Below are 114,103 nucleotides of genomic sequence, written 5' to 3'. Positions count from 1 at the left end.
CCCCGGAGTCCTACCGACAAAAATTCAGGGACTCACGCAAAACCACGAAAGACTCTTACGTGGAATGGGCATGCCAGTTATCCCTGTCGGCCTCTAACTGGGTCAACAGCAGCCAGGCCACCACCGCAGAGGACATTTTGCAACTAATGCTCCTGGAACAATTTTACGATCACATCCAGACGAATGTCAAAGACTGGGTGAGAGATCGCCGGCCCATGACTCTACCAGAGGCCGCTAAGTTGGCGGATGAATATGCAGATACTCGCAAGACGAACCCGGTCACACCATGGGTACAACCTCCACGACCAACGGTGCCCTCATACCCACCCGCCGCTAGATACCAACCTCCTAACAGACCGGTGACATCTAGCCCTCGCTATCCACGCCAGGAGGGCAATGAACAACGCTGCTTCCGGTGCAAACAGCTGGGTCACTACAAGCAGAATTGCCCCATGGACAACAACACCAGGTCAAATTGGTCTCGACCTGGGTACCGCCCCCCAGCAGCAGCCCATTGTGTAGACTCGGCTTGGGATACCCAGGAACTGGGTCAGGAGGAACCATTGGGCACCCTTTACGAAGCCCTCATGGTACAATCTGTTATTACGGACAACAGGAAACACCATTGTCAGCTGGTCATGGTTAATGGAAAAACCGCCCGGGGATTGAGAGACAGTGGGGCAACCATCACGTTGGTACAAAGACACCTTATTAAGGCATCAGAGAAACCGGGAAAATCAATTGCTGTGAGAGTGGCAGGGGGGGCAGTATACCGTATCCCTACTGCACAGGTACACCTAGACTGGGGGGCGGGAGCTGGCAATGTTCATGTGGGCGTCATGAAAGACTTACCTTCTGAAGTCATCTTGGGCAACGACATTGGCCCCCTGACTTCGGCGTTCGCCTCTACCCCCGCTCAGGAGGCCCACGCAGTAACCACCAGAGCACAAAGTCGCGCTGCCGAGAGCCATCCACTTCCTACTGAGACCCAGGTAAGCCTCCCCAACCTACCCTTGACTGTAGAACCCCTACCCTGGGACACCCCAGAGGACTTTGGGCGGGAGGTGACCGGAGACCCTTCCCTCAGAAAGTATCGAGAGAAAGCCAGGAGGGGCCAAGGGGGATTAGAGAAGGAGCAATTTATCTGGGAGAACGGCCGCTTGTACAGGCTCACCGAGACCCGGGGTAATGCACCAGGGCCTAAGCAAAAACGCCAGCTGGTAGTTCCCCGGAAATACCGGCAGGAGTTATTGAGGATTGGGCACGACGTACCCTTGGCAGGCCATTTGGGAATACGCAAGACAGGGTATCAGGTAACCCAGAACTTCTTCTGGCCTGGGGTATCCGACGACGTCAGGGCGTATTGTCAAACGTGCGAGGTATGCCAACGTATAGGTAAAAAGGGAGACCACCCAAAGGCTAAACTAGTTTCCATGCCCATTATTGAAGAACCGTTCACAAGGGTAGCCGTGGACATTATAGGGCCCCTGGCCCAACCTAGCCGTTCCGGCAAGCGGTATATACTCACCATAGTAGACTACGCCACCCGTTACCCCGAAGCGGTAGCTCTCTCTAACATACAGGCTGAGACCGTAGCAGAGGCCCTAGTTAAAGTATTTTCCCGAGTAGGCTTTCCCAAGGAGGTTCTGTCCGACCAAGGTACCCAATTCACGGCCGAGGTAACCCAGCAGATATGGAAAACCTGTGGAGTTAAATCCCTGACTAGCTCCCCATACCATCCCCAGACTAACGGCCTGTGCGAGCGCTTCAACGGAACGCTAAAGCAAATGTTGAAGTCGTTCACGGGGGCATACAAGGATTGGGAGCGATTCCTGCCACACCTTCTCTTTGCCTACCGAGAGGTGCCGCAGGAATCGACCGGATTCTCACCCTTCGAACTTCTCTATGGGAGGCGGGTGAGGGGGCCCTTAGATCTCATCAAGGATCACTGGGAGGGGCAGACAGAGATTGAGGGGACCCCGGTTGTACCTTATGTCCTGGAGCTGAGGGACCGCATGGAGGAATTAGCCCAGACAGTGCGAGAGAACCTCCGGGCGGCCCAGCAGCGCCAGAAGGTATGGTATGACCGACGGGCTAGGCACCGGAGCTTTCAGATAGGCCAAAAGGTCATGGTATTAAGACCGGTCCGAACAGACAAGCTCCAGGCCGCCTGGCAGGGCCCCTATAAAGTTATAGGACAGATATGCGACACGACCTACACGATAGCCAGCTGCGAGGATGAAGATGTGAAACGAACCTTTCACATCAACATGCTCAAGGCCTATCAGGAACGGGCAGAGGAGGTAGCCGCTATCTGTGCACCAGCAGGAGAAGACACAGAGACCCTACCCCTTCCCGACCTATTGGGCAGTAACGACGGGATGACCCAGATAAAGAAAGTCCAGCTAGGTGAACAGCTGGAGCCGCAAGAGCGGGCTCAAGCTGTCCGCTTACTAGAAACAAAACAGGCCACATTCTCTCAGGAGCCTGGATACACACTCCTAGCCATACACAAGGTAGAGACTCCAGGACAGGCACCCCTGAGACAGCCCCCTTACCGTATCCCCGAAGCAGTCCGGGAAGGGATGCGGAAGGAAATAGATGAGATGCTTCGGCTAGGCGTAATCGAGCCCTCAGAAAGTCCTTGGGCCTCGCCGGTAGTCTTAGTGCCAAAGAAGGATGGGACAACCCGCTTCTGTGTAGATTACCGGCGCCTCAACGACAAGACAGTTACGGACGCCTATCCGATGCCACGGATGGACGAGCTGCTTGACCGTATCTCTGCAGGGAAGTATCTGACCACAATAGACCTATGCAAGGGATATTGGCAGATTCCCCTAGCAGAAGATGCCATACCCAAGTCGGCCTTTATCACCCCGTTCGGCCTATACCAATTCCGGGTTATGCCGTTCGGGATGAAGAACGCCCCGGCCACCTTCCAACGGATGGTGGATCAGTTACTTGGGGGTCTCCAGAGCTTTGCATGCGCTTACCTGGATGACATCGCCATCCACAGCGATACCTGGGAAGCGCACCTAGAGCACATAGGGGTAGTATTAGATAGGATCAGGGGGGCCGGGCTGACCCTGAAACCCGACAAATGTCACTTGGGTATGGCGGAGGTACAATATTTGGGCCACCGAGTAGGATGTGGTAAGCAACGGCCGGAGCCGGCTAAGATCGAGGCTGTTGCCAATTGGCCCACTCCCCACACCAAGACACAAGTCATGGCTTTCTTAGGCACAGCCGGCTATTACAGACGCTTTGTACCCGACTATAGCGCCCTGGCCAAACCCCTGACCGACTTGACCAAAAAGAAGCTACCCCGACAAGTCCTGTGGTCCCCGGAATGCGAGGTGGCTTTCCAAGCACTAAAGACTGCTCTGGTTAATGCTCCGGTGTTGGTTACCCCAGATCCTAACAAAAGATTTATTGTCCACACAGACGCTTCAATGTTTGGACTGGGGGCAGTACTGAGCCAGATCGGGGAGGATGGAGGTGAGCACCCGGTGGCATACCTGAGTCGGAAGCTGTTGCCAAGGGAGGTCAGCTATGCCACCATTGAAAAAGAGTGTTTGGCCTTGGTGTGGGCACTCAAAAAGCTCACACCTTACCTTTATGGCCGGGCGTTCACTCTCATCACCGATCACAACCCCTTGGTGTGGCTTAACCGGGTTTCAGGGGACAACGCCCGTTTGCTACGCTGGAGCTTGGCCTTACAGCCCTATGACTTTACGATTCATTATCGCCCAGGCAAGCAAAACGGGAATGCCGATGGATTGTCACGCCAAACGGATTTAACCTCGGACTAAAAGCTCTGAACCCGTCAACCCTACTGGACCAGGAAAGGTCCAACCGAGTTGCCGGAGCAGGGAGAAAAAGGGGGGCCATTGTGAAGGACTTTGATGCAATTGCCTATATGCTTCAGTTTAATTCTCTCCCTGCTATTTTAAGGTCTATATTGTTCGGTTCCAAATGTCAAGAATGAATGTATTCGTGTACCGAACAGGGAGGCTGAAATTATGTTTGTATGTGGGATGGAAAGTACTTTTCTGAAAGTGTTAAAAGTTGTAAATGTTCTGGCCAGCAGACAATTGAGCCGTGTGTATTGTTAAAACTCAATTATCTAGCCGGGCCCAGAGGAGGAGTTATATACTGCATAAATTGTGAGTTCTGGGCGCCAGTAAAGTTAGTCTCGTGTTTCCAGCAATAAGTTTTGACTCATGTGTGGATTACTCGGCGATTCCAGGGATATTCCTACTCGTGGAATATTGGGTGACTTTCTTTCATGGGAAGAAGGGAATGCTTGACGGGGATATTTTCTACTACCGTCACAACAGGTATCACAGATGAGCTCTGGCACATGGAGGTATATCAGTGTACAGATATCACAGATTGGCTCTGGCACATGGAGGTATATCAGTGTACAGGTATCACAGATTGGCTCTGGCACATGGAGGTATATCAGTGTACAGGTATCACAGATGAGCTCTGGCACATGGAGGTATATCAGTGTACCGGTATCACAGATGAGCTCTGGCACATGGAGGTATATCAGTGTACAGGTATCACAGATTGGCTCTGGCACATGGAGGTATATCAGTGTACAGGTATCACAGATGAGCACTGGCACATGGAGGTATATCAGTGTACAGGTATCACAGATGAGCTCTGGCACATGGAGGTATATCAGTGTACCGGTATCACAGATGAGCTCTGGCACATGGAGGTATACCAGTGTACAGGTATTTAGCTGGCTTACCCACTGTGCCTGCAGTGAAGGCTCCTATTCGTGCCCCGACGCTTCTGCTCGGACGCCCGTACTTGATGTGGAGGTTTTTCCTTTTCTGCAGTTGGTAATTCTTAATGCTGGAATTCAGGATCAGTCCAGGTATGATGTAGTTTGGCGTGCTGCCTCGCGCCCTGGTCGGTGGCGCGCTGCTGCCGCAGGTGAAAGTGTATACAAAGGAGTAGTTGGCGCTCACTCGGAGCTATGAGTGACGTCACTTACAGCGGTCATCAATGACCACCGATACCAGGTGTATCTTCTCCAACGCGTTTCAAACAGATGCTGTTCTTGCTCAGGGAGTGTTACTTGGCCGTTCACACTCTCTCTTTTTATGCGCCAATCTAGGCCTTTAACCCCTTCCCTGCCGATCCTGCATGAATTTATCACCAGTCACTATTCAAAAGCAAATAGTTCTATCTCTGCGTTTAGACCATTGGGTATTAGGGTGTCCATATTGAAAATCCACTTTGATTCTTTTGTGGACATTTCTTTAATGTAGTCCCCTCCGCTTTTATTTAACTGTATTATTTCTACCCCACAGAAATGGGACCCGGCAAAGCTACCTCCATGTTTTACATTGTAATGGCGGGATAGTGGGGGACCTTTTCTGTTTATATTAGATATATGCTCCCCTATTCAGGGCTCTTTTGGTGCGGCCCACAGGGGCACATTAATGTATATATCACAAGTGATGAAGTGTTTTATAGTTTGTTTGTAAGTTCCCTCCACGTTACTTCTTTGTGTTATTATTTCCTTGTCTTTGGATACTTTGCTTCCTCTGCACGTTTTGCATGGATAAAAGCCGCCTTTTTTCCTTTCTTTTTGTTTTTGATTTTTCTCATTCGTATTTATTCCTGTACATCTACCTGTAGACGCAATTAGGTTCCCTATATTTTGTGCCCTTCGAAACACAAATTTGGGGTCTTTGGGGATCATTTCACCTATTATTTTATCCTCTTTAAGGATATCCCAGTGTTTTTTTATGATTTTTTTAAAAATGGGTACCTGATTGCTGTATGGTGTAATAATGGGCGGTATTTTTGTACTGGTTTCAATATCCAGAGTTTTTACTTTATTTTTGCTTTCTGTTAATAGGATTTGCCTGCTTATTTGATTTATTTCTAACTTTTGTTCTAACAGTTTTATTTTATCATAACCCTTATATTCCAGTTTTTTCTGTAGAGTTTCTGCCTCCCTCTCATATTCCCCTATTTTTGTACAATTCCTCCTTACCTAACCCTAACCCTAACCCTAGGATTTTTTTCAGGTCCGAAAAAATGCAAACAAAAAAGGGGTTGCAGAGGGGGGGAAACTCTCCAAAAAAGAGAACAAATCAATAGGGAAAATAGAAACGGATAAAAAATGGGGACAAAAAATATATAATTTGAGTGACCATACCTTAACATCAGGAGAGGAAAAAATCCTGAAAAAGGGACTCAATTTTGCCCCCACAGTGTATCTAAATAAATTTCAGGCCTTCATTGGAGTCAGAAAATTCATGAGACGCCTAGCTTTAAAAAAATAATATTTTATAAAAAAATCTGGAAACAGACAAATGCCCCAAAAATATCAATACAGGGAAAAACAAGAAAAGGAGGAGGAGCCTACAAATGAGATCAAAATATAATCTATTACAGGAATGCTCCTCGGCACTAAAAAGCTTTATGAATCGAGTAACGAGAGACATAAGAAAAATCCGTTATCCAAAAGACCCTCAATACATGTGTAACATCTCAGAGGAGGAAAGAAGGCTATTACCACTATGCAGATAAGGGTGGGGGATAGTCCTAATAAATACCGAGGACTACAAGGGGGAAGCAGAAAACATTCTAAGTGATGAAAGAACATATAAAAAACTAAAAAGTGACCCCACTGAGATTTTTAAAAAACAACTTAAAGGGCTAATTCGAAAAGGGACAGACACAGGGATCTTAAATAAAAAAGAAGCTGCTTTTATAAATAATGAACATCCAAAAATTGCTGTGTTATACCATAACCCCAAAATACATAAAAACATCGAAAAGCCACCGGGGAGACCACTAGTGTCTGGTATAGACTGCCCCACTAGCCCGATGTCCAACAGCTACAGCCATATGTACCGACGCTCCCAACTTATCTTAAAGATACCAAACACACTTTACACATTTTAAATAACATAGAATGGAAAAACAACGACATAATTGGAACTCTGGACGTAAAATCCCTATACACTGTTATAGAGAATACAGGCCGGTCGACATTTTTTAGAAAGAAAAGGGGAAATGTCTGAAGTACAAATAAACTTCCTGGGAGAATGCATCATGTTTATTTTAACAAAAAATTATTTTTTATACAATGAAAATTTTTACCTCCAGACGTGGGGGACCGCGATGGGGACGAGATTCGCACCGGGGTTCGCAAATCTGTACGTTGGTTGGTGGGAGGAATTGTTCATCCACCCCAATGGCGCCCCCCGTGCGGGTCTCGTCCTCTGGCGGCGTTTTATAGATGACATGATTTTTATATGGGATGGGGGGGAAACAAAGTTGTTGGAATTTTCAAATGAAATTAATAAAAATTACTTTTATCTAGAATTCAGTTCAACATACAGCAGAAAGGAAATCCATTTTTGGGCTTTAGCTATTTATGTGGAAGGGGACAAATTACTTACCAAAACCTATAGTAAGCCAACTGATGGATGCATCGCCGTGTGAATGGTTGGAAAACATTCCGCGTAGTCAATTCATGAGACTAAGGAGAAATTGTACACAAATAGGGGAATATGAGAGGGAGGCAGAAACGCTACAGAAAAAACTGGAATATAAGGATTATGAGAAAATAAAACTGTTACAACAAAAATTAGACATAAATCAAATAAGCAGGCGAATCCTATTAACAGAAAGCAAAAATAAAGTAAAAACTCTGGATATTGAAACCAGTACAAAAATACCGCCCATTATTACACCATACAGCAATCAGGTACCCATTTTTAAAAAAATCATAAAAAAACACTGGGATATCCTTAAAGAGGATAAAATAATAGGTGAAATGATCCCCAAAGACCCCAAATTTGTGTTTCGAAGGGCACAAAATATAGGGAACCTAATTGCGTCTACAGGTAGATGTACAGGAATAAATACGAATGAGAAAAATCAAAAACAAAAAGAAAGGAAAAAAGGCGGCTTTTATCCATGCAAAACGTGCAGAGGAAGCAAAGTATCCAAAGACAAGGAAATAATAACACAAAGAAGTAACGTGGAGGGAACTTACAAACAAAACCGTCTAAACGCAGAGATAGAACTATTTGCTTTTGAATAGTGACTGGTGATAAATTCATGCAGGATCAGCAGGGAAGGGGTTAAAGGCCTAGATTGGCGCATAAAAAGAGAGAGTGTGAACGGCCAAGTAACACTCCCTAAGGAAGAACAGCGTCTGTTTGAAACGCGTTGGAGAAGATACACCTGGTATCGGTGGTCATTGATGACCGCTGTAAGTGACGTCACTCATAGCTCCTTTGTATACACTTTCACCTGCGGCAGCAGCGCGCCACCGACCAGGGCGCGAGGCAGCACGCCAAACTACATCATACCTGGACTGATCCTGAATTCCAGCATTAAGAATTACCAACTGCAGAAAAGGAAAAACCTCCACATCAAGTACGGGCGTTCGAGCAGAAGCGTCGGGCCACGAATAGGAGCCTTCACTGCAGGCACAGTGGGTAAGCCAGCTAAATACCTGTACACTGATATACCTCCATGTGCCAGAGCCAATCTGTGATACCTGTACACTGATATACCTCCATGTGCCAGAGCCAATCTGTGATACCGGTACACTGATATACCTCCATGTGCCAGAGCTCATCTGTGATACCTGTACACTGATATACCTCCATGTGCCAGAGCCAATCTGTGATACCTGTACACTGATATACCTCCATGTGCCAGAGCTCATCTGTGATACCTGTACACTGATATACCTCCATGTGCCAGAGCTCATCTGTGATACCTGTACACTGATATACCTCCATGTGCCAGAGCCAATCTGTGATACCGGTACACTGATATACCTCCATGTGCCAGAGCTCATCTGTGATACCGGTACACTGATATACCTCCATGTGCCAGAGCTAATCTGTGATACCTGTACACTGATATACCTCCATGTGCCAGAGCCAATCTGTGATACCTGTACACTGATATACCTCCATGTGCCAGAGCTAATCTGTGATACCTGTACACTGATATACCTCCATGTGCCAGAGCTAATCTGTGATACCTGTACACTGATATACCTCCATGTGCCAGAGCTCATCTGTGATACCGGTACACTGATATACCTCCATGTGCCAGAGCTCATCTGTGATACCTGTACACTGATATACCTCCATGTGCCAGAGCCAATCTGTGATACCGGTACACTGATATACCTCCATGTGCCAGAGCCAATCTGTGATACCTGTACACTGATATACCTCCATGTGCCAGAGCCAATCTGTGATACCTGTACACTGATATACCTCCATGTGCCAGAGCCAATCTGTGATACCGGTACACTGGTATACCTCCATGTGCCAGAGCCAATCTGTGATACCTGTACACTGATATACCTCCATGTGTCAGAGCTCATCTGTGATACCTGTACACTGATATACCTCCATGTGCCAGAGCTCATCTGTGATACCTGTACACTGATATACCTCCATGTGCCAGAGCCAATCTGTGATACCGGTACACTGATATACCTCCATGTGCCAGAGCCAATCTGTGATACCTGTACACTGATATACCTCCATGTGCCAGAGCCAATCTGTGATACCTGTACACTGATATACCTCCATGTGCCAGAGCCAATCTGTGATACCGGTACACTGGTATACCTCCATGTGCCAGAGCCAATCTGTGATACCTGTACACTGATATACCTCCATGTGCCAGAGCTCATCTGTGATACCTGTACACTGATATACCTCCATGTGCCAGAGCTCATCTGTGATACCTGTACACTGATATACCTCCATGTGCCAGAGCTCATCTGTGATACCTGTACACTGATATACCTCCATGTGCCAGAGCTCATCTGTGATACCTGTACACTGATATACCTCCATGTGCCAGAGCCAATCTGTGATACCGGTACACTGATATACCTCCATGTGCCAGAGCTCATCTGTGATACCTGTACACTGATATACCTCCATGTGCCAGAGCTCATCTGTGATACCTGTACACTGATATACCTCCATGTGCCAGAGCTCATCTGTGATACCTGTACACTGATATACCTCCATGTGCCAGAGCTCATCTGTGATACCTGTACACTGATATACCTCCATGTGCCAGAGCCAATCTGTGATACCTGTACACTGATATACCTCCATGTGCCAGAGCTAATCTGTGATACCTGCACACTGATATACCTCCATGTGCCAGAGCTCATCTGTGATACCTGTACACTGATATACCTCCATGTGCCAGAGCCAATCTGTGATACCGGTACACTGATATACCTCCATGTGCCAGAGCTCATCTGTGATACCGGTACACTGATATACCTCCATGTGCCAGAGCTCATCTGTGATACTGGTACACTGATATACCTCCATGTGCCAGAGCTCATCTGTGATACCTGTACACTGATATACCTCCATGTGCCAGAGCTCATCTGTGATACCGGTACACTGGTATACCTCCATGTGCCAGAGCTAATCTGTGATACCGGTACACTGATATACCTCCATGTGCCAGAGCTCATCTGTGATACCTGTACACTGATATACCTCCATGTGCCAGAGCTCATCTGTGATACCTGTACACCGATATACCTCCATGTGCCAGAGCCAATCTGTGATACCGGTACACTGATATACCTCCATGTGCCAGAGCCAATCTGTGATACCGGTACACTGATATACCTCCATGTGCCAGAGCCAATCTGTGATACCTGTACACTGATATACCTCCATGTGCCAGAGCCAATCTGTGATACCTGTACACTGATATACCTCCATGTGCCAGAGCCAATCTGTGATACCTGTACACTGGTATACCTCCATGTGCCAGAGCTAATCTGTGATACCTGTACACTGATATACCTCCATGTGCCAGAGCTCATCTGTGATACCTGTACACTGATATACCTCCATGTGCCAGAGCTCATCTGTGATACCTGTACACTGATATACCTCCATGTGCCAGAGCTCATCTGTGATACCTGTACACTGATATACCTCCATGTGCCAGAGCTAATCTGTGATACCTGTACACTGATATACCTCCATGTGCCAGAGCTCATCTGTGATACCTGTATACTGATATACCTCCATGTGCCAGAGCTCATCTGTGATACCTGTACACTGATATACCTCCATGTGCCAGAGCTCATCTGTGATACCGGTACACTGATATACCTCCATGTGCCAGAGCCAATCTGTGATACCTGTACACTGATATACCTCCATGTGCCAGAGCCAATCTGTGATACCTGTACACTGATATACCTCCATGTGCCAGAGCCAATCTGTGATACCGGTACACTGATATACCTCCATGTGCCAGAGCTCATCTGTGATACCTGTACACTGATATACCTCCATGTGCCAGAGCCAATCTGTGATACCTGTACACTGATATACCTCCATGTGCCAGAGCCAATCTGTGATACCTGTACACTGATATACCTCCATGTGCCAGAGCCAATCTGTGATACCTGTACACTGATATACCTCCATGTGCCAGAGCCAATCTGTGATACCGGTACACTGATATACCTCCATGTGCCAGAGCTCATCTGTGATACCTGTACACTGATATACCTCCATGTGCCAGAGCCAATCTGTGATACCGGTACACTGATATACCTCCATGTGCCAGAGCCAATCTGTGATACCTGTACACTGATATACCTCCATGTGCCAGAGCCAATCTGTGATACCTGTACACTGATATACCTCCATGTGCCAGAGCTAATCTGTGATACCTGTACACTGATATACCTCCATGTGCCAGAGCTCATCTGTGATACCGGTACACTGATATACCTCCATGTGCCAGAGCTAATCTGTGATACCTGTACACTGATATACCTCCATGTGCCAGAGCTCATCTGTGATACCTGTACACTGATATACCTCCATGTGCCAGAGCTCATCTGTGATACCTGTACACTGATATACCTCCATGTGCCAGAGCTCATCTGTGATACCTGTACACTGATATACCTCCATGTGCCAGAGCCAATCTGTGATACCTGTACACTGATATACCTCCATGTGCCAGAGCTAATCTGTGATACCGGTACACTGATATACCTCCATGTGCCAGAGCCAATCTGTGATACCTGTACACTGATATACCTCCATGTGCCAGAGCCAATCTGTGATACCTGTACACTGATATACCTCCATGTGCCAGAGCTCATCTGTGATACCTGTACACTAACATTAATCGTAATATGTCCCAAAGCACAGTATCATAGTATCTAAATACATTACGCTGGTACAAAACCTTTTGTTTCTTTTATTTATTTACTTCATTCCAATATAAAATGGTACATCATGAGGGACGCTGAGACAGACATGGCTCACACCTCCTCCCCTCCAGGACGTCTATTGCTCACTCACATACAATATAGAACACACAGGTCTGAAAGCCTGGAAGGTCCGGTCCTGCAGTCTGTGTGTTCACGTCTCTCTTCATGCAGGCTCCCCTCCCCGTTCAGTTCTTATGGGTTACCATTCCCTGATCTGTGATGATGTTGATGTGTTATCCTTGTCTGTGCCTTGCCTGATCTTCTGTACCTGTTTTGTGTCTAATCCTGCCTGTCCTATGTCCAGCCTTTCAGTGCTAAACTGCTTCTGATCCTGCCTGTCCTATGTCCTGCCTGTCAGTGCTAAACTGCTTCTGATACTGCCTGTCCTATGTTCTGCCTGGCAGTGCTAAACTGCTTCTGATCCTGCCTGTCCTATGTCCAGCCTGGCAGTGCTAAACTGCTTCTGATCCTGCCTGTCCTATGTCCAGCCTGGCAGTGCTAAACTGCTTCTGATCCTTCCTGTCCTATGTCCTGCCTGTCAGTGCTAAACTGCTTCTGATCCTGCCTGTCCTATGTTCTGCCTGGCAGTGCTAAACTGCTTCTGATCCTGCCTGTCCTATGTCCTGCCTGGCAGTGCTAAACTGCTTCTGGTCCTGCCTGTCCTATGTCCTGCCTGGCAGTGCTAAACTGCTTCTGATCCTGCCTGTCCTATGTCCTGCCTGGCAGTGCTAAACTGCTTCTGATCCTGCCTGTCCTATGTCCAGCCTGGCAGTGCTAAACTGCTTCTGATCCTGCCTGTCCTATGTCCTGCCTGGCAGTGCTAAACTGCTTCTGATCCTGCCTGTCCTATGTCCTGCCTGGCAGTGCTAAACTGCTTCTGATCCTGCCTGTCCTATGTCCAGCCTGGCAGTGCTAAACTGCTTCTGATCCTGCCTGTCCTATGTCCAGCCTGGCAGTGCTAAACTGCTTCTGGTCCTGCCTGTCCTATGTCCAGCCTGGCAGTGCTAAACTGCTTCTGATCCTGCCTGTCCTATGTCCTGCCTGGCAGTGCTAAACTGCTTCTGATCCTGCCTGTCCTATGTCCAGCCTGGCAGTGCTAAACTGCTTCTGATCCTGCCTGTCCTATGTCCAGCCTGGCAGTGCTAAACTGCTTCTGATCCTGCCTGTCCTATGTCCTGCCTGGCAGTGCTAAACTGCTTCTGATCCTGCCTGTCCTATGTCCTGCCTGGCAGTGCTAAACTGCTTCTGATCCTGCCTGTCCTATGTCCTGCCTGGCAGTGCTAAACTGCATCTGATCCTGCCTGTCCTATGTCCTGCCTGGCAGTGCTAAACTGCTTCTGATCCTGCCTGTCCTATGTCCTGCCTGGCAGTGCTAAACTGCTTCTGATCCTGCCTGTCCTATGTCCAGCCTGGCAGTGCTAAACTGCTTCTGATCCTGCCTGTCCTATGTCCTGCCTGGCAGTGCTAAACTGCTTCTGATCCTGCCTGTCCTATGTCCAGCCTGGCAGTGCTAAACTGCTTCTGATCCTGCCTGTCCTATGTCCAGCCTGGCAGTGCTAAACTGCTTCTGGTCCTGCCTGTCCTATGTCCAGCCTGGCAGTGCTAAACTGCTTCTGATCCTGCCTGTCCTATGTCCTGCCTGGCAGTGCTAAACTGCTTCTGATCCTGCCTGTCCTATGTCCTGCCTGGCAGTGCTAAACTGCTTCTGATCCTGCCTGTCCTATGTCCTGCCTGGCAGTGCTAAACTGCTTCTGATCCTGCCTTTCCTATGTCCTGCCTGGCAGTGCTAAACTGCTTCTGATCCTGCCTGTCCTATGTCCAGCCTGGCAGTGCTAAACTGCTTATGATCCTGCCTGTCCTATGTCCAGCCTGGCAGTGCTAAACTGCTTATGATCCTGCCTGTCCTATGTCCAGCCTGGCAGTGCTAAACTGCTTCTGATCCACTCTGTTCCATGTCCAGCCTGGCAGTGCTAAACTGCTTCTGATCCTGCCTGTCCTATGTCCTGCCTGGCAGTGCTAAACTGCTTCTGATCCTGCCTGTCCTATGTCCAGCCTGGCAGTGCTAAACTACTTCTGATCCTGCCTGTCCTATGTCCTGCCTGGCAGTGCTAAACTGCTTCTGATCCTGCTTGTCCTATGTCCTGCCTGGCAGTGCTAAACTGCTTCTGATCCTGCCTGTCCTATGTCCTGCCTGGCAGTGCTAAACTGCTTCTGATCCTGCTTGTCCTATGTCCAGCCTGGCAGTGCTGAACTGCTTCTGATCCTGCTTGTCCTATGTCCAGCCTGGCAGTGCTAAACTGCTTCTGATCCTGCCTGTCCTATGTCCAGCCTGGCAGTGCTAAACTGCTTCTGATCCTGCCTGTCCTATGTCCAGCCTGGCAGTTCTAAACTGCTTCTGATCCTGCCTGTCCTGTGTCCTGCCTGGCAGTGCTAAACTGCTTCTGATCCACTCTTTTCCATGTCCAGCCTGGCAGTGCTAAACTGCTTCTGATCCTGCTTGTCCTATGTCCTGCCTGGCAGTGCTAAACTGCTTCTGATCCTGCCTGTCCTATGTCCTGCCTGGCAGTGCTAAACTGCTTCTGATCCTGCTTGTCCTATGTCCAGCCTGGCAGTGCTGAACTGCTTCTGATCCTGCTTGTCCTATGTCCAGCCTGGCAGTGCTAAACTGCTTCTGATCCTGCCTGTCCTATGTCCAGCCTGGCAGTGCTAAACTGCTTCTGATCCTGCCTGTCCTATGTCCAGCCTGGCAGTTCTAAACTGCTTCTGATCCTGCCTGTCCTGTGTCCTGCCTGGCAGTGCTAAACTGCTTCTGATCCACTCTTTTCCATGTCCAGCCTGGCAGTGCTAAACTGCTTCTGATCCACTCTGTTCCATGTCCAGCCTGGCAGTGCTAAACTGCTTCTGATCCTGCCCGTCCTATGTCCAGCCTGGCAGTGCTAAACTGCTTCTGATCCTGCCTGTCCTATGTCCTGCCTGGCAGTGCTAAACTGCTTCTGATCCTTCCTGTCCTATGTCCTGCCTGGCAGTGCTAAACTGCTTCTGATCCTTCCTGTCCTATGTCCTGCCTGGCAGTGCTAAACTGCTTCTGATCCTGCCTGTCCTATGTCCAGCCTGGCAGTGCTAAACTGCTTCTGATCCTGCCTGTCCTATGTCCAGCCTGGCAGTGCTAAACTGCTTCTGATCCTGCCTGTCCTATGTCCTGCCTGGCAATGCTAAACTGCTTCTGATCCTGCCTGTCCTATGTCCAGCCTGGCAGTGCTAAACTGCTTCTGGTCCTGCCTGTCCTATGTCCAGCCTGGCAGTGCTAAACTGCTTCTGATCCTGCCTGTCCTATGTCCAGCCTGGCAGTGCTAAACTGCTTCTGGTCCTGCCTGTCCTATGTCCAGCCTGGCAGTGCTAAACTGCTTCTGATCCTGCCTGTCCTATGTCCTGCCTGGCAGTGCTAAACTGCTTCTGATCCTGCCTGTCCTATGTCCTGCCTGGCAGTGCTAAACTGCTTCTGATCCTGCCTGTCCTATGTCCAGCCTGGCAGTGCTAAACTGCTTCTGATCCTGCCTGTCCTATGTCCTGCCTGGCAGTGCTAAACTGCTTCTGGTCCTGCCTGTCCTATGTCCAGCCTGGCAGTGCTAAACTGCTTCTGATCCTGCCTGTCCTATGTCCTGCCTGGCAGTGCTAAACTGCTTCTGATCCTGCCTGTCCTATGTCCAGCCTGGCAGTGCTAAACTGCTTCTGGTCCTGCCTGTCCTATGTCCAGCCTGGCAGTGCTAAACTTCTTCTGATCCTGCCTGTCCTATGTCCTGCCTGGCAGTGCTAAACTGCTTCTGATCCTGCCTGTCCTATGTCCAGCCTGGCAGTGCTAAACTGCTTCTGATCCTGCCTGTCCTATGTCCAGCCTGGCAGTGCTAAACTGCTTCTGATCCTGCCTGTCCTATGTCCTGCCTGGCAGTGCTAAACTGCTTCTGATCCTGCCTGTCCTATGTCCTGCCTGGCAGTGCTAAACTGCTTCTGATCCTGCCTGTCCTATGTCCTGCCTGGCAGTGCTAAACTGCTTCTGATCCTGCCTGTCCTATGTCCTGCCTGGCAGTGCTAAACTGCTTCTGATCCTGCCTGTCCTATGTCCTGCCTGGCAGTGCTAAACTGCTTCTGATCCTGCCTGTCCTATGTCCAGCCTGGCAGTGCTAAACTGCTTCTGATCCTGCCTGTCCTGTGTCCTGCCTGGCAGTGCTAAACTGCTTCTGTCCTGCCTGTCCTATGTCCAGCCTGGCAGTGCTAAACTGCTTCTGATCCTGCCTGTCCTATGTCCAGCCGGGCAGTGCTAAACTGCTTCTGATCCTGCCTGTCCTATGTCCTGCCTGGCAGTGCTAAACTGCTTCTGTCCTGCCTGTCCTATGTCCAGCCTGGCAGTGCTAAACTGCTTCTGATCCTGCCTGTCCTATGTCCAGCCTGGCAGTGCTAAACTGCTTATGATCCTGCCTGTCCTATGTCCAGCCTGGCAGTGCTAAACTGCTTCTGATCCACTCTGTTCCATGTCCAGCCTGGCAGTGCTAAACTGCTTCTGATCCTGCCTGTCCTATGTCCTGCCTGGCAGTGCTAAACTGCTTCTGATCCTGCCTGTCCTATGTCCAGCCTGGCAGTGCTAAACTACTTCTGATCCTGCCTGTCCTATATCCTGCCTGGCAGTGCTAAACTGCTTCTGATCCTGCCTGTCCTATGTCCTGCCTGGCAGTGCTAAACTGCTTCTGATCCTGCCTGTCCTATGTCCTGCCTGGCAGTGCTAAACTGCTTCTGATCCTGCCTGTCCTATGTCCTGCCTGGCAGTGCTAAACTGCTTCTGATCCTGCCTGTCCTATGTCCAGCCTGGCAGTGCTAAACTGCTTCTGGTCCTGCCTGTCCTATGTCCAGCCTGGCAGTGCTAAACTGCTTCTGATCCTGCCTGTCCTATGTCCTGCCTGGCAGTGCTGAACTGCTTCTGATCCTGCTTGTCCTATGTCCTGCCTGGCAGTGCTGAACTGCTTCTGATCCTGCTTGTCCTATGTCCAGCCTGGCAGTGCTAAACTGCTTCTGATCCTGCTTGTCCTATGTCCAGCCTGGCAGTGCTAAACTGCTTCTGATCCTGCCTGTCCTATGTCCAGCCTGGCAGTGCTAAACTGCTTCTGATCCTGCCTGTCCTATGTCCAGCCTGGCAGTGCTAAACTGCTTCTGATCCTGCCTGTCCTGTGTCCTGCCTGGCAGTGCTAAACTGCTTCTGATCCACTCTGTTCCATGTCTAGCCTGGCAGTGCTAAACTGCTTCTGATCCACTCTGTTCCATGTCCAGCCTGGCAGTGCTAAACTGCTTCTGATCCTGCCTGTCCTATGTCCTGCCTGGCAGGGAGCAGCAGCGGTCTGGCGGTTGTGGCAGGGAGCAGCAGCGGTCTGGCGGTTTGTGGCAGGGAGCAGCAGCGGTCTGGCGGTTGTGGCAGGGAGCAGCAGCGGTCTGGCGGTTGTGGCAGGGAGCGGCAGCGGTCTGGCGGTTGTGGCATGGGGGCGGCAGTGGTCTGGCGGCTGTGGCAGGGAGCAGCAGCGGTCTGGCGGTCGTGGCAGGGGGCGGCAGCGGTCTGGCGGTTGTGGCAGGGGGCGGCAGCGGTCTGGCGGTTGTGGCAGGGGGCGGCAGCGGTCTGGCGGCTGTGGCAGGGAGCAGCAGCGGTCTGGCGGTCATGGCAGGGGGCGGCAGCAGTTTGGCGGTTGTGGCAGGGGGCGGCAGCGGTCTGGCGGTTGTGGCAGGGGGCGGCAGCCGTCTGGCGGTTGTGGCAGCGGTCTGGCGGTCTCATGCACAGTATAGTGCACTTCACGTCTCTGCGCTGTGGCTTTCACTATAAGGTCTCAAGCACACGACTGGATCCATTCTGCAGTACGCAAATCACAGATGCATCCGTGTGTAATCAGCATTTTCTTGCGGACCCGTTGCCTTCAGTGAGTCCGCCAGAACAGGACATGCTCTATCTTTTGCAGCATGGAGATGTGGATAGCACATGGATGTCCGATTTGCAGACCTCACAATGGATGCAGCCGTGTAGATGAGACCTAATGGCGGCCCCTATATCTGGGACAATCTATTGCCGATTTGCCAGCCCTCCGTGCTTTTCCTGGAGTCGCCCTCCAGCAGGACGCATATAACATTGCACCAATCGCATATTGTGCCGTCTAATGCTCCCCAATCCTAAACTTCCTCCACTGGTCACATTCACTCCATATTCTGGGCGGTCGGGCTGCGGGTCACTTTCTCCATGTGCCCACAGCGTCCTCTCCAGTGCAGAACCTGCGCCCAAACTCATAGCCCACCCCAACACATCACCATCAGCCCCCCCAGTCTCCATGTCAACATGCGCTGCACCCGACTGGCCTGGCACGGACCCGATCATTCTATTCATCCGACCTTGGCAAGCATGCTCCGGGACATAGTGCCCCGGGGGGCGTCTGTTGGTATCTGGTTACTGTGGAGTTTGGGCGCACATTCTTCACTGGAGAGGACGCCGTCAGCACATGGAGGAAGTGACCCACAGCCCAAGACCACTTACCCCGCCAGGCGCCACCCGGTGAGAATCTCGCACTGCTGCAGGACTTCAGAGCGGTGTGCAGAATGGTCCGGCTGCCCGCTCAAACCGACCAATCACAAAGCTCCTTTGCCCGCTGTAATTTCACTGCGCTGATGAAAGGCAGGGAAAAGTCTAAGGCCTATTGGTAGCGTCTGACACTTGTACAGGCGTTATTGCGGCCCCTGGGTTCTCCGGAGCGAGGATCTCATGTCTGTGTGCAGCTATGCCTGAGACCGCCATGCTTCCATTCTGCTTGGGGTCCAGGCATCTGCCTCTGTGCTGGTTCCCTTTGGTTGAGTTTGGTTGGGTTCCAGTCCTGTTGTCTGTTTCCGCTGGTGCTTGCACAGTATGGTTCTTTGCAGGTAGCAGCCAAGTGTACCGGGACCTTCCTGGAGGTGCGACCAGTGAGCCCTGGGCCCAGTTCATCCCTACCTCCAGGGGCTCTGTGAAGAACGGGGCTCACTGTCTCTCCGCCCTCTGGGTTTTGCCTCTGGTCTGCCGTGCACTTGGTTCTGTGGTAGTGCTACCACTATTGCCTAACGTGCATGGCACTACTGTCATGTTCATTTATTGCTCTGGTCCCTGATCTGTTTCTGCCTGTTTCCTGTTTGCAAGACGTCCTGGAAGTCTGCTTTGGGCCTCCGGAACGTGACAGACTGGAGCCACCAAACCTGATGCCTCATGGGAAACTGGAACCACCAAGCCTGATGCCTCATGGGAAACTGGAACCACCAAGCCTGATGCCTCATGGGAAACTGGAACCACCAAGCCTGATGCCTCATGGGAGACTGGAACCACCAAGCCAGATTCCCGATAGAAGACTGTAACTTCCAAGGGCTGATGGCCCATGTGAGACTGTAACCACCAAGCCTGATGCCTCATGGGAGACTGGAACCACCAAGCCTGATGCCTCATGGGAAACTGGAACCACCAAGCCTGATGCCTCATGGGAAACTGGAACCACCAAGCCTGATGCCTCATGGGAGACTGGAACCACCAAGCCAGATTCCCGATAGAAGACTGTAACTTCCAAGGGCTGATGGCCCATGTGAGACTGTAACCACCAAGCCTGATGCCTCATGGGAGAATGTAACAACCAAGCCTGAGGCCTAAAATGAGACTGTAACCACCAAGCCTGATTCCCAATAGGAGACTGTAACCACTAAGCCTGATGCCTCATTGAGACTGTTACCAACAAGCCTGATGCTCCATGGGAAACTGTAGACACCAAGCTTGATTTTCTACATGAGTCTTACATACCATACAGTGCCCAAATAATAGCACCATACAGTGCCAAAATAATACCACTATACAGTGCCCAAATAATACCACTATACAGTACCAAAATAATACCACTATACAGTGCCCAAATAATAGCACCATACAGTGCCCAAATAATAGCACTATACAGTGCCCACATAATACCACCATAGAGTGCCCAAATAATACCACCATACAGTGATGAAATAATATCAACAAACAGTGCTCAAATAATAGCACCATACAATGCTCAAATAATACCACCATACAGTGCTCAAATAATACCACCATACAGTGCTCTAATAATACCACCATGCAGTCCTCTAATAATACCACCATACAGTGCTGTAATAATAACCACCATACAGTGTCCAAATAATAGCACTGTACAGTGCCCACATAATACCACCATACGGTGCTCTAATAATACCACCATACGGTGCTCTAATAGTACCGACCTACCGTCCTCTAATAATACCACCATACAGTGCTCTAATAATAACCACCATACAGTGCCCAAATAATAGCACTATATAGTGCCCACATAATACCACCATACAGTGCTCTAATAATAACCACCATACAGTGCCCAAATAATAGCACTATATAGTGCCCACATAATACCACCATACGGTGCTCTAATAGTACCGACCTACCGTCCTCCAATAATACCACCATGCGGTGCTCTAATAATACCACCATACAGTGCTCTAATACCACCATGCAGTGCTCTAATAATGCCACCATACGGTGCTCTAATAGTAACGCCATACGGTCCTCTAATAATACCACCATACAGTGCTCTAATAATACTGCCATACGGTGCTCTAATAGTATCACCATGTAGTGCTCTAATAATACCACCATACAGTGCTCTAATAATACCACCATACGGTGCTCTAATAGTATCACCATGTAGTGCTCTAATAATACCACCATACAGTGCTCTAATAATACCACCATACGGTGCTCTAATACCACCATACAGTGCTCTAAAAATACCACCATGCCCAAATAACAGCTCACAGATTGCCCTAATATTATCACCATATGTATCCTGCACACATTACGGTATTTCTTCACACAGTACCTATGTAACAAATACCACTATACCATTAGAGTCACAAGGAAGCCTAAGGCCGACCTGACCCTCCCCATTGCCCTGACCACCAGAGTAACATCTAGCACCTCTGTCACCTGCGGGGCCCCCTCATTGTAGTATAAATACATCTCCCCTATCCTATAGCGTGGGGCTCACCGGAAGCAGGATCCTGCCCATCACCCCCTGAAAGGAGGGCTCTTCTTGGTCCTCCATCATCCCAGTGCGTGTCCTCCCCCCAGGGACACCGCGTCCGAAAACTGATCCCCCCCCTTCCCGCGTGGGATCGGTGGTGTTTGGGTCATGTCCTTCACTTTTGGTTCTACAAATATTGAAAACCATCAGAGATATGCAAATCCCCAGAGAACATGTATATGGGGGGCGGTCCCCAGTATCAGGACACTGTTATGGGGGGCGGTCCCCAGTATCAGGACACTGTTATGGGGGGCGCTGTGGAGGTCACTGTTATGGGGGGCGCTGCGGAGGTCACTGTTATGGGGGGGGCGCTGCGGAGGTCACTGTTATGGGGGGGCGCTGCGGAGGTCACTGTTATGGGGGCGCTGCGGAGGTCACTGTTATGGGGGGGCGCTGCGGAGGTCACTGTTATGGGGGCGCTGTGGAGGTCACTGTTATGGGGGGCACTGTGGAGGTCACTGTTATGGGGGCGCTGTGGAGGTCACTGTTATGAGGGGCACTGTGGAGGTCACTGTTATGGGGGCGCTGTGGAGGTCACTGTTATGGGGGCGCTGTGGAGGTCACTGTTATGAGGGGCACTGTGGAGGACACTGTTATGGGGCACTGTGGAGGTCACTGTTATGGGGGCGCTGTGGAGGTCACTGTTATGGGGGGCGCTGCGGAGGTCACTGTTATGGGGGGCGCTGTGGAGGTCACTGTTATGGGGGGCGGTTCCCAGTATCAGGACACTGTTATGGGGGGCGCTGTGGAGGTCACTGTTATGGGGGGCGCTGCGGAGGTCACTGTTATGGGGGGGCGCTGCGGAGGTCACTGTTATGGGGGCGCTGTGGAGGTCACTGTTATGGGGGGCGGTTCCCAGTATCAGGACACTGTTATGGGGGGGCGCTGCGGAGGTCACTGTTATGGGGGGCGCTGCGGAGGTCACTGTTATGGGGGGGCGCTGCGGAGGTCACTGTTATGGGGGCGCTGTGGAGGTCACTGTTATGGGGGGCGGTTCCCAGTATCAGGACACTGTTATGGGGGGCGCTGTGGAGGTCACTGTTATGGGGGGCGCTGCGGAGGTCACTGTTATGGGGGGGCGCTGCGGAGGTCACTGTTATGGGGGCGCTGTGGAGGTCACTGTTATGGGGGGCGGTTCCCAGTATCAGGACACTGTTATGGGGGGGCGCTGCGGAGGTCACTGTTATGGGGGGCGCTGCGGAGGTCACTGTTATGGGGGGGCGCTGCGGAGGTCACTGTTATGGGGGCGCTGTGGAGGTCACTGTTATGGGGGGCACTGTGGAGGTCACTGTTATGGGGGCGCTGTGGAGGTCACTGTTATGAGGGGCACTGTGGAGGTCACTGTTATGGGGCGCTGTGGAGGTCACTGTTATGGGGGCGCTGTGGAGGTCACTGTTATGGGGGCACTGTGGAGGACACTGTTATGGGCACTGTGGAGGTCACTGTTATGGGGGCGCTGTGGAGGTCACTGTTATGGGGGGCGCTGCGGAGGTCACTGTTATGGGGGGCGCTGTGGAGGTCACTGTTATGGGGGGCGGTTCCCAGTATCAGGACACTGTTATGGGGGGCGCTGTGGAGGTCACTGTTATGGGGGGCGCTGTGGAGGTCACTGTTATGGGGGGCGGTTTCCAGTATCAGGACACTGTTATGGGGGGCGCTGCGGAGGTCACTGTTATGGGGGCGCTGTGGAGGTCACTGTTATGGGGGCGCTGTGGAGGTCACTGTTATGAGGCTCTAGGGGTGTCACTGTTATGGGGGCGCTGTGGAGGTCACTGTTATGGGGGGCGCTGCGGAGGTCACTGTTATGGGGGCGCTGCGGAGGTCACTGTTATGGGGGAGCTGTGGAGGACACTGTTATGGGGGCGCTGCAGAGGGCACTGTTATGGGGGCGCTGTGGAGGTCACTGTTATGGGGGAGCTGTGGAGGGCACTGTTATGGGGGGCGCTGCGGAGGTCACTGTTATGGGGGCGCTGCGGAGGTCACTGTTATGGGGGAGCTGTGGAGGACACTGTTATGGGGGGCGCTGCGGAGGGCACTGTTATGGGGGCGCTGTGGAGGTCACTGTTATGGGGGAGCTGTGGAGGGCACTGTTATGGGGGGCACTGTGGAGGTCACTGTTATGGGGGCACTGTGGAGGTCACTGTTATGGGGGCACTGTGGATGTCACTGTTATGGGGGGCACTTGTGGAGGTCACTGTTATGGGGGGCGCTGTGGAGGTCACTGTTATGGGGGGCACTGCGGAGGTCACTGTTCTGTTAGGGGGGCACTGCGGAGGTCACTGTTATGGGGGGCACTGTGGAGGTCACTGTTATGGGGGGCGCTGTGGAGGTCACTGTTATGGGGGGCGCTGCGGAGGTCACTGTTATGGGGGGCACTGTGGAGGTCACTGTTATGGGGGGCACTGTGGAGGTCACTGTTATGGGGGGCACTGTGGAGGTCACTGTTATGGGGGGCACTGTGGAGGTCACTGTTATGGGGGGCGCTGCGGAGGTCACTGTTATGGGGGGCACTGTGGAGGTCACTGTTATGGGGGGCACTGTGGGGGTCACTGTTATGGGGGGCACTGTGGAGGTCACTGTTATGGGGGGCACTGTGGAGGTCACTGTTATGGGGGGCGCTGCGGAGGTCACTGTTATGGGGGCACTGCGGAGGTCACTGTTATGGGGGGCACTGTGGAGGTCACTGTTATGGGGGGCACTGTGGAGGTCACTGTTATGGGGGGCACTGTGGAGGTCACTGTTATGAGGCTCTAGGGGTGTCACTGATTAGGAAGCGCTGTTTTCAGTGGAGTGGGGTGTTATCATACATGTAATAATGGTGGCCCCTGAAATCTGACACTCTGGGACTTCGTGTCCTCCGGAGCAGACGGTCAGCAGCTTTATGACCCCTGACACAATCACCAAGTGTAAAGAGGACAAGGAAAGCAAACAGACAGAGGATTATAAATTGTGGGGGGTGAGAGCAGCTGACAATCCACACTGCAAGCTAAGGTAAGAGGGGACAGACCACCACCACAGGCTGCCGTCAGTCTGCAGATCCCTATTCACTACAATATACAAAACGTAGGGATCATGGGGGGAGAGGGCTCTGAGATTCCTGTCACTCATCCACTGACGAACACTGCCCCCTATCCAGTCTGAAATGGCTGATAACAGGCAGACGTCAACTGCACAGGACAAGGAGAGATGACCGTGTACAGGTGCTTCTCCGACAAATGTCAACTTATATATTAAGGAAGTGCATTATAAAGATGGAGGGGGTTAATATACAGGACAAGAGGGTATATACAGGAGAGGAGGGGATAATACACAGGAGAAAAGGGTATATACAGGAGAAGAGGGGATATTATACAGGACAAGAGGGTATATACAGGAGAGGAGGGGATAATACACAGGAGAAAAGGGTATATACAGGAGAAGAGGGGATAATATACAGGACAAGAGGGTATATACAGGAGAGGAGGGGGATAATATACAGGACGATAGGGTATGTACAGGAGAGGAGGGGGATAATATACAGGACAAGAGGGTATATAGAAGAGAAGAGGGGGATAATATACAGGACAAGAGGGTATGTACAGGAGAGAAGGGGGATAATATACAGGACAAGAGGGTATATAGAGGAGAAGAGGGGATATTATACAGGACAAGAGGGTATATAGAGGAGCGGAGGAAAATATAGAGGAGAGGAGGGGGATAATATACAGAATAACAATGCACCAATAAAGTAGTGGGGAAAATAAATGTGGCAGTCCAAACAGATGCTTATTATTCCCTTCTGTTAGCTGTAGATTTACTGTACGTCAGTATTACAGGTCACTGTTACCGTCAGGCCTAATTTATCGTCGTGGACTTTACCATGCAGTGCGCCCAGATTTAAGTAGTGAATGACAGAGGGGGAGGGGAGCAGCAGTGACAATAGTGGCCCCATGACAGAGTTTGGGGGGCAGCAGTGACAATAGTGGCCCCATGACAGAGTGTGGGGGGCAGCAGTGACAATAGTGGCCCCATGACAGAGTGTGGGTGGCAGCAGTGACAATAATGGCCCAATGACAGAGTGTGGGGGGGCAGCAGTGACAATAGTGGCCCCATGACAGAGTGTGGGGTGGCAGCGGCGAGCGTGGCTTGTCAGATTGCTTGCCTGTGTGTTCTGTCTCTTGCTTGCCTTCCCCTCCCTGTTTCCTGGTTTGTGTGGGGTTAAAGTCTTGGTCTGGGTGCGGTCACTGGGTGCTGTATATTCCTGCTAGCTGTGGGCCGGGGCGTCTGTCTCCAGCCTTCCTGGGTGCAGGAGATTTGCACCTGACCTGGTTCTGTGTCTTGTCTGTGACGGTGACCGCCATGTGTTGTTCCGCATAGGTTCCAGACTTCTGCCCGTCTGTGCAGCTCTGCCAGTGACTGCCATGTGTCTTTCCGCATGGGGTCCAGGCATCTGCTTGTCTGGTTCCATTTCTTGTCTGTGACCGCCATGTGTCGACCCGCATGGGTCCAGACTTCTGCCTGTCATTGTCTTTTGGTACAGCTGTCAGTTCGCCCATGGACTAAATCCGCATGGGGAACAGACAACTGCTAGTCCTGACTACGCCTTCGGTGAGAGGGCTCCTGGGTTCTCCAGAAAGAGGTTATCTAGTTATGTGTCGTTCCTCATGGGGTCCAGGCATCTACTTGTCTGCCTGTTTGAGCAGCTCGGCCTGTGACCACCATGTGTCGTTCCTCATGGGATCCAGGCATCTACTTGTCTGCCTGTTTGAGCAGCTCGGCCTGTGACCACCATGTGTCGTTCCTCATGGGGTCCAGGCATCTACTTGTCTGCCTGTTTGAGCAGCTCAGCCTGTGACCACCATGTGTCGTTCCTCATAGGGTCCAGGCATCTACTTGTCTGCCTGTTTGAGCAGCTCGGCCTGTGACCACCATGTGTCGTTCCTCATAGGGTCCAGGCATCTACTTGTCTGCCTGTTTGAGCAGCTCAGCCTGTGACCACCATGTGTCGTTCCTCATGGGGTCCAGGCATCTACTTGTCTGCCTGTTTGAGCAGCTCGGCCTGTGACCACCATGTGTCGTTCCTCATGGGGTCCAGGCATCTACTTGTCTGCCTGTTTGAGCAGCTCGGCCTGTGACCACCATGTGTCGTTCCTCATAGGGTCCAGGCATCTACTTGTCTGCCTGTTTGAGCAGCTCGGCCTGTGACCACCATGTGTCGTTCCTCATGGGGTCCAGGCATCTACTTGTCTGCCTGTTTGAGCAGCTCGGCCTGTGACCACCATGTGTCGTTCCTCATAGGGTCCAGGCATCTACTTGTGTGCTGGTTCCTGTTTGTCTTGTCTGTATTGTGTCCTGTGTGGTGATGTTCGGGTTCCAGTCCTTATTTTGTGTGGACTGAAGGTGCAAGCACCATCAGTCTCTACAGGTAAGTGGCCAAGTGCACTGGGACCATCCTGGAGGTGTGACCAGTGATCCCTCGGCTAAGTTCATCCCCACCATCAGGGACTCTGAAGAACGGGGCTCACTGGGTCTCTGCCCTGTGGGTTTTGTCCATTGTCAATCCGGTGCACTTGGTCTAGTGGTATTACCTGCCACTGGTTCCTTACCTGCTGATCCAGTTTCCGTCTGTTCTCTGTAAGTATAGAATTGGTGTTAGGCCTTGCCTTGTCAGATTGCTTGCATCGTGTTTGTCTGAGATGTTCTCGTGGTCAGTAGGACCCTCGCTAGAACTAGCATGCTAGTGCTGGGTATCCCAGCAGTCATTACAGTGGAATGTGAGCGCAGAGGGCCTATTCCCGGTCAGAACTTTCTGAGGACGGGCAATGGCGCTCGTAGGCAGTGACCAACCAACTACAGAGCAAGTCTCTATATGGTTGTCCATTTTTGCATCCCTCTCAGGTCTAAAAAAAATGCTCTCATTTTGACCAATAGTGAGGAAGCAGAGCAGCTCCTCCCCGGTGTGGCACGGTTCGCCCATGGTGACCAGGTGTAGAACTGCGTGACAACGCCGTGTTCTGCATAGGTGGTATACTGGAGGACCACTGTGAACTGTTCCTACATTGGAGGCTGAGGACAAGGTGGAGGATCAGGAGGCAGGTGAGGACATTTGCGCCAGAGTCACAGCTTGAGAATGCAGAGGTGGCAGTGCCATCAGTTGGCCAAGTTGCTGGTGTGCCTGGTCTGGAACCACATTTACCTAGTAGGCTGTGAATGAAATATATTGACCTTGACCATAGTTACAGCTCCACACGTCAGCGCAGCAGTGAACTGTACCAGACGCTGACAGGATCAAGGACTGGCCCGCCTTCTGTTCTACATACATGCGCTGGTACTGCCTTTTTGGAGAAGTAATGACGACTTGGGACTCTCCACCTCGGCTCGGTACAAGCCATCAGTTCTCTGAAAGGTGCAGAGTCCACCACATGGAAAGGGAGGGACTGCAGCACCAGCAACTTGGCCAGGAGCACGTTCAGCTTCTGCGCCGTTGGATGAGTGCGCGCATACTGCTGTCCACCAGTGACGAGGAGGAGCAAAAGATGACATTGAAGTCCATGGGAAGAAAAGACGGCTTCCTTCTAGTGACGTTGACGAGCCCTGACTCCTGGAGAGCGGGTGCGGGTCGGTGCTGCATCAGGCCGTAGAAACTAAACGAGTGACATGGTTTTTCCAGACCACTTCATGGTGATGCTTCATGTGTTGACACACGGCTGATGTGCCAACCTCAGCACCCTGGCCGCGGTTCTGCCCACACATCCTGAATACTACCACGCTAACGTCCCCCAGCGACTTGGTGAAAAGTTCTCACACTGCCAAGCATGGCTCTTTTCCCTCCAACACTACGTGATGCCTGCCTGCCGCTGCTTTTATGAACCCGTGCACTGCTAGTTTGTTCTTCACAGATAGTCTTCCGAATTGCAGAAGGTGTAATCTCCCACTGATTCCACCCTGCTGTCTCGCAGGCACGCTGCCACCCTGCTGTCTCGCAGGCACGCTGCCACCCTCGTCCCCCGATGATGATAATGTCCCCTTTTCATCCGGCTCCCACGTGCGATCGGCTACATTATCTACATCTGTTTTGGTCGTGACTTGTGTCACCTTCACCTGTCTCTTGTGCATGTCCTTGGCCTCTCGCAACACGTGCTTCCACCCAACTGTCATGATCACAAGTTGCGGACCTCTCCTCCAAGTCTGTGATGGCCTGTAGCTGCTGACTATCCTCGCTGAATATAATACTTCCCGAGTAGAAAATGAAAGAGGCAGCTTGAGGACAGGTGGGGGCACAGAGGCAGTTCCTGGGCCATGCCAAACAAGCATGGTGTCAGAGGAACCCACCGACTCCTGGTGAGGGTGTATGATATCACCTGGGATGATGTTGAAGAGTGAGTCAACCATTCCAGTACGGCTGTATTATTGGTCAAAACAACGTTCCTTTGGAGGCAAGTTACACTTAAAGGGAACCTGTCATTAGTATTATGGTGTCCTATCTAAGGGCAACATAAATAAGTGACTGATTCTCTTAGCAAAATGCTGGGTCACTCTCTTTAATTGACCCAGTCAATCTGCCAACATCTTGTATTGAAAAGCTCCAGCTGATAACGATGAGTCCTGAATATTTATGAGCTCCTGACTCTTCCCGCCCACCTGCTGCTGAGTGACAGTTATTTTCCATAGGAATCAGCAGCAGGTGGGCAGGGGAGTGGCTATAGCTCTGAATTAAATATACGCTGGACTCAATTACATCACGCTGGACTCAAATCAGCTCATTAGCATGCGGCATTTTTGTGTGTATATTATGAGGTGACCATCTGTCACACCAGTAAGTGAATACATCTAAGGCACTTTGTAGTAGTTAATGATTGTATATAATTAGTTAGATTGTAATCAAATATCCACATGACAGGTTCCCTTTAAAGAGGACCTTAAATCTGTTTTACTTATAGGAGCTAAATGCCTGTACCTGCGGGGTACCCCCGCTGATGCTGCCACCCATCCTCCCTGTACCGATGCTCAGGATTTACATACTGAGCGCGAAAACTTCAGGAGGGCGCAGCGGGGCGTAGGGGCAATGTTTAAAAAACAACAACTGGGTGGCAGCATCAGTGGGGGTACCCCACAAGTACAGGTATTTAGCTCCTATAAGTAAAACAGATGAAAGGTCCTCCTGCAGTGTTCATATGCTCTACCTACAATCTCCCTGCACTGCCCCTGCAGTCTCCCTGCACTGCACATGCAGTCTCCCTGCACGGCCCCTGCAGTCTCCCTGCACTGCCCCTGCAGTCTCCCTGCACGGCCCCTGCAGTCTCCCTGCACGGCCCCTGCAGTCTCCCTGCGCTGCCCTTGCAGTCTCCCTGCACTGCCCCTGCAGTCTCCCTGCGCTGCCCCTGCAGTCTCCCTGCGCTGCCCTTGCAGTCTCCCTGCGCTGCCCTTGCAGTCTCCCTGCGCTGCCCCTGCAATCTCCCTGCGCTGCCCCTGCAGTCTCCCTGCGCTGCCCCTGCAGTCTCCCTGCGCTGCCCTTGCAGTCTCCCTGCGCTGCCCTTGCAGTCTCCCTGCACTGCCCCTGCAGTCTCCCTGCACTGCCCCTGCAGTCTCCCTGCACTGCCCCTGCAGTCTCCCTGCACTGCCCCTGCAGTCTCCCTGCACTGCCCCTGCAGTCTCCCTGCACTGCCCCTGCAGTCTCCCTATCCAATATTCTTCTATTAAAAGCTTTCTGCAACAATGTCCCTAGCGTTTGTCACATCTCTCCCTATTCTTAACTCACGGGACAATGTTGGAGACCATGTGGGATGAGGCTCTTATAGGGGACAGCTATCTGCTGGTTGGCTCCACACTTATAATAATGCAGGGACAAGCAGTATAATAGATATAGCGGTTATATACCCGACGATGTAGCCACGAGAAGCAAGAGAGGCATGGCTACCAAGTGCTTGTGGGAAGGAAAGGTGCCTGCCAGTAGAATTATTGGGGGGAGACTGGCCATAGACCCGACAGGGAAATGTCCCGGTGGGCCGCCCGAGTCCTGGTACATGTCCAGGTACTTAACGATCTGCCCACATTAATTAACGCTAGCAGCATCAGGTAGTAATGCACCGGGTCGGCACCGCAGGTCCCTCCTGAACTCCACTGCATCAGCCTCAGGATGGTGATAGCGGAATACTGCAGCGGAGTCCGCTATGTGGTTCTGCAGGTATTGCTGGCACCCTAACCCAATCTGGACCTTTTTTTAGCGCATGGGGCCATATTTCGTTTAATATAAGTTCCCAGTCGGCCCCCGCCTGTATCGCAGCCCTGGCCCCCACTTCTGCCATTGACACCGGCGCCCCGTGTCCCGCACCGCCCCGTAATAGACTCGCTTCTTTTCTGCAGGATAAACATGAAGGCCGTGATCATCCTCGTGGCCCTCAGCTTCCTGTCTGCCGTGTTGTGTCACCATGGAGGATGTCTGCATGGAAAATATCACAAAGTGAGCCCGGGACCCGAGCCCAACATGCAAGAGTGTCAGCTGTACTCTGAATGTAAGTGCAGAATAGATGAGACCATGTCATCAAAGTGTTCAAAGCACAAAGATCCAATAATACCGCCATACAGTGCTCCAATAATACCGCCATACGGTCCTCTAATAATACCACCATATGGTCCTCTAATAATACCACCATACAGTGCTCCAATAAAACCGCCATACAGTGCTCCAATAATACCGCCATACAGTGCTCCAATAATACCGCCATACAGTGCTCCAATAATACCGCCATACGGTCCTCTAATAATACCACCATATGGTCCTCTAATAATACCGCCATACAGTGCTCCAATAATACTGCCATACAGTGCTCCAATAATACTGCCATACAGTGCTCCAATAATACCACCATACAGTGCTCCAATAATACCACCATACAGTCCTCTAATACCACCATACAGTGCTCCAATAATACTGCCATACGGTCCTCTAATACCACCATACAGTGCTCCAATAATACTGCCATACAGTGCTCCAATAATACTGCCATACAGTGCTCCAATAATACCACCATACAGTGCTCCAATAATACCACCATACAGTGCTCCAATAATACCGCCATACAGTGCTCCAATAATACCACCATACGGTCCTCTAATACCACCATACAGTGCTCCAATAATACCACCATACAGTGCTCCAATAATACCACCATACGGTCCTCTAATACCACCATACAGTGCTCCAATAATACTGCCATACAGTGCTCCAATAATACCACCATACAGTGCTCCAATAATACCACCATACGGTCCTCTAATACCACCATACAGTGCTCCAATAATACTGCCATACAGTGCTCCAATAATACCACCATACAGTGCTCCAATAATACTGCCATACAGTGCTCCAATAATACCACCATACAGTGCTCCAATAATACCACCATACGGTCCTCTAATACCACCATACAGTGCTCCAATAATACCACCATACAGTGCTCCAATAATACCACCATACGGTCCTCTAATACCACCATACAGTGCTCCAATAATACCGCCATATGGTCCTCTAATAATACCACCATATGGTCCTCTAATAATACCACCATACAGTGCTCCAATAATACTGCCATACAGTGCTCCAATAATACCGCCATACAGTGCTCCAATAATACCGCCATACAGTGCTCCAATAATACCACCATACAGTCCTCTAATACCACCATACAGTGCTCCAATAATACCACCATACGGTCCTCTAATACCACCATACAGTGCTCCAATAATACCGCCATACGGTCCTCTAATAATACCACCATATGGTCCTCTAATAATACCACCATACATTGCTCCAATAATACCGCCATACAGTGCTCCAATAATACCACCATACAGTGCTCCAATAATACCAGCATACGGTCCTCTAATAATACCACCATACGGTCCTCTAATACCACCATACAGTGCTCCAATAATACCGCCATACGGTCCTCTAATAATACCACCATATGGTCCTCTAATAATACCACCATACAGTGCTCCAATAATACCACCATACGGTCCTCTAATACCACCATACAGTGCTCCAATAATACCGCCATACGGTCCTCTAATAATACCACCATATGGTCCTCTAATAATACCACCATATGGTCCTCTAATAATACCACCATACGGTGCTCCAATAATACCGCCATATGGTCATCTAATAATACCGCCATACAGTCCTCTAATAATATTACCATAGGTTCTCATAATACAACCATACAGTGCTATAATATTATACCACCATACCTATACTGTCCTCCAATAATACCGCCATACACTGCTCCAATAATACCGCCATACGGTCCTCTAATACCACCATACAGTGCTCCAATAATACCACTATACAGTACTCTAATAATACCACCATATGGTCCCCTAATATTACCACCATACAGTGCTCTAATAATACTGCCATACGGCCCACTAATAATACCACCATATGGTCCCCTAATAATACCACCATACAGTGCTCTAATAATACCACTATATGGTCCTCTAATAATACCCCCATACAGTGCTCTAATAATACCGCCATACGGTCCACTAATAATACCACCATACGGTCCCCTAATAATACCACCATATGGTCCTCTAATAATACCCCCATACAGTGCTCTAATAATACCCCCATACAGTGCTCTAATAATACCGCCATACGGTCCACTAATAATACCACCATACGGTCCCCTAATAATACCACCATATGGTCCTCTAATAATACCCCCATACAGTGCTCTAATAATACCCCCATACAGTGCTCTAATAATACCACCATACGGTCCACTAATAGTACCACCATACGGTCCCCTAATAATACCACCATATGGTCCTCTAATAATACCCCCATACAGTGCTCTAATAATACTGCCATACGGTCCCCTAATAATACCACCATACGGTCCTCTAATAATACCACCATACAGTGCTCTAATAATACCGCCATACGGTCCTCTAATATTATACCACACTAGGGTATACAATGTAGTCCCATGTGAGCAGTGTGTATGTATATGTCACCTCTGTACCATATGGAGTGATACGCTGATCCCTCTCTGTCGCGCAGCCGCCTGTTGTCCCACCAACTACACAGAGAAACTTTCTGCATCTCCTCTGATCCATGTGGATAATCATTACTGGAACCGATGTGGGAACCTCAGCAAGATGTAAGTGTCACTCCACATTCATACAACGCAGTTGAATTGTGGCCCCTCATGGGCGGGTCTTATCTGCCAAAATAAACCTGGGCTGCCCTGAGCGATGCTCTGCAGATCTGTGGTGCCTCAATCAGGTCACCTCTCTTCAATGCCTCATGCCCCGATGACCAGACTGAACGCCACAATGTGGAGGATAGTGTTGAGCGCGAATATTCGAAAAGCGAATTTTTTTCGCGAATATCGCAACTTCGCGATTTCGCGAATATTTCGAATATAGTGCTATATATTCGTAAAAACGAATATTCTTTTTTTTGTTTTGTTTTTTTTCCCACAAAATTACAGTACACATATAATTGATTGTTTCCCAAAGGTCCAACAGCTCAGATCTTACTCACATTGCCTAGAAAGTGATTGAGGCGCGAATCTTCGTAAGGCGATTTTATTAGCGCACATGCGAATATCTACACTTGTCCCCAGAACAGAGAGGCAAAGGCCTGTGCATTCATATAGTATAGCACCATATTCGCGAATACGTAGAACTTCGTAAAATTCGATTTACGAATATTCGTATTTAATATTTTAGTTTCCACCTTACAGATGACATTGATCTGTACTCTGTCAACTACTGTCATCACCCCCCACTGTATCTCGATTGATTCCCAAAAGTCCAAAAGCTCAGATCTTACTCACATTGCCTAGAAAGTGATTGAGGCGCGAATCTTTGTAAGGCGATTTTATTAGCGCACAGGCAAATATCGGCACTTGTCCCAGAACAGAGGCAAAGGGCTTTGCATTCTTACATTAGTGATTGAATTGAGTTGCGAATCTTCGTAAGGCGATTTCATTAGCGCACATGCGAATTTTGCATCTCATAATATGTATTATGCGATGCGAAAATTCGAATTATCGCATATGCGAAATAATAACGAATTCGAATATTCGCGAATATTTTACGAATATTCTTTCGAATATTCGCGAAATTTCGCGAATTCGAATATGGGACATGCCGCTCAACACTAGTGGAGGACATGATCTGAGAGGCTGAGGGGCCAAAGTACCCTGTGATCCTGGGGTGGGGGGGGGGGTGTCAGGCACATGCACCGCCCTTTCTCTTCCCAGGATGTTAGGGGACCGGGGGCAGTGGGGAGAGTACAACAGCAGGACACTGAGGACCGGGGGCAGAGGGGTGAGGACAACAGCAGGACCCTGAGGACCGGGGGCGGTGGGGAGAGTACAACAGCAGGACCCTGAGGACCGGGGGCGGTGGGGAGAGTACAACAGCAGGACACTGAGGACCGGGGGCAGAGGGGTGAGGACAACAGCAGGACCCTGAGGACCGGGGGCGGTGGGGAGAGTACAACAGCAGGACACTGAGGACCGGGGGCAGAGGGGTGAGGACAACAGCAGGACCCTGAGGACCGGGGGGCGGTGGGGAGAGTACAACAGCAGGACACTGAGGACCAGGTGGGCAGAGGGGTGAGGACAACAGCAGGACCCTGAGGACCGGGGGCGGGTGGGAGAGTACAACAGCAGGACACTGAGGACCGGGGGCGGTGGGGAGAGGTACAACAGCAGGACCCTGAGGACCGGGGGCGGTGGGGAGAGGTACAACAGCAGGACACTGAGGACCGGGGGCAGAGGGGTGAGGACAACAGCAGGACCCTGAGGACCGGGGGCGGGTGGGAGAGTACAACAGCAGGACACTGAGGACCGGGGGCGGGTGGGAGAGTACAACAGCAGGACACTGAGGACCGGGAGCAGAGGGGTGAGGACAACAGCAGGACACTGAGGACCGGGGGTGGTGGGGAGAGTACAACAGCAGGACCCTGAGGACCGGGGGCAGAGGGGTGAGGACAACAGCAGGACACTGAGGACCGGGGGTGGTGGGGAGAGTACAACAGCAGGACACTAAGGACCGGGGGCAGAGGGGTGAGGACAACAGCGGGACACTGAGGACTGGGGGCAGAGGGGTGAGGACAACAGCAGGACACTGAGGACCGGGGGCAGAAGGGAGAGTACAACAGCAGGACACTGAGGATCGGGGGCAGTGGGGAGAGTACAACAGCAGGACACTGAGGACCGGGGGCAGAGGGGTGAGGACAACAGCAGGACACTGAGGACCGGGTGTGGTGGGGAGAGTACAACAGCAGGACCTGAGGACCGGGGGCAGAGGGGTGAGGACAACAGCAGGACACTGAGGACCGGGGGTGGTGGGGAGAGTACAACAGCAGGACACTAAGGACCGGGGGCAGAGGGGTGAGGACAACAGCGGGACACTGAGGACTGGGGGCAGAGGGGTGAGGACAACAGCAGGACACTGAGGACCGGGGGCAGAAGGGAGAGTACAACAGCAGGACACTGAGGACCGGGGGCAGAGGGGTGAGGACAACAGCAGGAGCAGGAGCTCACTACATACTACAGCCACCACTAGAGGGAGCTCACTACATACTACAGTCACCACTAGAGGGAGCTCACTACATACAGATTATACAGCCACCACTAGAGGGAGCTCACTACACACAGATTATACAGTCACCACTAGAGGGAGCTCACTACATACAGATTATACCGCCACCACTAGAGGGAGCTCACTACATACAGATTATACAGCCACCACTAGAGGGAGCTCACTACATACAGATTATACAGCCACCACTAGAGGGAGCTCACTACATACAGATTATACAGTCACCACTAGGGGGAGCTCACTACATACAGATTATACAGCCACCACTAGAGGGAGCTCACTACATACAGATTATACAGTCACCACTAGAGGGAGCTCACTACATACAGATTATACAGTCACCACTAGGGGGAGCTCACTACATACAGATTATAACAGCCACCACTAGAGGGAGCTCACTACATACAGATTATACAGCCACCACTAGAGGGAGCTCACTACATACAGATTATACAGCCACCACTAGAGGGCGCTCACTACATACAGATTATACAGCCACCACTAGAGGGAGCTCACTACATACAGATTATACAGCCACCACTAGAGGGAGCTCACTACATACAGATTATACAGCCACCACTAGAGGGAGCTCACTACATACAGATTATACAGCCACCACTAGAGGGAGCTCACTGCATACAGATTATACAGCCACCACTAGAGGGAGCTCACTACATACAGATTATACAGCCACCACTAGAGGGAGCTCACTGCATACAGATTATACAGCCACCACTAGAGGGAGCTCACTACATACAGATTATACAGCCACCACTAGAGGGAGCTCACTACATACAGATTATACAGCCACCACTAGAGGGAGCTCACTACATACAGATTATACAGTCACCACTAGAGGGAGCTCACTACATACAGATTATACAGTCACCACTAGGGGGAGCTCACTACCTACAGATTATACAGCCACCACTAGAGGGAGCTCACTACATACAGATTATACAGCCACCACTAGAGGGAGCTCACTACATACAGATTATACAGCCACCACTAGAGGGAGCTCACTGCATACAGATTATACAGCCACCACTAGAGGGAGCTCACTACATACAGATTATACAGCCACCACTAGGGGAGCTCACTACATACAGATTATACAGCCACCACTAGAGGGAGCTCACTACATACAGATTATACAGTCACCACTAGAGGGGAGCTCACTACATACAGATTATACAGTCACCACTAGGGGAGCTCACTACATACAGATTATACAGCACCACTAGAGGGAGCTCACTACATACAGATTATACAGTCACCACTAGGGGGAGCTCACTACATACAGATTATACAGCCACCACTAGAGGGAGCTCACTACATACAGATTATACAGCCACCACTAGAGGGAGCTCACTACATACAGATTATACAGCCACCACTAGAGGGAGCTCACTACATACAGATTATACAGCCACCACTAGAGGAGCTCACTACATACAGATTATACAGCCACCACTAGAGGGAGCTCACTACATACAGATTATACAGCCACCACTAGAGGGAGCTCACTACATACAGATTATACAGCCACCACTAGAGGGAGCTCACTACATACAGATTATACAGCCACCACTAGAGGGAGCTCACTACATACAGATTATACAGCCACCACTAGAGGGAGCTCACTACATACAGATATACAGCCACCACTAGAGGGAGCTCACTACATACAGATTATACAGCCACCACTAGAGGGAGCTCACTACATACAGATTATACAGCCACCACTAGAGGGAGCTCACTACATACAGATTATACAGCCACCACTAGAGGGAGCTCACTACATACAGATTATACAGCCACCACTAGAGGGAGCTCACTACATACAGATTATACAGCCACCACTAGAGGGAGCTCACTACACTAATCCAGATTATACAGTCACCACTAGAGGGAGCTCACTACATACAGATTATACAGTCACCACTAGGGGAGCTCACTACATACAGATTATACAGCCACCACTAGAGGGAGCTCACTACATACAGATTATACAGCCACCACTAGAGGGAGCTCACTACATACAGATTATACAGCCACCACTAGAGGGAGCTCACTGCATACAGATTATACAGCCACCACTAGAGGGAGCTCACTACATCAGATTATACAGCCACCACTAGGGGGAGCTCACTACATACAGATTATACAGCCACCACTAGAGGGAGCTCACTACATACAGATTATACAGTCACCACTAGAGGGAGCTCACTACATACAGATATACAGTCACCACTAGGGGGAGCTCACTACATACAGATTATACAGCCACCACTAGAGGGAGCTCACTACATACAGATTATACAGTCACCACTAGGGGGAGCTCACTACATACAGATTATACAGCCACCACTAGAGGGAGCTCACTACATACAGATTATACAGCCACCACTAGAGGGAGCTCACTACATACAGATTATACAGCCACCACTAGAGGGAGCTCACTACATACAGATTATACAGCCACCACTAGAGGGAGCTCACTACATACAGATTATACAGCCACCACTAGAGGGAGCTCACTACATACAGATTATACAGCCACCACTAGAGGGCGCTCACTACATACAGATTATACAGCCACCACTAGAGGGAGCTCACTACATACAGATTATACAGCCACCACTAGAGGGAGCTCACTACATACAGATTATACAGCCACCACTAGAGGGAGCTCACTACATACAGATTATACAGTCACCACTAGAGGGAGCTCACTACATACAGATTATACAGTCACCACTAGGGGGAGCTCACTACATACAGATTATACAGCCACCACTAGAGGGAGCTCACTACATACAGATTATACAGCCACCACTAGAGGGAGCTCACTACATACAGATTATACAGCCACCACTAGAGGGAGCTCACTGCATACAGATTATACAGCCACCACTAGAGGGAGCTCACTACATACAGATTATACAGCCACCACTAGGGGGAGCTCACTACATACAGATTATACAGCCACCACTAGAGGGAGCTCACTACATACAGATTATACAGTCACCACTAGAGGGAGCTCACTACATACAGATTATACAGTCACCACTAGGGGGAGCTCACTACATACAGATTATACAGCCACCACTAGAGGGAGCTCACTACATACAGATTATACAGTCACCACTAGGGGGAGCTCACTACATACAGATTATACAGCCACCACTAGAGGGAGCTCACTACATACAGATTATACAGCCACCACTAGAGGGAGCTCACTACATACAGATTATACAGCCACCACTAGAGGGAGCTCACTACATACAGATTATACAGCCACCACTAGAGGGAGCTCACTACATACAGATTATACAGCCACCACTAGAGGGAGCTCTGACCTTTATAAAGATATATTATGACAGAATTTTGGAACCATTTGGTTTTCTGACTCTACTGGACTGAAGCACAAGGAGGGACACTTATCAGGACTGCTGTCCCCATTAGTCGCATCGCTGGCCGTCTGTCCCAGGCTCTAGCTATAATTTATACCAGTTTCTGGTGTAGTTTACAGTAAGTCTGGCGGCCCTGCTAAGCCCCTCCCACATAAGTCACACATCACTGTGCAGATGCAGCGCTTGCCATCATATGTGTCTTTTTGAAGCCGCAGCAGCCGGGGAGACATCTGTAAATGTCCCAGTGTCTTCAAGGAAAGCTGCAGGACTCCTCACCACAGGATGACGCCGCCGTCCCTTTAATTCCGGGTTCTGTGTTTTCAGGTGTGAGGATTACATGAAGAAGGTCGAGTGCTTCTACCAGTGCTCCCCGGACACCGAGCACTGGATGCACCCCAACAGTTCTTCTGCCATGCAGGGCGTGCCCCTGTGCCAGGCCTTCTGTGATGGCTGGTAAGTGCTCGGGGATTACCTTTAAATCAGGGACCAATAATTCTAATCCACACCATTCACAAGATGAGGCTCCGCCTCTGACCTAGAGGAGTCCGGGTCTGTATTCTACCAGGGAGGAGAGAGTCAAAGGGGTGGGGCTTGACAAGGGGTGGGGCTCGAGCAGTCACATGACAGTGATGTCAGAGGGCAGGTATCTAATGAATATTCATGTTCAGAGGATCTATATGATGGGACTATAAGTGACCTAGTCCCATTGTATATATGTCCCCCCTCCCCCTCCAGGCGGTATGTGCCGTACGTATCCGAACCGTGGCAGCCATAGGACAGGGGTGAAGACCCTCATCACTAGCACTGATTCATCTGTGATGTCCTCTCCCTCGCTCTCAGGTTCGAGGCGTGCCGCTCGGATCGGGTCTGCGTGCGCAACTTTCTCACCGACTGGAGGATAGATGAGGATGGGAACCACTGCAGGAATGACTGTATCCCGTATGACCAGGTAAGACATGGGGGACCCCCGACCATCACCGGATAATACAGGGCACAGCAAACTATGAATTAGGGCATCAATAAGTGCATAAGCAGAAGAAACAAAGTCCATCCGAAAACCACCAAAGAGACATTTCTTCAGAGATTGAAAAAACGACACTGAGCAAAACCATAAACCCAACACTTCTGGTTTTGCTCCCATTTTGCAGGAGCTGAACTCAAAGATCTGAGACCTTTTCTACAGACACAGAAGACCCGTTACTCAGATATTGTCCACAGATCTGTCTGGATCCGTGTCAGCGAGCGCTTCTCCTCTGCCATCCCTCCTCACAGGTGTGCCTTAGACTGCCCACAATAAAAGACCACTCTGAAATGTGCACAGTTTTGCCCTACTGGGGGGGGGGGGGCAATAGCAGTGCGAAGTTGCAGAATATTGGCAGGAACTGGAACACGGTGTCGTAGACGGCGATCCGGAGCGTCCCGAACATGCTCAGTGGGTGACATGTCCGGTGAGTCCGGGCCATGCAAGAACTGGGATGTTTTCAGCTTCCAGGAGTTGTGTCCAGACCCTGCAATATGGGGCCGTGCATTATCCTGCTGCACATGAGGCGATGGTCGCGGGTGAACGGCACAACACTGGCCTCAGGATCTCCTCACGGGATCTCTGCGCATTCAGAATGCCATCAATAAAATGCCCCTGTGTTCATTGTCCATAACATACGCCTGCCCATACCATAACCCCACCGCCACCATGGGCCACTCCATCAGCAAACCGCTCACCCACACGACACCACACACGCTGTCTGCCATCTGCCCTGAACAGTGAAAACCGGGACTCATCCGTGACCAGAACGCCTCTCCAACGTGCCAGACGCCATCGAATGTGAGCATTTCTCCACTCAAGTCGGTGACGACGACGAACTGCAGTCGGGTCCGGACCCCGATGAGGACGACGAGCAGATGAGCTTCCCTGAGACGGCGTCTGACAGTTTGTGCAGAAATTCTTTGGTTATGTAAACCGACTGTTGCTGCAGCCGTCCGGGCGGCTGGTCTCAGACGACCATGGAGGTGGACATGCTGGAGGTGGAGGTCCTGGTCTGGTGTGGTTACACGTGGTCTGCGGTTGTGAGGCCGGTTGTTCTGCCAAATTCTCTGAAACTCCTTTGGAGACGGTTTATGGTAGATAAATGAACATTCATTGCACGGGGAACAGCTCTGGTAGACATCCCCGCAGTCAGCATGCCAACTGCACGCGCCCTCAGACATTGTGCCGTGTGATCAGACTGCACATTTCAGAGTGGTCTGTTATTGTGGGCAGTCTAAGGCACTCCTGGGCAATATTCATGCTGTCTAATCAGCGCCTCGATCTGCCTGTGAGGTGGGATGGATTATCTCGGCAGAGGAGAAGCGCTCACTACACGGATCCAGACAGATTTGTGGACAGTATCTGAGGGTGACGGGTCTTCTGTGTCTGTAGAAAATGTCTCAGATCTTTGAGTTCAGCTCCTGCAAAATGGGAGCAAAACTGGAAGTGTTTATATCTGTGTTCAGTGTAGTATATATTTATACTTTATTTAATTCATACAGTAATTATAAAAATGTAAAAGTTGCTTTCAATTATTGTAGAAAGGGGGCACACCTCAGTTACTACCCTATAACGGCTGCGGGGGGTTCTTCTCGGCCGCAGCAGATGCAGAACGGTGCCCCCTCTCTGATTCCGGGCACAGGCCTGGGTGTGATACAGCTGCCATTGAGTGGGCACCAGGTCTGGTCACTGCTATAGATAGGGCACTGTGTGGCAGACACAGCTGTGAGACCTGGTCCAGACCCCCATCTGACTCACTACAGCACCCATCATCTTTTCTATTCCCAGAGGGAGCCCGAAAGATTGCGCTGCATGAGTCAAGTCCACTGAAGATATGACTGTTGTCAAGTGTCTGGCACGTTCCTGCAGCGCCCCCGATCTCATTCCTTAACCCTTACTCACTGCTGGCCGGCTCCCCTCCCCCACTGCTCCACTCTCCTGATCTTACCGGGTCATGAATCCTGCCCTGGATCACCGGCAACAGCTTAAAGAGCAATTGCCCCAAATTAAAACTGGGTGGCAGCCAATATGACAACCGTGAAACCAGAGGAAAAACCACTGTGGTCCACCAGAAGATCGGGTGCCACTTCCACCGGGAAGATCGGGTGCCGCTTCCACCGGGAAGATCGGGTGCCGCTTCCACCGGGAAGATCGGGTGCCGCTTCCACCGGGAAGATCGGGTGATACTTTTATCGGGTGCCGCTTCCATCGGGAAGATCGGGTGCCCCTTCCACCGGGAAGATCTGGTGATACTTTATTCCGGTGCCGCTTCCATCGGAAAGATCGGGTGCCGCTTCCATTGGGAAGATCGGGTGCCGCTTCCACCGGGAAGATCTGGTGATACTTTTATCGGGTGCCGCTTCCATCGGGAAGATCGGGTTCCGCTTCCATCGGGAAGATCGGGTGCCGCTTCCATCGGGAAGATCAGGTGCCGCTTCCACCGGGAAGATCGGGTGATACTTTTATCGGGTGCCGCTTCCATCGGGAAGATCGGGTGCCCCTTCCACCGGGAAGATCTGGTGATACTTTTATCGGGTGCCGCTTCCATCGGGAAGATCGGGTGCCGCTTCCACCGGGAAGATCTGGTGATACTTTTATCGGGTACCGCTTCCATCGGGAAGATCGGGTGCCGCTTCCACCGGGAAGATCTGGTGATACTTTTATCGGGTGCCGCTTCCACCGGGAAGATTGGGTGCCGCTTCCACCGGGAAGATCGGGTGATACTTTTATCGGGTGCCGCTTCCATCGGGAAGATCGGGTGCCCCTTCCACCGGGAAGATCTGGTGATACTTTTATCGGGTGCCGCTTCCATCGGGAAGATCGGGTGCCGCTTCCACCGGGAAGATCTGGTGATACTTTTATCGGGTGCCGCTTCCATCGGGAAGATCGGGTGCCGCTTCCACCGGGAAGATCGGGTGATACTTTTATCGGGTGCCGCTTCCATCGGGAAGATCGGGTGCCGCTTCCACCGGGAAGATCTGGTGATACTTTATTCCGGTGCCGCTTCCATCGGAAAGATCGGGTGCCGCTTCCATTGGGAAGATCGGGTGCCGCTTCCACCGGGAAGATCTGGTGATACTTTTATCGGGTGCCGCTTCCATCGGGAAGATCGGGTTCCGCTTCCATCGGGAAGATCGGGTGCCGCTTCCATCGGGAAGATCGGGTGCCGCTTCCACCGGGAAGATCGGGTGATACTTTTATCGGGTGCCGCTTCCATCGGGAAGATCGGGTGCCGATTCCACCGGGAAGATCGGGTGCCACTTCCACCGGGAAGATCGGGTGCCGCTTCCACCGGGAAGATCGGGTGCCGCTTCCACCGGGAAGATCGGGTGCCGCTTCCACCGGGAAGATCGGGTGCCGCTTCCACCGGGAAGATCGGGTGATACTTTTATCGGGTGCCGCTTCCATCGGGAAGATCGGGTGCCCCTTCCACCGGGAAGATCTGGTGATACTTTTATCGGGTGCCGCTTCCACCGGGAAGATCTGGTGATACTTTTATCGGGTGCCGCTTCCATCGGGAAGATCGGGTGCCGCTTCCATCGGGAAGATCGGGTGCCGCTTCCACCGGGAAGATCGGGTGATACTTTTATTGGGTGCCGCTTCCATCGGGAAGATCTGGTGATACTTTTATCGGGTGCCGCTTCCATCGGGAAGATCGGGTGCCGCTTCCACCGGGAAGATCTGGTGATACTTTTATCGGGTGCCGCTTCCATCGGGAAGATCGGGTGCCGCTTCCACCGGGAAGATCGGGTGATACTTTTATCGGGTGCCGCTTCCATCGGGAAGATCGGGTGCCGCTTCCACCGGGAAGATCGGGTGATACTTTTATCGGGTGCCGCTTCCATCGGGAAGATCGGGTGCCCCTTCCACCGGGAAGATCTGGTGATACTTTATTCCGGTGCCGCTTCCATTGGGAAGATCGGGTGCCGCTTCCACCGGGAAGATCTGGTGATACTTTTATCGGGTGCCGCTTCCACCGGGAAGATCGGGTGCCGCTTCCACCGGGAACCGGACAACCCCTTAAGATTTCAATCTTCGTCACCCCCAATGTTTGTCTTGGCCGCCCCTCTCCTGCCATAACATTGGGATCTGTTTGCACTGCAGCGGCCGGTGCCAGCGGATTACTGAGTGATCTCTCGCCAGTAGACCCCAGAGCCTCGACATCCTATGGAGAGCAGCTGCAAAGCGCCGCTCTACCTCCTGACAGATCCTGCAGATTATTACACCAATGACCTCCCTAGAGATCTGCAGAACATTGTCCCCTCTACCTCCTGACAGATCCTGCAGATTATTACACCAATGACCTCCCTAGAGATCTGCAGAACATTGTCCCCTCTACCTCCTGACAGCTGCGCAATTGCGGACAATTATAGGCATTTTCTATGTAGCATCGGCCATGTGCGGTCCGCAAAAAGCTTCACAGCAATCACGGCTTCTGGGCAGCGGGTTGTGAGGACGAGGGATCACTATAGAGACCACATGTCCTCGTACTGTGGAGGAGATCGCTGCATGTAAATGTGTCTCCTCCACTGACGAGTAGGTGATTGTCAGGATGGAGTGCTTCGGCATGTGGACGAGCGATGACATTAGTGATCACTGCTCCCTGTACTGTGGAGGAGATCACTGCATGTAAATGTGTCTCCTCCACTGACGAGGAGGCGATTGTCAGGATGGAACGCTTCTGTATGGGGACGAGCGATGACATTAGTGATCACTGCCCCCTATACTGTGGAGGAGATCGCTGCATGTAAATGTGTCTCCTCCACTGACGAGTAGGTGATTGTCAGGATGGAGTGCTTCGGCATGTGGACGAGCGATGACATTAGTGATCACTGCTCCCTGTACTGTGGAGGAGATCACTGCATGTAAATGTGTCTCCTCCACTGACGAGGAGGCGATTGTCAGGAAGGAACGCTTCTGTATGGGGACGAGCGATGGCATTAGTGATCACTGCTCCCTATACTGTGGAGGAGATCGCAGCATGTAAATGTGTCTCCTCCATTGACGATCAGCCGACTTTCGAGAAGGAACGCTTCTGTATGGGGACGAGCGATGGCATTAGTGATCACTGCTCCCTATACTGTGGAGGAGATCGCTGCATGTAACTGTGTCTCCTCCACTGACGAGCAGCCGACGATCGGGAAGGAACACTTCTGTATGGGGACGAGCGATGGCATTAGTGATCACTGCTCCCCATACTGTGGAGGAGATCACTGCATGTAAATGTGTCTCCTCCACTGACGAGTAGGTGATTGTCAGGAAGGAGCGCTTCTGTATGGGGACGAGTGATGGCATTAGTGATCACTGCTCCCTATACTGTGGAGGAGATCACTGCATGTAAATGTGTCTCCTCCACTGACGAGCAGCCGACTGTCAGGAAGGAATGCTTCTGTATGGGGACGAGTGATGGCATTAGTGATCACTGCTCCCCATACTGTGGAGGAGATCACTGCATGTAAATGTGTCTCCTCCACTGACGAGCAGGCGATTGTCAGGAAGGAGCGCTTCTGTATGGGGACGAGCGATGGCATTAGTGATCACTGCTCCCTATACTGTGGAGGAGATCGCTGCATGTAAATGTGTCTCCTCCACTGACGAGCAGGCGATTGTCAGGAAGGAACGCTTCTGTATGGGGACGAGCAATGGCATTAGTGATCACTGCTCCCTGTACTGTGGAGGAGATCACTGCATGTAAATGTGTCTCCTCCACTGACGAGCAGGCGATTGTCAGGAAGGAGCGCTTCTGTATGGGGACGAGCGATGGCATTAGTGATCACTGCTCCCTATACTGTGGAGGAGATCACTGCATGTAACTGTGTCTCCTCCACTGACGAGCAGCCGACTGTCAGGAAGGAGCGCTTCTGTATGGGGACGAGCAATGGCATTAGTGATCACTGCTCCCTGTACTGTGGAGGAGATTGCTGCATGTAACTGTGTCTCCTCCACTGATGAGTAGGCGATTGTCGGGAAGGAACGCTTCTGTATGGGGACGAGCAATGGCATTAGTGATCACTGCTCCCTGTACTGTGGAGGAGATCGCTGCATGTAACTGTGTCTCCTCCACTGACGAGTAGGCGATTGTCGGGAAGGAACGCTTCTGTATGGGGACGAGTGATGGCATTAGTGATCACTGCTCCCTATACTGTGGAGGAGATCACTGCATGTAACTGTGTCTCCTCCACTGATGAGTAGGCGATTGTCGGGAAGGAACGCTTCTGTACGGGGACGAGCGATGGCGTTAGTGGTAACTGCTCCCTGTACTGTGGAGGAGATTGCTGCATGTAACTGTGTCTCCTCCACTGACGAGTAGGCGATTGTCGGGAAGGAACGCTTCTGTACGGGGACGAGCGATGGCGTTAGTGGTAACTGCTCCCTGTACTGTGGAGGAGATCGCTGCATGTAACTGTGTCTCCTCCACTGATGAGTAGGCGATTGTCGGGAAGGAACGCTTCTGTACGGGGACGAGCGATGGCGTTAGTGGTAACTGCTCCCTGTACTGTGGAGGAGATTGCTGCATGTAACTGTGTCTCCTCCACTGACGAGTAGGCGATTGTCGGGAAGGAACGCTTCTGTATGGGGACGAGTGATGGCATTAGTGATCACTGCTCCCTATACTGTGGAGGAGATCACTGCATGTAACTGTGTCTCCTCCACTGATGAGTAGGCGATTGTCGGGAAGGAACGCTTCTGTACGGGGACGAGCGATGGCGTTAGTGGTAACTGCTCCCTGTACTGTGGAGGAGATTGCTGCATGTAACTGTGTCTCCTCCACTGACGAGTAGGCGATTGTCGGGAAGGAACGCTTCTGTACGGGGACGAGCGATGGCGTTAGTGGTAACTGCTCCCTGTACTGTGGAGGAGATCGCTGCATGTAACTGTGTCTCCTCCACTGATGAGTAGGCGATTGTCGGGAAGGAACGCTTCTGTACGGGGACGAGCGATGGCGTTAGTGGTAACTGCTCCCTGTACTGTGGAGGAGATTGCTGCATGTAACTGTGTCTCCTTCACTGACGAGGAGGATATTGTCGGGAAGGAGCGCTTCTGTATGGGGACGAGCGATGGCATTAGTGATCACTGCTCCCTGTACTGTGGAGGAGATCGCTGCATGTAACTGTGTCTCCTCCACTGACGAGTAGGCGATTGTCAGGAAGGAACGCTTCTGTATGGGGACAAGCGATGGCATTAGTGATCTCTGCTCCCCGTACTGTGGAGGAGAATTTCCCAACAATCGGCCGCTCAGTCGGCCCGTGTAAATTCTGCTTAAGTTAAAATTTCAGGTCCCTTTTTTAACCAGTCGTGTGACAATGTTTAGTTGCACAGCCAGTTTTCTGCCGCGTTCGACAGCTGGGCGGGACGGGGACATGTCCGGGCCGGAAATAGGCGCAAATGTTGTCGAAAAACTGCTCCAGCCAGGGGCTCTGAGGCGGGGGCCGTAGGAGCACGCCTCATTATAAACTACCCAAATCTTCTGGGAACGCAAGGGAGACTCCATGAGCGGCGTAAATTACCCCCACAGTGTCTTGATGACGATCAGTGCCCTCTGGGTCCTCTGGGTCCTGTCCACATTACAGAGGGGAATGTCTGTCCCTCACATGTGGTAGACAGCAGGACGCGGATGGCGACCCCCCGGGGCAGCTGCACAGGTTGCACACCATATGTAGGCCCCCGGTAACATGTAGACAGGCCCCTCCATCCCCTCCACTAATGACTGTCCTCTCCAGATGTACATGAACAGCACCGACCTGTGTCAGAACATCGCTGGCGGTTCGTTTGTGGTCAGCGCCTCTCCGTGCCAGTGCCTGGACATGACCCCGACTGACAAGAAGGTCCTCAAGTATATTCTGAAGAACCAGCATTCGGAGGAGAGCGAGGAGGAGGAGGCTTGCAAACTGCGGCTGCAACCGGCCCCAGACAAGAAGAAGCTGGACCAAGAGGAGGATGACTGAGCAGAGGGATATAACCGGAGATGGCGGCGCCTCATCCCTCAGGTATCACTATTCCTGTCTGGAGCACCAATCGGAGCTTCCAGCGCTTTGACGGGGTTGTCCCATTACAACAACGTATCCCTTAGGCCTCATGCACATGACCGTATTTGTATCCGTGTCCAATCAACATCTATGGGTCCACATCTCTGTGTCTGTTCAGCAAAAAGTGAAGGGGAAGTGCGAGGGCCCACTACAGTGCAGGGGAAGTGCGAGGGCCCATTACAGTGCAGGGGAAGTGCGAGGGCCCACTACTGTGCAGGGGAAGTGCGAGGGCCCATTACAGTGCAGGGGAAGTGCGAGGGCCCACTACTGTGCAGGGGAAGTGCGAGGGCCCACTACTGTGCAGGGGAAGTGCGAGGGCCCACTACTGTGCAGGGGAAGTGCGAGGGCCCACTACTGTGCAGGGGAAGTGCGAGGGCCCAGTACTGTGCAGGGGAGGAGCAGGGGCCCACTACAGTGCAGGGGAAGTGCGAGGGCCCACTACTGTGCAGGGGAAGTGCGAGGGCCCACTACTGTGCAGGGGAAGTGCGAGGGCCCAGTACTGCGCAGGGGAAGCGCGAGGGCCCACTACTGCGCAGGGGAAGTGCGAGGGCCCACTACTGCGCAGGGGAAGTGCGAGGGCCCATTACAGTGCAGGGGAAGTGCGAGGGCCCACTACTGTGCAGGGGAAGTGCGAGGGCCCATTACAGTGCAGGGGAAGTGCGAGGGCCCACTACAGTGCAGGGGAGGAGCAGGGGCCCACTACTGTGCAGGGGAAGTGCGAGGGCCCACTACTGTGCAGGGGAAGTGCGAGGGCCCACTACTGTGCAGGGGAAGTGCGAGGGCCCACTACTGTGCAGGGGAAGTGCGAGGGCCCACTACTGTGCAGGGGAAGTGCGAGGGCCCAGTACTGTGCAGGGGAGGAGCAGGGGCCCACTACAGTGCAGGGGAAGTGCGAGGGCCCACTACTGTGCAGGGGAAGTGCGAGGGCCCACTACTGTGCAGGGGAAGTGCGAGGGCCCACTACTGTGCAGGGGAAGTGCGAGGGCCCACTACTGTGCAGGGGAAGTGCGAGGCCCCAGTACTGTGCAGGGGAGGAGCAGGGGCCCACTACAGTGCAGGGGAAGTGCGAGGGCCCACTACAGTGCAGGGGAAGTGCGAGGGCCCACTACAGTGCAGGGGAAGTGCGAGGGCCCACTACTGTGCAGGGGAAGAGCGAGGGCCCACTACTGTGCAGGGGAAGTGCGAGGGCCCACTACAGTGCAGGGGAAGTGCGAGGGCCCACTACTGTGCAGGGGAGGAGCGAGGGCCCACTACTGTGCAGGGGAAGTGCGAGGGCCCACTACAGTGCAGGGGAAGTGCGAGGGCCCACTACAGTGCAGGGGAAGTGCGAGGGCCCACTACTGTGCAGGGGAAGTGCGAGGGCCCACTACTGTGCAGGGGAAGCGCGAGGGCCCACTACTGTGCAGGGGAAGCGCGAGGGCCCACTACTGTGCAGGGGAAGTGCGAGGGCCCACTACTGTGCAGGGGAAGCGCGAGGGCCCACTACTGCGCAGGGGAAGTGCGAGGGCCCACTACTGTGCAGGGGAGGAGCGAGGGCCCACTACTGTGCAGGGGAAGTGCGAGGGCCCACTACTGTGCAGGGGAAGTGCGAGGGCCCACTACAGTGCAGGGGAAGTGCGAGGGCCCACTACTGTGCAGGGGAAGTGCGAGGGCCCACTACTGTGCAGGGGAAGTGCGAGGGCCCACTACTGTGCAGGGGAAGTGCGAGGGCCCACTACTGTGCAGGGGAAGTGCGAGGGCCCACTACTGTGCAGGGGAAGAGCGAGGGCCCACTACTGTGCAGGGGAAGTGCGAGGGCCCACTACTGTGCAGGGGAAGTGCGAGGGCCCACTACTGTGCAGGAGAAGTGCGAGGGCCCAGTACTGTGCAGGGGAGGAGCAGGGGCCCACTACAGTGCAGGGGAAGTGCGAGGGCCCACTACAGTGCAGGGGAAGTGCGAGGGCCCACTACAGTGCAGGGGAAGTGCGAGGGCCCACTACTGTGCAGGGGAAGTGCGAGGGCCCAGTACTGTGCAGGGGAAGTGCGAGGGCCCACTACTGTGCAGGGGAAGAGCGAGGGCCCACTACTGTGCAGGGGAAGCGCGAGGGCCCACTACTGCGCAGGGGAAGCGCGAGGGCCCACTACTGCGCAGGGGAAGCTCGAGGGCCCACTACTGTGCAGGGGAAGCTCGAGGGCCCACTACTGTGCAGGGGAAGCGCGAGGGCCCACTACTGTGCAGGGGAAGAGCGAGGGCCCACTACTGTGCAGGGGAAGCGCGAGGGCCCACTACTGTGCAGGGGAAGCGCGAGGGCCCACTACTGTGCAGGGGAAGCTCGAGGGCCCACTACTGCGCAGGGGAAGCGCGAGGGCCCACTACTGCGCAGGGGAAGCGCGAGGGCCCACTACTGCGCAGGGGAAGCGCGAGGGCCCACTACTGCGCAGGGGAAGTGCGAGGGCCCACTACTGTGCAGGGGAAGTGCGAGGGCCCAGTACTGTGCAGGGGAAGTGCGAGGGCCCACTACTGTGCAGGGGAAGAGCGAGGGCCCACTACTGCGCAGGGGAAGCGCGAGGGCCCACTACTGCGCAGGGGAAGCGCGAGGGCCCACTACTGCGCAGGGGAAGCTCGAGGGCCCACTACTGCGCAGGGGAAGCTCGAGGGCCCACTACTGTGCAGGGGAAGCGCGAGGGCCCACTACTGTGCAGGGGAAGAGCGAGGGCCCACTACTGTGCAGGGGAAGCGCGAGGGCCCACTACTGCGCAGGGGAAGCGCGAGGGCCCACTACTGCGCAGGGGAAGCGCGAGGGCCCACTACTGCGCAGGGGAAGCGCGAGGGCCCACTACTGCGCAGGGGAAGCGCGAGGGCCCACTACTGCGCAGGGGAAGCGCGAGGGCCCACTACTGTGCAGGGGAAGCGCGAGGGCCCACTACTGTGCAGGGGAAGCGCGAGGGCCCACTACTGTGCAGGGGAAGTGCGAGGGCCCACTACTGTGCAGGGGAAGTGCGAGGGCCCACTACTGTGCAGGGGAAGTGCGAGGGCCCACTACTGTGCAGGGGAAGTGCGAGGGCCCACTACTGTGCAGGGGAAGTGCGAGGGCCCACTACTGTGCAGGGGAAGTGCGAGGGCCCACTACTGTGCAGGGGAGGAGCGAGGGCCCATTATGGTGCAGGAGAAGAGCCAGGGCCCACTACAGTGCAGGGGAGGAGGGAGGGCCCACTACAGTGAACAGGATGAGTGAGGGCCCACTACAGTGAAGGGGCAATGTGAGGGTCCACTACTGTGCAAGGGAGGAGGAAGGGCCCATTACGGTGCAGGAGAAGAGTGAGGGCCTTCTACGGTAAAGGGGAAGAGCGAGGGTCCTCTACGATGCAGGGGAAGAGCGAGGGTCCTCTACGATGCAGGGGAAGAGCGATGGCCCACTACAGTGCACGGGAGGAGCGAGGGTCCTCTACAGTCAAGAGGCAATGTGAGGGTCCACTACTGTGCACGAGAAGAGCGAGGGCCCACTACAGTGCACAGGAGAAACAAGGGCCCACAATGGTGCAGGGTAGGAGCAAGGGTTCTCCATGGTGCAGGGGAAGAGCGAGGGTCCCCCATGGTGCAGGGTAGGAGCAAGGGTTCTCCATGGTGCAGGGGAAGAGCGAGGGTCCCCCATGGTGCAGGGTAGGAGCAAGGGTTCTCCATGGTGCAGGGGAAGAGCGAGGGTCCCCCATGGTGCAGGGGAAGAGCAAGGGTTCTCCATGGTGCAGGGGAAGAGCGATGGTCCCCCATGGTGCAGGGGAAGAGTGAGGGTCCCCCATGGTGCAGGGGAAGAGCGATGGTCCCCCATGGTGCAGGGGAAGAGCGAGGGTCCCCCATGGTGCAGGGGAAGAGCGAGGGTCCCCCATGGTGCAGGGGGGGAGCGAGGGTCCCCCATGGTGCAGGGGGGGAGCGAGGGTCCCCCATGGTGCAGGGGGGGAGCGAGGGTCCTCCATGGTGCAGGGGGGGAGCGAGGGCCCTCTATGGTGCAGGGGAGGAGCGAGGGCCCTCCACGGTGCGGGGAAAGAGCGAGAGTCCACTAAAGTGGAGAGGAAGGGTGAGGGTCTACTACATTGGGGGGGAAAGTCCATTGCAGAGAGGGGGGGGGGGGTATCTCCTATACTTGGCAAAGACAGGAAGATCTGAATGTTTGTTCTTTCTGAAGGCTCATCCAGGAGCAACATGGCTGCATACACCTGAAATATCCAAGAGCTGAAATCCATCAACCTTCTTGGCCAGACACCCGAACCCCTCATCAAGAAGGGAAGATGCATCTGTCATAGAGTCCATCAACCAGGAGACGAGTTGGTGTGTGGGCCCCCGGCTTCTGTCCTCAGAATAATAAACAGCGCCTCCTTCTGACCAAACTGTGCACTGTGTCGTCTCGTCTACACTGAACCCTCTGCAACCACATCAAGAGCGCAAATCTCTCTGTCCTGGGTTTGTTACAATGTATCAGTCTGCAGTCCAGAGGATTGTCTACACTGGATACAACTGTGGCAAACCCTCAGCTCATGAGGGCTAAACAAAACTGTCCTGGTCTTGCAAACCGTGGGAATTAAAACACAAAGGTCCCCAATGAGACAATGTCAGGAGGCGCGCGCCAGTGGATCCTGCCTCTGTGCCAGTTATGACTAACGTAGATTTACGCCATTTTCCCTTACTCCAGGGGACTAAATCTAACTAGACCGCGCCCACTTGTCTGGTCACTAATTTAAAGTAAAGAAGATAATTGGTAGTTTAGTCATAACTAAACGGAGATCATCAGCAACCTCCCCAGAAGGGTTTGGAGCAGGCAGTGAGGTCCTCGGGGGTGGAGTCACTAAGCAGCATGTGCTGTCAGTGGAGACTGACCGCTTGTCCTTCTCAGTGGGTCATGCGGTACGCCGCGCTGAACGTATCTCTGCAGGAAATCAGACAGTCACGTTTGTGTTGAGCTGAGCAAACGCCCTACATTTGGCATTGTGCTTTCCAACCGTTTTTACGGTGGGTGTGGTTTACCAGTGGAGGTGTGGCCTAAACCATTTAGACAGATATACAGTGCCAAAACATTTGGTGCAAATCTACACTTGCTTACAGTGAATAGTCATCCTAATAAATCTGCTGTTTGTGCACATTATACATCTGGGAACGTCCCCCCCTTAGTGCTTCCATTCATCAACACTTTTCAGAGAACTCTGCTTGCTGTCAGTAAACATTGTTATTTACGTGCAGAGGCTGAAAATATTTACCTCCCTACTGTCAGGGACTGCGCGTGCGCTCACACCTGTGCCTATAAAGCACAAACCCAGAAACCCGCCTGAGCCTCAATGTCAGGGCTCAGCAAATATTACAGGCCTGTAGTGCCACCTACTGTCCATGAGGAAGCACTGCAAGAACTCTACATCCTACTGCTCCTATAGGAAGGGAGAATACGTTACTGAACACGTGACAACGGGAAAAACTAACAATGCTGACCCTGGAGAAGGAGAAAAGCCATGAAGCGAGAGTCAAATGTCCTAATCTACGGAAAGAATCCGAAAATCCAAATGTGACTATAAAATCCCAGGATCAGCCTCTGATCTCCAGAAATCCAGTACCTGGTAAATCTCAGAATCAGCGCTGATCTCCAGAAATCCAGTACCTGGTAAATCTCAGGATCAGCGCTGATCTCCAGAAATCCAGTACCTGGTAAATCTCAGAATCAGCGCTGATCTCCAGAAATCCAGTACCTGGTAAATCTCAGGATCAGCCTCTGATCTCCAGAAATCCAGTACCTGGTAAATCTCAGAATCAGCGCTGATCTCCAGAAATCCAGTACCTGGTAAATCTCAGGATCAGCGCTGATCTCCAGAAATCCAGTAACTGGTAAATCCCAGAATCAGCGCTGATCTCCAGAAATCCAGTAACTGGTAAATCCCAGAATCAGCGCTGATCTCCAGAAATCCAGTAACTGGTAAATCTCAGAATCAGCGTCTGATCTCCAGAAATCCAGTAACTGGTAAATCTCAGGATCAGCGCTGATCTCCAGAAATCCAGTAACTGGTAAATCCCAGGATCAGCGCTGATCTCCAGAAATCCAGTATCTGGTAAATCCCAGGATCAGCGCCTGATCTCCAGAAATCCAGTAACTGGTAAATCTCAGAATCAGCGTCTGATCTCCAGAAATCCAGTATCTGGTAAATCTCAGGATCAGCGCTGATCTCCAGACATCCAGTATCTGGTAAATCTCAGGATCAGCGCTGATCTCCAGACATCCAGTATCTGGTAAATCCCAGAATCAGCGCTGATCTACAGAAATCCAGTATCTGGTAAATCTCAGGATCAGCGTCTGATCTCCAGAAATCCAATATCTGGTAAATCTCAGGATCAGCGCTGATCTCCAGAAATCCAGTACCTGGTAAATCTCAGGATCAGCGCTGATCTCCAGAAATCCAGTATCTGGTAAATCTCAGGATCAGCGTCTGATCTCCAGAAATCCAGTATCTGGTAAATCTCAGGATCAGCGTCTGATCTCCAGAAATCCAATATCTGGTAAATCTCAGGATCAGCGCTGATCTCCAGAAATCCAGTACCTGGTAAATCTCAGGATCAGGACTGATATCCAGTATCTGGTAAATCCCAGGATCAGCGCCTGATCTCCAGAAATCCAGTATCTAGTAAATCTCAGGATCAGTGCCTGATCTCCAGAAATCCAGTACCTGGTAAATCTCAGGATCAGGACTGATCTCCAGAAATCCAGTACCTGGTAAATCTCAGGATCAGCATCTGATCTCCAGAAATCCAGTATCTGGTAAATCTCAGGATCAGGACTGATCTCCAGAAATCCAGTACCTGGTAAATCCCAGGATCAGCTCCTGATCTCCAGAAATCCAGTAACTGGTGAATCCCAGGATCAGCGCCTGATCTCCAGAAATCCAGTAACTGGTAAATCCCAGGATCAGCGCCTGATCTCCAGAAATCCAGTATCTAGTAAATCTCAGGATCAGTGCCTGATCTCCAGAAATCCAGTATCTGGTAAATCCCAGAATCAGCGCTGATCTCCAGAAATCCAGTATCTGGTAAATCCCAGAATCAGCGCTGATCTCCAGAAATCCAGTAACTGGTAAATCTCAGGATCAGCGCTGATCTCCAGAAATCCAGTACCTGGTAAATCCCAGAATCAGCGCTGATCTCCAGAAATCCAGTACCTGGTAAAATCTCAGGATCAGCATCTGATCTCCAGACATCCAGTATCTGGTAAATCTCAGGATCAGCGTCTGATCTCCAGAAATCCAGTAACTGGTAAATCTCAGGATCAGCGCTGATCTCCAGAAATCCAGTACCTGGTAAATCCCAGAATCAGCGCTGATCTCCAGAAATCCAGTATCTGGTAAATCTCAGGATCAGCGTCTGATCTCCAGAAATCCAGTATCTGGTAAATCTCAGGATCAGCGTCTGATCTCCAGAAATCCAGTATCTGGTAAATCTCAGGATCAGCGCTGATCTCCAGAAATCCAGTACCTGGTAAATCTCAGGATCAGGACTGATCTCCAGAAATCCAGTATCTGGTAAATCCCAGGATCAGCGCCTGATCTCCAGAAATCCAGTAACTGGTAAATCCCAGGATCAGCGCTGATCTCCAGAAATCCAGTATCTAGTAAATCTCAGGATCAGTGCCTGATCTCCAGAAATCCAGTAACTGGTAAATCTCAGGATCAGGACTGATCTCCAGAAATCCAGTACCTGGTAAATCCCAGGATCAGCTCCTGATCTCCAGAAATCCAGTAACTGGTGAATCCCAGGATCAGCGCCTGATCTCCAGAAATCCAGTAACTGGTAAATCCCAGAATCAGCGCTGATCTCCAGAAATCCAGTATCTGGTAAATCCCAGTATCAGCGCCTGATCTCCAGAAATCCAGTAACTGGTAAATCCCAGGATCAGCGCTGATCTCCAGAAATCCAGTATCTGGTAAATCTCAGGATCAGCGTCTGATCTCCAGAAATCCAGTATCTGGTAAATCTCAGGATCAGCACTGATCTCCAGAAATCCAGTAACTGGTAAATCCCAGAGTCAGCGCTGATCTCCAGAAATCCAGTATCTGGTAAATCCCAGGATCAGCGCCTGATCTCCAGAAATCCAGTATCTGGTAAATCTCAGGATCAGCATCTGATCTCCAGAAATCCAGTAACTGGTAAATCCCAGGATCAGCGTCTGATCTCCAGAAATCCAATATCTGGTAAATCTCAGGATCAGTGCTGATCTCCAGAAATCCAGTATCTGGTAAATCTCAGGATCAGTGCCTGATCTCCAGAAATCCAGTATCTGGTAAATCTCAGGATCAGGACTGATCTCCAGAAATCTAGTATCTGGCAAATCCCAGGATCAGCGCCTGATCTCCAGAAATCCAGTAACTGGTAAATCCCAGGATCAGCGCCTGATCTCCAGAAATCTAGTAACTGGTAAATCTCAGGATCAGCGCCTGATCTCCAGAAATCCAGTATCTGGTAAATCTCAGGATCAGCGCCTGATCTCCAGAAATCCAGTATCTGGTAAATCTCAGGATCAGCACTGATCTCCAGAAATCCAGTATCTGGTAAATCCCTGGATCAGCGCCTGATCTCCAGAAATCCAGTATCTGGTAAATCTCAGGATCAGCACTGATCTCCAGAAATCCAGTATCTGGTAAATCTCAGGATCAGCGCCTGATCTCCAGAAATCCAGTATCTGGTAAATCCCAGAGTCAGCGTCTGATCTCCAGAAATCCAGTACCTGGTAAATCTCAGAATCAGCGCTGATCTCCAGAAATCCAGTATCTGGTAAATCTCAGAGTTAGCGCCTGATCTCCAGAAATCCAGTATCTGGTAAATCCCTGGATCAGCGCCTGATCTCCAGAAATCCAGTATCTGGTAAATCTCAGGATCAGCGCTGATCTCCAGAAATCCAGTAACTGGTAAATCCCAGGATCAGCTCCTGATCTCCAGAAATCCAGTACCTGGTAAATCTCAGGATCAGCGCCTGATCTCCAGAAATCCAGTATCTGGTAAATCTCAGGATCAGCGCTGATCTCCAGAAATCCAGTATCTGGTAAATCCCAGGATCAGCGCCTGATCTCCAGAAATCCAGTATCTGGTAAATCTCAGGATCAGCGTCTGATCTCCAGAAATCCAATATCTGGTAAATCTCAGGATCAGCGTCTGATCTCCAGAAATCCAATATCTGGTAAATCTCAGGATCAGCGCTGATCTCCAGAAATCCAGTATCTGGTAAATCTCAGGATCAGCGCTGATCTCCAGAAATCCAGTATCTGGTAAATCCCAGGATCAGCGCCTGATCTCCAGAAATCTAGTAACTGGTAAATCTCAGAGTCAGCGCCTGATCTCCAGAAATCCAGTATCTGGTAAATCCCTGGATCAGCGCCTGATCTCCAGAAATCCAGTATCTGGTAAATCTCAGGATCAGCGCTGATCTCCAGAAATCCAGTAACTGGTAAATCCCAGGATCAGCTCCTGATCTCCAGAAATCCAGTACCTGGTAAATCTCAGGATCAGCGCTGATCTCCAGAAATCCAGTATCTGGTAAATCTCAGGATCAGCGCTGATCTCCAGAAATCCAGTATCTGGTAAATCCCAGGATCAGCGCCTGATCTCCAGAAATCTAGTAACTGGTAAATCTCAGGATCAGCGCCTGATCTCCAGAAATCCAGTAACTGGTAAATCTCAGGATCAGCGCCTGATCTCCAGAAATCCAGTATCTGGTAAATCCCAGGATCAGCGCCTGATCTCCAGAAATCCAGTAACTGGTAAATCTCAGGATCAGCGCTGATCTCCAGAAATCCAGTATCTGGTAAATCTCAGGATCAGCGTCTGATCTCCAGAAATCCAGTATCTGGTAAATCTCAGTATTTGTCACGAGGGTGTCAAGAGCCATTATACCCGGGGTCAGGAAGTCGCAGCGGTTGGCTGCGCGCTCTATGTAAGATAGGGCTGTTTTCCTTATGGTAGCTTTCTGGGTTTGCTTTGCAACCCTTTTTGGCTCACTCAGGGATCCGTAGCTCCTTCTCTCAGCTGTTCCTTGTCCAGCACTCCCAACCTCCTTATATTCCCCTCTCCCACTTCTCTGGTTGCCAGATATAGAGCTTCCTGCCTGGACATCTATACTGACCCACTGGAGCTGTGTTGCTGCGTTCTCTGGTTGTTGGTCCAGAACGTTTCCCTCCGGGTCCCTGTTGGGCCTTTGTGGTCTGCTGTGGTCGCCCACCTGGGTTTATGTGTTTGTATTGTCTGTCCTCTCCCTGGTGTTTTCCTCTTAGTGTCAGTGGTGCGGACTAGCGATCCCACCGCCCTGTTCACTATCTAGGGCTCATCTTAGGGAAAGCCAGGGTTTAGGCACGTGATCGCCGCACGGGTGAGGAACCCATCTAGGGACGTCAGGGCAGTCAGGTGCCAGCCGCAAGGTGAGTCAGGGGTCACCACCTTTCCCTCTCCCTTGGGCAGGGCCTTCCCTTTTCCCTCCCTGTGCGTGACCTAAGCCTGTCAGACATAGGGTGTATCCTGGCCTCTGAGGTCGGACCTAAGCCTGTCAGACATGGGGGGTATCCTTGCCTCTGAGGTCGGACCTGCGCCAGTCAGACATGGGGGCGTATCCTGGCCTCTGAGGTCGGACCTGCGCCTGTCAGACATGGGGGGTATCCTGGCGTCTGAGGTGAGACCTGCGCCTGTCAGACATGGGGGGTATCCAGGCGTCTGAGGTGAGACCTGCGCCTGTCAGACATAGGGTGTATCCTGGCCTCTGAGGTCGGACCTGAGCCTGTCAGACATGGGGGGTGTCCTTGCCTCTGAGGTCGGACCTGCGCCAGTCAGACATGGGGGCGTATCCTGGCCTCTGAGGTGAGACCTGCGCCTGTCAGACATGGGGGGTATCCTGGCCTCTGAGGTGAGACCTGTGCCTGTCAGACATGGGGGCGTATCCTGGCCTCTGAGGTCGGACCTGCGCCTGTCAGACATGGGGTGTATCCTGGCGTCTGAGGTGGGACCTGCGCCTGTCAGACATGGGGCGTATCCTGGCCTCTGAGGTCGGACCTGCGCCTGTCAGACATGGGGGGGAGAAGTATCCTGGCCTCTGAGGTGGGACCTGCGCCTGTCAGACATGGGGGGTATCCTGGCCTCTGAGGTGGGACCTGCGCCTGTCAGACATGGGGGGTATCCTGGCCTCTGAGGTCGGACCTGCGCCTGTCAGACATGGGGGGGTATCCTGGCCTCTGAGGTGAGACCTGTGCCTGTCAGACATGGGGGGGATCCTGGCCTCTGAGGTGAGACCTGCGCCTGTCAGACATGGGGGGTATCCTGGCCTCTGAGGTCGGACCTGCGCCTGTCAGACATGGGGGGTATCCTGGCCTCTGAGGTGAGACCTGTGCCAGTCAGACATGGGGGGGATCCTGGCCTCTGAGGTGGGACCTGCGCCTGTCGGACATGGGGGCATATACTGGCCTCTGAGGTGGGACCTGCGCCTGTCAGACATGGGGCGCATCCTGGCGTCTGAGGTCGGACCTGCGCCTGTCAGACATGGGGGGTATCCTGCCCTCTGAGGTGAGACCTGCGCCTGTCAGACATGGGGGCGTATACTGGCCTCTGAGGTGAGACCTGCACCTGTCAGACATGGGGGGTATCCTGGCCTCTGAGGTGAGACCTGCGCCTGTCAGACATGGGGCGCATCCTGGCGTCTGAGGTCGGACCTGCACCTGTCAGACATGGGGGTATCCTGGCCTCTGAGGTGAGACCTGCGCCTGTCAGACATGGGGGCGTATCCTGGCCTCTGAGGTCGGACCTGCGCCTGTCAGACATGGGGGGTATCCTGGCCTCTGAGGTGAGACCTGCGCCTGTCAGACATGGGGGGTATCCTGGCCTCTGAGGTGAGACCTGCGCCTGTCAGACATGGGGGGTATCCTGGCCTCTGAGGTCGGACCTGCGCCTGTCAGACATGGGGGGGTATCCTGGCTTCTGAGGTGAGACCTGCGCCTGTCAGACATGGGGGGGTATCCTGGCTTCTGAGGTGAGACCTGCGCCTGTCAGACATGGGGGGTATCCTGGCCTCTGAGGTTGGACCTGCGCCTGTCAGACATGGGGGGTATCCTGGCGTCGGAGGTCGTACCTGCGCCTGTCAGACACGGGGCGTATCCTGGCCTCTGAGGTGAGACCTGCGTCTGTCAGACATAGGGGGTATCCTGGGGTCTGAGGTCGGACCTGCGCCTGTCAGACATGGGGGGTATCCTGGCTGAGGTGAGACCTGCGCCTGTCAGACATGGGGGGTATCCTGGCCTCTGAGGTTGGACCTGCGCCTGTCAGACATGGGGGGTATCCTGGCCTCTGAGGTGAGACCTGCGCCTGTCAGACATGGGGGGTATCCTGGCCTCTGAGGTGAGACCTGCGCCTGTCAGACATGGGGGGGGGAGTATCCTGGCGTCTGAGGTCGGACCTGCGCCTGTCAGACATGGGGGCGTATCCTGGCCTCTGAGGTGAGACCTGCGCCTGTCAGACATGGGGCGTATCCTGGCCTCTGAGGTGAGACCTGCGCCTGTCAGACATGGGGGGTATCCTGGCCTCTGAGGTGAGACCTGTGCCTGTCAGACATGGGGGGGGGGTATCTTGGCCTCTGAGGTGAGACCTGCGCCTGTCAGACATGGAGGGGGGCGTATCCTGGCGTCTGAGGTCGGACCTGCGCCTGTCAGACATGGGGGGTATCCTGGCGTCTGAGGTCGGACCTGCGCCTGTCAGACATGGGGCGTATCCTGGCCTCTGAGGTGAGACCTGCGCCTGTCAGACATGGGGCGTATCCTGGCGTCTGAGGTGAGACCTGCGCCTGTCAGACATGGGGGGTATCCTGGCCTCTGAGGTGAGACCTGCGCCTGTCAGACATGGGGGGGGGGGGGTATCCTGGCCTCTGAGGTGAGACCTGTGCCTGTCAGACATGGGGGGGGGGGGTATCCTGGCGTCTGAGGTCGGACCTGCGCCTGTCAGACATGGGGGGTATCCTGGCTTCTGAGGTGAGACCTGCGCCTGTCAGACATGGGGGGGGGGGGTATCCTGGCGTCTGAGGTGAGACCTGCGCCTGTCAGACATGGGGGGGGGGGTATCCTGGGGTCTGAGGTCGGACCTGCGCCTGTCAGACATGGGGGGTATCCTGGCTTCTGAGGTGAGACCTGCGCCTGTCAGACATGGGGGGGGGGGGTATCCTGGCGTCTGAGGTGAGACCTGCGCCTGTCAGACATGGGGGGTATCCTGGCCTCTGAGGTGAGACCTGCGCCTGTCAGACATGGGGGGTATCCTGGCCTCTGAGGTGAGACCTGCGCCTGTCAGACATGGGGGGTATCCTGGCCTCTGAGGTGAGACCTGCGCCTGTCAGACATGGGGGGTATGCTGGCGTCGGAGGTCGGAACCTGCGCCTGTCAGACATGGGGGGTATCCTGGCGTCGGAGGTCGGACCTGAGCCTGTCAGACATGGGGGGGGGGTATCCTGGCCTCTGAGGTGAGACCTGCGCCTGTCAGACATGGGGGTATCCTGGCCTCTGAGGTCGGACCTGCGCCTGTCAGACATGGGGGGTATCCTGGCCTCTGAGGTGAGACCTGCGCCTGTCAGACATGGGGGTATCCTGGCCTCTGAGGTCGGACCTGCGCCTGTCAGACATGGGGGGTATCCTGGCCTCTGAGGTCGGACCTGCGCCTGTCAGACATGGGGGGTCTCCTGGCCTCTGAGGTGAGACCTGCGCCTGTCAGACATGGGGGTATCCTGGCCTCTGAGGTCGGACCTGCGCCTGTCAGACATGGGGGTATCCTGGCGTCGGAGGTCGGACCTGCGCCTGTCAGACATGGGGGGTATCCTGGCCTCTGAGGTGAGACCTGCGCCTGTCAGACATGGGGGTATCCTGGCCTCTGAGGTCGGACCTGCGCCTGTCAGACATGGGGGGTATCCTGGCCTCTGAGGTCGGACCTGCGCCTGTCAGACATGGGGGGTATCCTGGCCTCTGAGGTGAGACCTGCGCCTGTCAGACATGGGGGGGGGTATCCTGGGGTCTGAGGTGAGACCTGCGCCTGTCAGACATGGGGGTATCCTGGCCTCTGAGGTCGGACCTGCGCCTGTCAGACATGGGGGGTATCCTGGCGTCGGAGGTCGGACCTGCGCCTGTCAGACATGGGGGGTATCCTGGCCTCTGAGGTGAGACCTGCGCCTGTCAGACATGGGGGGTATCCTGGCGTCGGAGGTCGGACCACCCCTTTAACTCTCGGTGAGGTGCGAACGTGCGGCCTAAACGCAGAGAAAATCAAAAGTGGAAATTTGGAAACGGTTTGATTTTCGTTACCTATTGGTTTTTATCTATAAATTATAAATCCATTTTATCGACCAAACTTTACCAAAAACATGAAGCGAAGGAGCGAGGAGAGAGGCGCCGCGTCCTGGGGTCTGTGGGGTCCGTGGGGTTCTGTGGGGTCCTGACTTCCAGCAGGAATAGCAGAGGAGCCAGCAGTTAGTAGCCCTGACCTGCCAGGAGAGGGGGCGGGTCCTCCTCAAAGGGACACACCCCCTACACACTGCATGCCACTCACTGCATCTCTCTGACTATCCCCTCAGTGGGCAGCCATTACCCTGTGTGACCGCCATACATAAGCTGCCCTACCTGCCACACGTCCATTGTACAGTGACTGGGGCTCCATCACCACTCTGAGGAAGAGAACCCCCACTGCCAAAATCAAAGATGGCCGCTAAGGCCTCACAAGACGTCAGGACGTAAAGTCATCGTCTGACGTAGAGGACGTCCACGTCTGAAGCTCTGGGAGGGGGAGCGCAGGGAGGCAGTCACGTGCTCCGCGGTCAGGTGATTGGTGGGAGGTGGTCAGCTGATCGGTGCGGGCCGGTGGCAGTGCTGGCTTCTCCTCCGCTCAGTGTCACATCCAGTGGCTGCACGGCGCGTCCTGTTCTCCTCTCGTCACCATGAACGGTCACCTGCTGCTCTATTCCGGGGTCACCGTGGCCTTCTGGGCGACCCTCATCATCGTAGGTAAGAGGCCTGGCCGGACCCCCGCCCCTCATTCATCATCTTGTAGCCCCGGCTTCCCCTCAGGGCCTAGCACCCCCTGCACTCTTCCTTCCTTTTTAATGGGGCCCTGCGGTGTGTGGCCCCGGACATGGATCCTGTCCCTGTGATGTATGTGTGGGGCCCCTGTTCAGTGTGTGGGCCCTATGGGGTACCAGTGTGACATGTGGGGTCCCTGTTATGTATGTGGGGGCCCTGTGCTTTTTGTGGGGTGCGGTGTGGGGCCCCTGTTCAGTGAGTGGGTCCCCGGTGCGTCATATAGGGTGCAGTGTGGGGCCCCTGTTCAGTGAGTGGGTCCCCGGTGCGTCATATAGGGTGCAGTGTGGGGCCCCTGTTCAGTTTGTGTGGGTCCTGTGGGGTACCACTGTGACATGTAGGGCACAGTGTGGGGTCCCTGTGCTTCTTGTGGGGCCCCTGTTATGTCTGTGGGGGTCCTGTGCTTTCTGTGGGGTGCTCCTGATCTTTCACGCCCTCCCACGGTTTCCTGTCTCATTTTCCAGCCGATCTCGTGTCTTGTTCCGCGCTCTGTGGTTATGACTCCTTCAGTGATTCTCTTCCTCTTTTCTGTTTCACCTTTGGGCCCCTGTGGCCCTTCAGAAAGAGCCTCATTACAGACTCCCCCTGGTCCTCCTCACATCTGTACTGTGGCCGCCATTGCGGGTCCTGCTAGGTTGGCGCTGTCTGCACTAGATTGTTAGCGGTGAGGTGTAGGGGCCGACGAGCCGTTCCGGGGTCTGGGAAAGCTGGATGCCGCCCTGTACTGGTGGGTGTCATCACCCGGGAGGTCGTCAGCATTAGGGGTCCTGCTCCCTGCACAGCGGGCGAGATCCGGAAAATCCGGCCTCTCAGCATCACCGTGATGACACCCAAAACACAGAACGCCCTCCGGCCGCCGCCGCGGTGTTTGGGGTAAACACTTCCTGCTGCATCTGAGGACGCCGGATAGATCTGCCCCAGTCTGGAGCCTCTCCCTATATCCATGATGTACTGCCCCTATATATCAGAGGCGGCGCCCCGCTGTGTGTGTGTGTGTGTGTATACTGTATAGAGCCCCGGCTGTGTGTGTGTGTGTGTACTGTATATAGCCCCGGCTGTGTGTGTGTGTGTACTGTATAGAGCCCCGGCTGTGTGTGTGTGTGTACTGTATAGAGCCCCGGCTGTGTGTGTGTGTGTATACTGTATAGAGCCCCCGCTGTGTGTACTGTATAGAGCCCCGGCTGTGTGTGTGTACTGTATAGAGCCCCGGCTGTGTGTGTGTATACTGTATTGAGCCCCCGCTGTGTGTGTGTATACACTGTATAGAGCCCCCGCTGTGTGTGTGTGTGTGTGTGTGTGTGTGTATACTGTATAGAGCCCCGGCTGTGTGTGTGTGTGTACTGTATAGAGCCCCGGCTGTGTGTGTGTATACTGTATTGAGCCCCGGCTGTGTGTGTATACACTGTATAGAGCCCCGGCTGTGTGTGTATACACTGTATAGAGCCCCGGCTGTGTGTGTGTACTGTATATAGCCCCGGCTGTGTGTGTGTGTACTGTATATAGCCCCGGCTGTGTGTACTGTATATAGCCCCGGCTGTGTGTACTGTATATAGCCCCGGCTGTGTGTGTGTGTATACTGTATATAGCCCCGGCTGTGTGTGTGTGTATACTGTATATAGCCCCGGCTGTGTGTGTGTGTATACTGTATATAGCCCCGGCTGTGTGTGTGTGTATACTGTATATAGCCCCGGCTGTGTGTGTGTGTATACTGTATATAGCCCCGGCTGTGTGTGTGTGTATACTGTATATAGCCCCGGCTGTGTGTGTGTGTATACTGTATATAGCCCCGGCTGTGTGTGTGTGTATACTGTATATAGCCCCGGCTGTGTGTGTGTGTATACTGTATATAGCCCCGGCTGTGTGTGTGTGTATACTGTATATAGCCCCGGCTGTGTGTGTGTATACTGTATAGCCCCGGCTGTGTGTGTGTGTATACTGTAATATAGCCCCGGCTGTGTGTGTGTGTATACTGTATATAGCCCCGGCTGTGTGTGTGTGTATACTGTATATAGCCCCGGCTGTGTGTGTGTGTATACTGTATATAGCCCCGGCTGTGTGTGTGTGTATACTGTATATAGCCCCGGCTGTGTGTGTGTGTATACTGTATATAGCCCCGGCTGTGTGTGTGTATACTGTATATAGCCCCGGCTGTGTGTGTGTGTATACTGTATATAGCCCCGGCTGTGTGTGTGTGTATACTGTATATAGCCCCGGCTGTGTGTGTGTGTATACTGTATATAGCCCCGGCTGTGTGGTGTGTATACTGTATATAGCCCCGGCTGTGTGTGTGTGTATACTGTATATAGCCCCGGCTGTGTGTGTGTGTATACTGTATATAGCCCCGGCTGTGTGTGTGTGTATACTGTATATAGCCCCGGCTGTGTGTGTGTGTATACTGTATATAGCCCCGGCTGTGTGTGTGTGTATACTGTATATAGCCCCGGCTGTGTGTGTGTGTATACTGTATATAGCCCCGGCTGTGTGTGTGTGTATACTGTATATAGCCCCGGCTGTGTGTGTGTGTATACTGTATATAGCCCCGGCTGTGTGTGTGTGTATACTGTATATAGCCCCGGCTGTGTGTGTGTGTATACTGTATATAGCCCCGGCTGTGTGTGTGTGTATACTGTATATAGCCCCGGCTGTGTGTGTGTGTATACTGTATATAGCCCCGGCTGTGTGTGTGTGTGTATACTGTATATAGCCCCGGCTGTGTGTGTGTGTGTATACTGTGTATACTGTATAGAGCCCCGGCTGTGTGTGTGTGTATACTGTATAGAGCCCCGGCTGTGTGTGTGTGTATACTGTATAGAGCCCCGGCTGTGTGTGTGTGTATACTGTATAGAGCCCCGGCTGTGTGTGTGTGTACTGTATATAGCCCCGGCTGTGTGTGTGTGTACTGTATATAGCCCCGGCTGTGTGTGTGTGTACTGTATATAGCCCCGGCTGTGTGTGTGTGTACTGTATAGAGCCCCGGCTGTGTGTGTGTACTGTATAGAGCCCCGGCTGTGTGTGTGTGTACTGTATAGAGCCCCGGCTGTGTGTGTGTGTACTGTATAGAGCCCCGGCTGTGTGTGTGTGTGTACTGTATAGAGCCCCGGCTGTGTGTGTGTGTGTACTGTATAGAGCCCCGGCTGTGTGTGTGTGTGTACTGTATAGAGCCCCGGCTGTGTGTGTGTGTGTACTGTATAGAGCCCCGGCTGTGTGTGTGTGTGTACTGTATAGAGCCCCGGCTGTGTGTGTGTGTGTACTGTATAGAGCCCCGGCTGTGTGTGTGTGTGTACTGTATAGAGCCCCGGCTGTGTGTGTGTGTGTACTGTATATAGCCCCGGCTGTGTGTGTGTGTACTGTATAGAGCCCCCGCTGTGTGTGTGTACTGTATAGAGCCCCCGCTGTGTGTGTGTGTGTACTGTATACTGTATAGAGCCCCCGCTGTGTGTGTGTGTACTGTATAGAGCCCCCGCTGTGTGTGTGTGTACTGTATACTGTATAGAGCCCCCGCTGTGTGTGTGTACTGTATAGAGCCCCGGCTGTGTGTGTGTGTATACTGTATATAGCCCCGGCTGTGTGTGTGTGTATACTGTATATAGCCCCGGCTGTGTGTGTGTGTATACTGTATAGAGCCCCGGCTGTGTGTGTGTGTATACTGTATATAGCCCCGGCTGTGTGTGTGTGTACTGTATAGAGCCCCGGCTGTGTGTGTACTGTATAGAGCCCCGGCTGTGTGTGTGTACTGTATAGAGCCCCGGCTGTGTGTGTGTGTACTGTATATAGCCCCGGCTGTGTGTGTGTGTACTGTATATAGCCCCGGCTGTGTGTGTGTGTGTACTGTATAGAGCCCCGGCTGTGTGTGTGTGTGCACTGTATAGAGCCCCGGCTGTGTGTGTGTGTACTGTATAGAGCCCCCGCTGTGTGTGTGTGTGTACTGTATACTGTATAGAGCCCCCGCTGTGTGTGTGTGTACTGTATAGAGCCCCCGCTGTGTGTGTGTGTACTGTATAGAGCCCCCGCTGTGTGTGTGTACTGTATACTGTATAGAGCCCCCGCTGTGTGTGTGTACTGTATAGAGCCCCGGCTGTGTGTGTGTGTACTGTATAGAGCCCCGGCTGTGTGTGTGTATACTGTATATAGCCCCGGCTGTGTGTGTGTATACTGTATATAGCCCCGGCTGTGTGTGTGTATACTGTATATAGCCCCGGCTGTGTGTGTATACTGTATATAGCCCCGGCTGTGTGTGTGTATACTGTATATAGCCCCGGCTGTGTGTGTGTATACTGTATATAGCCCCGGCTGTGTGTGTGTATACTGTATATAGCCCCGGCTGTGTGTGTGTATACTGTATATAGCCCCGGCTGTGTGTGTGTATACTGTATATAGCCCCGGCTGTGTGTGTGTGTACTGTATAGAGCCCCGGCTGTGTGTGTGTGTACTGTATAGAGCCCCGGCTGTGTGTGTGTGTACTGTATAGAGCCCCGGCTGTGTGTGTGTGTACTGTATAGAGCCCCGGCTGTGTGTGTGTGTATACTGTATATAGCCCCGGCTGTGTGTGTGTGTGTATACTGTATATAGCCCCGGCTGTGTGTGTGTGTGTGTATACTGTATATAGCCCCGGCTGTGTGTGTGTGTACTGTATATAGCCCCGGCTGTGTGTGTGTGTACTGTATAGAGCCCCGGCTGTGTGTGTGTGTGTACTGTATAGAGCCCGGCTGTGTGTGTGTGTACTGTATAGAGCCCCGGCTGTGTGTGTGTGTGTACTGTATAGAGCCCCGGCTGTGTGTGTGTGTGTACTGTATATAGCCCCGGCTGTGTGTGTGTGTACTGTATAGAGCCCCCGCTGTGTGTGTACTGTATAGAGCCCCCGCTGTGTGTGTGTGTGTACTGTATACTGTATAGAGCCCCCGCTGTGTGTGTGTGTACTGTATAGAGCCCCCGCTGTGTGTGTGTGTACTGTATACTGTATAGAGCCCCGGCTGTGTGTGTGTGTACTGTATAGAGCCCCGGCTGTGTGTGTGTGTACTGTATAGAGCCCCGGCTGTGTGTGTGTGTGTACTGTATAGAGCCCCCGCTGTGTGTGTGTATACTGTATAGAGCCCCCGCTGTGTGTGTGTACTGTATAGAGCCCCCGCTGTGTGTGTGTACTGTATAGAGCCCCCCGCTGTGTGTGTGTACTGTATAGAGCCCCCGCTGTGTGTGTGTGTGTACTGTATAGAGCCCCCGCTGTGTGTGTGTACTGTATACTGTATAGAGCCCCCGCTGTGTGTGTACTGTATACTGTATAGAGCCCCCGCTGTGTGTGTGTACTGTATACTGTATAGAGCCCCCGCTGTGTGTGTGTACTGTATACTGTATAGAGCCCCCGCTGTGTGTGTGTGTACTGTATACTGTATAGAGCCCCCGCTGTGTGTGTGTGTACTGTATACTGTATAGAGCCCCCGCTGTGTGTGTGTACTGTATACTGTATAGAGCCCCCGCTGTGTGTGTACTGTATACTGTATAGAGCCCCCGCTGTGTGTGTGTACTGTATACTGTATAGAGCCCCCGCTGTGTGTGTGTACTGTATACTGTATAGAGCCCCCGCTGTGTGTGTGTATACTGTATACTGTATAGAGCCCCCGCTGTGTGTGTACTGTATACTGTATAGAGCCCCCGCTGTGTGTGTGTATACTGTATACTGTATAGAGCCCCCGCTGTGTGTGTGTGTGTGTACTGTATACTGTATAGAGCCCCCGCTGTGTGTGTGTACTGTATACTGTATAGAGCCCCCGCTGTGTGTGTGTACTGTATACTGTATAGAGCCCCCGCTGTGTGTGTGTGTACTGTATACTGTATAGAGCCCCCGCTGTGTGTGTGTACTGTATACTGTATAGAGCCCCCGCTGTGTGTGTACTGTATACTGTATAGAGCCCCCGCTGTGTGTGTTGTGTGTACTGTATAGAGCCCCCGCTGTGTGTGTGTGTGTACTGTATAGAGCCCCCGCTGTGTGTGTACTGTATACTGTATAGAGCCCCCGCTGTGTGTGTACTGTATACTGTATAGAGCCCCCGCTGTGTGTGTGTGTACTGTATACTGTATAGAGCCCCCGCTGTGTGTGTGTGTGCTGTACTGTATAGAGCCCCCGCTGTGTGTGTGTGTGTGTGTGTACTGTATACTGTATAGAGCCCCCGCTGTGTGTGTGGTGTGTGTGTACTGTATAGAGCCCCCGCTGTGTGTGTGTGTGTACTGTATACTGTATAGAGCCCCCGCTGTGTGTGTGTGTGTACTGTATACTGTATAGAGCCCCCGCTGTGTGTGTGTGTACTGTATACTGTATAGAGCCCCCGCTGTGTGTGTGTGTACTGTATACTGTATAGAGCCCCCGCTGTGTGTGTGTACTGTATACTGTATAGAGCCCCCGCTGTGTGTACTGTATACTGTATAGAGCCCCCGCTGTGTGTACTGTATAGAGCCCCCGCTGTGTGTGTGTGTACTGTATACTGTATAGAGCCCCCGCTGTGTGTGTGTGTACTGTATACTGTATAGAGCCCCCGCTGTGTGTGTACTGTATACTGTATAGAGCCCCCGCTGTGTGTGTACTGTATACTGTATAGAGCCCCCGCTGTGTGTACTGTATACTGTATAGAGCCCCCCGCTGTGTGTGTACTGTATACTGTATAGAGCCCCCGCTGTGTGTGTACTGTATACTGTATAGAGCCCCCGCTGTGTGTGTGTGTGTACTGTATACTGTATAGAGCCCCCGCTGTGTGTGTACTGTATACTGTATAGAGCCCCCGCTGTGTGTGTGTGTGTACTGTATACTGTATAGAGCCCCCGCTGTGTGTGTGTACTGTATAGAGCCCCCGCTGTGTGTGTGTGTACTGTATACTGTATAGAGCCCCCGCTGTGTGTGTGTGTACTGTATACTGTATAGAGCCCCCGCTGTGTGTGTGTACTGTATACTGTATAGAGCCCCCGCTGTGTGTGTGTGTACTGTATACTGTATAGAGCCCCCGCTGTGTGTGTGTACTGTATAGAGCCCCCGCTGTGTGTGTGTGTACTGTATACTGTATAGAGCCCCCGCTGTGTGTGTGTGTGTACTGTATACTGTATAGAGCCCCCGCTGTGTGTGTGTACTGTATACTGTATAGAGCCCCCGCTGTGTGTGTGTACTGTATACTGTATAGAGCCCCCGCTGTGTGTGTGTACTGTATACTGTATAGAGCCCCCGCTGTGTGTGTGTACTGTATAGAGCCCCCGCTGTGTGTGTGTACTGTATACTGTATAGAGCCCCCGCTGTGTGTGTGTGTGTGTATACTGTATAGAGCCCCCGCTGTGTGTGTGTGTGTACTGTATACTGTATAGAGCCCCCGCTGTGTGTGTGTACTGTATACTGTATAGAGCCCCGGCTGTGTGTGTGTGTGTGTATACTGTATAGAGCCCCCGCTGTGTGTGTGTGTACTGTATACTGTATAGAGCCCCCGCAGTGTGTGTGTGTACTGTATACTGTATAGAGCCCCCGCTGTGTGTGTGTGTGTACTGTATACTGTATAGAGCCCCCGCTGTGTGTGTGTGTGTACTGTATACTGTATAGAGCCCCCGCTGTGTGTGTGTGTACTGTATACTGTATAGAGCCCCCGCTGTGTGTGTGTGTGTACTGTATACTGTATAGAGCCCCCGCTGTGTGTGTGTGTGTGTACTGTATACTGTATAGAGCCCCCGCTGTGTGTGTGTGTGTGTACTGTATACTGTATAGAGCCCCCGCTGTGTGTGTGTGTGTACTGTATACTGTATAGAGCCCCCGCTGTGTGTGTGTGTGTGTACTGTATACTGTATTGAGCCCCCGCTGTGTGTGTGTGTACTGTATACTGTATTGAGCCCCCGCTGTGTGTGTGTGTGTGTACTGTATACTGTATAGAGCCCCCGCTGTGTGTGTGTGTGTGTACTGTATACTGTATTGAGCCCCCGCTGTGTGTGTGTGTGTGTACTGTATACTGTATTGAGCACCCGCTGTGTGTGTGTGTGTGTACTGTATACTGTATAGAGCCCCGGCTGTGTGTGTGTGTGTGTGTACTGTATAGAGCCCCCGCTGTGTGTGTGTGTGTGTGTACTGTATAGAGCCCCCGCTGTGTGTGTGTGTGTGTGTGTATACTGTATAGAGCCCCCGCTGTGTGTGTGTGTGTATACTGTATAGAGCCCCCGCTGTGTGTGTGTGTGTGTGTGTATACTGTATAGAGCCCCCGCTGTGTGTGTGTGTATACTGTATAGAGCCCCGGCAGATGGCGCTATTGCTGTTTCCCGCGCGGTCGCCGGTTGCAGGGTCATGTGACTGTGTGGTTTCCCCAGTAAATATCCGTCCTGGAGTCGTCTCCTTCTCTTATATCAGCCGCGTTGTGGGCAGAAGCTGTGCCGGCGGCCATATTGTCTCCCAGAGTCTAGTAAATACGATAAGGATACAATTCCGAACAAACTTACTGAAGACGACTCTGAGGAGGGAGAAGATGATCAAGACTTCTGTACCGGACTCTAGAGTCCAAGATCTTAGATTCTTGAGGAGATGATTGAGTAATGATCTAGTGGAATTGTGTGGTCGGGGCCTTACAAAACCTCCTCCGTGCCGGCTGTGTGCGCGTGTCGTCACTGTGTACATGCATCACTGATCCTGTATTATACTCCAGAGCTGCACTCACTATTCTGCTGGTGCAGTCACTGTACATACATTACTTATCCTGTACTGACCCTGAGTTACATCCTGTATTATACTCCAGAGCTGCACTCACTATTCTGCTGGTGCAGTCACTGTGTACATACATTACTTATCCTATACTGATCCAGAGTTACATCCTGTATTATACTCCAGAGCTGCACTCACTATTCTGCTGGTGCAGTCACTGTGTACATACATTACTTATCCTGTACTGATCCTGAGTTACATCCTGTACTATACTCCAGAGCTGCACTCACTATTCTGCTGGTGCAGTCACTGTGTACATACATTACTTATCCTGTACTGATCCTGAGTTACATCCTGTATTATACTCCAGAGCTGCACTCACTATTCTGCTGGTGCAGTCACTGTGTACATACATTACTTATCCTGTACTGATCCCGAGTTACATCCTGTATTATACTCCAGAGCTGCACTCACTATTCTGCTGGTGCAGTCACTGTGTACATACATTACTTATCCTGTACTGATCCTGAGTTACATCCTGTATTATACCCCAGAGCTGCACTCACTATTCTGCTGGTGCAGTCACTGTGTACATACAATACTTATCCTGTACTGATCCAGAGTTACATCCTGTATTATACTCCAGAGCTGCACTCACTATTCTGCTGGTGCAGTCACTGTGTACATACATTACTTATCCTGTACTGATCCTGAGTTACATCCTGTATTATACTCCAGAGCTGCACTCACTATTCTGCTGGTGCAGTCACTGTGTACATACATTACTTATCCTGTACTGACCCTGAGTTACATCCTGTATTATACTCCAGAGCTGCACTCACTATTCTGCTGGAGCAGTCACTGTGTACATGCATCACTGATCCTGTATTATACTCCAGAGCTGCACTCACTATTCTGCTGGTGCAGTCACTGTGTACATACATTACTTATCCTGTACTGATCCTGAGTTACATCCTGTATTATACTCCAGAGCTGCACTCACTATTCTGCTGGTGCAGTCACTGTGTACATACATTACTTATCCTGTACTGATCCTGAGTTACATCCTGTATTATACTCCAGAGCTGCACTCACTATTCTGCTGGTGCAGTCACTGTGTACATACATTACTTATCCTGTACTGATCCTGAGTTACATCCTGTATTATACTCCAGAGCTGCACTCACTATTCTGCTGGTGCAGTCACTGTGTACATACATTACTTATCCTGCACTGATCCTGAGTTACATCCTGTATTATACTCCAGAGCTGCACTCACTATTCTGCTGGTGCAGTCACTGTGCACATACATTACTTATCCTGTACTGATCCTGAGTTTTGACCACAGGCTTGCTGACTTACAGTAATAGCCAGCAGAATTGTGAGTGCAGCTCTGGAGTATGGTAAATGACGTAGGCTTTTTGCTGACCTCCTCCTCTTTCATCTGCCTCCAGTTTGTGATTTTTCCGGTTGGCAGCCATGTTTTTTGTCATGGGGCTCAGTCACAGAGGCCCCTTCCCTCGCTCTGCTCCTCCTGCTCTGCAGGGAACGCACATGGTAAATTCTGACCTGCTGTTCATCAGGGAGGTGGGAGGCACAGAGGCGCCTCAGCCTACAACATGTAGTACATATGGTATGGGTTAGCTCCTCCGCCATGTGTCCCTGGTCATGTGACCGCGCTGACCTTGTCTCTTCTCTCCTCGCAGGTACCTGCTACACGATATTTGACCTGGGATTCCGCTTTGATGTCGCCTGGTAAGTGAATGGTTAAGATGTCAGCGTCCAGCACATGGACTCCTGGGATGGGACGTGTCTGACCGTCAGTAGTAGATGATGGGGGTTGTGGAGACACTGGGGCTGGGCTCATACCGCCAAACACCCGTGGGTGGAACACGACTCGGACACCACAGTGTGGCGGTACAACGCTCGGCAGCATAAAGTACAGTCCCAGCAAGGGCACAGGATGGCGCAGGCGACTCGCCGGGGGGGATTAAACCTCTGCGACTTTGGGGGGGACCCAGGACCAACTACCCCAGCCAGGGGCACCCACCGAGAGGAGGTAGCGGCAAACGTAGCGAGGCATGTGACCCGATCGTCCCAATCTGGACTCTCCAACTGAACCCGTAGGCCCAAGGTTGGGCAGAAGAGCAGTTCTGAGGTCCACCAGCTGGAACCGTAGTCCCTAGGCTGATGGCGGGGAGGCGGGGGAGTAGCCGCCCTTTCAGTGCCTTGTCCCCCATAACCGTGGCCGTTCCATCATTGGTCGCCGTTCTGATGACGCCGCTTCTCCACAGCAGGGGGAGGGGCTAGTGCAATCTACAGGTGATGTCATCAGCAGCCAGCTGGAGGACAGACAGGAGGCCTCCCCGAAACCGGACACCTGGCGCAAATCGGGAACAATCCACCCCAAAAGTGTTCGGGTGTCCTCAGTCAGCGTGATGTCATCGCAGGGGTGACCGCTGAGGCCTGCAGATGGTCGGCAGCTGCTTCCCGTGTCCAGGTGCGTCAGGATATAAGACTGTCCATCCGTAGAGCGGTCACCACGTCTGTAGATTATAGCGCCTCCGCAGCCCGGCCGCTTAGTAAATCCGGAATGTTCTTCACGCGCTGCGCTAATTACGTCATCGTGACCGCGGTGCAGCAGCGATAAGATGTGTATAGGATGGGATGTATAGAACTATACCGTATACATACGAATACTGTATATATCACGTCTGTATAGGGGCGGATACTGTATGTATGGTGGAATATACCGCGTCTGTATAGGGGCGGATACTGTATGTATGGTGGAATATACTGCGCCTGGTGTAGGGGGCGGATACTGTATGTATGGTGGAATATACCACGTCTGTATAGGGGCGGATACTGTATGTATGGTGGAATATACTGCGCCTGGTGTAGGGGGCGGATACTGCATGTATGGTGGAATATACCGCGCCTGGTGTAGGGGGCGGATACTGTATATATGGTGGAATATACCGCGCCTGGTGTAGGGGGCGGATACTGTATGTATGGTGGAATATACCGCGCCTGGTGTAGGGGGCGGATACTGTATGTATGGTGGAATATACCGCGCCTGGTGTAGGGGGCGGATACTGCATGTATGGTGGAATATACCGTGCCTGGTGTAGGGGGCGGATACTGTATATATGGTGGAATATACCACGTCTGTATAGGGGCGGATACTGTATGTATGGTGGAATATACTGCGCCTGGTGTAGGGGGGCGGATACTGTATGTATGGTGGAATATACCGCGCCTGGTGTAGGGGGCGGATACTGTATGTATGGTGGAATATACCACGTCTGTATATTATTATTATTATTATTATTATTATTATTATTATTATTATTATTTAAGCGCCATTCATTCCATAGCGCTGTACATATGATAAGCGGTGCACATACATAACAGACAATTGTACTAATCATAAACAAGATGAGTTACAAACTGGTACAGAAGGAGAGAGGGCCCTGCCCGCGAGGCTTACAATCTACGTGGTATGGGAGAAGGACACAGTAGGTGCGGGTTGGGTTGGTCATGGCGGCAGCAGGGTCACGGGTTGTAGGCTTGTCTGAAGAGGTGGGTTTTCAGGTTTCTTTTGAAGGATTCCACTGTAGGTGAGAGTCTGATATGTTGGGGCAGCGAGTTCCAGAGTATGGGGGATGCACGGGAGAAATCCTGGAGGTGATTGTGGGAAGAGACGATAAGAGGAGAGGAGAGAAGGAGGTCTTGTGAGGATCGGAGAGTGCGTGTGGGGGTGTATCGGGAAAGTAGCTCAGAGATGTAGGGAGGGGACAGGTTATGGACGGCCTTGTATAGGGGCGGATACTGTATGTATGGTGGAATATACCGCGTCTGTATAGGGGCGGATACTGTATGTATGGTGGAATATACCGCGCCTGGTGTAGGGGGCGGATACTGTATGTATGGTGGAATATACCGCGTCTGTATAGGGGCGGATACTGTATGTATGGTGGAATATACAGCGTCTGTATAGGGGCGGATACTGTATGTATGGTGGAATATACCGCGTCTGTATAGGGGCGGATACTGTATGTATGGTGGAATATACAGCGTCTGTATAGGGGCGGATACTGTATGTATGGTGGAATATACCGTGTCTGTATAGGGGCGGATACTGTATGTATGGTGGAATATACCACGTCTGTATAGGGGCGGATACTGTATGTATGGTGGAATATACCGCGCCTGGTGTAGGGGGCGGATACTGTATGTATGGTGGAATATACCGCGTCTGTATAGGGGCGGATACTGTATGTATGGTGGAATATACAGCGTCTGTATAGGGGCGGATACTGTATGTATGGTGGAATATACCGCGTCTGTATAGGGGCGGATACTGTATGTATGGTGGAATATACAGCGTCTGTATAGGGGCGGATACTGTATGTATGGTGGAATATACCGTGTCTGTATAGGGGCGGATACTGTATGTATGGTGGAATATACCACGTCTGTATAGGGGCGGATACTGTATGTATGGTGGAATATACCACGTCTGTATAGGGGCGGATACTGTATGTATGGTGGAATATACCGCGTCTGTATAGGGGCGGATACTGTATATATGGTGGAATATACCGCGTCTGTATAGGGGCGGATACTGTATATATGGTGGAATATACCGCGTCTGTATAGGGGGCGGATACTGTATGTATGGTGGAATATACCGCGCCTGGTGTAGGGGGCGGATACTGTATGTATGGTGGAATATACCGCGCCTGGTGTAGGGGGCGGATACTGTATGTATGGTGGAATATACCGCGCCTGGTGTAGGGGGCGGATACTGTATGTATGGTGGAATATACCGCGTCTGTATAGGGGCGGATAGCTGGATACTGTATGTATGGTGGAATATACCGCGTCTGTATAGGGGCGGATACTGTATGTATGGTGGAATATACCACGTCTGTATAGGGGCGGATAGCTGGATACTGTATGTATGGTGGAATATACCGCGCCTGGTGTAGGGGGCGGATACTGTATGCACATTATGTGACAGGGCTGGCGGTGAGCAACGTGTGGTTTCTGTGTCTCGGTGACTTTGTGGGCAGGTTGGTGTTGACCCCTCCCCCGTGTTTGGAGTGTCAGCTCCTGGGTGTTTACACACAACAGACCCGTGGTCTTGTCTGGCCGGGCCTGGATCCTGGGGGTTGTTGTGGGCTGTCATGTGGCCATTTACTGGCTGCACTACTGAGACAGATCTGCACAGGACTCCACTGTGTGTGAGTGACGTCCTGGAGGAAGAGGCTGCCCCCTGGGAGCCGAGCTGCTGCCCGCTCACTGGGTATGGAGGGAACCAGGTGTCTGCCAGGGACTTACTCACACATGCATGCTCGGCCACCTCCAATGTGTTGGGCTGATGAGGTGGACTGTATGTATTGGGTGCAGGGGCGGGCACGGGTGTAGCAGATGTGGCGCCATCTAACATTAGTACATAATCATGATGCGCGCTGTTTGCTCCGCTTTTTTTCCGAACCTGTAATGAACGGTGTGTTCTCCTCTCCGGACAAGTGTCCATTGTGTGCCGCGGTCACGTGCTGCTGCGGCTCCTCCTGGCCTCATCTGGATGCTGTCAGTTCTGCTGCTTCTCTCCTAAATGACAGCGCTGTCTGTACATGGTAGGGCAGGGGCCACTCCTGTCCACCGCCTCACACTCGCCAGTACTGCCCCGACCGCTCGCCCCATGTACTGGCACTGCAGACCCTGCGCGGTCATTCTATACATCCCCCGACCACTCACCCCATATACTGGCACTGCAGACCCTGCGCAGTCATTCTATACATCCCCCGACCACTCACCCCATGTACTGGCACTGCAGACCCTGCGCGTTTATTCTTTACATCCCCCGACCACTCGCCCCATATACTGGCACTGCAGACCCTGCACGGATCATTCTATACATCCCCCCCCCGACCACTCGCCCCATGTACTGGCACTGCAGACCCTGCGCGGTCATTCTTTACATCCCCCGACCACTCGCCCCATATACTGGCACTGCAGACCCTGCGCGGTCATTCTATACATCCCCCGACCACTCGCCCCATGTACTGGCACTGCAGACCCTGCGCGGTCATTCTTTACATCCCCCGACCACTCACCCCATATACTGGCACTGCAGACCCTGCACGGTCATTCTATACATCCCCCGACCACTCACCCCATATACTGGCACTGCAGACCCTGCACGGTCATTCTATACATCCCCCGACCACTCACCCCATGTACTGGCACTGCAGACCCTGCGCGGTCATTCTATACATCCCCCGACTGCTCGCCCCATATACTGGCACTGCAGACCCTGCGCGGTCATTCTATACATCCCCCGACCTCTCACCCCATATACTGGCACTGCAGACCCTGCGCGGGTCATTCTTTACATCCCCCGACCACTCGCCCCATGTACTGGCACTGCAGACCCTGCGCGGTCATTCTTTACATCCCCCGACCACTCTCCCCATATACTGGCACTGCAGGACCCTGCGCGGTCATTCTTTACATCCCCCGACCACTCGCCCCATATACTGGCACTGCAGACCCTGCGCGGTCATTCTTTACATCCCCCGACCACTCTCCCCATATACTGGCACTGCAGACCCTGCGCGGTCATTCTTTACATCCCCCCGACCACTCGCCCCATATACTGGCACTGCAGACCCTGCATGGATCATTCTATACATCCCCCGACCACTCGCCCCATATACTGGCACTGCAGACCCTGCGCGGGTCATTCTTTACATCCCCCGACCACTCGCCCCATATACTGGCACTGCAGACCCTGCGCGGTCATTCTTTACATCCCCCCGACCACTCGCCCCATGTACTGGCACTGCAGACCCTGCGCGTTCATTCTTTACATCCCCCGACCACTCACCCCTTATATTGGCACTGCAGACCCTGCGCGGTCATTCTTTACATCCCCCGACCACTCGCCCCATATACTGGCACTGCAGACCCTGCGCGGGTCATTCTATACATCCCCCCGACCGCTCGCCCCATGTACTGGCACTGCAGACCCTGCGCGGGTCATTCTTTACATCCCCCGACCACTCGCCCCATGTACTGGCACTGCAGACCCTGCGCGGTCATTCTTTACATCCCCCGACCACTCGCCCCATATACTGGCACTGCAGACCCTGCGCGGGTCATTCTATACATCCCCCGACCGCTCGCCCCATGTACTGGCACTGCAGACCCTGCGCGGTCATTCTTTACATCCCCCGACCACTCGCCCCATGTACTGGCACTGCAGACCCTGCGCGGTCATTCTATACATCCCCCGACCACTCGCCCATATACTGGCACTGCAGACCCTGCGCGGGTCATTCTTTACATCCCCCGACCACTCGCCCCATGTACTGGCACTGCAGACCCTGCGCGGTCATTCTTTACATCCCCCGACCACTCACCCCTTATATTGGCACTGCAGACCCTGCGCGGTCATTCTTTACATCCCCCGACCACTCGCCCCATATACTGGCACTGCAGACCCTGCGCGGGTCATTCTATACATCCCCCCCGACCGCTCGCCCCATGTACTGGCACTGCAGACCCTGCGCGGGTCATTCTTTACATCCCCCGACCACTCGCCCCATGTACTGGCACTGCAGACCCTGCGCGGTCATTCTTTACATCCCCCGACCACTCACCCCATATACTGGCACTGCAGACCCTGCGCGGGTCATTCTATACATCCCCCCCCCCCCCCAACCACTCGCCCATATACTGGCACTGCAGACCCTGCGCGGTCATTCTTTACATCCCCCGACCACTCACCCCTTATACTGGCACTGCAGACCCTGCGCGGTCATTCTTTACATCCCCCGACCACTCGCCCCATATACTGGCACTGCAGACCCTGCGCGGGTCATTCTATACATCCCCCCGACCGCTCGCCCCATGTACTGGCACTGCAGACCCTGCGCGGGTCATTCTTTACATCCCCCGACCACTCGCCCCATGTACTGGCACTGCAGACCCTGCGCGGTCATTCTATACATCCCCCGACCACTCACCCCATATACTGGCACTGCAGACCCTGCGCGGTCATTCTATACATCCCCCGACCACTCACCCCATATACTGGCACTGCAGACCCTGCGCGGGTCATTCTATACATCCCCCGACCACTCACCCCATATACTGGCACTGCAGACCCTGCGCGGTCATTCTATACATCCCCCGACCACTCACCCCATATACTGGCACTGCAGACCCTGCGCGGTCATTCTATACATCCCCCGACCACTCACCCCTTATACTGGTGCTAATTTATACTGATATTTTATATCTTATAATTTATATTAGTTGGTAGTCACTGAGGTGGTGGAAATTGGCATTTGGCGCTAGTGTATTATAAATGTAAATTATAAGTTAATAAAGCCCTTAGCTGGTAGTGATTTATAATACACTAGTGCCAAATGCCAATTTCCACACCTTCCCCCCCCCCCCCCCCCCTCACTGACTTTATCAGACCTTTATTAACCCCTATCAGACCTCAGAATAAAATGAACTCCTCTCCTGCGCCGCGGCGCCTCATCTGACAGCGTCAGGTAATAGTGGGCGCACTACGTCCTGATGCTGTACAGGCCCCATTATGAAGACCAGGGAGGGTGAGCATCGGAAGCGCTTGCTGCTGCGCTTCTTCCCCGCTCCCGGCACACGATGCAAACTAGTGCGCGCTTCCATAATGGAAGCATTTACTAGTATTCGCCTTATCGGTATATTGGCAAGGTTAGATACCGATTAATGTACAAAATCCTGAATATCGGCCGATAATATCGGTACTACATCCACAGCCGCCCCTCTGTCCAGGCTACTACTCACCACATCCACAGCCGCCCCTCTGTCCAGACTACTACTTACCTCACTATATCCACAGCCGCCCCTCTGTCCAGGGTACTACTCACCTCACTACATCCACAGCCGCCCCTCTGTCCAGACTACTACTTACCTCACTATATCCACAGCCGCCCCTCTGTCCAGGGTACTACTTACCTCACTATATCCACAGCAGCCCCTCTGTCCAGACTACTACTCACCTCACTACATACACATCCGCCCCTCTGTCCAGGGTACTACTCACCTCACTACATTCACATCCGCCCCTCTGTCCAGGCTTCTACTCACCTCACTACATACACAGCCGCCCCTCTGTCCAGGCTACTACTCACCTCACTACATCCACAGCCGCCCCTCTGTCCAGACTACTACTCACCTCACTACATCCACAGCCGCCCCTCTGTCCAGGCTACTACTCACCTCACTACATCCACAGCCGCCCCTCTGTCCAGGGTACTACTCACCTCACTACATCCACAGCCGCCCCTCTGTCCATGCTACTACTCACCTCACTACATCCACAGCCGCCCCTCTGTCCAGGCTACTACTCACCTCACTACATCCACAGCCGCCCCTCTGTCCAGGCTACTACTCACCTCACTATATCCACAGCCGCCCCTCTGTCTAGGCTTCTACTCACCTCACTACATCCGCCCCTCTGTCCAGGCTACTACTCACCTCACTACATCCACATCCGCCCCTCTGTCCAGGCTTCTACTCACCTCACTACATCCACATCCGCCCCTCTGTCCAGGCTACTACTCACCTCACTACATCCACAGCCGCCCCTCTGTCCAGGCTACTACTCACCTCACTACATCCACAGCCGCCCCTCTGTCCAGGCTACTACTCACCTCACTACATCCACAGCCGCCCCTCTGTCCAGGCTACTACTCACCTCACTATATCCACAGCCGCCCCTCTGTCTAGGCTTCTACTCACCTCACTACATCCGCCCCTCTGTCCAGGCTACTACTCACCTCACTACATCCACAGCCGCCCCTCTGTCCAGGCTTCTACTCACCTCACTACATCCACATCCGCCCCTCTGTCCAGGGTACTACTCACCTCACTACATCCACAGCCGCCCCTCTGTCCAGGCTACTACTCACCTCACTACATCCACAGCCGCCCCTCTGTCCATGCTACTACTCACCTCGCTACATCCACAGCCGCCCCTCTGTACAGGCTACTACTCACCTCACTATATCCACAGCCGCCCCTCTGTCCAGGCTTCTACTCACCTCACTACATCCACAGCCGCCCCTCTGTCCAGGCTACTACTCACCTCACTACATCCACAGCCGCCCCTCTGTCCAGGCTACTACTCACCTCACTACATCCACAGCCGCCCCTCTGTCCAGGCTACTACTCACCTCACTACATCCACAGCCGCCCCTCTGTCCAGGCTACTACTCACCTCACTACATCCACAGCCGCCCCTCTGTCCAGGCTACTACTCACCTCACTATATCCACAGCCGCCCCTCTGTCTAGGCTTCTACTCACCTCACTACATCCGCCCCTCTGTCCAGGCTACTACTCACCTCACTACATCCACAGCCGCCCCTCTGTCCAGGCTTCTACTCACCTCACTACATCCACATCCGCCCCTCTGTCCAGGGTACTACTCACCTCACTACATCCACAGCCGCCCCTCTGTCCAGGCTACTACTCACCTCACTACATCCACAGCCGCCCCTCTGTCCATGCTACTACTCACCTCGCTACATCCACAGCCGCCCCTCTGTACAGGCTACTACTCACCTCACTATATCCACAGCCGCCCCTCTGTCCAGGCTACTACTCACCTCACTACATCCACAGCCGCCCCTCTGTCCAGACTACTACTCACCTCACTACATCCACAGCCGCCCCTCTGTCCAGGCTACTACTCACCTCCTCATAAAAACCAATCAGGTTAGTCTGACAACTTCTGTCCTTGGTAAACCCATGCTGGTTATTACTTATAATATTATTTACAGTCACATACTCCTGTATATAGTCCCTTAAGACTACTTTACCCACAACAGAAGTTAAACTAACTGGTCTATAATTACCTGTGAAGGACCTTGATCCTTTTTTTAATATGGGCACCACGTCTGCCTTGCGCCAATCACTTGGCCTTGTACCAGTCCCTAGAGAATCTTTACAAATTATAAACAGGGGCACAGCAATGACTGAACGGAGCTCTTCAAGACTCTTGGGTGTAATCCATCTGGACCCGGAGCTAGGGGTGGGCGATATGGCCAAAAATCTATATTGTGTGATATAATTTTAAGCATGTGCGATATATATTGCGATATATTGTTTTCTATATTTGGGGGGGGGGGTTAAACCTTTTTTTTTACTTTTTATTTAATAACTATTAGCCTCCTTAAGGGCTAGAACCCTTGTCATATTCACCCTAATAGAGCTCTATCAGGGTGAATAGGACTTTACACTCTCCCTGCTGCCCTGTGCTTTGTGCACACAACAGCAGGGAGCTGACCATGGCAGCCTCTCATGAGCCGGCCCCCCAGCCTCTCATGAGCCGGCCCCCCAGCCTCTCATGAGCCGGCCCCCCAGCCTCTCATGAGCCGGCCCCCCAGCCTCTCATGAGCCGGCCCCCCAGCCTCTCATGAGCCGGCCCCCCAGCCTCTCATGAGCCGGCCCCCCAGCCTCTCATGAGCCGGCCCCCCAGCCTCTCATGAGCCGGCCCCCCAGCCTCTCATGAGCCGGCCCCCCAGCCTCTCATGAGCCGGCCCCCCAGCCTCTCATGAGCCGGCCCCCCAGCCTCTCATGAGCCGGCCCCCCAGCCTCTCATGAGCCGGCCCCCCAGCCTCTCATGAGCCGGCCCCCCAGCCTCTCATGAGCCGGCCCCCCAGCCTCTCATGAGCCGGCCCCCCAGCCTCTCATGAGCCGGCCCCCCAGCCTCTCATGAGCCGGCCCCCCAGCCTCTCATGAGCCGGCCCCCCAGCCTCTCATGAGCCGGCCCCCCAGCCTCTCATGAGCCGGCCCCCCAGCCTCTCATGAGCCGGCCCCCCAGCCTCTCATGAGCCGGCCCCCCAGCCTCTCATGAGCCGGCCCCCCAGCCTCTCATGAGCCGGCCCCCCAGCCTCTCATGAGCCGGCCCCCCAGCCTCTCATGAGCCGGCCCCCCAGCCTCTCATGAGCCGGCCCCCCAGCCTCTCATGAGCCGGCCCCCCAGCCTCTCATGAGCCGGCCCCCCAGCCTCTCATGAGCCGGCCCCCCAGCCTCTCATGAGCCGGCCCCCCAGCCTCTCATGAGCCGGCCCCCCAGCCTCTCATGAGCCGGCCCCCCAGCCTCTCATGAGCCGGCCCCCCAGCCTCTCATGAGCCGGCCCCCCAGCCTCTCATGAGCCGGCCCCCCAGCCTCTCATGAGCCGGCCCCCCAGCCTCTCATGAGCCGGCCCCCCAGCCTCTCCCTCTTATCTGCCCCCTCTGCTAACTCAAACCCACCCCCCCTCCCCAGTATTGATCATTGGTGGCGGTGGCCTCCTCATTGACTCCTCATTGACCACATGATCTAACCTGTCAGATGAATGTTGTAAATAACAAAAAAAATAAAAACTGCCAAAACAGCTATTTCTTGTTATCTTGCTTCACAAAAAGTGTAATATAGAGCAACCAAAAATCATATGTACCCTAAACTAGTACCAACAAAACTGCCACCGTATCCCGTAGTTTCTTTAAATAGGGTCGCTTCTATGGAGTTTCTACACTAGGGGAGCATCAGGGGGGCTTCAAATGTATCGAGGTGTCAAAAAAACCAGTCCAGCAAAATCTGCCTTCCAAAAACCGTATGGCGCTCCTTTCCTTCTGCGCCCTGCCGTGCGCCCGTACAGCGGTTTACGACCACATATGGGGAGTTTCTGTAAACTACTGAATCAGGGCAATAAATATTGAGTTTGGTTTGGCTGTTAACTGTTTCTTTGTAACTGGAAAAAAATTATTAAAATCTGCCAAAAAAATGAAATTTTGAAATTGTATTTTAGCCGTTTATACTTGTTACCTAAAGGGATCCGTTTTTAGTGCAATTCCTCAGTGTGGCTGTGAAGCTCCCATTTCTCCTCAGTATTATTATGTGACAGGAGCTGCCCCCGGTCTATGCCCTGAAATGCTGCCCACAACCCGGGGACATTAGACAATCCAGTGTCTTGGCTCGGCCCGGCAGAGTTTGCGTCTTATAGTGTAGGGGGAATATAATTATATTGTGGTCACTATTACCTAGTGTTTCTCCAACAGTAACATTGCCAACAAGCTCTGCGTCACTAGAGATTATCAGATCCAGCAGAGCATCGCCCCCAGTGGGAGCTTCTGCAGACTGGCCCATGACGTGGTCCTGCAGCAGAACCGTGACCCCGGTCAATGTCTGGGAAGTCTCCCGTTATGACCACTGTACCCGCCTGTGCCGCCGCTCTGTCTGGTCATACAGTTGAGCTTCCATCTCTATAGACGCCCCCACCATTGCCTCTGTCACACTTGTCTTCCCTCCTCACATACAGGCACAGACGCCCCCACCATTGCCTCTGTCACACTGGTCTTCCCTCCTCACATACAGGCACAGACGCCCCCACCATTGCCTCTGTCACACTGGTCTTCCCTCCTCACATACAGGCACAGACGCCCCCACCATTGCCTCTGTCACACTGGTCTTCCCTCCTCACATACAGGCACAGACGCCCCCACCATTGCCTCTGTCACACTGGTCTTCACTCCTCACATACAGGCACAGACGCCCCCACCATTGCCTCTGTCACACTGGTCTTCCCTCCTCACATACAGGCACAGACGCCCCCACCATTGCCTCTGTCACACTTGTCTTCACTCCTCACATACAGGCACAGACGCCCCCACCATTGCCTCTGTCACACTGGTCTTCCCTCCTCACATACAGGCACAGACGCCCCCACCATTGCCTCTGTCACACTTGTCTTCACTCCTCACATACAGGCACAGACGCCCCCACCATTGCCTCTGTCACACTGGTCTTCCCTCCTCACATACAGGCACAGACGCCACTGCCTTTTCTATTGACCCGTCTTTCCTAAATAGTGTAAAACCCTCAACATTAACAGCCCAGTCATGTGAGGAGTCAACCACGACTCAGCCACAGCCTCCTAGTGCCACGGCCTCCAGCGCCACCATTTGTCTAGTTAGACTTCTGGCCTTTGTGAAAGTACATTATAAATAACTATTACCTGTAAAGTGAATATCCGGCTGTTTGTAAAGTTCTGCCGTCTTCTCCCTGTCCCCTCCTATATCCCCCTCCCTCACCCCATATATTGGTGCTAATGTCCCAGCGGGGTCATTCTTTACATTATACCACAGTACTGCCCCGGCCGCTCACCCTATGTAGTGGTACTGACGTCTCTGCGGGGTCATTCTTTACCCGTCCCCCGGTTACTGCCCCGGCCGCTCACCCTATGTAGTGGTACTGACGTCTCTGCGGGGTCATTCTTTACCCGTCCCCCGGTTACTGCCCCGGCCGCTCGCCCTATGTAGTGGTACTGACGTCTCTGCGGGGTCATTCTTTACCCGTCCCCTGGTTACTGCCCCGGCCGCTCACCCTATGTAGTGGTACTGACGTCTCTGCGGGGTCATTCTTTACCCGTCCCCCCGGTTACTGCCCCGGCCGCTCACCCTATGTAGTGGTACTGACGTCTCTGCGGGGTCATTCTTTACCCGTCCCCCGGTTACTGCCCCGGCCGCTCACCCTATGTAGTGGTACTGACGTCTCTGCGGGGTCATTCTTTACCCGTCCCCCGGTTACTGCCCCGGCCGCTCGCCCTATGTAGTGGTACTGACGTCTCTGCGGGGTCATTCTTTACCCGTCCCCTGGTTACTGCCCCGGCCGCTCGCCCTATGTAGTGGTACTGACGTCTCTGCGGGGTCATTCTTTACCCGTCCCCTGGTTACTGCCCCGGCCGCTCACCCTATGTAGTGGTACTGACGTCTCTGCGGGGTCATTCTTTACCCGTCCCCCGGTTACTGCCCCGGCCGCTCGCCCTATGTAGTGGTACTGACGTCTCTGCGGGGTCATTCTTTACCCGTCCCCCGGTTACTGCCCCGGCCGCTCGCCCTATGTAGTGGTACTGACGTCTCTGCGGGGTCATTCTTTACCCGTCCCCTGGTTACTGCCCCGGCCGCTCACCCTATGTAGTGGTACTGACGTCCCAGCGGGGTCATTCTTTACCCGTCCCCTGGTTACTGCCCCGGCCGCTCGCCCTATGTAGTGGTACTGACGTCTCTGCGGGGTCATTCTTTACCCGTCCCCCGGTTACTGCCCCGGCCGCTCGCCCTATGTAGTGGTACTGACGTCTCTGCGGGGTCATTCTTTACATTATACCACAGTACTGCCCCGGCCGCTCGCCCTATGTAGTGGTACTGACGTCTCTGCGGGGTCATTCTTTACCCGTCCCCTGGTTACTGCCCCGGCCGCTCGCCCTATGTAGTGGTACTGACGTCTCTGCGGGGTCATTCTTTACCCGTCCCCTGGTTACTGCCCCGGCCGCTCGCCCTATGTAGTGGTACTGACGTCTCTGCGGGGTCATTCTTTACCCGTCCCCCGGTTACTGCCCCGGCCGCTCGCCCTATGTAGTGGTACTGACGTCTCTGCGGGGTCATTCTTTACATTATACCACAGTACTGCCCCGGCCGCTCGCCCTATGTAGTGGTACTGACGTCTCTGCGGGGTCATTCTTTACCCGTCCCCCGGTTACTGCCCAGGCCGCTCGCCCTATGTAGTGGTACTGACGTCCCAGCGGGGTTATTCTTTACCCGTCCCCTGGTTACTGCCCCGGCCGCTCGCCCTATGTAGTGGTACTGACGTCTCTGCGGGGTCATTCTTTACCCGTCCCCTGGTTACTGCCCAGGCCGCTCGCCCTATGTAGTGGTACTGACGTCTCTGCGGGGTCATTCTTTACCCGTCCCCCGGTTACTGCCCCGGCCGCTCGCCCTATGTAGTGGTACTGATGTCCCAGCGGGGTCATTCTTTACCCGTCCCCCGGTTACTGCCCCGGCCGCTCGCCCTATGTAGTGGTACTGACGTCTCTGCGGGGTCATTCTTTACCCGTCCCCCCGGTTACTGCCCCGGCCCGCTCGCCCTATGTAGTGGTACTGATGTCTCTGCGGGGTCATTCTTTACCCGTCCCCCGGTTACTGCCCCGGCCGCTCGCCCTATGTAGTGGTACTGACGTCTCTGCGGGGTCATTCTTTACATTATACCACAGTACTGCCCCGGCCGCTCACCCTATGTAGTGGTACTGACGTCTCTGCGGGGTCATTCTTTACCCGTCCCCCGGTTACTGCCCCGGCCGCTCGCCCTATGTAGTGGTACTGATGTCTCTGCGGGGTCATTCTTTACCCGTCCCCTGGTTACTGCCCCGGCCGCTCACCCTATGTAGTGGTACTGATGTCTCTGCGGGGTCATTCTTTACCCGTCCCCCGGTTACTGCCCCGGCCGCTCACCCTATGTAGTGGTACTGACGTCCCAGCGGGGTCATTCTTTACCCGTCCCCTGGTTACTGCCCCGGCCCGCTCGCCCTATGTAGTGGTACTGACGTCTCTGCGGGGTCATTCTTTACCCGTCCCCTGGTTACTGCCCCGGCCGCTCGCCCTATGTAGTGGTACTGACGTCTCTGCGGGGTCATTCTTTACCTGTCCCCCAGTTACTGCCCCGGCCGCTCGCCCTATGTAGTGGTACTGACGTCTCTGCGGGGTCATTCTTTACCTGTCCCCCAGTTACTGCCCCGGCCGCTCACCCTATGTAGTGGTACTGACGTCTCTGCGGGGTCATTCTTTACCCGTCCCCCGGTTACTGCCCCGGCCGCTCGCCCTATGTAGTGGTACTGATGTCTCTGCGGGGTCATTCTTTACCCGTCCCCTGGTTACTGCCCCGGCCGCTCACCCTATGTAGTGGTACTGACGTCTCTGCGGGGTCATTCTTTACCCGTCCCCTGGTTACTGCCCCGGCCGCTCGCCCTATGTAGTGGTACTGACGTCTCTGCGGGGTCATTCTTTACCCGTCCCCTGGTTACTGCCCCGGCCGCTCACCCTATGTAGTGGTACTGACGTCTCTGCGGGGTCATTCTTTACCCGTCCCCCCGGTTACTGCCCCGGCCGCTCGCCCTATGTAGTGGTACTGACGTCCCAGCGGGGTCATTCTTTACCCGTCCCCTGGTTACTGCCCCGGCCGCTCGCCCTATGTAGTGGTACTGATGTCTCTGCGGGGTCATTCTTTACCCGTCCCCCGGTTACTGCCCCGGCCGCTCGCCCTATGTAGTGGTACTGACGTCTCTGCGGGGTCATTCTTTACCCGTCCCCTGGTTACTGCCCCGGCCGCTCGCCCTATGTAGTGGTACTGACGTCTCTGCGGGGTCATTCTTTACCCGTCCCCCCGGTTACTGCCCCGGCCGCTCGCCCTATGTAGTGGTACTGATGTCTCTGCGGGGTCATTCTTTACCCGTCCCCCGGTTACTGCCCTGGCCGCTCGCCCTATGTAGTGGTACTGATGTCTCTGCGGGGTCATTCTTTACCCGTCCCCCGGTTACTCCCCCGGCCGCTCGCCCTATGTAGTGGTACTGACGTCTCTGCGGGGTCATTCTTTACCCGTCCCCCAGTTACTGCCCCGGCCGCTCACCCTATGTAGTGGTACTGATGTCTCTGCGGGGTCATTCTTTACCCGTCCCCCGGTTACTGCCCCGGCCGCTCGCCCTATGTAGTGGTACTGACGTCTCTGCGGGGTCATTCTTTACCCGTCCCCCGGTTACTGCCCCGGCCGTTCACCCTATGTAGTGGTACTGACGTCTCTGCGGGGTCATTCTTTACCTGTCCCCCGGTTACTGCCCCGGCCGCTCGCCCTATGTAGTGGTACTGATGTCTCTGCGGGGTCATTCTTTACCCGTCCCCCCGGTTACTGCCCCGGCCGCTCGCCCTATGTAGTGGTACTGATGTCTCTGCGGGGTCATTCTTTACCCGTCCCCCGGTTACTGCCCCGGCCGCTCGCCCTATGTAGTGGTACTGATGTCTCTGCGGGGTCATTCTTTACCGGTCCCCCGGTTACTGCCCCGGCCGCTCGCCCTATGTAGTGGTACTGACTGTCTCTGCGGGGTCATTCTTTACCCGTTCCCCCGGTTACTGCCCGGCCGCTCGCCCTATGTAGTGGTACTGACGTCTCTGCGGGGTCATTCTTTACCCGTCCCCCGGTTACTGCCCCGGCCGCTCGCCCTATGTAGTGGTACTGACGTCTTCTGCGGGGTCATCTTTACCCGTCCCCCGGTTTACTGCCCCGGCCGCATCGCCCTATGTAGTGGTACTGACGTCTCTGCGGGGGTCATTCTTTACCCGTCCCCCGGTTTACTGCCCGGCCGCTCGCCCTATGTAGTGGTACTGCGTCTCTGCGGGGTCATTCTTTACCCGTCCCCCGGTTACTGCCCCGGCCGCTCGCCCTATGTAGTGGTACTGATGTCTCTGCGGGGGTCATTCTTTACCCGTCCCCCGGTTACTGCCCCGGGCCGCTCGCCCTATTAGTGGTACTGATGTCTCTGCGGGGTCATTCTTTACCCGTCCCCCGGTTACTGCCCCGGCCGCTCGCCCTATGTAGTGGTACTGATGTCTCTGCGGGGTCATTCTTTACCCGTCCCCCGGTTACTGCCCCGGCCGCTCGCCCTATGTAGTGGTACTGACGTCTCTGCGGGGTCATTCTTTACCCGTCCCCCGGTTACTGCCCCGGCCGCTCGCCCTATGTAGTGGTACTGACGTCTCTGCGGGGTCATTCTTTACCCGTCCCCCGGTTACTGCCCCGGCCGCTCGCCCTATGTAGTGGTACTGATGTCTCTGCGGGGTCATTCTTTACCCGTCCCCCGGTTACTGCCCCGGCCGCTCGCCCTATGTAGTGGTACTGATGTCTCTGCGGGGTCATTCTTTACCTGTCCCCCGGTTACTGCCCCGGCCGCTCGCCCTATGTAGTGGTACTGACGTCTCTGCGGGGTCATTCTTTACCCGTCCCCCGGTTACTGCCCCGGCCGCTCGCCCTATGTAGTGGTACTGATGTCTCTGCGGGGTCATTCTTTACCCGTCCCCCGGTTACTGCCCCGGCCGCTCACCCTATGTAGTGGTACTGATGTCCCAGCGGGGTCATTCTTTACACCCCCATGTGTTAGTGGACTCCTTGATGATTTCTCTCCACGTTTTCCTCTTTCCCAGGTTCCTGACGGAGACGTCCCCGTACATGTGGGCCAACCTGGGCATCGGCCTTGCCATCTCCCTGTCTGTGGTGGGTGCTGCATGGTAAGTGTCTGATGATGAATATAATGCGGTAGTGTCAGTGCAGACTGCTGCAGGCGTGTGGGGGGCTATGACGACCTCACACAGGAGAGGCCTCGGGCCCGTGCTTCCAGGGTTTTATTTTGGGGTGAAATGACAAAGTATTGTGTCTGGGGGCTCCCAGGACATGGGCCCCTCGCCCCCTTGTAGTTCCTTACGTCTCTGTCTTGTCTTAGGGGGATCTACATCACTGGCTCCAGTATCCTGGGGGGAGGGGTGAAAGCCCCGCGCATTAAGACGAAGAACCTGGTCAGGTAAGGTGGCGGCGATCCGTGAGATCTTGTGATGCGGTGATCCTAGCGCCGGAGAAATGAGCCCATGATCTCTCTCTTCTTCCAGTATCATCTTCTGTGAGGCGGTGGCGATCTACGGCATCATCATGGCCATTGTCATCAGCAACATGGTGGAGGTAAGAGCGCACCCGCCCGGGTCAGCCGCAGAGCCTGGCGTTCAGGTGGCGCCGCTGGATCCGCTGCAGAATAACCGCCTGTCCCTTCTATTTCAGCAATTCCGAGGGAACACTCCTGAAACCATCGGGAACTCGAACTATCATGCAGGTCAGTGCTGCGCCCCGCAGGGTATGCCTAGAGAATGACCCCCAGGGTCATACCTGACTGTAGGGCTGCCCCCCCCAGTGACACCGATATCGCGGCCCCCCCAGTGACACCGATATCGCCCCCCACCCTTCCCGTGTGTATCGCGGCGCCCCCCCCCCATGTGTATCGGGACTAAAGCAACATTTTATTTGAAAAAATGCCTGTTAGGTCAAAGTGCTCGGTAACACCCTCCCTAAATTCTGTGAGGGGTGTAGGTTCCACAATGGGGTAGTTCTTGGGGGTTTCCACTGTGGGGCACCTCAGGGGGCCTTCAAATGAGACATGGCACCCGAAAACCATTCCAACTAAATCTGTCCTCCAAAAGCAATCTGGCGCTCCTTCCCGTCTGAGCCCCGCGGCGCGCCCGTACCGCTGTCTACCAGCACAGGTGTAAAGGGTTCAGGGTGGTAAATATTGAGGCTTCTCTTGCTGTTAACCCTTGCTGTGTTGCATCCATTATCCTTCAATTCCCTAAAGGGTTAATAAAGATTGTAAAATCAGAACTGAAAATGGGGTCATTTTGGATGGTTTCCAGGATGTAAAACCTCCCGAATAGACCAACCTGCTTATCTTATATAAAGCCTGCCTGTCCCCGGGATGAATGTGCGCGCAGTGCAGCGCGGTCCTGCGGCCAGCCCAGCCGCCCCTTCTCGCAGTATAAACGTGCGGTCATAGTTTTACAAATGTCTTGTCTGCACATATTTTAATTTTTTTGTAACAGAAAAAAAATTTAAGGAAAGAAGGGAAAAAATAAATATATATAAATTTTCATAATTTTCAGTTTTCCCTTAAAGACACAGGGCACATTTATTAAGGCTGGCGCCACCGGTCTTTATAAAGCCCCATAGATGGCGGAGGCGCCACTTCTGAATGTAACCAACTTCCGAGCCGTCTTACATTTAGACCGTTTTCTACACCTAAAACGAGCGTAGAAAATTGTGAATTGGGGTCCATCCGCGCGTCCGTAGAACATTGCGGATCCACAATACACCCGACCGGCACCCCCATAGAACTGCCTATGCAATTGCGGACATGAATAGAACATGTTCCATTTTTTTCGGGAGCAATGGACCGGAAGATCGGTGGTGCGCTCTGGAAATGCAGATGCGGAGAGCACATAGTGTGCGCTCCGCATCCATCCCGTCCCCATAGAGAATGAATGGGTCCGCACCTGTTCTGCAATTTGCGTAACAGATGTGGACCCATTATTACAGGTGTGTGAATGGAGCCTTACAGCGGCCTGCTGGCCCGGACCACGCTCACAACTTTAGACCTGGTGTAAAGGGGAAAAGTCACAGCACCTGAGATCCGTCTAATTAGGCTACTGTCACACGAGCGTTCGGGGCTCCGCTCGTGAGTTCCATTTGAAGGCTCTCACAAGTGGCCCCGAACGGATCCGTCCGGCCCTGATGCAGTCTGAGTGGACGCGGATCCGCTCACAATGCCTCAGTCTGGCACCGTCTGTCCTCTGCTCAGCAGGCGGACATCTGAACGCGGCTTGCAGCCTGGCCGTGCGGAGGCAAACTGATCCGTCCAGACTTACAATGTAAGTCAATGGGGACGGATCCGTTTGAAGGTGACACACTGTGGCTCAATCTTCAAACGGATCCGTCCCCCATTGACTTTCAATGTAAAGTCTGGACGGATCCGCCTGAAGCTACTTTCACATTTTTTTGTACAATATAATGCAGACGGATCCGCTCTGAACGCAAGTGTGAAAGCCGCCTTAGGCGTATTTCAGATTAGTTTTATATTCTATGTAATGACAGTCTAAAGTGCCCCCCCCCCCAGATACACTACACGTAGGTGGGCTCAGAAATTAAATGGTTATTGGCACTTACCGTACTTTTCGCCCTATAAGGTTTTAGAGGAGGACAATAAGAGAAAAATATTTTTCATTAGACATCAGATCCCCAATAGTAGTCAGACCTCAGCCCCAATCAGGTCCTCAGATCATAAAGAAGACCCCCAATCAGACCTCAGATGGAACCCCATGCCTCAGATCAGCCCCAGCGCGCTCCTCTTCCTCCTGCTGTCGGCTGTGCTGTGACTGGCGCGCACAGTGTGAGCTCAGAGCGCCCCCTGCTGTGCACAGCCGAGGACCAGGAAGCGGTGAGTACAGAGCCTTCACCGCTTCCCACTCCTCCGGTACTATAATGGAAGCGCTCATTAGTATTCACCCCAGTGCGTCTTATGGGACGAAATATATGGTAGATGGACCCAGTGCTAAAACTGAAAAAATGGCCTGGAAAGGAAGGGGGATAAGCACTCTGGTAATGAAGTGGTTAACACGAGAAAACGGCCCCGGAGTCGGTTGGATAAGTAAGTGTTCCAGTTATTACCACATAAAGCGACAGGTCAGATCTGCAAAAATAGGTTCCATCAGGAGGCTGCAAAATAGCTGCAGCAGGAAGGGGTTAATGCTTTACAGAAAAGAGAGAAAAGTATTCAGCTGCTTAAAAATATAGCTCCAGCGTTTTTCTGTAAAAACCCTAAAATGTGCTGTCTGAGATCTCTCCTGATTATCTGTGCCGCATGGCGGCGGCCTTCTCTGACCGGGACGATTGGACTGCATGCTACCATTCTTCTGCTTTTTGGGTTTTGCCTGAGACCACGTTTTTTGATGTCCTGGGATTGCGTGGCCGCTCCAGTACCCCAGTCCTGTCTGTCTGTGTTTTACCGTGAATTTGAGGATTTCAGAATAAATGGGCTTAACTAGGCAAAGTGATGAAATGATTTACTAAGTGTGATAGAACGGACCCGTCACCTCCAGAGTAATGGCCGGCACAGTACGGGAGGGGGCATCATCCTCCAGTGCTCCTCGGTATCTTCACATCTTCTTTCTGGAGGTGACCATTGTCTTCATCTAGTCTTCTGATTGTGGCAGGAGGGCTCCCCGGTATCTTCACATCATCTTCCTCCTGGAGGTGACCTTGTTGTCTAATGATTGTGGCAGGAGGGCTCCCCGGTATCTTCACATCATCTTCCTCCTGGAGGTGACCTCGTTGTCTTCTGATTGTGGCAGGGCTCCCCGGTATCTTCACATCTTCTTTCTGGAGGTGACCATTGTCTTCATCTAGTCTTCTGATTGTGGCAGGAGGGCTCCCCGGTATCTTCACATCATCTTCCTCCTGGAGGTGACCTCGTTGTCTTCTGATTGTGGCAGGAGGGCTCCCCGGTATCTTCACATCATCTTCCTCCTGGAGGTGACCTTGTTGTCTTCTGATTGTGGCAGGAGGGCTCCCCGGTATCTTCACATCATCTTCCTCCTGGAGGTGACCTCGTTGTCTTCTGATTGTGGCAGGGCTCCCCGGTATCTTCACATCTTCTTCTTTCTGAAGGTGACCTCATTGTCTTCTGATTGTGGCAGGGCTCCCTGGTATCTTCACATCTTCTTCCTCCTGGAGGTGACCTCGTTGTCTTCTGATTGTGGCAGGGGGGCTCCCCGGTATCTTCACATCATCTTCTTTCTGGAGGTGACCTCGTTGTCTTCTGATTGTGGCAGGGCTCCCTAGTATCTTCACATCTTCTTTCTGGAGGTGACCTCGTTGTCTTCTGATTGTGGCAGGGCTCCCTGGTATCTTCACATCTTCTTTCTGGAGGTGACCTTGTTGTCTTCTGATTGTGGCAGGGCTCCTGGTATCTTCACATAGTCTTCTTTCTGAAGGTGACCTCATTGTCTTCTGATTGTGGCAGGGCTCCCCGGTATCTTCACATCTTCTTTCTGGAGGTGACCTTGTTGTCTTCTGATTGTGGCAGGGCTCCTGGTATCTTCACATAGTCTTCTTTCTGGAGGTGACCTCGTTGTCTTCTGATTGTGGCAGGGCTCCCTGGTATCTTCACATCTTCTTTCTGGAGGTGACCTCGTTGTCTTCTGATTGTGGCAGGGCTCCCCGGTATCTTCACATCTTCTTCCTCCTTGAGGTGACCTCGTTGTCTTCTGATTGTGGCAGGGCTCCCCGGTATCTTCACATCATCTTCCTCCTGGAGGTGACCTCGTTGTCTTCTGATTGTGGCAGGGCTCCCCGGTATCTTCACATCATCTTCCTCCTGGAGGTGACCTCGTTGTCTTCTGATTGTGGCAGGGCTCCCCGGTATCTTCACATCTTCTTCTTTCTGAAGGTGACCTCATTGTCTTCTGATTGTGGCAGGGCTCCCTGGTATCTTCACATCTTCTTCCTCCTGGAGGTGACCTCGTTGTCTTCTGATTGTGGCAGGGGGGCTCCCCGGTATCTTCACATCATCTTCTTTCTGGAGGTGACCTCGTTGTCTTCTGATTGTGGCAGGGCTCCCTGGTATCTTCACATCTTCTTTCTGGAGGTGACCTCGTTGTCTTCTGATTGTGGCAGGGCTCCCTGGTATCTTCACATCTTCTTTCTGGAGGTGACCTTGTTGTCTTCTGATTGTGGCAGGGCTCCTGGTATCTTCACATAGTCTTCTTTCTGAAGGTGACCTCATTGTCTTCTGATTGTGGCAGGGCTCCCCGGTATCTTCACATCTTCTTTCTGGAGGTGACCTTGTTGTCTTCTGATTGTGGCAGGGCTCCTGGTATCTTCACATAGTCTTCTTTCTGGAGGTGACCTCGTTGTCTTCTGATTGTGGCAGGGCTCCCTGGTATCTTCACATCTTCTTTCTGGAGGTGACCTCGTTGTCTTCTGATTGTGGCAGGGCTCCCCGGTATCTTCACATCTTCTTTCTGGAGGTGACGTTGTCTTCTGATTGTGGCAGGGCTCCTGGTATCTTCACATAGTCTTCTTTCTGGAGGTGACCTCGTTGTCTTCTGATTGTGGCAGGGCTCCCTGGTATCTTCACATCTTCTTTCTGGAGGTGACCTTGTTGTCTTCTGATTGTGGCAGGGCTCCTGGTATCTTCACATAGTCTTCTTTCTGAAGGTGACCTCATTGTCTTCTGATTGTGGCAGGGCTCCCCGGTATCTTCACATCTTCTTTCTGGAGGTGACCTTGTTGTCTTCTGATTGTGGCAGGGCTCCTGGTATCTTCACATAGTCTTCTTTCTGGAGGTGACCTCGTTGTCTTCTGATTGTGGCAGGGCTCCCTGGTATCTTCACATCTTCTTTCTGGAGGTGACCTCGTTGTCTTCTGATTGTGGCAGGGCTCCCCGGTATCGTCACATCTTCTTTCTGGAGGTGACCTTGTTGTCTTCTGATTGTGGCAGGGCTCCTGGTATCTTCACATAGTCTTCTTTCTGGAGGTGACCTCGTTGTCTTCTGATTGTGGCAGGGCTCCCTGGTATCTTCACATCTTCTTTCTGGAGGTGACCTCGTTGTCTTCTGATTGTGGCAGGGCTCCCCGGTATCTTCACATCTTCTTCCTCCTTGAGGTGACCTCGTTGTCTTCTGATTGTGGCAGGGCTCCCCGGTATCTTCACATCATCTTCCTCCTGGAGGTGACCTCGTTGTCTTCTGATTGTGGCAGGGCTCCCCGGTATCTTCACATCATCTTCCTCCTGGAGGTGACCTCGTTGTCTTCTGATTGTGGCAGGGCTCCCCGGTATCTTCACATCTTCTTCTTTCTGAAGGTGACCTCATTGTCTTCTGATTGTGGCAGGGCTCCCTGGTATCTTCACATCTTCTTCCTCCTGGAGGTGACCTCGTTGTCTTCTGATTGTGGCAGGGGGGCTCCCCGGTATCTTCACATCATCTTCTTTCTGGAGGTGACCTCGTTGTCTTCTGATTGTGGCAGGGCTCCCTGGTATCTTCACATCTTCTTTCTGGAGGTGACCTCGTTGTCTTCTGATTGTGGCAGGGCTCCCTGGTATCTTCACATCTTCTTTCTGGAGGTGACCTTGTTGTCTTCTGATTGTGGCAGGGCTCCTGGTATCTTCACATAGTCTTCTTTCTGGAGGTGACCTCGTTGTCTTCTGATTGTGGCAGGGCTCCCTGGTATCTTCACATCTTCTTTCTGGAGGTGACCTCGTTGTCTTCTGATTGTGGCAGGGCTCCCCGGTATCTTCACATCTTCTTCCTCCTTGAGGTGACCTCGTTGTCTTCTGATTGTGGCAGGGCTCCCCGGTATCTTCACATCTTCTTCCTCCTGGAGGTGACCTTGTTGTCTTCTGATTGTGGCAGGGCTCCTGGTATCTTCATACTTTTTCCGTTCCTCAGGATGAGGTGTGTTCAGGTCCTGATTGTTGGGCTGGCTTTTCCCTATTATTCTGTTGCTCTTACAGGTAGATGATTTGCTCTGGAGAAATATCAGTTGGTGACGTTGTAGCGCTGTTGTTCTGAACACGGTCTCGTATGGTCCCCAGTGGGCAGCACAGGACATGATGCTTCCTGTAGGGGGCGTCCCATAATCCCTCGGTCACTATATGTTCATTGTGGTCTGGCAGGTCCCATGACTGGATCCGGAATATTCCTCATTCTTGTCCTCTGTGGGTTTGCAGGGTTCTCCATGTTTGGCGCCGGCCTCACTGTGGGATTCTCCAACCTCTTCTGTGGGATATGTGTGGGAATTGTCGGCAGCGGAGCCGCCCTTGCCGATGCGCAGAACCCCAGCCTCTTCGTGAAAATTCTGATTGTGGAGATCTTCGGCAGCGCCATCGGGCTGTTTGGAGTGATTGTCGCCATCCTGCAGGTACCAGTGCCATCTCTTTCTTCTGCTCAGTCTCCATCCTCACATGTTTACTTGCTGACTACTGATCCTCTGTGCTGCTGTGAGGGCTGCTGCATCTGTCCATGCTTATAATAAATCTCTTTTTATTTGATTTGCAGACGTCTAAAGTAAAAATGGGAAACTGAAGGCTGATAGTTTGGAGGACGCCGACTTTCTTCCATGTGCTCGCAGGCGCCGCTGATCCCAGCCCGGCCGTCCTTCGTTCCTCACGTGCTGTACCATGTGTATATATTTCATTGTGATAAGTATATAGATTTATTGCTGGAGATTGGTCCTGTCTAGACGAGGGCCAGAGAAGCGGCGCCTCCCTCCTGACTATACTCCTGGTCATGTGATCACGGCGTGTAATAAATCCCTCCCCTCCTGTTACGGTCACTTTCCCACAGTGTTGAGTATTTTGTGTGATTTCACTCCTGCCGCCATATCCTGGACCGGGTCTATAGCCGCGGGAATGATGGCTGTCTCCCTGCCCCCTCAGCCCAACACAGGGGGCGCTCTCTAGTGCTGCACACACCGGTGCGGCTCATTAGGGGGCGCTCTCTAGCGCTGCACGCACCGGTGCGGGTCATTAGGGGGCGCCCTCTAATCTTGTATCCACACAGACTCTGCAGACATTTCGGCTCCAGCTGCCCCTCCCTGTGTCCCCGCCGCTGGGTCCTCACTGGATGTAAATGATCTTTTCTATCTGGACCATAATAAAAGTTATTTGTGTCGTGTCAGTCAGTGGCTTCTTCCGCGCAGGTCCTGCAGTGCATGCGTCGCCATCTTTACCCAACTCCTGAGGCAATGCTGCAAGTTATCGGGCAGAGTAAGCAGCGCTGACCCCGTGTGCCCTCTGTCTGCACCCAGGACGGGGGAAATACATGTGTTATAGAGCATAACCTGACGGACAAGGGGGAAGTGATGTCTCCACAGCGGCCACAGACTGATAGCAGCCGCTCCAGCACTGATATAACCTCCAGACATTACATCACATGTGACTGATATCAGCCGCTCCTCTTATAACGCTCCAGCACTGATATAACCTCCAGAGACATTACATCACATGTGACTGATATCAGCCGCTCCTCTTATAACGCTCCAGCGCTGATATAATATGTGGAGTGTGAGGTCAGTGGCCCTCTAATGCTGCTTACTATAAAGGGGCAGTTTGTAGAAGGCATCCATGATGACCCCGGGGGCCAGAAGCCGATTTCCCGCTTTGATCTGTGATGAGGTCGGACGGACCGTCCGCTGCGATTCTCTTCTTTCTGGGCAGATAAATTATCTAGAATATTCTGTGCAGCACCGGAGAAGACTCTGACCGAACACTGACGTGTGACTGAGGTATTAGGGTCCATTCACATGACCGTGTCCGTTTTGCGGTCTGTGAACCACGAATGCCGGCCATGTGCATCCCACATTTTGACGTCCCACACATTCCGCCCTATGTCTTGTCTGCAAAATGGAGGAGACTGGGAAATTTTTATTTATTTATTTATTTTTTATTAGTGGGATCCGCAAAAAATGAAGATCAGAAGCCGACCAAGAATACGGTCATGTGAATGAACGCCATCCAGCGGCTAATCAGCGCAGGGGGCGGGGTTATACTGCTCATTGTTATCACAAAGATTCTGCGTCTGCTACAATGTATAAGATTTATTAATGCAGACAAGGCGACAATGTATCAAGACAGGGATGCCCAAAAAATGGGAGACCAGGAGTGCGGGGGGTAGCATCCAAAGGAGCCAGCCATGTAGGAAGATAGAACATGGCGCCGCCAGACAGCTGCGGCTCGCGGAGCGGCCTGGGGCGACGTTTTTTTTTTTTTAATTAAGTAATTTTTTATTAGCAGTTTTTAATATTACAAACGTAAGGCCCCAACCCCCACATACCATCAGTGTGATGCCCTCCATCTTCCACAGCTGCAGCATCCGGTTACATCAGTGCAATTGCATTTAAAGTACACAGGCACAAGCCCCATCCCTACAACATTCCCACAAAATATTGAAAGACAGTTTATGATCTTATAATCGAAGTTGGACCATACATCTGCCATCGGCCATACCCTCCCCACATTACATATCGCAAAAGCATCCCATGTCTTCCGTGAGAAATCGCCAATCACCGAGCCAAATACGTACAATGATCGATAAAGCCCTCACACTAAGCCCAGACGGTATCTCTGAAGTTCCCTGGACGCCAACCCGGGGGCATCGATCCAAGGAGTCCAGAGCTTTTCAAATTTGGCCATGGCACCCCTCTTTCTATAGACCCCTCGTTCCAAGTTAAGTAACCAATTAATCTTAGCTTGGGGCGACGTTTTGATTTGTCCATCATTACGGCTTCTACAGGAATCGTCACTCAGCTTTCCTGAGTGCTGAATGCAGGGGTCCATCCGCCACAGCTGCAGCACTCTATAGCAGCCGTATCGGTAATCACCCAGCTTTCCTGAGTGCTGAATGCAGAGGTCCATCCGCCACCGCTGCAGCACTCTATAGCTGCCGTATCGGTAATCACCCAGCTTTCCTGAGTGCTGAATGCAGGGGTCCATCCGCCACCGCTGCAGCACTCTATAGCAGCCGTATCGGTAATCACCCAGCTTTCCTGAGTGCTGAATGCAGTGGGTCCATCCTCCACCGCTGCAGCACTCTATAGCAGCCGTATCGGTAATCACCCAGCTTTCCTGAGTGCTGAATACTGGGGTCCATCCGCCACCGCTGCAGCACTCTATAGCAGCCGTATCGGTAATCACCCAGCTTTCCTGAGTGCTGAATGCAGGGGTCCATCCGCCACCGCTGCAGCACTCTATAGCAGCCGTATCGGTAATCACCCAGCTTTCCTGAGTGCTGAATGCAGGGGTCCATCCGCCACCGCTGCAGCACTCTATAGCAGCCGTATCGGTAATCACCCAGCTTTCCTGAGTGCTGAATGCTGGGGTCCATCCGCCACCGCTGCAGCACTCTATAGCAGCCTGTATCGGTAATCACCCAGCTTTCCTGAGTGCTGAATGCTGGGGTCCATCCGCCACCGCTGCAGCACTCTATAGCAGCCGTATCGGTAATCACCCAGCTTTCCTGAGTGCTGAATGCAGGGTCCATCCTCCACCGCTGCAGCACTCTATAGCAGCCGTATCGGTAATCACCCAGCTTTCCTGAGTGCTGAATGCAGGGGTCCATCCGCCACCGCTGCAGCACTCTATAGCAGCCGTATCGGTAATCACCCAGCTTTCCTGAGTGCTGAATGCAGGGGTCCATCCTCCACCGCTGCAGCACTCTATAGCAGCCGTATCGGTAATCACCCAGCTTTCCTGAGTGCTGAATGCAGGGGTCCATCCGCCACCGCTGCAGCACTCTATAGCAGCCGTATCGGTAATCACCCAGCTTTCCTGAGTGCTGAATGCAGGGGTCCATCCGCCACCGCTGCAGCACTCTATAGCAGCCGTATCGGTAATCACCCAGCTTTCCTGAGTGCTGAATGCAGGGGTCCATCCGCCACCGCTGCAGCACTCTATAGCAGCCGTATCGGTAATCACCCAGCTTTCCTGAGTGCTGAATGCATGGGGTCCATCCGCCACCGCTGCAGCACTCTATAGCAGCCGTATCGGTAATCACCCAGCTTTCCTGAGTGCTGAATGCTGGGGTCCATCCGCCACCGCTGCAGCACTCTATAGCAGCCGTATCGGTAATCACCCAGCTTTCCTGAGTGCTGAATGCTAGGGGTCCATCCGCCACCGCTGCAGCACTCTATAGCAGCCGTATCGGTAATCACCCAGCTTTCCTGAGTGCTGAATGCAGGGGTCCATCCATCCACCGCTGCAGCACTCTATAGCAGCCGTATCGGTAATCACCCAGCTTTCCTGAGTGCTGAATGCAGGGGTCCATCCGCCACCGCTGCAGCACTCTATAGCAGCCGTATCGGTAATCACCCAGCTTTCCTGAGTGCTGAATGCAGGGAGTCCATCCTCCACCGCTGCAGCACTCTATAGCAGCCGTATCGGTAATCACCCAGCTTTCCTGAGTGCTGAATGCAGGGGTCCATCCACCACCGCTGCAGCACTCTATAGCAGCCGTATCGGTAATCACCCAGCTTTCCTGAGTGCTGAATGCAGGGGTCCATCCAGCCACCGCTGCAGCACTCTATAGCAGCCGTATCGGTAATCACCCAGCTTTCCTGAGTGCTGAATGCAGGGGTCCATCCGCCACCGCTGCAGCACTCTATAGCAGCCGTATCGGTAATCACCCAGCTTTCCTGAGTGCTGAATGCAGGAGTCCATCCTCCACCGCTGCAGCACTCTATAGCAGCCGTATCGGTAATCACCCAGCTTTCCTGAGTGCTGAATGCAGGGGTCCATCCGCCACCGCTGCAGCACTCTATAGCAGCCGTATCGGTAATCACCCAGCTTTCCTGAGTGCTGAATGCTGGGGTCCATCCGCCACCGCTGCAGCACTCTATAGCAGCCGTATCGGTAATCACCCAGCTTTCCTGAGTGCTGAATGCATGGGGTCCATCCGCCACCGCTGCAGCACTCTATAGCAGCCGTATCGGTAATCACCCAGCTTTCCTGAGTGCTGAATGCAGGGGTCCATCCGCCACCGCTGCAGCACTCTATAGCAGCCGTATCGGTAATCACCCAGCTTTCCTGAGTGCTGAATGCAGGGGTCCATCCTCCACCGCTGCAGCACTCTATAGCAGCCGTATCGGTAATCACCCAGCTTTCCTGAGTGCTGAATGCATGGGGTCCATCCGCCACCGCTGCAGCACTCTATAGCAGCCGTATCGGTAATCACCCAGCTTTCCTGAGTGCTGAATGCAGGGGTCCATCCGCCACCGCTGCAGCACTCTATAGCAGCCGTATCGGTAATCACCCAGCTTTCCTGAGTGCTGAATGCAGGGGTCCATCCGCCACCGCTGCAGCACTCTATAGCAGCCGTATCGGTAATCACCCAGCTTTCCTGAGTGCTGAATGCTGGGGTCCATCCGCCACCGCTGCAGCACTCTATAGCAGCTGTATCGGTAATCACCCAGCTTTCCTGAGTGCTGAATGCTGGGGTCCATCCGCCACCGCTGCAGCACTCTATAGCAGCCGTATCGGTAATCACCCAGCTTTCCTGAGTGCTGAATGCAGGAGTCCATCCTCCACCGCTGCAGCACTCTATAGCAGCCGTATCGGTAATCACCCAGCTTTCCTGAGTGCTGAATGCAGGGGTCCATCCACCACCGCTGCAGCACTCTATAGCAGCCGTATCGGTAATCACCCAGCTTTCCTGAGTGCTGAATGCAGGGGTCCATCCGCCACCGCTGCAGCACTCTATAGCAGCCGTATCGGTAATCACCCAGCTTTCCTGAGTGCTGAATGCAGGGGTCCATCCGCCACCGCTGCAGCACTCTATAGCAGCCGTATCGGTAATCACCCAGCTTTCCTGAGTGCTGAATGCAGGGGTCCATCCCCACCGCTGCAGCACTCTATAGCAGCCGTATCGGTAATCACCCAGCTTTCCTGAGTGCTGAATGCAGGGGTCCATCCGCCACCGCTGCAGCACTCTATAGCAGCCGTATCGGTAATCACCCAGCTTTCCTGAGTGCTGAATGCAGGGTCCATCCGCCACCGCTGCAGCACTCTATAGCAGCCGTATCGGTAATCACCCAGCTTTCCTGAGTGCTGAATGCAGGGGTCCATCCGCCACCGCTGCAGCACTCTATAGCAGCCGTATCGGTAATCACCCAGCTTTCCTGAGTGCTGAATGCAGGGGTCCATCCGCCACCGCTGCAGCACTCTATAGCAGCCGTATCGGTAATCACCCAGCTTTCCTGAGTGCTGAATGCAGGGGTCCATCCGCCACCGCTGCAGCACTCTATAGCAGCCGTATCGGTAATCACCCAGCTTTCCTGAGTGCTGAATGCAGGGGTCCATCCGCCACCGCTGCAGCACTCTATAGCAGCCGTATCGGTAATCACCCAGCTTTTCCTGAGTGCTGAATGCAGGGGTCCATCCGCCACCGCTGCAGCACTCTATAGCAGCCGTATCGGTAATCACCCAGCTTTCCTGAGTGCTGAATGCAGGGGTCCATCCGCCACCGCTGCAGCACTCTATAGCAGCCGTATAGGTAATCACCCAGCTTTCCTGAGTGCTGAATGCAGGGGTCCATCCGCCACCGCTGCAGCACTCTATAGCAGCCGTATCGGTAATCACCCAGCTTTCCTGAGTGCTGAATGCAGGGGTCCATCCGCCACCGCTGCAGCACTCTATAGCAGCCGTATCGGTAATCACCCAGCTTTCCTGAGTGCTGAATGCAGGGGTCCATCCGCCACCGCTGCAGCACTCTATAGCAGCCGTATCGGTAATCACCCAGCTTTCCTGAGTGCTGAATGCTGGGGTCCATCCACCACCGCTGCAGCACTCTATAGCAGCCGTATCGGTAATCACCCAGCTTTCCTGAGTGCTGAATGCAGGGGTCCATCCGCCACCGCTGCAGCACTCTATAGCAGCCGTATCGGTAATCACCCAGCTTTCCTGAGTGCTGAATGCAGGGGTCCATCCACCACCGCTGCAGCACTCTATAGCAGCCGTATCGGTAATCACCCAGCTTTCCTGAGTGCTGAATGCAGGGGTCCATCCGCCACCGCTGCAGCACTCTATAGCAGCCGTATCGGTAATCACCCAGCTTTCCTGAGTGCTGAATGCAGGGGTCCATCCTCCACCGCTGCAGCACTCTATAGCAGCCGTATCGGTAATCACCCAGCTTTCCTGAGTGCTGAATGCAGGGGTCCATCCGCCACCGCTGCAGCACTCTATAGCAGCCGTATCGGTAATCACCCAGCTTTCCTGAGTGCTGAATGCAGGGGTCCATCCGCCACCGCTGCAGCACTCTATAGCAGCCGTATCGGTAATCACCCAGCTTTCCTGAGTGCTGAATGCAGGGGTCCATCCGCCACCGCTGCAGCACTCTATAGCAGCCGTATCGGTAATCACCCAGCTTTCCTGAGTGCTGAATGCAGGGGTCCATCCGCCACCGCTGCAGCACTCTATAGCAGCCGTATCGGTAATCACCCAGCTTTCCTGAGTGCTGAATGCAGGGGTCCATCCGCCACCGCTGCAGCACTCTATAGCAGCCGTATCGGTAATCACCCAGCTTTCCTGAGTGCTGAATGCAGGGGTCCATCCACCACCGCTGCAGCACTCTATAGCAGCCGTATCGGTAATCACCCAGCTTTCCTGAGTGCTGAATGCAGGGGTCCATCCGCCACCGCTGCAGCACTCTATAGCAGCCGTATCGGTAATCACCCAGCTTTCCTGAGTGCTGAATGCAGGGGTCCATCCTCCACCGCTGCAGCACTCTATAGCAGCCGTATCGGTAATCACCCAGCTTTCCTGAGTGCTGAATGCAGGGGTCCATCCGCCACCGCTGCAGCACTCTATAGCAGCCGTATCGGTAATCACCCAGCTTTCCTGAGTGCTGAATGCAGGGGTCCATCCACCACCGCTGCAGCACTCTATAGCAGCCGTATCGGTAATCACCCAGCTTTCCTGAGTGCTGAATGCAGGGGTCCATCCGCCACCGCTGCAGCACTCTATAGCAGCCGTATCGCTAATCACCCAGCTTTCCTGAGTGCTGAATGCAGGGGTCCCTCCGCCACCGCTGCAGCACTCTATAGCAGCCGTATCGGTAATCACCCAGCTTTCCTGAGTGCTGAATGCAGGGGTCCATCCACCACCGCTGCAGCACTCTATAGCAGCCGTATCGGTAATCACTCAGCTTTCCTGAGTGCTGAATGCAGGGGTCCATCCACCACCGCTGCAGCACTCTATAGCAGCCGTATCGGTAATCACCCAGCTTTCCTGAGTGCTGAATGCAGGGGTCCATCCGCCACCGCTGCAGCACTCTATAGCAGCCGTATCGGTAATCACCCAGCTTTCCTGAGTGCTGAATGCAGGGGTCCATCCACCACCGCTGCAGCACTCTATAGCAGCCGTATCGGTAATCACCCAGCTTTCCTGAGTGCTGAATGCAGGGGTCCATCCGCCACCGCTGCAGCACTCTATAGCAGCCGTATCGGTAATCACCCAGCTTTCCTGAGTGCTGAATGCAGGGGTCCATCCGCCACCGCTGCAGCACTCTATAGCAGCCGTATCGGTAATCACCCAGCTTTCCTGAGTGCTGAATGCAGGGGTCCATCCGCCACCGCTGCAGCACTCTATAGCAGCCGTATCGGTAATCACCCAGCTTTCCTGAGTGCTGAATGCAGGGGTCCATCCGCCACCGCTGCAGCACTCTATAGCAGCCGTATCGGTAATCACCCAGCTTTCCTGAGTGCTGAATGCAGGGGTCCATCCGCCACCGCTGCAGCACTCTATAGCAGCCGTATCGGTAATCACCCAGCTTTCCTGAGTGCTGAATGCAGGGGTCCATCCGCCACCGCTGCAGCACTCTATAGCAGCCGTATCGGTAATCACCCAGCTTTCCTGAGTGCTGAATGCAGGGGTCCATCCGCCACCGCTGCAGCACTCTATAGCAGCCGTATCGGTAATCACCCAGCTTTCCTGAGTGCTGAATGCAGGGGTCCATCCGCCACCGCTGCAGCACTCTATAGCAGCCGTATCGGTAATCACCCAGCTTTCCTGAGTGCTGAATGCAGGGGTCCATCCACCACCGCTGCAGCACTCTATAGCAGCCGTATCGGTAATCACCCAGCTTTCCTGAGTGCTGAATGCAGGGGTCCATCCCCACCGCTGCAGCACTCTATAGCAGCCGTATCGGTAATCACCCAGCTTTCCTGAGTGCTGAATGCAGGGGTCCATCCGCCACCGCTGCAGCACCTATAGCAGCCGTATCGGTAATCACCCAGCTTTCCTGAGTGCTGAATGCAGGGGTCCATCCGCCACCGCTGCAGCACTCTATAGCAGCCGTATCGGTAATCACCAGCTTTCCTGAGTGCTGAATGCAGGGGTCCATCCCGCCACCGCTGCAGCACTCTATAGCAGCCGTATCGCTAATCACCCAGCTTTCCTGAGTGCTGAATGCAGGGGTCCATCCGCCACCGCTGCAGCACTCTATAGCAGCCGTATCGGTAATCACCCAGCTTTCCTGAGTGCTGAATGCAGGGGTCCATCCGCCACCGCTGCAGCACTCTATAGCAGCCGTATCGCTAATCACCCAGCTTTCCTGAGTGCTGAATGCAGGGGTCCATCCGCCACCGCTGCAGCACTCTATAGCAGCCGTATCGGTAATCACCCAGCTTTCCTGAGTGCTGAATGCAGGGGTCCATCCGCCACCGCTGCAGCACTCTATAGCAGCCGTATCGCTAATCACCCAGCTTCCTGAGTGCTGAATGCAGGGGTTCCATCCGCCACCGCTGCAGCACTCTATAGCAGCCGTATCGCTAATCACCCAGCTTTCCTGAGTGCTGAATGCAGGGGTCCATCCGCCACCGCTGCAGCACTCTATAGCAGCCGTATCAGTAATCACCCAGCTTTCCTGAGTGCTGAATGCAGGGGTCCATCCGCCACCGCTGCAGCACTCTATAGCAGCGTATCGGTAATCACCCAGCTTTCCTGAGTGCTGAATGCAGGGGTCCATCCGCCACCACTGCAGCACTCTATAGCAGCCGTATCGGTAATCACCCAGCTTTCCTGAGTGCTGAATGCTGGGGTCCATCCACCACCGCTGCAGCACTCTATAGCAGCCGTATCGGTAATCACCAGCTTTCCTGAGTGCTGAATGCAGGGGTCCATCCGCCACCGCTGCAGCACTCTATAGCAGCCGTATCGGTAATCACCCAGCTTTCCTGAGTGCTGAATGCTGGGGTCCATCCGCCACCGCTGCAGCACTCTATGCAGCCGTATCGGTAATCACCCAGCTTTCCTGAGTGCTGAATGCAGGGGTCCATCCGCCACCGCTGCAGCACTCTATAGCAGCCGTATCGCTAATCACCCAGCTTTCCTGAGTGCTGAATGCAGGGGTCCCTCCGCCACCGCTGCAGCACTCTATAGCAGCCGTATCGGTAATCACCCAGCTTTCCTGAGTGCTGAATGCAGGGGTCCATCCGCCACCGCTGCAGCACTCTATAGCAGCCGTATCGGTAATCACCCAGCTTTCCTGAGTGCTGAATGCAGGGGTCCATCCGCCACCGCTGCAGCACTCTATAGCAGCTGTATCGGTAATCACCCAGCTTTCCTGAGTGCTGAATGCAGGGGTCCATCCGCTGCAGCACTCTATAGCAGCCGTATCGGTAATCACTCAGCTTTCCCTGAGTGCTGAATGCAGGGGTCCATCCTCCACGCTGCAGCACCTATAGCAGCCGTATCGCTAATCACCCAGCTTCCTGAGTGCTGAATGCAGGGGTCCATCCGCCACCAGCTGCAGCCTCTATAGCAGCCGTATCGGTAATCACCCAGCGTTCCTGAGTGCTGAATGCAGGGGTCCATCCACCACCATGCAGCACTCTATAGCGGCCGTATCGGTTAATCACCCAGCTTTCCTGAGTGCTGAATGCAGGGGTCCATCCGCCACGGCTGCGCACTCTATAGCAGCCGTATCGGTAATCACCCAGCTTTCTGAGTCTGAATGCAGGGGTCCCTCCGCCACCGCTGCAGCACTCTATAGCAGCCGTATCGTAATCACCCAGCTTTCCTGAGTGCTGAATGCAGGGGTCCGTCCGCCACCGCTGCAGCACTCTATAGCTGCCGTATCGTAATCACCCAGCTTTCCTGAGTGCTGAATGCAGGGTCCATCCGCCACCGCTGCAGCACTCTATAGCAGCCGTATCGGTAATCACCCAGCTTTCCTGAGTGCTGAATGCAGGGGTCCATCCGCCACCGCTGCAGCACTCTATAGCAGCCGTATCGGTAATCACCCAGCTTTCCTGAGTGCTGAATGCAGGGGTCCATCCGCCACCGCTGCAGCACTCTATAGCGGCCGTATCGGTAATCACCCAGCTTTCCTGAGTGCTGAATGCAGGGGTCCATCCACCACCGCTGCAGCACTCTATAGCAGCCATATCGGTAATCACCCAGCTTTCCTGAGTGCTGAATGCAGGGGTCCATCCGCCACCGCTGCAGCACTCTATAGCAGCCGTATCGGTAATCACCCAGCTTTCCTGAGTGCTGATGCAGGGGTCCATCCGCCACCGCTGCAGCACTCTATAGCGGCCGTATCGGTAATCACCCAGCTTTCCTTAGTGCTGAATGCAGGGTTCCATCCGCCACCGCTGCAGCACTCTATAGCAGCCGTATCGGTAATCACCCAGCTTTCCTGCGGACAGATATAACTAAGGAACTTGCGAGAGGACAGGATGCGGATTCTGTGATGTTTGTGGGAAAGTGCGTCCTATGGGGTGAGGAGATGGCGGAGCTGTCCGCGGTGCTGAGTGCATCTTTCTACGGCCACCGCCAGGTCACTGCTATAGCCAGCGCCACCTCGCCACGGGGATTCAATCCACAAAGCAGTAATCGGTAGGAGATCATGTGACGGCGGTCCGGCGCTCCGCTCCGCTCCTGGACATTGGAGAAGGAATAAGTGACAATCTGGTCTCATCTCAACAACCACGTAAAACGCCTGACGGAGTCAGAAGTATAATAAAGAAGCAGGCGTTGTATATTAGTACTGCCATACAGCGAGTCCTGGACGGTGGGCGTTAGATATTAGTACCGCCATACAGTGAGTCCTGGACGGTGGGCGTTAGATATTAGTACCGCCATACAGCGAGTCCTGGACGGTGGGCGTTAGATATTAGTACCGACATACAGTGAGTCCTGGACGGTGGGCGTTAGATATTAGTACCGACATACAGTGAGTCCTGGACGGTGGGCGTTAGATATTAGAACCGCCATAACAGCGAGTCCTGGACGGTGGGTGTTAGATATTAGAACCGCCATACAGCGAGTCCTGGACGGTGGGCGTTAGATATTGTACCGCCATAACAGTGAGTCCTGACGTGGGCGTTAGATATTAGTACCGCCATACCGCGAGTCCTGGACAGCAGGCGTTAGATATTAGTACCGCCATACAGCGAGTCCTGGACGGGGGCATTAGATATTAGTACCGCCATACCGCGAGTCCTGGACAGCAGGCGTTAGATATTAGTACCGCCATACAGCTAGTCCTGGACGGTGGCTTTTGGGTATTAGTACCGCCATACAGCTAGTCCTGACGGTGGGGCGTAGATATTAGTACCGCCATACAGCGAGTCCTGGACGGTGGGCGTTAGATATTGTACCGGCCATACAGCGAGTCCTGGACAGTGGGCGTTAGATATTGGTACCGGCCATACAGCGAGTCCTGGACGGTGGGCGTTAGATATTGATACCGCCATACAGCGAGTCCTGGACGGTGGGCGTTAGATATTGGTACCGCCATATAGTGAGTCCTTTCATTTCTCACAGCTCCTTTGGATAGTAAAAGGAGGGATCTGATTGGCTGTTATGGGCGACTTGGCCGGTTCTCCTTTACAGCGGATGTCTGCTTGTCTGTCCTCCTCGGCCCTTGGGTCTGGCACGTAGGTCCATCCCGGGTCTCTAGGACCCACCGATCCTGAGAGATTCCCAAGAAATGTGTCAGCCAATAGGAGCTCGCAGCGTCACTCACATTCTAACTGCCAGTCACACAGTCACATGACCCTCATCAGCCAATGGGAAGCTAGCTGGGCCTTCAGTCTGGACAGACATAGTTATGCCAGCCATTTCTCTTCACTGTGGAGGACACTGTCATGGGGGCAGGGTGCTGTGGAGGTCACTGTTATGGGGGCAGGGTGCTGTGGAGGACACTGTCATGGGGGCAGGGTGCTGTGTAGGCCACTGTTATGGGGGCAGGGTGCTGTGGAGGTCACTGTTATGGGGGCAGGGCGCTGTGGAGGCCACTGTTATGGGGGCAGGGCGCTGTGGAGGTCACTGTTATGGGGGGCAGGGTGCTGTGGAGGTCACTGTTATGGGGGCAGGGGCTGTAGAGGTCACTGTTATGGGGGCAGGGCGCTGTGGAGGTCACTGTTATGGGGGCAGGGTGCTGTGGAGGTCACTGTTATGGGGGCAGGGGGCTGTAGAGGTCACTGTTATGGGGGCAGGGCGCTGTGGAGGTCACTGTTATGGGGGCAGGGGGCTGTAGAGGTCACTGTTATGGGGGCAGGGCGCTGTGGAGGCCACTGTTATGGGGGCAGGGCGCTGTGGAGGCCACTGTTATGGGGGCAGGGCGCTGTGGAGGCCACTGTTATGGGGGCTGCTGTGGAGGTCACTGTTATGGGGGCTGCTGTGGAGGTCACTGTTATGGTGGCAGGGCGCTGTGGAGGCCACTGTTATGGGGGTAGGGGTGCTGTGGAGGTCACTGTTATGGGGGCAGGGTGCTGTGGAGGTCACTGTTATGGGGGCAGGGTGCTGTGGAGGTCACTGTTATGGGGGCAGGGCGCTGTGGAGGTCACTGTTATGGGGGCAGGGCGCTGTGGAGGTCACTGTTATGGGGGCAGGGGGCTGTAGAGGTCACTGTTATGGGGGCAGGGCGCTGTGGAGGTCACTGTTATGGGGGCAGGGGGCTGTAGAGGTCACTGTTATGGGGGCAGGGCGCTGTGGAGGCCACTGTTATGGGGGCAGGGCGCTGTGGAGGGCGCTGTGGAGGCCACTGTTATGGGGGCAGGGCGCTGTGGAGGCCACTGTTATGGGGGCAGGGCGCTGTGGAGGCCCACTGTTATGAGGGCGCTGTGGAGGCCACTGTTATGGGGACAGGGCGCTGTGGAGGCCACTGTTATGGGGACAGGGCGCTGTAGAGGCCACTGTTATGGGGGCTGCTGGGGAGGCCACTGTTATGGGGGCAGGGCACTGTGGAGGCCACTTTTATGAGGGCAGGGCGCTGTGGAGGCCACTGTTATGGAGGCAGGGCGCTGTGTAGGCCACTGTTATGGGGGCAGGGCGCTGTGGAGGCCACTTTTATGAGGGCAGGGTGCTGTGGAGGCCACTTTTATGAGGGCAGGGCACTGTGGAGGCACTGTAATGGGGGCAGGGCGCTGTGGAGGCCACTGTAATGGGGGCAGGGCGCTGTGGAGGCCACTGTTATGGGGACTGGGCGCTGTAGAGGCCACTGTTATGGGGCAGGGCGCTGTGGAGGCCACTTTTATGAGGGCAGGGCGCTGTGGAGGCCACTGTTATGGGGGCAGGGCGCTGTGGAGGTCACTGTTATGGGGGCAGGGGGCTGTAGAGGTCACTGTTATGGGGCAGGGCGCTGTGGAGGCCACTGTTATGGGGGCAGGGCGCTGTGGAGGCCACTGTTATGGGGGCAGGGCGCTGTGGAGGTCACTGTTATGGGGCAGGGCGCTGTGGAGGCCACTGTTATGGGGGCAGGGCGCTGTGGAGGCCACTGTTATGAGGGCGCTGTGGAGGCCACTGTTATGGGGACAGGGCGCTGTGGAGGCCACTGTTATGGGGACAGGGCGCTGTAGAGGCCACGTTATGGGGGCTGCTGTGGAGGCCACTGTTATGGGGGCAGGGCACTGTGGAGGCCACTTTTATGAGGGCAGGGCGCTGTGGAGGCCACTGTTATGGAGGCAGGGCGCTGTGTAGGCCACTGTTATGGGGGCAGGGCGCTGTGGAGGCCACTTTTATGAGGGCAGGGTGCTGTGGAGGCCACTTTATGAGGGCAGGGCACTGTGGAGGCCACTGTAATGGGGGCAGGGCGCTGTGGAGGCCACTGTAATGGGGCAGGGCGCTGTGGAGGCCACTGTTATGGGGACAGGGCGCTGTAGAGGCCACTGTTATGGGGCAGGGCGCTGTGGAGGCCACTTTTATGAGGGCAGGGCGCTGTGGAGGCCACTGTTATGGGGGCAGGGCGCTGTGGAGGCCACTGTTATGGGGGCGGGGCGCTGTGGAGGCCATTTTTATGATGGCAGGGTGCTGTGGAGGCCACTGTTATGGAGGCAGGGCGCTGTGGAGGCCACTGTTATGGGGGCAGGGCGCTGTGGAGGCCACTGTTATGGGGGCAGGGCGCTGTGGAGGCCACTGTTATGGGGGCAGGGCGCTGTGGAGGCCACTGTTATGGGGGCAGGGCGCTGTGGAGGCCACTGTTATGGGGGCAGGGCGCTGTGGAGGCCACTGTTATGGGGGCAGGGCGCTGTGGAGGCCACTGTTATGGGGGCAGGGCGCTGTGGAGGCCACTGTTATGGGGGCAGGGCGCTGTGGAGGCCACGTTATGGGGGCAGGGCGCTGTGGAGGCCACTGTTATGGGGGCAGGGCGCTGTGGAGGCCACTGTTATGGGGGCAGGGCGCTGTGGAGGCCACGTTATGGGGGGGGGGTGTGTTATGGGGGCAGGGCGCTGTGGAGGCCACTGTTATGGGGCAGGGCGCTGTGGAGGCCACTGTTATGGGGGCAGGGCGCTGTGGAAGGCACTGTTATGGGGCAGGGCGCTGTGGAGGCCACTGTTATGGGGGCAGGGCGCTGTGGAGGCCACTGTTAGAGGTTGGTACGCTGTGGAGGCCACTATTATGGGGGGCAGGGCACTGTGGAG

General features: G+C 53.5%; 4 protein-coding genes and 1 long non-coding RNA gene across 7 annotated transcripts; 4 read left to right on the top strand and 1 right to left on the bottom strand.

Annotated features, from left to right (window-relative positions):
- The first annotated feature begins 24,269 nt into the window (after positions 1-24,269).
- LOC122924282 (riboflavin-binding protein-like) lies at positions 24,270-52,859 on the top strand. Of its 3 annotated transcripts, none has more exons than XM_044275234.1 (7): positions 24,270-24,414; positions 30,766-30,914; positions 33,473-33,572; positions 39,771-39,899; positions 40,287-40,395; positions 48,192-48,422; positions 52,658-52,859. In XM_044275234.1, the coding sequence occupies exons 1-6, from the start codon at positions 24,305-24,307 to the stop codon at positions 48,414-48,416; spliced, it is 822 nt and encodes a 273-aa protein (XP_044131169.1). In that variant the 5' UTR covers positions 24,270-24,304; the 3' UTR covers positions 48,417-48,422; positions 52,658-52,859. The 3 variants fall into 3 exon arrangements, with proteins under 3 accessions (XP_044131169.1, XP_044131168.1, XP_044131170.1); XM_044275233.1 differs by having other exon boundaries at positions 48,192-48,458; XM_044275235.1 differs by lacking the exon at positions 24,270-24,414 and adding an exon at positions 24,595-24,623 and having other exon boundaries at positions 48,192-48,458.
- On the top strand, positions 41,856-43,853 carry LOC122924281. Its single transcript, XM_044275232.1, has 2 exons — positions 41,856-42,650; positions 42,899-43,853. The coding sequence occupies exons 1-2, from the start codon at positions 42,499-42,501 to the stop codon at positions 43,851-43,853; spliced, it is 1,107 nt and encodes a 368-aa protein (XP_044131167.1). The 5' UTR covers positions 41,856-42,498.
- Positions 43,421-45,605, bottom strand: LOC122924283. The gene is made up of 2 exons (XR_006387386.1): positions 44,810-45,605; positions 43,421-44,738 (listed from the first exon to the last, which is right to left on the bottom strand). It is a non-coding gene; the product is annotated as an uncharacterized LOC122924283 (long non-coding RNA).
- LOC122924280 lies at positions 48,552-52,705 on the top strand. Its single transcript, XM_044275230.1, has 2 exons — positions 48,552-48,627; positions 48,831-52,705. The coding sequence occupies exons 1-2, from the start codon at positions 48,553-48,555 to the stop codon at positions 51,726-51,728; spliced, it is 2,973 nt and encodes a 990-aa protein (XP_044131165.1). The 5' UTR covers position 48,552; the 3' UTR covers positions 51,729-52,705.
- Positions 52,860-63,313: 10,454 nt separating the features above from the next.
- Positions 63,314-99,363, top strand: LOC122924284 (V-type proton ATPase 21 kDa proteolipid subunit). The gene is made up of 8 exons (XM_044275236.1): positions 63,314-63,503; positions 73,929-73,977; positions 91,294-91,377; positions 91,590-91,667; positions 91,753-91,822; positions 91,919-91,970; positions 98,415-98,605; positions 98,743-99,363. Exons 1-8 carry the CDS (start codon positions 63,437-63,439, stop codon positions 98,767-98,769), a joined length of 618 nt encoding a protein of 205 aa, XP_044131171.1. The 5' UTR covers positions 63,314-63,436; the 3' UTR covers positions 98,770-99,363.
- Positions 99,364-114,103: the final 14,740 nt, after the last annotated feature.

Source organism: Bufo gargarizans, unplaced genomic scaffold (assembly GCF_014858855.1).
Source record: "Bufo gargarizans isolate SCDJY-AF-19 unplaced genomic scaffold, ASM1485885v1 original_scaffold_986_pilon, whole genome shotgun sequence".
Lineage (NCBI taxonomy): Eukaryota > Metazoa > Chordata > Amphibia > Anura > Bufonidae > Bufo > Bufo gargarizans.
Note: the sequence above shows the minus strand (reverse complement) of the source record. Positions and strands in the feature narration are given on the sequence as shown.

What these genes read in the sequence shown, in the direction of transcription:
- LOC122924282 (XM_044275234.1), top strand. Translation starts at nt 24,305, where the DNA reads ATGACCCCTGACACAATCACCAAGTGTAAAGAGGACAAGGAAAGCAAA. An exon ending in TGTGGGAACCTCAGCAAGAT is followed by an intron (nt 33,573 to 39,770) that starts GTAAGTGTCACT and finishes CTGTGTTTTCAG; the next exon opens with GTGTGAGGATTACATGAAGA. An exon ending in CAGGCCTTCTGTGATGGCTG is followed by an intron (nt 39,900 to 40,286) that starts GTAAGTGCTCGG and finishes CCTCGCTCTCAG; the next exon opens with GTTCGAGGCGTGCCGCTCGG.
- LOC122924281 (XM_044275232.1), top strand. Translation starts at nt 42,499, where the DNA reads ATGACAACCGTGAAACCAGAGGAAAAACCACTGTGGTCCACCAGAAGA. An exon ending in GCTTCCACCGGGAAGATCGG is followed by an intron (nt 42,651 to 42,898) that starts GTGATACTTTTA and finishes CGGGAAGATCAG; the next exon opens with GTGCCGCTTCCACCGGGAAG.
- LOC122924280 (XM_044275230.1), top strand. Translation starts at nt 48,553, where the DNA reads ATGACCGTATTTGTATCCGTGTCCAATCAACATCTATGGGTCCACATC. An exon ending in CTGTTCAGCAAAAAGTGAAG is followed by an intron (nt 48,628 to 48,830) that starts GGGAAGTGCGAG and finishes ACTACTGTGCAG; the next exon opens with GGGAAGTGCGAGGGCCCACT.
- LOC122924284 (XM_044275236.1), top strand. Translation starts at nt 63,437, where the DNA reads ATGAACGGTCACCTGCTGCTCTATTCCGGGGTCACCGTGGCCTTCTGG. An exon ending in TTCCGCTTTGATGTCGCCTG is followed by an intron (nt 73,978 to 91,293) that starts GTAAGTGAATGG and finishes CCTCTTTCCCAG; the next exon opens with GTTCCTGACGGAGACGTCCC. An exon ending in TCATCAGCAACATGGTGGAG is followed by an intron (nt 91,823 to 91,918) that starts GTAAGAGCGCAC and finishes CTTCTATTTCAG; the next exon opens with CAATTCCGAGGGAACACTCC.